The following is a 121,896-nucleotide window of genomic DNA, read 5'->3' as shown; positions in this document are numbered from 1 at the left end:
CCTACATTCCTCAGGCACTTGGTTACTGCTCAATATTACTACAAACAATACACATGCCTATGACAGGAGCTATTTGCTAATTTTAGGGTGCTTTCCCCATCGGTTTTCAGGAAGCTAATTAAAACGTAACATATCCGATGTATTAATCTGGTTTCATATTGAGGCCTATTTCACACTCTGCATATTACCTCATATGACACCATCATGTATCTTCCTAAAATAAAACCAGAGTGATGTATGTAAACATTTTGTTCATGGAATTACAGCTAGAAAATAAGAGTTTATGAATATTATTCACTTTAACGTCAGGTGAACAAGGCAATCGTGGAAAGGATTTATTTACATTCACAATCAATACTTTATACAAGCAATGAAAACCAAAATATGGGCAGGGTAAGATGGTGACAATAATTACTCATTTTGAATTATACAGCTGATATATTGAATATTGTTTTCTTAACCTTTTTTGTGACCATGATTTCTTGAGGCAGATAAACCTCAGTTAATCATAGCCAGCAGGGTATTTTGGGGACATATATTGTAGATATAGCTAAACAATAACTCAAAAGTACATAAATCACACAAACAGTCAATATAAGAAAGTAACCAAAACTCAGAATTTCCCAGAAAATACATAGAAAAAAATTCATTATCCATTCACACAAGACCACATACTGTACAAAGAAGAAACTGCAATTGAATTAGAAAAAGGAGGGAAAAAAAGAAATAATTTCTTCCGGTTGTGAGAAAACCTGTTCTTTCATGCTACAAATAGGTGGGGGCTAAATACCCCCAGCACATGCTACAAATACTTTGGACTATAGTCAACTTCAACTACACACAGTATTATGAGTGTGTGTAACACTGCGTTATAGCAGCTCCAAACACTTCTGGGAGCAGCCAGCTTTACATCTGCACTGTTATCAGTTACCTGTGAGCTTCACTGATATTTTCTGTAAATACATATAGAGAGCAGGGAATATTAAAGTTCGCTTCTTTAAAGAAAAAAAAAAGAATAGACAGAGGTCCTGATTCTGAGTCGCACTCAAGTCCGAATTCAGACGCAACTACTGTGTTTTGTTTTTCTTCTTATCAAACTGCACATGCGTTTGTGGCTATATACGTACACCTTATAGTACTTAGCAGCGATTCTGGCTGGTGCACATCTCAGCCTTTTCTCTGGGGGTTACTGGGTGACAGCTGGGCGGCAATGAGTCGTTCGTACGTAACAGAAACGTCCCGTGTGCGTGTCATTGCGGTGTAGCTACAGTTGTATCCCATTCTGAGTCTGTGCATATGCTCGGTGCACGCCAATCTCAGTTCACTTAGGGCCTGATTCAGAGTTGTACACTATGCCGATGTCCGCGCAGTTGAGCGATGTATTTGCTACTGCGCAAGTGCGAAACGCAGAGGTTAGACTTACAGCGCACACGCGAGCTGCAGTTTTACACGGCATCCGCAAGGTCTCTGCAATCTCAAGGTCCTGAGCAAACCACTGTGATCCATGGGCGTTCCTGAATGGAGTTCAAAAGGAGGCTGTTCCGTGCTATGGGAGTTCCATGGGTGTGTCTGTGCCCGCGGCTGCATTCACAATTGCAGGACCACAGTCTGAGGCCATTTTTAGAGAGAGTTGACCTGGAGTAGCACAGGATGTAGTTGAGGCGTTGATGTGCATCTGGTGTAGCAGATAGGGGAAGTGGGTCCGTCGCCCACTATTTCAGGTGGGGAGACTGTTAGCAGGCATTAGCATATTTTCACACATAAATTGCAAGCTGTCAATGCAATAGCGTACAACTCTGAGTCAGGCCCCTAGTGTGGGGTAAGTGCCAGTGGTAGCGATGACGGCTGTTCTTGCGGCCGGAGGACTGGGGGCGGTGCGATCAGGAATATGCGTACAAATCATGGAGTACAGTCACATAAGGACTTGCGATCGCACTACAGGCAACTCAGAATCAGGCCCAGAGATCTTTGCAAGTCCACATAAATGAGAACCCATAGGATTGTGTGCTCACTGGTCCATGGGCCAGCAACATTCCACTCCATGGTTGTGAGAGCTCCACGTTTCTGGATACCTACCAGCTGTAGATCCACAACAAAGATCCATGGGTCACTGGTCTAGACGCTGCTTATTTACATAAACCTAGTCTTAGAAATCAAAGCACATCCCTAACTGTGCAGGCAAGGAGGGGTTAAACATTACACAAAGTGCTATCCAGAAGAGCTGGAATGATTCTCACCCACTTGTGATGGGATTAACTCTCCCACCTCACAATCTGGATTTAGTGAGATGTACCTGTAGAACAGCAGACTTCACACTCAGGCCCGTATTCAAGTTGGGGCGAAAAGCCGGAATCGGCGAAAAAGTTTCACCGATGATGTTATTTCGCCGTATTCAATTTGAAAGACTTTCCGCCTAGGCGGAAAGTCAATGCAATGTAATAGGCGAAAAAGTTTTGACTATGAATAGCAGGCGGAAAAAAGTGCAGAATTGGGGTTTTGGGGTGCAACATTGCGGGAACCCCCGTGCAGCTTTCAGACAGTCCCCCAAAGGTAAACAGTATCAAAAATAAAAAATAAAAAAACACTTTAAGAACACCCCAAAAAAATCACTTTCATTTGGGGGTGAAAAAAAATAAAAATTGGGGGACAAAGTTAAAAACTAGCGAACTACACTCCGGGGGGGTCCCCAAGTATGCCCCAGGTTTCATTGCAGGTGCTTACGGCAGGTGGATTTTTCACAAATTTTTAAACTTAACTTTAGCAACTTTAAAATATGCTGTCCCCCATTATCAAGTACCCCAAATTTGCTGGGATAAGTTATTTTCTGCAAAAACTCCTGAATACTATTCTTCACCACTTATGCAAAAACGCTATTTAGCAGCTATTGAGCCCGTTTAAAAACACCAAATACCTTCAGCAAGCCAAATCAGGGGTAACCATAGCTAACCCCCATGTCAGAGCATCTTTTGGGGAGGTGTCAGGCTGATTTCCCCAAATCTGACAGTACTTTCCGCTTGTTTCAGTTTCGCTGGGTCCTATTTTCGCCTACTTTCAAAATGAATACGGGGATACGCAGGCACGCGCACATACTTTTCTGCCTGCAAAACAGGCGAAGTAGGCGGAAAGTCCGGGAGGCGAAATTGTATCGCGGGTGCGAATCAAATTGAATACGGCTCTTAGGCGGTGACACAAAAGACATATGAACACGTCACAATGAAATGCTTTCCTCCAGTTGCTATTTCTTAGAAATGTAATATAAGTTTAACCTGCTTTCCAGCTGAGGACCTACTACAAATGCTGTGTGACATAATGGTCCCATTTGTAGACCTTACCCACATTTAAGAGAGAGATCTGCTCCAACAAATTAGTCAAAGTTATGAATGGGACAGGTCACCAATGCGGTAGAGAATCTATGTTGAAGGCACAGTCACACATCTATATGAGGAGATCAGAGAGAGGACCTAATACTTGAGACATTCTGTTTGATATCTGTAGTTAAAAAAACAAACTGTACCCTGTATCACAAAACCTGTGCTTTATCGTCGACTTAATTATCATCTGTAACTGCAAGTCAAGTCTGTATGAAAGTTTAGCAGTGTTGCCTTTTTAATGTCCTTAATGTCATCGGGTTCCCTGCATCAAGAGCAGAGAACAGCAGCAGCAGCAGCTTTTGCTCCAATAATGCTGGGCACCGAGGCAGGTAATGCACCAAGTACATGGGTTATGGGTTCCAGATCAATGAGAAGTCAATACATAGTTCCACACAGTAGATCTGTGGTAAAGCATCACACTCTCTCATGTGATTGGCAGTAACCACTTGCCATGGGATGTTTCTCTGTGTGGCCGTTTTCCAAGTCTATGAGGTTCCGTGACAGGGCCACATTGCTCTATGAGACACTAGAGCAATGAATATTTGGAGAACCCATCTGAGTAAGAACTTTATCCAGCCACTGCAGGGGGCCATTCAGATGTAGCTCAATCCAGCAGGGTGTGCTGGTCACAGTCTGGCGCCTGTGGACACAGAGACACAAGAGTGGTTACACTATCTGAAACTATTTTGCAAGGAGCCTGTTTGTCAGATATTTCCTGGTGTGTTGTCATGTAGGCTTATAGGTCAGCTTTTACCAATAGTAATACCTATTGAAATGATTACTAGAGAGCTTTTCATATTAGTAACTTCTTCCAAGTGACATCCATTCTACAATAGCTTAAAAAACAGATTTTAAAATGGTGACTGCATTTCCATGTTTTAACAAAGAGATCATAAAAAAACATCTCTGATAAAATGGGATTATTTCACGTAAATATAATTACATGGGAGTGCAGAGACAAAAGTTGCCAGTTTTGCCTGCTTAGAACAGCAAACTATACAGACTTTTGAAGCTTTGGGCTTGAGTGGGTTAAGAAAGGAAGAAGTTAGTGAAATGTGAGCGAGAAATCTCAGGCTCAGTAATGAGGCTGCCAAACAGAGGCACATCTGGGTTCCATTAACTCCCCTGGCTCGGGGCCAGGGCTGAAACTGGCTGTCAAGTGTGGAAGATGAGATTTAACCCATTCGGCACCAAGCACACCCAAAATCATAGGCTTCATTTTGCCACGGCACGCTACAATCCGCCACTGGCGCAAAAGAGTTAACAACATAAATGGTCACTGAACATCTGGAACCCAGCAGACAAAGCTGGGATCTGCTCCGGGTGTCTGCTGCTCCCACAATAGCAGAATGTTGCTCCCTGGCAGCCAGTGTGTGTTACACCCTCCACGTAATGACATCTGCCCCAGCAGCCTCGTCACCTCCCTGGACACTGCGGTTGGACTCTGGGTAGCCGCAACCAAATTCATATGGGAGATCCCAGAAATAAATGTCACTCCCTATAATCAATGAACATAATAGACTAAAGGGTGGAAAGTGAAGGAGCGCAGTCACGGGGCCTTCAAACCTGCCTCACTCATCACCTTCTCATATATACCTGGAAATCTGGAGGCATGCCACTGTTCCTACTAATAATATATTGTTCAATGTAACCCTGCATGATGGATTTTTTACCAGAGTCCTTTTGGAAAACTCTTCCACAGTAAGATTGCTAGGTTTGTATGGAACAGCAGAACCACCTGATATCCTATCTCACCAACCTGTATTCAGCTCCCCAACCCTTGACAAAGCTCATCCGTATAGTACACATCCTGGTCAGTTGGTAAACAGCCTCGAATCCCTGGTTCACTGACTGGGCCAGGAGAGCAGCAAACTCCTGGTTGTTAAAGATCTTCAGATTACACCCTGGGAGAGAAAGACGAAACAAGATCTGCAGATAATTCATAATCAAGTCACTCATTTTAAATTCTGCAAATACAGCAACTAAATCTATACCAACTGCTTTTCGTGTGACGCCATTACACCGCCTAGAGAAAAGAATCGCCACAAGCTGCACAGATTGATTGTTACTACGTTCATTTAGGTAGAAGCCGACATATATTGTACGACTAACAATTGCAGCAGTGATTGTTCTTTGCTAATAAAAAGTAGTCAGGTGGCATAATGAGGACTAGTGTGCATTACAGCAAAAAGTGACACTTTAAGCCAAGATCCTAAATGTAACCGATCAAGGAAACTTTTAGCAAAACTGGTGTAAAGAAAGAGATTTGCGCTGGCCATAGCAGACAGCCACCTTCTAAATAACATTTTCCTAATAGTGTTAAGAAAATAATGCACATTTTTTCCTGTGTGCTATTATCCCTTTACCTGGAGGTATCTTGCAGACTGTAGCGGGGTGCCAGCCATAGCGCTGGTTGCAATTCGGGGACTGTACAAATATCGCGCTGTCGCTGAGGCATTCGGCAAACACCTCTCCCCCAATGTAGTATAGGCGAACTCCTCTGCCTGAAAACCAAATACAATTTTGTTGCCAACTAGGACAAATCCAAAACTCATTAAATATAACTGGGACGCAGAAAATTCTGCAATCTTAGATGACCACTATAAACCAGACTTCAGGTATCCTTACGTTAAAGAATTGAAATAACATTTACAAATATATGTGAAATGATATAGAAACTTATTAATACAAGGCAATTATTGACACTTCACTTTCCTATGCACTTAGGAAAGTTTGGGGGCAATTCAATTCAACTCAATGGGCACGATGTGCCATTCCGGAATTGCCCATGGCACCCGCCAGCATCCTTCGCACCCCATGGAGGTGCTAAATAAAACTTGTAATGTTGGCACTACCGGATATGGCCAACATGCGCATCCGGGCAACGTGGCAATGCCTGGCGGCCCATAGCGGTGAATTGGATCAGCCCCTTTGTGTGTTTAAGTCTAATGTAGGGCACACAATGAGATTCTCTCAGTATACCGTGAATGACTGGTAACGGAGAACAGCTTGCACTCAAATACACAGCAAATGGAATTGAATTATTTGACTTGTTTATGCAAGACAACTTACACTTTTATAAAGCACAAGTCATATAAAGCAGCTCTGCATTACAGGAATGTCAGCACAATAGTAGTGATGCATGACTAAATGCTCCTTGGTCTATTGCATAACATGTAACTTGGGTCTGTCCTGTGGGAGTGTGGGGAAAAGGGGGAGCACTGTGTGTTGAGGTTACACACTGGGATCTTGCAGTGCCTGTTGGACAGGATTCATATTATGGGAGGTCCTCTGTTTTCACATACAAAGGTCCAGAATGGAAAAATTTTTGTAACCACTGAATTAACGAAAGGACTGAATTGTTCCAGTTATTTAGTCTAAAGCTGATTTTCATTTTCTGTAAAAAAAAAGCAAAGTTCAGAACAGTATTTCTAGCAGGACTGAGCTGAAATAGATGGTCGAGAAGGCAGATTCCTGGTTACTGTAAATAGCAACAGAATATGATGGTGCTTGGTAAATAAAGTAGTAATAAGTGCTGAGGTGTCATCAACCATTTCAGGAGGAGATTTTTCCCAGAGGATTTTTCCCAGTGTTACTCTAATCAGACACAACAGAGAAGCACTGCTAGCCATGCACCAAATTCCCTTTCACCTACTACAGTATGTGAGAGCAATCTACACAGGGTAGAGAAGATATGCAACCTGCAGACAATGCAAAGGATTACTGCAATTACATTTGCTTTGCTACAGGTACTGAATATAGCCACCTAAATACTGGAAATATACAGATCACCAGTGTGTCACTAGGGGGGTGCGGGAGACCGCACCATGTGTCACCATTTGAGGGGGTGACATAAAAATGAGACACAAAAACTGTGACGTTATTATGTAGCACCTTCTCCTGGTCACTGAGGAGGAGCCGGCAGTGTGGGGAGAGTCTCCAAAGGCAGCCCAGCATCTCTAGCCAGGAACAGGGCGGTCTATTTGGCGTACTGGGTGTCACCAACCCCAGTTACGCAAGTGTAGATCACTATGGATATATCTATGAAGATTACCTTATACTTTCTGGACATAGGGGTCTATGTACTAAGCAGTGATAAGAAACAGAGTGAAAAGTGATAAGTCTGTGATAAGGTGCCAGCCAATCAGCTCCCAACTGTCATCTCACAGGCTGTGTTTGAAAAATGACAGTTGGGAGGTGATTGGTTGGCACCTTATCACTTTCTTATCACTTTTCACTGTCTCCTAACACTGCTTAGTACATAGACCCCATAGAAACTTGCTATTGATAGTGTAATCAAATCGTACTATTTTTTTTTTTCAATTCTTACAGAACAACTTACACCAATATTCAATGAAAAAATTAACTAGGAACTTGTAATGACATCACTGAGGTGTGAGGACCTATGTGTTTAGTGACTTGCATCTGTGTGAATTGCATCCACGTGAATATTGGTTCATCCCACAAAATGGCTGCCGCCATGGTCCGTGAGTTACAAGACAACTTTAGCAAGACAGTGATTACAGTAATGCTATTGCTGTTTGCCCCTTGCTCAACGCACAACTACACAGTGTAGAGAACCAGATTTACCTATGTGTCGCCTGGTCAGTTCCACAGCAGCATTGCGGTTAACATTGGAGAGCAGGCCAAGGCAGAAACGTTCAGAGTTTGATGGGTCTGTGAATCCGTCAACCGTCATGGAGGGCTGGGAAGCGTGAAAGGTCTCACCCACTCGCTGGTTCAGCTCGTAGTAGGAGATAGAGCACCAGAAGGCAGGCTCGCAATAAGTGACAGGCTGGAGATCTGTACATGTGGGACAGGAAATAACACATGGTTATTATAGGTTGCCAATTGGTGAATGGTATATACATGAAATTTAATCAAGTGACAGTAACCAGCCGTAGCCTCAGTCCCGGCCTGTGCAAGTGTCATTATTTCCTTTCACGGACATGCAAATACTTTTCACTTTTACTTATTTCTTAACTGTTATTGATGAACCTTTTATGTCGATTGCTCATCATTTACACTGTACAGCCAATGTTATTCCATTAGCAGACTGGCCCTAAATAACAGTAATTGGACAAGCCCGCGAGTAGCCATGTTCTTTGTGGCAGGTTATCACAATGATGAAAAAAATCTGTATGTGCAGCGAAAACTAAAACCGTTTACTCTTTGTGTTAAGGCAATGAGATAATACAACGGCTTGAAGTTAAAACATCAAAGAGCTTTTTCTCTTCAGAAACTACAGCTTTCCTCACAAGGGGGAAGAGCTATGTGAGCTAAGTGGAGCTGATCTCACTCCCACAAAGCTGCAACCTCTCTGATAAGGATAGGCCTCTCGTATACTCAGCGTTGGCCTGCCGCCAAGCCAAAGTGCCTGACCTAAACTCTGCATCCGGGAGCGGGAGGAGAGCACTCAGGGGCATGTTTATATTCATATTAATATACAGTGCTATCGTAATATATTATTCTTACAGAATCGCTGACAATCCACTTTACTATAAAAATATACATAGATACGCAATACTCATAGGGAACAGATGTGGTTGGGTGACTAATACATAATCGCTTTGCCTCCCTGTGCCACAGAGGTATCTCTCAGGCCATCAGATTACACTAGGTCATTAGTTTGTACGTTCTCAGGAGAAACACTTCACACTGTTATTACACAGTAATTGTTCCTTCTAAATCACTAGCACAGTACTAAGCTTTGCACATCACAAAGGGACTATTACAGCAAAGTTACCAAACAATGATACTAACCATCGGCCACCCTTTTTACTTTATGTGATAGACATGATTGGGGTCAGGAAGCTGCCCCCACCCTCCCCCCTTTATCCTGGAAGGCTACATGTCAGACTATGAGCTTGTGTTATGTCATCCCCAACGCAATTAAAATTCTTGAAGGGCGGAACTCGATGGAACTCTGGGCCTTATTCAGACCCGCTCGCGAGCGCTCGCAATCAGGTCGATGTTGGTCCAGTGCACATACGCACAACGGACCCGGCTCCGTCGTGCGCATGCGCGAGACCCGGATAGCGACGGCCAAGCCGTCGCTATGGGTCTCATACCAAAGGGGGCGTGCTGTCGATGGTGAGTGACAGCACAAGGGTCTCGTCGCAAGCCCGATGGTCGCGATGGTCTTGACCATCGCGACCATCTTTCTGGCCGCTCGCTATAGCTGTGGGTGGCCACCCACAGCTATGCGAGCGGCCAGGAGGCCGCTCTAAAAAAATAGAAGGACGGCCCTTATTCAGAGCGAGCGCTCTGTCAGAGCGTCCGGCACTGAATCAGGGCCTCTGTCTTTCTCCTCTGTGCTATGTAATAACATACAGGTATGCAGTAACCGGTAACGTGACACAGAAAGATGGGTCCTCAAGGTAAACGCAAAATTTGTATATTGGGCCTTATTCATAGATGTACACAAAGCCGATATTTACGCAGTTGACCGATTATTGGTCGCACTGCGCGTTCGTCAAGGTATGTTTCCGGCGTCGCATGCCACGACTTTTACCTGCAGTGTGATTGACAGTCAGGGATCATGTTTGGGAGGTAACGGGATAGTGGCGGCAAAAACGCAGGCGTGTCGCGATCGTTTTTCGGGGCGTGTCAGCCTGCGCCTGCAATTCCATATGCGGTAAAAATGGCTCCAGCGTCTCAGTACATGAGACCATTCTGCAAGACCATAGGTTTACTCAGAAGGTAATTATCGAAGTATCTGCCTTGTGGGGGTCTCAGTACACATCCCGGGCTGCGATATTTGCGTATTTCACAGATGCAGCGGCAGCGGCTTTAGCGTGCATCTCTGCATCAGGACCATTATTGAGGAACAGGCAATATCACAGGAGGGCTGACTGCGAGATGTTAGTAACTCGGTGACATGTCTACGTAAACGTTACTACACCATTGTGCAGCTATACGCTTTTGACCCTATATGTAACTTCATAATTTAGATGCTATTTGTTGTCCGTTGCAATGATTAATTTGACAGGTATTCAATAAAATAGCCTTTCTTCCGTGTCGAAAAATCGAGACTCACGCGCGGAAACACACCGATTCTGCGTAGACTGCGGAATCAATGGGTTTTTTCCTCGTGTGCGAGCACGATTTGGCGTTTTTTACTCTGCGATGGGTCTGCGTAGTCCTGATTGCAGTGGCCGGTTCGCGCACGTGCACTGCGATGCATGCGCAGATGGCAACAATTGGCAGATTGTGTGCGTAATCTCAGTCGCGAACGGTAGTGAATCAGGCCCATAGCTAAATGAAATTTGAAACAAACAAAAAAAAAAAGTACAAACACAGTTTGCTCCACAGTGACCTGGCCACGCAATGAGATAAAAATCATACAGTCTGGGAGCTAATCTATGGCTCTCCAGCCGCTGCAGAGCTTTAAGTGTCACCATCTTGCAGGGCATTCTTTCTCTTGTAGTTCCACAACAGCAAAAATGTGTCCAATTTATGCTATTTATTTTTACCTCAATATTTTCTTAAATCTTTTCTTTTTGGTTTCCGTTGTTTTGTGGTGTTACAGCAATATGTTCAGTAGCACATTCATACACATACATATACTATAAAACAGGAAATGCTACAGTCCATATGCAGCAAAAAAGCATCTTTGTATATTATGCAACGTTACACATCTCCTGCTACATTCATACAATGTAATAGACAGGTCAGGCTTGGTGTGGCTCACACCATGGCGGTGGACCACAAGATGGCGGTCTCCCTTTTATAATGTAACCATACCAACCTGTCTAGCAATGGGCTGTTTTATTACTCTAGCAGAGCGACCCCACTCTAAGGGGTAAATTTACTAAAGTGAGAGTTTTTAGAAGTGATGTTGCCCATAGCAACCAATCAGATTCTACTTAACATTTAACTAGCACCTTCTGGAAGATAATAGCTAGAATCTGATTGGTTTCTATGGGCAACATCACTTCTAAAAACTCTCACTTTAGTAAATTTACCCCTAATTGTCACCTTATCAGTATGCTGTCTAGTGCTGGGACCCTGCAATAACCAGCACACTGGTTAATTTAAGATCGACTATAAATAATAATTTCTAGAAACAAGTAAAAGTATAATTTTTTTTCCCACGTATACATTGTAGGCTCCACAATGATACTATTATATCTGGAAAATCATTCGCCCTGAGCAATGGTTTAGCTGCAATGACATTACAGTTAGAGGTCATGTATTACGATAATTGTACAGCCCCATTTTTTTGTGGGTGTGGTTACTATTCAGTCTGTTATACTTCTTTTCCACCAAACCTGGGTTTTTGGACATAGTTCCAACTCTGGTCAGACCCAGGTCGGACCCATTTACACTGCACCTTCGATCTGGGTTACTCCCAGGTCAGCCCTGTTCACACTGAACTCAGGTCTGCCCTGCTAAACCTGTGAGATCATAAAAAGTGGGAGGTGAATGCCCCACAACCACCAATCAGCTCATTTTAGGCATGACCCAGGTCAGATAACCCGGGTTGCACCGTTTACACTGCATCATTACCCGGGTCAATCCTGTGTCCAACCCTGGTAGCTACCTGGGTTGGATTGCTGGGTCACTTGACCTGGGTTATTTTTCAGGGACCCTTTTATACTGAGCTGCGACCTGGGTAGACCCAGCAAAAACCCAGGTTTTTGCTCTGGTGTAAAAGGGGTACAAGTCACAGTGTCACTAGCATTCACCTGCGTAGGCTCCATATAGTATTTCGCCCCAGCCTGTACGAAAAGCCCCATACTATGCCTTGATACAGTAAGACATTTAAGAAGCTGCAAGGATGCCCTGCCTTTTTTTTTAAATTGTGATTTCATTTATCCAAAGGAAACCCTGCATTCAATTTAAGTTTAGCCACAGAGAGCAGCAGATGGAAAGGATTGAGTCACAGCTGGAAAGATGAGGTTCTGTGGCCAATGCAGATAAGGAAACTCTACCGTGGTTGCATCCCACATCCTCTGCTACATGCATGCTAGACTTGCTTTCTTTTGCCCATTCACATGTCTCTCTTTACTAGCTATTTAGTAGCATGTGTGCTACTCTGAGTAGTCAGGAGATCCCAGGGCACTATCTGGGATTATGCTGCCAGCTCAGAGACATGGCGTGTGTGAAGGTGTAAGGCCAGCTATGCGGCTGGGGACAGCATTCACGGTTACTGGGGAGGACTCAAAAAGCTGCCTGAGCATAGGTGCGAAACAACATTTTGCAGAGCAGAACTAAATAATGACCCGTTAAACAGTTAAAACAATGCTCACAGCAAAAAGAAGAACACAATACCATCATCCACACACACAAGCACAAGGTTACTAAACCTGCAGAGTGATAGTTACCCAGGGGACCCATCCATTGCCTAAGTCAGTATAACCTCATGCCACAGCTTTAAATTGTGTGTGACATCTAAAAATACTTCTGCTGCACTGACTTTCCCACCAATGACATCGCTGCAGAGCACTGGTACTGTCTTGCAATCTGTAAGAAGCTTTTCATACATTTTGTTACATTTCCTCAGATTTTTTACTTACATTTGAAATTGATTATTTCTTTGCATTTTTCAACATGAAACATACACTGAAGTGCCAAAAGTCATGTGATAGCAGTATGTAAAGGTAATGGTAGATGACGTCACCATTCTATCACGTCATGGAAATGCCCAGACCTGCATCAGTTGTAATTTAGCATCTTGTGAGTCAGTTTGAACACCGGCTAGGCTGATCATGGCAAGGCAACATGAATTATGAAGGATGGGACATTCCATTTCCGGAGTTGTACAGACATTCAACATTCCTCAATCTACAGTGTCACATGTGTACCAGGAATACCTCATAGAAGGCCTTACCACCCACTGTGGACAGTGCTGACTACAGACGCTTAATGATCGTGACCAGCGGCATCTGGCCAGAACTGTCCGTGATAACAGACAAGCGACATTGGCTTAAATCACAGCCACATTTAATGCAGGAGGTAGCAGACGCATATCCAGCAGGTCAGTGCAGCGTTCTTTAGCTTCCATGGGATATGGGAGCAGAAGACCCACCAGAGTGCCCCTGTTAACACTGCCTCATTCTGGAGAGTTCCGACGAATGGTGTGACCACCATGTTCTCCTGTCATGAACCCAATCGAGCATTTATGGGACGTGTTGGAGACGTCCATTCGTACCCAAGATCCTGAACCTACAAATATCAGGGAGCTGTGGGAAGCTATCCAGACGGCATGGGTCAACATCTCCAGAGGTCTTCCATTGTGGAATCGATGTCACGTCAAGCTGCTGCACTTCGCTGGGATAGAGGGGGTCCTACACGATACTAGGCACCTATCCCATGGCTTTTGGCACTTCAGTGTATAAAGATGCTTTGACACAAAAAAAGAGGAGTACTGGTTAAAAACACTAGGAGGTAACTAGGAGTTGTGTTTCCATCATTCTTTGCTTCTTATCACTTTATATAAGACATCAACATCCACTGGTAATCTGTACACTGTGACAAAATTCAGTGGAAGAGTATTAAATATTGTATAGTGTTTATAATGCACAGGTATTGTACTCTGTAAAACTGGTGAAAAGTAAATAGAATACAAATAAGTCTTAAGCTGGCCATCCACTATACAATTTTCTGTCAGATATATGTCTGGCTGGTTGGAATGAAAACCTGGTAATGTAAGGGAGCAAATGACAGTCGCTCATATGGTTTTAAACACTGAAAAAAAGGACAAAAAAAAATTGTTGAAATTGGTCACTATTGTGTGTTTTAACCAATTTGTCTGAGCAACCATTTTTGGCTATTTTCCAGTGTTTGTGAGCAAATGGACGATTGTCATTTGCTCCGATACATTAGCATGTTTTCATTCCAACCAGCCAGATTGGACAGATAATTGTATAGTGGATGGCCAGCTTAACTCCAAACTAGACGGCAAATAGAGCTTTGCTCATGAGAGCTTGCAATCTAAATTCGCATATTATGTATTTCTATTTTAAGAGACTGTTGGAAAGATTGGTACTGAAGCATTAAATCGTTTTAGCTGCTCGAAGGATACGTACACACACTATGGACCTCATTCAGAGCCGCTCGCTATTTGCGGTCGTTCGTTAAAAAAAAAAGGGGTGGCTATTCAAATGAACCGTTCGCTCTGTTCACGTCTCTATGTCTGAACGAGCGAGCAAAACTTGCGGTCGAAATTTTGAAAAATACGCCCCCTTGCCGCTCGCACCATACGTCATGTCCGCTATTTATTTGATTAATCGAGTACATCGAACAGCGTATGAACTGCTCGCTATTCTTGTGGTTGGTTTTTCCTACCAGTATATTGCGAGCAGTTCTGACTTTAAAACAACCAGGTGACGTGGTCGATGACGCTGCTGTATTAATTATGCACACCCTTAAAACGCCCGTTTTGACCTTTAAGCACGCCTGCGTTCTGAATTCCACTCCCCGTTTTCAAGCACCTTCCCCTGTTACCACCCACATACGCCTTATCCTGTCACTCAAAATAGCAGGCCTTCGCTATTTAGCGAACTAACGATTTTCGGCCGCACTGACTGGTTCGCGCATGTGTATTACAAACCGTACGCATGCGCAGATGTGCGAACATCGCTCGGAACGAACGAGCGGCCGCTTACGAGCGGCTCTGAATCAGGCCTTATGTCCTAAAATGCCACATTGCAACCAAAATGGCCCAGTACTGTAGTCTGTGCCCCCCAAATTACCCTTTATATCTGACCACTCCAATCAGATTAGATTTAATATGGCTTAAGATTCTGTTATCCAGCTGCTACAATATTTGTGTATACGTGATGAAGTCATCAGATATGATGACCGCCCTGCCCGATTTTAAAATGGCAAAATGTTCCTTGCCCTAATGGCAGCTCCCCGCTAAACAGCCTGCCCTCAGTCGCCCACAAATGCGGGCGCAGTGTCCTGTGGGTGGGAAAAGTTGCGGTTTAGCAATCACGGCCGGTGATCTATTCACAGTGAGGGGAGAGCTTGGGGATAGCCCATCATCTCCGTAAGGGCTGGGTATGCCCCCTAGAGTGACAAACATGCCATGAAGCCACACCCCTCACATAGTGGAATTGCCCTCTTTTCGGGAGCGCATCCCGGACTGTACCAGTCGCTGCTCACAATAGAATTAGCACTAGATGATCAGTAGCAAACGCAGGATTTCTAGAGGGGGGTTTCCAAATGCCTGATTTTAGAGTGAGTTTGGCCAGTCCATGAAGAGGGCAGAATTAGCACTTAACCAGGTTTAATAAGCGTCAATCAATGTGTATTGTGTGTCATAATTCCAGCATATAGAGGACCAGCGATCACAGTATGCCATTAGATGCGGCAGTAGGTCCATCCTTTCTGAGCAGAATGTTTTTTTTCAGATGTGGGCACCATTCCAGGGCATTGGAGCAGGTCCGGGAGCCTGGAGGAGCAGCAGAAGAACCTAGCACTGCCCAGCACATCCCTAACAGTGAATGTTTTCCAGATATCCTATTTGGTGCACAGGTTATTTATTACTGGCTTATACATGTTAGAAGATTCACAGGTGGTGCTAATTATTTCAATTGTGATACTGAAAAGAACATGCAGCTCTAGTAAAATTTTATTCTATTACTATTTCTATTGTGGTCATGGTGTGGGCTGGGGATGGGGGTCTCCAGGCAGACGGAAACCCCCCCTGCGTTTGCCTATGATGATCCTTTCAATTAAGTTATTAGGCAGATTGCAAATTAGTAGTCTGATTCAGAGATTTACTGTAATCAGACTGCGATCTTCCAATAGCAGAAATCTGCTAATGACTTCCAAAGCTTCCCCAAGCATAGGGACGCTGCCTGCTGCCTTCTAATATTGGCCCAACGACATGCAACAGTGCAAGCATCGGCAACATCGATGCAGATCAGGCAGTCCCACAGCTTCTGAGTGAAGTCTGACCTGCCTCAAACACTGCGGCTCCCCTGACACGCCGAGAGCTCTCAGGCTGCAAAGGACATGGGAATGGCTAATTTATGTACACCCATGAAACAGAGTTTAAACGGTCTCGACATGCCTGCGTTTGCCTAGTCACCCCCCCCATTACCTCCCCCAAATGCTGACTACCTGTCACCTGTGTGAGCGTAATCGCAAACCAAACGCTGCACGTGCGCAGTATGGCTGTCACGCAAATGCAATGGCTAACAATTGCTCGATCTGCGTAATTATTAGTATTGTGGAAATCTGAATCAGGCCCTGTGAGTGGAAAAAGATAAATGCTATATTATTGCTCCATGTGTGGCCTCTATGGGCAAAATCTAATAGGCAGCAATTTGCAGACATTGGCGCATTTTTCAGCGAAAGAGTCTCTAGATTTAGCAGCTAGATTTAAAGCGGCAATTTGTTTGAAGGCAAAGCCAGGTTGGGCCTGTGAGTAGACTGGTTGCAGATCTGATTGAGGTTTCGGTCACTAGAAGAACCAGATACAGATCTATAAATCCTAAATGTACAGTTTAGTGTCCAGCCAGGAGCTTTACGTGTTAATAATTTATGATGTACCAGAAAGGCATGGTGCATCCCACTCACAATCTTCATGTTCTCGCAGAGACCATTATGTAAGGAATGAAGCACAAGCAAACAGCCACATCCCAAACACATACTCATAGTTTTGTTCACCTTATTTTAACCATTAACACTGGATAGCACTGTACACATGCCATTGTAATAATACATACAGAATGCTTTTATACTAGATCCAAACCAGTATATGTACTCAGTTCTGTGTGTATCTCTGTTTATTCACGTTCTAAATCAATCCAAAAGATCAAACTTTCTGCTAAGATAGAGCCCCTGGGCGGCTGGTGTGGTTTATCAGCACAAAGGGCACCTTGAGGTGAGTGCTGCGTGAAAATGCTGAAGTCAGCACGTTCACATCAAACTGTTTATCAGCAAGATGCAGATTAGCTGTACAAGACAGTGCAGCCTGTAATGCAGAACTTTACTCACGGTCCCGGGGTGCATCTGAGAGGACAGATAGGTATGGTTAGCGCTCTTACCCAGGGACAATTAAATTGAGCATAGCCTATACCTAGGGGTATTGTTAAAAATAAATAGTAAGTTATTGAAATAAAATTTAAGTTTCTGGAAATTATTTACATTGTTTGAAGTTCTCCTACTAAACAAGCCTATATTTCATAAGGATAACAGATGAGGATGTTCCTAAATTGCTATGTGTTGAAATTAAGTGGATGATCGTAGTTGATATTTACTTTTTGCTGTATTTTAGAAATTCAGTATAATTTGGGTATGGGGCAGTCTGGAGCCACAGATGGATGCAGGGGAACTCTGGAGTAAAATTTACATTTCGCTATTATATGAAAAAAGTAAAAACAAAAATATTTCTTTTTTTTTGAATGTCAAATGTGTAAATTCAGCCATACAATGTAGGATCTAGCTGCTAGTACAGTGTGATAGGATCAGTGTTCGTTTTGACAAGACACATGGATAACAAAACTGGACAACATACAGTAATTTAGTCCATGTACTAATCATCCAGATCTCTTTTGATATCACTGGGACCATAGCACAGCTGCAAGATGACAGCAGACATAGGCAGATATTGGTCACCTTCCGAGCGGATTTACCAGCATTCCTGACAAAGATCTGATTGGCTTATTGGGTTGGTTTTCAGTCATATATATGTAACATTTGCTATATGTTCTGCATGTAGCATTGGTTAGGTGTACTGTATTTACTTATAGTATAGTAATAACTTGTGGACCTGGCTTATGCGCATCAACCTGTGCTTTGTGCTTGTCACTGCAGTGTGCAGCCAGTTTAACATGGGTTCAGACAACAACACGCCACAAACATAATGGGAGACATTTACAGAAATTGTCCACAGCAACCATAATCGATATAATAGTGCAGTTTAAAGATTCGATATAAAGATATAATACAATGCTATGGACATAGGCGTTGTAACGAGGGGCAACACAGGAGGCTCCCCCCACCACACAAACATCTGAAAGGCTGCAGCCGCGGTCGGTCAGGGGCTGTGCTTTATAGCAATGGGCTGCACGGCCCCTGCATTTCATGGAGGAGGAACTGTAATGTGCGGCCCCTGACCTCTCTGCGGCTGCCGCTCCAGTCCGGGAGAGGAGAGGAGGGGGGGGGCTAGGCATCGGAACGATTTTATTGCCCTCCTCCCCCGGCCAACATAATATCGTTCTGACGCCCTTGGCTATGGATGACAATTTCCAGCTTACATGAAAGTCCCCCATCAGTAAATATAGCGTTATAGACACATGATTTCTATATGCCATGGAAACCAGCAACATGCCTGCAATACAGTTTAATGGTATGGTACCCACTGCTTGCCCCTTCAACTGGGTGGTCCCATAGTAGTGTCTTTGCTGCTTTGCATAGCTATCGCCACACACATGCACTGTACTGTATATATAGTATTGAGCAGAAAAGTCATTCACTTACCCATGTTACTGTGTGCTGGGGACATGGAGTTTGGAGACAGGCTTGGTGATCCTAAAACAAATAATTATTAGAATAGATATTACAAACTACATTAATAGTAAAATTTCATCCTTTGTGTGTTTCTCATCTTACCCGAGTCTATGCTATGGTTCATCTGGTCACTGGTTTCCCCATCTTCACTAAGATAACCAGGGGGTGGTGTTTCTACAGAGACAGAAGATACACTTATAAGACTTATGCCCATTGCAATACAGTCTTACCCTATATGCTATGTGCTAAAAATCTAAACTGAATACATTTTGTTTTCTCTCTTAGAGTTACAGCGACTACTTCAAGTAACTTTGCACCTGGACACACCACGCTGCAATGCAAGGGGGCAAATATTTTTTTTTTGCATGCAGGGTAAATACTGGCTGATGTTGCATGTAGCCTACAAATGCTAGACAGCTTATACACTGCACATTAGATCTGAGTTTGGACACGCCCCTCTCATATCTACATCTCCCTGCACTGTTTACACCGGCCCCATCTGCAGCACAGCGTGGTTTTGCCAAGGTGCAAACTTACAGTACTTGCTCTTTTTGCTTTGGTTCCAACTCTGAATCAGTTGCACAGGGTCCAACTCTATACATAGACTATAAGATTACATGCTGCATCTGCCACCTCTCTGTATAAAATGCCATTAATGTTAGGCAGGAAAGGGACAGACTTTTCAGAGTAAATGGCAAACAGGACATAATCATAACAGGATACATAGGCAGTGTAAGAGAGATGACTGCAGGGATGTGTCAGACATAAGAGAGACATCTCTCCCACAGAAGTAATGGATGGGATGACAGAAAGAGGACCACGGTGTATGTCTATAGATGGTAAGCTTGTCAGCAGGGTCTTATTAACTCACTGTCTATCCATTATTCCCCAGTCTCATGTTATTACTGTGCTGTTCTGAATTGTAAAGCACAATAGAATATGCTGGCGCTATAGAAATAAATGTTAATAAATAATGACAACCCACTGATGAATACACATGCTGGACTATTATTATTATTATTATTATTAATTATATACTGGATCTTGTAGATCCCTTATGTATGCTATACCAGCATCCTATGGATGAAGCCAGTAGCATAAGTACTGACAGTCAGGTACTCAGAGTTATTTAATGATCACTATTCACAGATTATTATTATAATTACATTTTATTTATAAGGCGCCACAAGTGGTCCACAGCGCCGTACATACGTCAACAGTAGGACAGTACAGGGTACACAGAACATTACATTACAATACAGTAAGTAACAATTAGCACCACAATTCTCCATACACAGTACAGCAGGGAAGGTGAAGGCTGTCATTGAAGTGCTACAGAAGAGGGCTGTGAGACAGTAGGGAGGAGGACCCTGCTCCTAGGAGCTTACAATCAATAAGTACATGCAGTTAAAAAAAGCTGCATGTACTCTGAGTTGAATGCACAATGGACTTCTATAAAATATTCCTTGAGAATGTACAATTGTAGCTTCATATTCTAGAATTCATGGCACACTTGCCTTAGAGAAATAAATAAAAGGTAAATACAAGTTTTTGCATTGAGGAAGCAGCCCCATTGCACAGAAGGGCAGACCTGGTTGTTTGGAGAGCAGATCCTATGAGGACCAGTTAGAGCAGATGTACAGTGATGATCACAGACATTAGCAGATCAAAGATTTCAGATGACCGGGTTTTTCAACAGTTCCGATCGACATGAAATGTTTATCGGGTTTGGCAATGATTCTCAGCACGCACGTAGCAACTTGGGGCCAATCTTTTAAAACACAATCACATTGACTTTCCAATCTCTGCTTAGCTACAGCCAAATTAACCTTTACAACTATAGAGAAACATGGTGTGATTTACAGCCTGTATTTAACACAATGGTGTGAGTGGGGTTAGTGAGGAGCAATCCAGCACATTCTCTTCACTTTAGCGGTAACAGATAGTGCTCCAAGTCTTTGTTACATGTGCTCCATTTGTACCCTTGAATCACAAAATGTTATAACCTTGTGAATTACAAACTTACTAAACAGGGAAACACGCGCACATTATATAATGTTTAATGACGTTTTAGAAATGTACATTAAAAAGCTTTTAGTTAGCAATACATCAATATATAGTTCAATATATGCCCAATGGTCCTTCTTAATTAGGGAGTTTGAAGTATGAGAAATAGTAGGCCACAGTTTGTACTATACAGTCATAGGGGTCAATCCATTTAGGTGCGAGTTGCGAGCTACTGTTTTCTCTGTGAATTCGCATAGCGAATTAATTTTGCAATTCAGTTTGCAACTCGCACTGAACCAGTCAGGGTAAACTCGCATTTTTCCATTCGCACCTCCCTGACGGTGAGAGATGGAAAGGAAAACCTGTATTTTAAGGTTAAAATGTCGGGACACCGTGCTGAACCCTTTAGACACCCCCCTAATGACTAATTAGGCATTTGGAAGTTTTCAATTAGTTTAATTAGTCCAATAATTACATGTAATTTTTTGGGGGGCCTCAAATTACCCAAAATCAACTTTTCTGTTACTTTTAAGAACCCCAAATTTAATTATAGTGTTTTTTAGTTGAAAAATATATATATTTTTTTATCATTTATTTATTTTTTTAAAGTACCCTCAAAGTACTGCAACAATCTAATTTTTTCCTACTTTTTTTTTTGCATTTTTCGAGATTAAATGTAAAAAGTTTGCTTTTTATCTTTTTTTTCGCATTTAAAAAAAAAGAAGCACAAATCAGCCATTTGACACAATTTAAAACCCATTACTTTCCTTATGCCCACAAACAGCCTTCTAAATGGTCCTGCTAACGAAATTTTCAATTTTGGGGGGTCCAGGTTGGTCTCCCCACTTTTTCATGTACTTCTCTCACATCGCATTTGGCAGTCAATTCGCAAACCCCTGCTGTGAGTACCGCGAACAGGCATTTCTAATTGGATTGGAGAATTCTTGGGCGCGCGCAAAGTCATGAAACAAATTCGCAACTCACACCTAATTGGATTGACCCCATAAAGCGGGGTCAGGTCTGTATTCTATAGGTGTGAAACTGACATTGGCACTTTGCAATGGAAATTTATAACTTTAATTAGTTCCTTGCACAAAAGAACACAACAGAAACAAATAAAAGTGTACAGCGCCAGGTGTGGTTTGGAGAACTGTGCTGCACTGAGAAAACATATGACACAGTTATATCTAGTATCTAGTATCTAGGCCTCAGCATGTATCCAGACCTGGAATGTAGTTGATTTGTGGCTCAATCCCCGCTGGGAAATTGGTGTTCTCTGGGATGGAATGGCTGTAGTCATCGAGTGGGGGAAACTCTGCAGGAATCTCTGTGTTTCTCGGGACGAGTACAGGAGGCAGCACTGACAGAAAAAATAAAAATATATTTTTTGGACATTTATTTTATCTCCTTTAGTTCTTAAAATGAATCAATAACTATAAGCATCAATAGGATTTATTTCCTATTTTTGACATTTGATAGAGAATACACAACTGCTTAAGCCATACCATATTTTACAGTAGGGATGGCCATCGGTATAGTATCCATCAATGGTTACCATTCAAGGCGGCGGTGACACAAACCATCGATGGCCGGTAACTATTCAGTCTGGTGCCATTGATGGCTTTACCATCGTTGCTTTTGCGGCTGGCTCTGCTTCTTACTGAGAGCCGGGGGCGGGGCTAAGCTGTGAATGACAGCTCAGCCTGTAAAAGAGGCGGGACATCCAACAACCATCGGGCATACAGCTACCATCGATGTCGGGAAACCATCTGGTTCTCTGCCGTCGATGGTAAAAGTATAATAAATCTTTCCTCTGAGGAACCTTAAGCATAAATCTAAGTTTTTTTCTATTAACATTTTTACTTTAAAAACAATAGTAGCATTCAAAACAAAACATATTTTTAAACATACTAATCTAGGTGAATAAAATATGAAGTAGAGAAGCAGACAACAGTTTTTACACTGGAAAGGGGCGTTAGTAAAATGCACGCATGTGACAGAAGGTAAGAGATATGCCTGTGTATAACAGTGTATACAATATCACTTGATCTGAATAATGATAATACAATGCCAGGAAATCAACCACAAGTCAGTATAACACTGATATTGATATGTTTGCATGTATGAGAGTAAGTGCTGAAGTCTCATATAACCTCCCTCCAGATCTCTGCCACTTACTGCATGCAAATAATATCCAAGTTATTCCTTGGCAGGATCACAGAAAAGCCAGCGTAGCCCATGGCCTGTCTTAAGAGAACAATGGTCTACATAAAATCTAAGTATATGTTATCTTATTACTTCCTTTATCCTATGAACATCGACCTTGCTATATTACATAAAACACTCCAGCTGTACTGAATATCCTGGTACCTGGAGTCTCCACTCTTTGGTAATGATACGGATTCACACAGACTTCATCCTTCTTCATATTGAAAGCGTATTCACACATTTCCATGGCACGGAGCTCGTGGTGACTGTGCAGGTCCGGCCACCTCCAGAGTCGGCAGTATATGACGTGGGGCAAACCTTTACGATGGGACACTTGTAGCCTACCATCCAGAGATCTGCAGAGAAAAAGGGCAGGGTGTTATGGAAACTTTTATAGTGCAATATACCTTCAAATGCTGACTGTTATAATCAGTGGTTAAAGGGAGCAGGTATTCAGTATAATATTCCAGCTCTGTTCTCCTTCTCTCTTTCAACTCACCACTCCTTTGTCACAATCAAACTTGTCTCCAATACTGAAGACATAGGGGCTGAGTTATTTACATAGATCTCAGTGCATTTTGGTCTCCAGAAAAATGGTCACCGCTTGTCAGTCAGTAACAGAGACACATTGTAAAGAGCAAGTTAATTAATCAGAAACTAATGTTCTGCCAAAACCTTATACTCCTCAGCTAAATGAACAAATCTGGATTTCTAATAAGCCACAATCATACCTCCCAAATGTCCCGCTTTCGTCAGAACAGTGCCGCTTTTTAGGGACTGTCCCGCCATCCCACCAACAAGGGGGGGGGAGGAGCACTGTTACCGCTGCTCCGTCCGTGTCTATGTGTGTCTGTGACATGGGAGAGGTTGGTGACATAGAACCACAATATTATATGCTTTTAAAAAATACTTGTAAAATACAAAGACACATTAAGTGCAATTACTTTGCACTGCAGTAGTATTTATATTACAGTGTTGAAAAGCATCTACAATTCAGAGTAAAATGTATTTAAACCTATCAAAATCCCTAAAACTCCAGGGGCTTGGTGACACCCATCCATTCAGCGGTATCATACCACCACATTTAAAATCCCCATTTCGCCCAAAAGTTATAAGGCAATATACAATACAGATGCTAACTCTAGAGTTAATAGGTGAGTAGAGTTTATTTTTCTGTATACCTTGCTCTACAGCAGGCCTGGCCAACCTGTGGCTCTCCAGATGTTGTGAAACTGCAAGTCCCAGCATGCCTTGCCACAGTTTTAGCATTCCTAATAGCAAAACTGTGGCAGGCTATTCTGGGACTTGTGGTTTCTCAGCAGCTGGAGAGCCATAGGTTGGCCAGGCCTGCTCTACAGTAAGGGTCACGCTCCAGAAAGGCACAATGACCATTACACAGCCACTCAGCAATTTGAGACCAATTTAATCTACAACATCCAAATCGTTGTGTATATGGGTATCTCAATACTAATGCTAGTTTATATAAAAAAAAAAGGGCAATACTTTTCTCTTACACTTATTAAACAGGAATAATGGTGAATGTCACACACTTCCACAGTACTCTGCACCAAAACACAACTCCTTTGTAAAGGGAAGAGTCTTTGTTTTGTTGGTCAGAAATTGGTTTTTAAATCTGCTTCACAAACCACACGAAAGGTTCAACCGTGCGGATTCTATATATAAGCAGGATTTAGCACACATACAGGATATGTGGCAGGTCACAGAGCTGAGAAAGGAGGTCTGGCCGGATAAGATAAACTGTAGATAAGGGGGAAGGGGTACAAGAAAGTCCTGGCAATGCAATTTGATTATATTTTAACCCCCCTTGTGCCAGGAAATCAGTGTTGGCTTTATGATCTAACCTTCTGTGACAAAGTTGTGTAAAAATGTGATTAAGCAGGACACATAAATGTCCTCTCTTGATAGGAGCACGTGAATAGGATTGCTGTTTGAAGCTGTGCCACCACTTTTCCCTCTGCATGATTCAGGGCTCAAAATCATCTTACATATGGCTGTGAAAGGTCACTCAGTTCCAGGAATGGAGGGAACGTTCCACAAGTAACATTTGCAAAAAATAACTATTAAATGTGAAAGGTGTGAAAAGGTTTGAAAAAGTTTCAGCCCACTCAGGAAAACTTGTTACAGCCTTTTTTGTTGCAAGATTGGAAATACTGATACATTGGCAAATTTTGTTACGGTATAGACTTATCTCTAAAATTAAACACTAATGCTAGTTACATACACTGCAACCACAGGAGGTTAATTCTTCACCGGATATTACAAATTACAAAGGATTGTTTCTCTGGTGCTTTTGGTTCTTGATACATTAGTATTTTAGATTGATACCTTTTGACATCTTTAAGGTGCGTACACACGGACAGATATATCGTTACGATATGAACGATAACGATATCGTGCATCGATATATCGTTCATATCTATTCCACTGAACGACCAACGATGCGCGTTCCCGCATGAGCGATAACGATATCTATGATCGTCCGTACATGCAGGCCAATCTGGACGATATCGTCAACTTTGCATGTTCAGAGATGTGGCAGGATGACTCACTGAAAGATATCTTTCATGTCGTTAGTGGTACAGATTGTCCCGTGTGTATAGTGTATGCCCAGCATTAAAGCGGCAATTAGTTTTAGGGCAAAACTAGGTTGGTTTTGCTTTAAAAGTAGTTGCCACTTTAAAGCTAGCGGCTGTATTGCCGAAATAGTGCGGTGACCAGAAAATTGGAGCCTTTTAGATTTGAGCCTATACGTATTAAAGACCTTATTAAATCTATACTTTGCACATTCAGTCTGGTACTATGCAACACAAGATGTAGGCTGTATGTCTAGCATTATGACACCTACAATCACTTTTGAGAATCTGTGGAACTGGAGCTCCAGATCACAGATCACAATACTGATATTTGAGAAAGTAATTTTTAAGGGGGTAGAGCTCTAGCTTGGACTTGCCTTCTGCTAGAAAACACTTTTTATGTCTGCAAGCAACTGCCAGCCCTGGCCTTAATCCAGTGGAACCAAGCTTTTTTGTTCTACTGCTGCCAAGTTAGCCACTTAAAAACCGTACAACCGTCTGTATTTCAATTAATTCATATGCATGCTGTATGTCTTCGTAGCTAACAGATGAAGGTGTAAGCGCATTCATTACTATTATCATCTTTTGTTTGTAAAGCACTGACATATTACATAATGCTGTACATTGATCATAATATATTACGTACAATGACATGAAACACGAGGACTAAATGGCCTTGCTCAAATGACCTTACACTCTAAGAGGTTTGGGGAACAAATGATATATATACTGCTGAGGAATAACAATTGCAGCTGCCGGGGGTGGGGGGTGATGGAGGGGGGATGTGTGGGGCTACCGTTAGACAGAAGTGTTATCAGCTGTTTTATACAGGATGTGAGGAAACTCAGTTCTGTCTACCTCTTCACGAGTGTATAGAGTGCAAAGACCATAGATATCGTTATCATTCACGCGGGAATGCGCATCGTTGGTCATTGTCAGGTTGGGGACTGCAAAAAAGTGAACGATAACGATATGAACGATATAAACGATATAGTTGAAATCGCTCATAAAAGTTGTACCGTGTGTACGCACCAATAGTGTCCTAATTATATCTGATCACAGTGACCATGCTCACTGGCACAGCCCGTACATAACCTTGCCAATCAACACATTTCTTTTTTTCAGACCAGATCTACAGAATATCTACAGTATATTTTTTAGATACAAGAAACTGTATGTTGACATTCTGGTGTCGACGTGTTAAATGATCTAGACCTTACATAGATACAGTAGCTCACAAATAATGATTTGTTCAGGAAGGTTATGCAACTTATGTCAAACCTGATACACCTAAATTACATTTAGATGGGACAGTGAAGATATTAGAAAACAGATAACTTAACCATCTACAATGCAGCTCATTGTCTTTCCTACCACTTTCTGAAACCTTCTGTCAGGATGGAAAAGATGTACATTTTATGAAGCTTCCTGTATGTGGGCTCATGTACTACTCAGTCAACAACTGGTACACTAAAGCTATCACTACAGTGTCCGCAAGGAATACAGACTATCTGCCCACGTGTCTGACATACAGCTAAACAGAGCTGTCATTTCAGACTATAGAGTCATACAAGGCAACAACAACAGGCTGTATGAGCTCTGTGTGTTCACATATATAGTGAAGCACTGGATCAGACAATTTCACCCCAAATTCATGTAACGTGAACATTTTCAAGGCTGTGGGAGCACTCTAGGTGGTCCTACACTAGACAGCAAAAGTCAAACACTGTGCAACGCAAATCAAAAAACGCCATTCCTATTTATTTATGGAATATTTTAAATAGTAAACATTCTTTCTTCCTAGCGGCCAGCGATTATCTTCCACTTTATAAGTCGGAACTTAGCTACACAACAGACAATATCTCACCAGTTGCCACATTTAACTATTTCCAGACCCTGAGTTATCTTACACAGATTTTGTTTTTACATATTTTACTAGTTTCTTTTCCTCAGTATCAATGGATTATAAAAGTTTGTGAGGCAAGCAATAAGTAATTTTCATGCGTAAATGCTGCATCGACGTAAACTCCACACCTAGAGAAAACACACCAATAGTCAAAATCTAATAGAAACTCTGCTCCCTACCGCACACCCCTAATTGCTGCATACCCCTAAACACTGTAAATGCATAAATGGAGCTGTGAGCATGAAGAGGTGGGAGTAGGAAAGCAGGACTCTTCTGGAAGTCACACGCCCCGCCAGCCAATGAGCGGCCGCTCTACATGTAACGGGCGCTGACTGGCTGGCGGGGCATGTGAATTCCAGAAAAGAGGCGTCTTCTAGCATTCCGCATAGTATAGGTATATGTGATAACACATATACCTATACTTGTCTGACATGGCACGGGTACACTGTTTTTTTTATTTTGACAAAACTCGGGGATGCTACGGAGACCAGTGCAAGGACTTAGGTGAGTACAGGATTTTTTTTAGTTTCACAAGTGCCAAAGGGCAGGCACGCTGGCACCTGTATTTCCACTGTAAAAAACAATAGTTTATATCTATTTTCACTACTATTACCCCTGTACCTACAGCCCAGGGGTGTGGGGAAGAGCCCCGGGCTTCAGCCTAAGCCTGGGGTGCTCAGGAGAGGGGGGACCTCTTTATTGGAGGGTCCCCACCTCCCCTGAGATCCCTGGCTTGGGCTGAACGGCTTGGAGTGATAATGCTTTGGCTGGGGAGACCCGGTGAAAGGGTCCCCTGGCTGTGGCATTACACCCCGGCTGGATTTGAGTCTGGTGCTGGTTTTAAAAATAGGGGGACCCCCTACACCATTTTTCCCACCCTATTTTTAAAACCAGGACAGGCTCTGGAGCCCAGTGCTGGTTCCTAAAATTCGGGGTAACCCTACTTGTTTTTCTCCCTGTATTTTTAGGAACCAGAACTGGCTGTGCAGCCCGGGGCTGGTTATGCTTTTTTGGAGGGGACCCTACGTATTTTTTTTTCTACGTTTAACCCTTTTTTGACAGGTATAACACACAGCAGCCTTCACATATCTCACTGATATGTGCAGGCTGCTTGTTCGGAAGAGTTTGGCTGAGAGAAGACACTTGCAACTCGGGTGAGAAATCTCAGTCTGCTTCACCATCAGCAAACTCGATCTCAGCTAAACACACTTCTTTGACAGTTTCAGAAGCATCAAATCACTTGCGTTTCAGCGATGCAAATCGAGTTTAAAAGAAAACAAACTGAATCAAAATCGATTCTTAGTAAATTTACCCCTAACACTTTTTAAACACGAAAATAGTGTTGTCTAACACTTATACAGCCTGAGTTATGCTGGGTACACACTAGTAGGTACATTCTGCAGATCCTCTAAACCCTCTGACCCGTCAGATTGATGTGCAGACGTACACACTGTGCAATTTCTAATTCAGTGCGTACTTCCTTCAGATCTCTTCAATGGGTTTGTGAGGTCAGGAAGAAGATAGCGTAAGCAGCACATCAGAGCCCGACCTCCCGATCTCACCGTTGCAGAAGCGTTTCATCGCCTCAATTATTGTATAGTATTGTATGAACTATGGGACTGATTCAAAGGTGGAAGTAGTTTACATTTTTTTGCAAATGGGCAAAGTTTTCGATACTGCGCATTCATCTGAGCAGCACTGCGCATGTGCCGCAATGGTCTTGTGACGACGGTCGTACTGTGGATTAAGATGCAGAGTAATTGACAAACAGAGACCATTTAGGGGAGGTAACACGGATGTGGCGACTCAAACGCAGGCATGTCATAACCGTTTTGAGAGCATGTTGCAGCCAGTGACTGAGTATTCTTGTGCATTGGTTCTGGCCCCAGCATCTTGCTTGCGACGACCATTCTGAGCAACCAAAAGGTCACTCAGAGGTCCAATTTGTGTGACTGATGTTCGTCCGATACTGCGTCTTTGTACACAAGCAGCGGATCTAAGAAGATGGCAGTGTACATCTCTGTACAAAAGACACGTAACTCTGATCTGCTGCGTACGAAGATGCAGCAGTGATGGACTATGCATTCAAGTCATTTAATATGTGTAAAGCGACCGTGAAATCAATCTGGGAGGATGCATCTAAACGCCAATGTCCATAGATGGTGTCATCTGCAGAGTAAAAGAAGTATGTCCTGGCCAATGAAAAAAGATGGTAAGAGTAATGGTGTTCCCGCTAAGTATGGTAAAGGCTTGGCCGGTAGATTGCGGTTGATGTCCAGCAACAGCCAATAAGAATCATGCTGATTCTTATTGGCTACCTCCTCCGAAGCCACTGCTGGTTAAAGCCGTGGCTAGCTGAAGCCGCAGCTGTTATGTTTCTTTCTGCTGTCACATGTGACAGCAATAGCCAATAAGAATCAGGCTGATTCTTATTGGCTGAGGCTGTCACATGTAACAGACTCCATTGTGCTGGCATCAGAGTTGGATTAGGGGGGGGGGGGCACGAGGCCTCCCTCTCCCAGGGGTCCGCCCGGCCAGTCCCAGGAACTGCCACTGAGTAGTGATTCAGGTAAGTGTAAATAATATGATTGTGAGGCACCCTGATGGACAGGAGGGGCATGTACAGAAAGTGACAGGTTGTTGGCTAGGGATGACATGTGAGTGACATGTTGGTGGGCAGGGGGTGGCATGTGAATGAGGAGCCGGAGTGGAGTATCTGAGGGTGTTTAGTACATTATCCAGCTACATAAGACACTTTAATTATGTTAAAATGTATATGTTTTGTTAGTTTACATTTCATTGGCTCAGAGCCCTAGTAAGCATACCTCCCAACTGTCTTGATTTTGTCTGGACAGTTCCTATACCTCTTGCTGTGAGGCTACGCTACATCTTGGACACAACACTCCCCCTTCCAAAAGATTTTTGTAATTTAAAGTAGATCAAGGACTCCAAAAGTCTGGCCACCCTTGATTTATAGGGATGTTCCTTGCTATGTGGATCAGCACACAGCCATTTGTACTCCACAAAAACACTTTAATTGTGCACCAGCTCCCACCTGGCAGAGATTAAATCTTCTAATGGGCATGCAATTTTGCACCTTGCTTTGTGGTACCCAAAATAAAGAAATTAATTATTTAAAATCATATTCATAAAAAAAAGCCCCACTTGTAATAAAGACTGTTCAATTGGGCCTGATTCAGAGATGGTTGTTAATAAAGCTGCGCTTGCAGCCGCTCTCGCTATAGTGGTTGCAGGAATATGCAAATGCTAATCTCAGCCTTCCCTATGTGCGGGACGGTGCAATGGAGTATACGAGTGGTGAGACGCCCACTTTCAGGCTGCGTGGTCTGTGCATTTGCGATGGAGATTATAAACACTCCAACACTGGTGCAACAATGGTCTTACATCGTCATTTGTGATAGCCTAGAGTCTACTCTATCTACTCTAACCTCTAATCCATCTATACATGGCCTCTGAAGCAATGAATTTGCGATTGAGAACACAGAAGCGTTCCCAGACACGCCCGTGACGCGCCCATGTACTGACCCCTCTTTTGTGATCACTTTAGGTCACCTCCCATCTCCACCCAGACACGCCTAGGGATCATAATCCCCATCGCAAGTGTCAGCAATGCCGTACGCAATTGCAAACGCCATCGGACACTTGGATTCGCGTGTGCGCAGTAAGAGATTCTTGAACTTTTCACACATTTCCAGTAGCAAATCATTGCTCACCTGTGTAAACAACGGCACTGCCTCCATCTCTAAATCAGGCCCAATGTCTTCTCCGAGCGGTAGGAGGTCATTCTGCCTAGTGCAGGACTTTCAGATTTCTGAGTATTTCCAGGGTTTTCCTTGATGCTCTGCCCATATATACTGGGCAGAGCATCAAGACAATTTGCTGTGCACAGTGTGGGCGTAATTCTGAGTCACACGCAATCCACACGTAATACCAATACCAATGCACATCCATTTCTGCCAACCCCTACAGCATATGCACCAATGTGCTGTTGTGATTGCTTCAGACGGTAACAGAACAGAAATGTGGCGGTAAAGTGATGGGTGTTCCTGGGCGGTGGCTACTAATACAGGCAAACATGGCCCATTCATTGGGTGTATTATGGGAGTGGCGCGGGCATATGAACGTATGTGGCTGCATTCCAAGACTCACAGCTACAGCCATAGGAGACCATAGTCAGAGAAAAAACCTGCTCCTGCTATTGTGCTGGTGCAAGTTTCGCTGGTGGCATCTGAGGACGCACCAATCGGTATTACTGCATGCACGGACGCTAAACGTGGCCATCTCTGTCCTTGCACATTCAGCTGCACGGATGTACACAAGGGAAGGTGGTTCTAACGCCATTTGCATAAAAAAAAGAAAATCATCAGCTCAATATTTTAAGTGTTAAGAGAACAGAGCTCACCTTTCACCTTTAAAAGTACCACTTAGGGGTTAACTTTCTACAGGAATTCTAACCTAAATACTGGGCAAACATCATACATGTCCAATCGCCATACCAAACAACCAGAGCCTATTGGCTCTACGCATGACTAATGAAGCTATGGTGATATCAGGTTGGTTGTTGTTGCCTACCTATAATGTGTGTAAAACCAAAATTCATAACGCGGCAAGAACCGATGACACGAGCCTTCTGCCTCATGGGTCTCGTGGCTAAATTTTGGATCGATCCACAAAACATGGCAGAGTCCACTGTGGTGCAAAGTTATGGGAAATAATAATAACTATGCCTCCCAAAGAGTACACACAAAGCAATAGTTCAAATATACAAAGTTGGGTAGAACTGGCAAGATCAGATAGCTCTGAGCTCTGTCTGCTGAAACTGTACAAGGTGTAAGTTGGTGAGGATTGTTTTCTCATGATCATTAAAAGTCTTGCTCGTCTTTGCTGTGTGCAGGTGTAACACAAAGGATATTCTTCAGTAGGTTACGTGAAAAAGTACAAAAGACCTAAATGGCCAAAAGAAAAGACACTAATAACAAAAACAATGTACAATAGTAATTAACTCTGCCCAATGTGCAGTCCACAGGAGGACATATCTACCTCTATAAACCACTGCTTAGTGCAATAAAGCCCTCCTTCTCCAGCCCCAGTTCCTCTCACTTCCTCTTCATACCCATGCTGTACAGCAAGGAATGGCTGGATGATTCATTTCCTCCAGAGAGAAGCTTATCGCTTGAGCTTCATAACAAACCTTGTTTTTAAAAATAGCAAAATAAAAAAGCACATACATTTCAGCAAATCTTTAGAAATAAATATTTTTTGTTTATAGTTAACAAAGAGTATCTATGTATCAGAAATATGTTTATCACTGCTTTATTTACAGCTCTAACTTTGTTACTTGCTGTATTTGTCGTTGAATGTTCAACGTTGGAGTTACATGAGTTAGATGTAACATTGTCCTAGTTACTGTATATATAACTGTGGTCGTATAGGGATTTACTGTAGAACTGTAGGAGGAGCACATCAGTTAAGCATCATCTATAAAACAGAAAAACTATGTAACACCTAGACCAACATTTTTTACGCAACATATCTAGTTATCTGCTGTGTACATAAACATGGGCACACTCCATACTAACTTTCTCAGATTTTCCAGGAGACACAAACATTTGAGGACATCCCATCCACTTCTCCAGTGAAGTCGTGATTAGCTATGAATTACATTATGGCCCTAACCCATGTGATTCAGATATCATGTCGCAGCGGGTGGGGATGTGATGATGTTATTCATGTGGACACAACCACCCAATGTTTTAAATCTGCACATACCTCTTAGATGCACTAAACCTGGTTGCTGTCGGGGGATGCAGATCGGAATTGCATGGTGATCTATGCAATTTTGATATGTGTTCCTGAGCGGTGTCTGGGGGGTAGCTTTCATTGGTGTGCGTGTCGGTGTCAGGGACTGCGTTGGAAGATGCAGGTCCACTGGCACTAGCTGCCCTGTACCGTCTGACATTCTGAGCAACCATAGGGTTGCTCTAATGTCCGATGGTGTGACCAATGTCCACTCGATGCTATAACTATTTGCGCACCGCAGCAGATTAAAGCAACAGCCAGTGGGCATCTCAGTATACAGCCCATGTGGCATTAGCACTCATTTTTGAAGTAGCAGCTGTGACAAAAGTCAAAGCCACTGCTGCATTAGTGTTCACCTCTGAATCAGGCCCTCAGTACACCTGAGGAACCCTACTGCTTCCAGCTACTCTCAGACTGTACCTTCCCACTTACCTCCATCTCCTTCTCACGTCACGACATAGTGCTTATCACATGCAAGGAATGGGTGTTCAGACGCAACTCAGAGGAACCTTAATAAATGCTTACAGTCTGAGCCTGTCCTTTTATTACATACTTGCCGAATTTACATTTCTCCACTCCTGGAGAAGCCCAATGAGAAGATGCAGATGACCACCCCGGGGGTGGGTCTGGACTCATCAGGACTTGCGCTTCCTGGTATTACCTCCCCATTCCGCCCACTGCACAAGGAAGTGTGGAGAATGTGGGAGATGCACTCACTCTTCTGGGGATGCAGGAGACTACCCGGAAAATCTTATGTTATATATTATTATTATTCATTATTTATATGGTGCCACAAGGGTTACACAGCGCCCTAAAAAGTATGTAAGCATAAACAGTGCAAATAATACAAGAAGAAAATAATCTAAAAGACTAAGGCCCTCATTCAGAGCCGTACGCTCTGAGCAGAGCGCACGCTCTGAATGAGGGCTGGCCTCCATGAGAATGGAGCGTCCTCCTGGACGCTCGTATAGCTGTGGGTCACCACCCACAGGCTATACGAGCGTGCAGTTTGATGGCCGCGATGGTCGTGACCATCGCGACCATCGAAACTGCGAGCCGGAGCCTGCGGTTGAGGTTTTCAACCGCAAGCTCCAGAGTGATTTTGGCTCTATCAGAGCCAAAATCACTCCCACTGACATCACTAGTGATGTCAGTGGGCCGGCTTCTGACGGGAGGCGTTCCCGTGGGAACGCCCCCGTCAGGGAGGCACTCCCCCGGCACGCCTACCAAAGGGGGCGTGCTGTCAATCAACATCGACAGCACGCCCCCTTTGATCAGACACAACGAGCAAAGGACTTTCCTTCGCTCGTCGCGTCTGGGGCATGCGCACGACGGAGCTCCCTCCGTCGTGCGCATGCTCAGTCCAGAACATCGACCCACTTGCGAGCGGACAGCCGCTCGCGAGTGGGTCTGAATCAGGCCCTAAATCCTGGTACACACTATACGATTTTTCTGACAATATGCATGATTCCGATGGATCGGAACGACATATCATCCAAATCATGTAGTGTGTATCCACTATGTCGGCTGTTGCGCGCTCCCGTGGAGTTGTTAGCCGCATTGTCAGGTCGTCCCTACATGCAGCTCAACCTGATGATGCGACTGACATGAAGCGGATACGGCAGGGGGCGACATATCGGGCGGTCGGGCACCGGATCATCTAGTGTGTACCGGCCGTCCATAATGTCGGCCCGTCGGTGGGGGAGTCGGCAGTCGCATCGCTTGGTACACATATAGTACAATGTGTACCCAGCTTTACAGTACAAAATATTGCAGAACATGGGATACAAGAAATAGAAACATTGTTGCATATGCAGACACAGGCCCTGATTCACTACAGTACACAACTGCGATTGCGCATGCAATCGGACGATTGTTTCATTCTGCGCATGCGTATGCATCGCAGTCCGCGTGCACGAACTGGCCGTTGTGATCGGGACTACGCAGACCCATTGCAGAGTGATTGACAGGAAGTGCCGTTTGTGGGAGGTGACGTGGGTGGTCTGCAATGGCGTGCCACTGCGATGGCCTACGCACCCTGAGGACTCGATTGTACCGATGTTTTAGCATTCTTGCTAAACAGTACTTATGTGTGCTAAGTAAAGTGGGCGTCCTTGTTTAGTGCAGCAACAGGATAGGGATCGCAATGAATTAGCATACTATCGTAGTTGTACTACGTGCGTAATTGTAATTGCATACGCAGTTGGGATCCGTAGTGAATCAGGCTCGCAGTACCAACAAATGTAGTGCTGCCTGCTGAACCAAGGTTTGGTGCTAATGTGGGCAGGGGAAGAGCACATGAGGGAAGATATATAGTGATTTAGTACATCACGGAAGCTGGGTTTCCAAAAAATTACTATATATCCATACATGGCCGCTGGGCCACTAGCTGAATAGACCAAATACAGATTTAAAAATGTATATCTACTGTATTCAAACTCTGAAACTATCCAATCTCATAGGTTAAATGAGTTTGGTCTTGCCTGACAGACTGAAACCTTTCTATTAGAGAAATTACAGAATTACTTGACTTCTTTTGCTTCCTCCTAAAAAGTACAATACCTAGTCTTAATACCACTAAATCCACAATGCAATGTCTTATGCCAAAAAGCTACAGAAAACCTTTCATAAGCATATTATGAATATTCATGAACTAAAGCTAATAACAATAAAGCTGCAATGATGGGGGGGGGGATTTTCGACCAATCGAAGAGCACAACATGGGGCTTCGGAGCCCTTACTTATGTAGCCACAAAACTTACAGTCACGTTCGGAAACAATTTCAAATATTAGGATATTTCCAATAATTTTGGGGAGGGCTGGGTTACAATTCTCTCCTCAACTCACTCTAGTACAGTGGTTCCCAAACAGGATGTCTTACGGGGCACTTGAAGTGGTTCCACGGGTTGGTGGTCCAGTACGGAGTCGAATTATTTACGGTCAGCAGCTGCCAGTCATACAATATGTAGAGAAACAGAAGCGCAGCCGTGCCCACCACCACAAAACTGACCCTAATGATTACAGGTTAGCACAATTTTTTGCTGACTGCATAGTTAGGCTAATTTCACAGAAAATGGGATTCGTAAGAGATGACTACAAGCTGCAGCGCTAATCCGCCACTAAGAATACTAAGACGCACCATCAGAGATTGTACCAGCCCTATGAAGGCGCAGAAACTGTGTCTGAACATGGCTGCTAGTGTCAGTGCTGACCGCGACACGACTGCGTCCAGCTAGCCACCCCCCTTTTACGACTCAGAAAAGCCCCACCTCTCTCTGCATCCAAATTCATTCTGCAGCTCCCGGCGGGACGCATGTGCAGTGTGACTCAAACGCATGCGCACACTGAAATCATTGGTCACTTGCATGCGGCATCAACACTACCTCTGAATCAGGTCTTAATGTGACCGTGGATATTTGCTGGACTGTTGCTTTAAAGCTGCACTACCACCTACATGTTACGTTCTACTAACACCCTTCCCTCCCGAGCAGCTGTTTTTTCCGGGGCTCCTCCAATTCTTCTAACAGCCCCAGGGCCTGATTCATAGTCAAACGCAATTGTTTATGCTTACGCAATTGAGCAATTATCGGTCATCTGTGCATGCGTCCCAGCGGCAATGTGCACGTGCGGTAATTGAGCTATGATAATGGTTACAGTGAGGATTCAATTGCAAGTGATTGACAGGAAGCAAACGTTTTGTGAGAAGTAACGGGGAGTGACGGCTAAAAGGGTGATGTGTTCTAGCTGTTTTGGGGGGCGCGTTCCCAGCGGTGTCTGAGATCTTGTTCAGGGAGAACATGACTCCAGCGTCTCAGGTACAGCGCTGCGCGACCATACACTCACTCAAGGATTGGATGTTTGCCTGACCTGCGTCTAAAACTGAATATGTGTAGGCAGTTGCAGACAGCTAAGAATTGTTGCATTAGCATATTTTCACACATCCACAGCTGCAAAAGTCGTACGGCAGCAATAGCTTCAACTCTAAATCAGGCCCCAGAAAAATTGTTGAAGAGGGTGAGAAGGAGGACCCATCTGAAGTCATAATCAAAAGAATGGGCCTTTAGATTGATCCTCCATCCATTTTCAATGTACATTGACAAACAGACTTTATTTGGCAACTATGTATTACCAGGGGAGATGGGTACAAAGTACAGGGGCCAGGCCTGATCAATAGGCTCAGCCACAACTCCAACATGATGTGGCTACGGCTACTTGAGTGACGCAGCATCTGTGTATGTGTATGGAGTCCCAAGGACCTGTGGTCACTCCCACCAGGGCCGTAGCTAGGGTAGTGTGGCCGGTGCCATCGCACAGGGCACCACAGGTCAGGGGGCGCTGTTTGGGCCTGTCAAATTTCTGTTTATTATCATTCTTGCTTGTAGCTTCCTCTTATTTTATCCCCAGCATCTCCTGGCCTCTCTTATCTCCTCCCTGGCCCCCTTCCCCATGAAGCCATGTCCTTTTTTGGGTGCATTATGTCCCTTTGAAAAATGAGAGGGGCGCCAATGCTCTTTCTGGCACAGGGCACCAAAAAGTCTAGTTACGGCTCTGACTCCCACACACTGTTACCACGTCCCTCTTTGTACAGGGGCCCAACATTTCTAATGGTGGCTCTTTGTATTACTGAACATGGGAAGGGTGTAGATTGTAAAATATAATGTGTACAGTAGGTATAAAGGGAGACAGCCAACTCTGGAATAGCCAAGTGCTGCAGATAGCATACAGTTAAGATCCTTCTGTTGTACAGTGTATTTCAGACGTCCCCATCACAAAATGTATAACGTACTGTTGCATAAACAAATAGTGGATGGATCCTCTAGTGCAGACCTGACCAACCTGTGGCTATCCAGCTGTTGTGAAACTACAAGTCCCAGCATATCCTCCCACCGATCAGCTGGTAAAGCATTCTGGGACAACTGCTGGAGAGTCACAGTTTGGCCAGGCCTGCACTAGTGCAAAAGTCCTTCTGTCATGGTATATTATGCTACACACACATATGCACCCACACACTTAAAGGGCTCTTTAAAACGGACAGACCAAAAACAATGTAAACTAATGCAAAAAAAAGAACTTTGGTCAATGCGACCTTTTAAATGTAACAGAACATAATACTAATAATAAAAGCAGAAAGCTAGTTACATACTATTTCATTCACACACATTCCTTATGAAACACTATATCAGACCAATGATGTCATACGAGTGGGTGGATTCTGTCCGTGAAGTATACATGCTTTTCAGCAAAACATGACTAAAATGAGTGAGAGGTACCCTGGATTAGCCGTAGTTTGAATCACAAGTCAAACCTTAGTGAAAGTCTATGTGGATTACACACAGCCATGCATGGTCAGTCATTTACAGGATTTCACAAGCCAGTGAGTAAGTAGAATCTCTCTAACAAAAGCTTGCACGGCCCATGTGTGAATGAAAAACTCTGGATGTTCATCCTGTGTTGGTGACGAGGTTATGGAGAGTTCCCCTGAGTAAGCCTTTGGTTCTCTACACCCACACAAGCCTCAAGAAACAGCCACAGAAAACAGCATCATTCTATAAACACAGGAAATGAGCAATCACACCTCTCACCAGAAGAGATAGAGCTTGTACATGAGGCCCCAAGCTGCAGTCTGCTCCCACAGACACTGCTTATGGTTAGACAAACACAAACGTGGTGTCCAGTTATGTTACTGCTCTGAAGAACATCTGCATTATATATTATTATTGCTTATTTGTGTAGTGCCACCTTATTACACAGAGCTGTACAGAGAATAGTATAGTTTTAGTAGATCAGAAACATTAAAAGAACCATTCACATAAGACGGTACTACAACTGCCGTACATAATGGCAAGGGAAATGTAGTACCCACACATTTCAAAAACCATGCCTCCCCAATGGGGAGCCGAAGGTGTGTGGTACCACTTCCACATGGTCACACCCTGACAGTATTAGCAACTGCCTGAGAGCTCTCAGCTGCCTTGCGAGTAGCCTAGGAGAGTGTTCTCACAGCCTACGGCTCATGATCAGCTAGGGCTGTGGATGGTCAGATGCTACTCCATAATCTCCACTGCCAAGGCCTCATGGGAAGCTAAATCACCTTGGGTCCTGATCCAGAGTTGCAGTACATATAAATATCCGCCTACATTCAAAGTCAATCACATCTAGGTGACTGACCCATCCCCATCCACTTGTGAAAGTAGCCATCATCACCATCCGTATGTGTTTGTACCAGCTCTGTTCTTGGTGCAAGAGATCGATTTGAGATCGGATGGATCTTTGCATAAGCACAACTCTGTATAGCCCGCAATTCCATCTACATGCCCACAGAACACACATGTGCCCGGTTTACTAAAAGTCATGAGATCCATTCATCTGTAAAAGAGCCTTGCGAGCAAACAAGATTCAGGCCTTCTATATCTGCTCACCCCAGCTACCCTCATACTGTAGTTGACTACACTCCTGGAAGGTCCAGGAAACTCACAATGTTTCAGGTAGTCCCCGGGACCACCAAAAGAGTGAGAGGATCTCCTGCATCCCGCCCACTTCCTAGCAATTTGCAGCATTTTGCCACAACAGGTGCCTAATGACGTAAAGAGCCTGGCCCCACCACCGCAGTGGTCACTTGCATCTCCTCTCCAGGCTTAGTTTCGGAGTTGAGGAAGGAAAGGTTGGCAAGTATGGCTCCCCTGCATACAGCTTGAAGAGGAGTTGGCACCATAGGCGCAACTACCGTAGGTGCACAGGGTACGGCTGCTATGGGGCCCGGACCGACCTGGGGCCCAGCCCTCGGTCCGCGGCCCCGCACTCTCCCCCACTCCCCTCTCCTTGACTTACCTGTAGACTGCTCTGTGGTCGCGCCAGCATGATAGTATGAAGAGGTGTAATGGTTACTAGCAGAGTAACAGGGACTCTAGGTTGTTTGTAAAACTACAACTTTCTTCTCTCCTATCGTATGTAGCATGCAATTCCCAGTACCTGTGTGTGCATGATGTAATTGTCACTATGAGTTCTTATTCTGTATGTATAAAGTACAACTTCTCTAATTATTACAAGTATTCTTTAACTATGGCTAACGGCACAATACCAATTCTCTTGTAATATGTGTAATAGTCAATCTCTGGAACAAATTCAATTATGTATTACCTTATATATGTATTATGTGTAGATTATATTATTATGCTTTGTAAAACAGATTCGCTTGGGCATTGTATCACTTTGTACTTTGATATTTCTTGTAGTTCTGGACTCCAAGGCATCTTGTGGTTTTGTACAGTAATTTCAATTACATTAGAGAGCACAGGATTACTGAAAGGATGCATTATCAGCAGAGTTTTCCTTTCTCTTTTAAAGCTTGGAAAAAGCTTCAAAGAAAGCTGCCAGTCAGACAGGGGAATCTCTCCACAAACATTTTTTTCAGTTTACAACTGTACAATCTGCAGATTGAATAATGTTTTATAGCTGCAGCCACACACTGTCCAAGCAACCACAATTCTGTTTAAAGAGCAGCGGACAAGAAATAGGGACTGATGTTATTAGGTGGCACACTGATTAGTATTACTGACTCACAGCCCCAGAGTCATGGGTTCAATTCCGGCCTGGGCGCCTTTATTTGTGGAGCATACATTTTCTCCCTATGTTTGCTTAGGTTTCCTCCCACAATCCAAAAATCATACTGGCGGACTAATTGGCTTCTGACAAAAAAGTGCGTGTCTATGTGGTAGGGAATATAGATTGTAAGCTCCACTGGAGCAAGGACCGATGTGAATGATTAAAATACTCTCTGTAAAGTGATGTGTAATATGTTTGCACTATAGAAAAAACGTTTAATAAATAGATAAATATTACGTTTCAGAACTACATAACTTACCACATAGTAGGTAGTTTTACATATTCAAAGCCAGGAAACGACAGGGGCCCTTAAAAAAAAAATCTGTTTTTACTCTGTGTAAAGTTGTGTTTGAAATACCTGGCATCTAGCTAATTTACTCAGCACACACCCTTTCTAAGCTACAGCACTTCTATATATGTTGTTTTATCATTGTTACGTATCAGCTATAGAAAACGGTACCATCACCTTTATTCCCAAATGAAACAATACAACCGAACGCTTTTCATTTCCTCTGCTAAATAGCAGTGTGCCGAGTTGTAAAGTTATGGAATGTATGACTTGAAGATTTTCCATCTCACTAAAGTTTCAATTGAAAGAGGTTACTCAGTCCTGCTAATGAGTCTTTCCAGTAATTACAGCTTTTCTACAAAACCCATAACATTCGCTTCTACCGCCAAAATAAAAATTTCCTGTAACGTGGTTGCGAAAAATAGACGCTCAATAAATGGTGTCTGCCGAGTCCAATTCACCTGCAAACCATCAGAAAAATAACTTTTCTTAAAAAAAATAAACAAAAATCCTAGTGAAGAGAAATAAAAGGTATTGTACAATGTGAGGACGATGTTTTTGATCAAAGGTTATTGATTTGGAATGTCATGTATATATACGTTTTACCAGTTAACCCAACACTTTGGCCACTTGGGCACTGTTTGCTGGAATGTTGAGCAAGCAGTGTTCTAGCTGACATAAATTATTAACAAACATACATGTTAGTAAATGCAAATTTGAATATTTCGGACCACCAGATACAAGAGGGAAGTTGTTTGTTTTTGAAGTAGCTGCTCAATCATTCTTTACTGTCTCCCTAAGCCAAATACCTTATAGTTAAATTTTTTGATGAATGGGACACAAAGCTAAGCTGGTCATAGACTACGCGATAGTGCAGCAGAAGGGTCGAGGAGAGGCGCTACAGCTCGATAATAGCAACACCTCCATATGCTGCGCGATGGTGAACTATTATCATTCAGGTCCATACAGTGAACAATAATTCTTCAAATGAACGTTTGCTCGGAGCTAGGATGTCTTTCTCAAGTCTCTGAAGTCAATATTTATGGTCAAAGTTCTTCAATTTATTAAGTTAACTAATTATAGGTACTGAGTGTTGCAAAGTGTATAAGCACGTTACAACTATAAATGGGGCTCACACTAGGGGGTTGATGTATCAACTAGTGAAAAAAGAAGTTGCCCATAGAAACCAACCAGCTACTATCTATCATTTTATAGAATGTGCACGAAAAATGCTACTTCGAAGCTGAATGGTTGCTATGGGCAACTTCTCCACTGGTCCACTTCATACATCAACACCTATGTGCCAAATAGATCTACTCACAGTGAACATTTCTTCATGAAATCTAATCAGGAGGATCCTGGTCTGTCTGGTCTGTGCACAGATATTTGTCTCAAGTCCTGACCAGACCTGAGAACCACGTGTAGCCATTTATATACAGCCAGCGTTTGTAACTGACGTCAAGGTGTACACACCACGTATTTCCCATAGAGATCAATAATCTGTATTATTAAATCCGGCCAAGGTGTGTTCACCATGTGGTGAGCAGAGCTGACGGCTGATACACAACATGTGAGGAGAGCTGCAATCAGTTTTACAGTGTGTACTTATCCTTAATGTGGAGTGGACAAATCCTATCACTGTTCACAGATTGACTGGGGAAACTGTATGAAGCTGAATAGTCTCTGGAGAGGCTGGGAAAAGGCTAATCACCAGTGGAGTGTGGAGGAGAAAGCTGTGCAATGAAGTGTGCTAGTGGTTAGACAAATCACCATGAGACAAGAGAATCCCTTTCATCCAATGTGTAAATGTGGGCCTACACTGGTTTATTACCCTGGCAGGTGAATAGCGAGGGGAAAGGATAGAATGGATTAATTAGGGATGTAGAGGCACAGACATGCTGCTGCCCACGTCCTTTCAAGTTTCTATGCCTGGAAGAAATTACGATTAAATGAATATATTTGTCTTCCCGTTATATACAGTTTCTGGCAGAGGAAATCTACAGAGTGAATAATGGAAGGAACAGTAAAAGCCAGTCTGATGGCAGTCTGAGTAAACACAGCAGATTTAAAGTGCACCCATTGTCTACAAAGAGTGAGCTGAAACAATATTCATGAGAATGCAGCCAGTTAATTCACTAGAAACTAGTTGGACGCATTTGTTTGCTGATGTCATTGGGGACGTTGTCATTTAAGAAGAGAAAAACAACAGAGAGCGAGCAAAGAAAAGAAGGTCTCCACCCTGTCAGCATGTCACGGAATGTGCAGGGAGATGTCACTGCGGCTAATATTGTTAGAATGAAGCAGTTTAGCGCAGAGGATCCCAAACTCGGTCCTCAAGGCACCCTAACAGTCCAGATTTTAAGGATAACCATGCTTGGGCACAGGTGACTTTATTAGTACCTCAATCTTTTGTTTTAACCATCAGTGCTCAACCAAAGATATCCTTAAAACCTGGACCGTTAGGGTGCCTTGAGGACCGTGTTCGGGGACCCTGGTTTGGCCTATTATTAATTTCTGTACAGACCACAACATAATAACGAGCAGGAGCAACAGTGCAAACTGTTGAATATAATCAAATTTAGATTTTGCTAATAAAATGCAAAGTTAGCTATATTTAAGTTTGCAAACTTCCTGTTGTATCCGAATGACAGCTGTTATTTAGATCTCAGAGCATAACTAAGTCACTTTGCTCCTAAATGCACACTCTGCTGATTTTCATTGTATAACATCTTCCTGAGAGTGAAGTGAAGGTCATACTTTCAACTGGCCACGCTGTCCCATCGTCTCGCTGCTTTGTGGGTCTCCAGCAGTGTATCACAAGTCTCCATTGCTTGCCAACTGAGGACAAGTGTCAGACACATTCTGCACAATGGGAGACTTCCAGGGCTTCTGTCTGAAAGATGGTTTATAAACTGATAACAAACCGAGCTGGGTACTCTAAACTGTACTGGAACACTCGCACAAGGCCACCAGAGCACGAGACTTACACACTATTACATCAGCTGCTTGAATGGTTTTTTAAAAGGCCAAATACAAGTTCATGCAGTGAAAGCTCTGTGTTGTCAGACAACATAGAAGCAAGCTGTGTATTGTCATAGACACCAGTTATTTCATAACCTTTTAGATTGCATGCTATGGAAAATTAAAGGGTACTGCATTTTAGATGGAGTTTTAACTATTTTGCTCTGTAAAACCAGCAAAGTATTTTGGTTTAACATTTAACGATCATATGGGTATAAGTTGGCAGTGTTCTTTTTCACGTTTATGGAGAATAATAAAAAACATGCACAGACCACATTATTTGCACAGAAAAACCAATATGCTTTACTGAATATTACAGACAAGATTAATTTAGTACGAATCGCAAACAGGTCGTTCCCGGTGATACAATATTTGAGTTCTGCTTTTGCTCCAACATTCCACAGAAAGCCATTCTGCACTCTGGGCCTGACCCAAAGCTAAAGGCACATGCTCCAGAGCGTACGATAGTACGGATGATGAAGAGTCGTACGCAACTCAGCTGCATATTAATTTATCCGCAACTATGCCTGTTCTGAGACTGAACTTCTGGGCTGGTGCAAGTGCATACCAATAATGATGATTTCTATGAAGCCATTAGCACAAATAGGGGTGGTCTGACCGCTGAGAGGTGTACATCTCTGCATATGAGCAAATATCTGCATTTACTTCTGCGCACCCAATACAAGAGCAACTACGACCGAGATGTGTTCAGCTCTACATTGTGTGAGTAAATCAGCATTCTGCAGAATTCATAGTCTATGAATAAAACTGGGGCAACCACAGTTAGTTCACTGATGTGGTTGTGGTAGAAATAGGGACCCTTATAGGACAATTCTGCTGGTGAAAAGTGAGAAAGTTTCACGGTCTAAAGCAAAACCAGTAGAATATTTTCTGGAACAGTTTTGAAAAAAAAAAATGTTCTCATCTCTACTGAACATGTATAAAGTACCGTACAAGTAAACATGGTACATACTCTTCTTAATGAATGTTGTACTGTTAGTTTGGCTTCTCAGGAACACCTTTCACAAACCAAGCAGTGACACAAATATAGCCCAACTCATCCGAGTTATAATGTCTAACTGCATGGATCTGTCCTGTGCTGTGATTATCCAGTATTCCCTCCCATTCCCTGACTAAAGATGTCCTCTATAGAACTGAAGACAACAAAAGCCTTTTAATACCAGAGTTATGGAAGCACATTTTTAACAAACAAAATCATAAAAGTATTAAGACTTTCGCAGCCCTAATACACTCTAGAAAGAAACCTGCACATCATTTTAAGAAACAAATATAATTTTTAAACAGTTTTTTATTTCCAATATTAAAAATACAACTGGTTTAGTCGTCTGCATTAGGAAAATTGGCTTTGCGAAAAATCAATACCTTTCATTCTTCCGCTCCCCTGATTTTGACACCTGAGACAGCTTCCCCAATTTTCCTCATTATAAGCAGCACCATCCTCAATATCTTGCTGAGGCCAGTAGTAACCTCACTCCCAGCCCTGATGGAAACATGTTTCCAATAGAATATTAAGGCCAGCAGTAACCTTACTCTGCACTGATTGAAGAGGTCTCAATTTACTACTGGTTTTCTTTTCGGTGGCCTGTCAGCTCCCTACCTGCACTGATTGACCAAAAGGAGACCTGCAGCAGCCTCTTCCAAACTACTTTCTTATTGGCTGCCACAATGGCTTATATGTCTATAAAGAAAGTGGAATTCCAGAAACCCTGAGGGAAATTACATCATCTGTCTCATTAAGATTAGTCTATGCTCCTTTGTGTAACATGAATGTGAGTAGGTCCTGCCTCAGGGTGTCATTAGCAACAGGTGATATTAGTCATAAAATTGACAATAGAAGTCGGAGGTATTGTCGTAAGCGTGAGGTTGTTTTTGGCTGCAATCCTGCAGCAGTCTGAGTGTTGTGCTCCACGTGTGGCGTGCAATCCCACCCTGCCACCTATCAAATTGCCACATTACCAACTAATCTTCCCAAGTCTCTGCTTTCACAAAGAAAATGTCTAACTCCTGACAACGATCTAAGTGTTGAGTAGACACACACACACACACACGGAGATTACTCACTGACACACACGCAGGGTTCTAGAGGTGAAAAATTATTGGGTCAGTTCAATACAGTCTTCATCAGTGGGACTGTGGTACGCACACGGGCTGTGTGTAATCATTAAGGGGTCATATTTGCAGCCTTAGAGGAGTGCAAGTAGTTTCCGGCTCAGCTGACTAAAATTTATCAGAAAGGTATGAAAGCTGCTGTTGTTCAAAGAAATGCAAATTCTGAGGGCACTGCCACCTCCGAGAATCGACCACAAACCAAACATCCACCTACACCGAAAGCAGGCATACCCCGGCATTCCAGTGACTGGGAACACAAAGTATGCATTCAGACAGCAAATACTCCTCCTTTCACAACACTGCTCCTTACAGAGAGATGCTGATAGGTAGATTTCATGTCATTAACTACAGCCTGTACATCTTGTTATTATCAGGACTGGTTCACAGATATAGGCTGAGGAAATAAACAAAAAATGTGTGAAAACTGACGAACGTTCTAGATGCATTATAGTGATGCGTTGGTAATGCTAGCTTATGATTACGCATGAGAAAAAGGTTGTGCCGCATTCTATGTATTGAAAAGTGATATTAACATTTTAGAACACAATGGTGCTCACGGTAACACTGGCTCTTGTTTGAACTAATTTAATCTGCAAGTAACATTCTTGAAATAGTTTGGAATATGTTGTGTATGAATTAGCAAGTAGAACACAGTGTGCAGGCAGAGGTGCTTCTTCATCTTTTATAACTGTGGAACAGGGAGGGACAGAAGGACAGAGTATAGGAACATAAAGACTTCATGCACATCACTGATTGGCCTTGAAGTCTCCTAAGCACTAGGGCCTTACTCAGAGTCGGTCTGAAACAGTTCTGATTTCTCACAATGCACATGTGCAACTTTTTGCAATCTGTACAGAAGGAGTCTGAGTTGCGTGTACTCTGTCCGACCATTAACTGTAATGTTTATCCATTGTGAGCTGCGATTTTTACTATATACTGTACTGACAGTGAAACCACAGCTGATTTCAGCTCTAAAACCAGTTAGCAGCTACTTTATCAAGAGTCCACCACACTTTTTTTTTTTATAAACAATATATTATAAAAAGATCTGCTAACATTTCATTATAATATTAATTATATTAGCCTGTATATCTGAACACTGAGTAGTATCCTACATCAAGCAAAAATACTTAGTCTTTGTTCTTCAACATACTTCCTACCTATACAGAACACACCTCACCTGTATCAAGTGAGTATGAAAATATTCTACTCTGTTCCGTATATATACCCGTGAGCATACCTTGCATGTAGCCAGTAAAGCTATGTGACATTTGATACATAAAACACTAAAGGGGCAGATTTACTAAAACGTCTACAAATGAAACACAGCAACCAATCAAATTTTAGCTAGTATTTATCTATTAGATTCTAGAAAAAGGACAAATGATGGCTGCTATGTGCAAAATTTCCACTTTTCCTTTTTAAAAGTTTTGGTAAATCTAGCTGTTAGTCTAGCTAGTGACGTTCCCATCCCCTGAGTTGAGCAGTCAAGGGATTTCCCCAAATTTTCTGTTAAGATGCAGATAACTTGGTAGCTAAGCACTGCAAACAAGTTACCCCTTTATTCTGTACTGCTGTCAGATCCAGTATAAGTGCTTACCTCCCAACATCGGGAATCCATGAGTTAGACTGTGTCATGCTGGAAGCTTGCCTGCACCAGGGACACGCTTAGCGCTGCTGAGCAGCTAGGCTGCCTCCCCCCCACCTATAAAATCAAAAGTGCAGCAGGGTAATACCTCCCAATCTCCCACAAATTGGGACGCATGTATGCGAGATGGTCCCCACAAATTAGGATTTTGCCACCAAAATCGAGACAGTTGGGAGGTATGTATCTGATTCAATCTATGGCCTTGTCCCCTTTCCTGACAGCACAATAGCAACAGTCCACATACCGACTATGGATGGGCGAGGGCAATACTGCCAATGTGCAGATCACACCAAAAATTTTGTATTTACATTTAATGGAGGGTAAAATGCATTTCACACAAAAGATCATGGAGGGTTCGTCCACCCTTACAGTGCCTTGCAAAAGTATTCACCCCCTTTGCATTTTTCATGTTTTGTTACCTCACAGCCTGGAATTAAAATGGATTGTTTGAAGGTGTGCATCATTTCATTCACAGAACATGCCTACAACTGTGAAGTCGTATTTTTTTTTATATTGTGAATAAAACAACATTTAGGACAACATAACAGAAAACTTCAGCGTGCATAACTATTCACCCCCCTAAAGTCAGTACTTTGTCGAGCCACCTTTTGCGGCAATTACAACTGCAAGTCGCTTTGGTTAAGTCTCTATGAGCCTGTCACATCTTGCCCCTGGGATTTTTGCCCATTCCCCAAGGCAAAACTGCTCCAGCTCCTTCATGTTGGATGGTTCCGCTTGTGAACAGCAATCTTCAAGTCTGACCACAGATTCTCAATTGGATTGAGATCTGGGCTTTGACTAGGCCATTGCAGCACATTTAAATGTTTCCCCTTAAACCACTCGAGTGTTGCTTTAGCAGTATGCTTCAGGTCATTGTCCTGCTGGAAGGTGAACCTCCGTCCCAGTCTCAAATCACAGGCAGACTGAAACAGATTTTGCTCAAGAATATCCCTGTATTTAGCACCATCCATCTTTCCTTCGACTCAAATCAGTTTCCCAGTCCCTGCTGCTGAAAAACATCCCCGCAACATGATGCTGCCACCACCATGTTTCACTGTGGGGATGGTGTTCTTGGGGTGTTGGGATGTGTTGGGTTTGCGCCAGACATAACATTTTCCTTGGTGGCCAAAAAGTAAAATTTTAGTCTTATCTGACCAGAGCACCTTCCTCCATACATTTGGGGAGTCGCCCACATGCCGTTTGGCAAACTCAAAGCGTGTCTTATTTTTATCACTAAGTAATGTTTTTTTTCTTCTCACTCTTCCATAAAGCCCAGCTCTATGGAGTGCACGGCCTAAGGTGCGTACACACTGGGCGATAAAGTGGACGACTGAACGATAACGATATCGTTATCGTTCAGTCGTCCACTTTATCGTCCATTTTTAACCCCAAAAAGATGAACGATAACGACGACGTGTGTTCCCGCGGGTCGTTCGTCATTATCGTTCATCGGGCTGACATGCAGGCCAACCTGACGATGTCGTCAGGTTGCTGCATGTCAGGGAATGGGGGAGAGAGCCCGGCGCTGAACGATATCGTTAATGATATCGTTCAGCAGCTGTGCTCAATGTCATGAACGACATTGAGAACAGCCTGCCGGGGACAACACTACACGATATCGCTCAGGGAGCATATCGTGTAGTGTGTACCCACCATTATTGTGGTCACATGCACAGATACACCAGTCTCTGCTGTGGAACTCTGCAGCTCCTTCAGGGTTACCTTTGGTCTCTGTGCTGCCTCCCTTATTAATGCCCTCCTTGCCCGGTCTCTGAGTTTTGGTGGGCGGCCCTCTCTTGGCAGGTTTGATGTGGTACCATGTTCTTTCCATTTGATGATGATGGATTTGATGGTGCTCAGGGGGATCATCAAAGATTTGGATATTTTTTTATAACCCAACCCAGAATTGTACTTCTCAACAACTTTGTCCCTGACTTGTTTGGAGAGCTCCTTGGTCTTCATGGTGTGATGCCTCTTGTTTAGTGGTGTTGCAGCTTCTGGGGCCTTTCAGAAAAGGTGTGTTTATATTGACAGATCATGTGACACTTAGATTTCAAACAGCTGGACTTCATTTCACTAATTATGTGACTTCTGAAGGTAATTGGTTGCACCAGAACTTTTGAGGGGCTTCATAGCAACGGGAGTGATTACATATGCACATGCCAATTTTCTGAATTTTATTTATAAAGATTATTTTTCCTATATATTTTTCTCATTTCACTTCACCAAATTAGACTATTTTGTGCAGATCCATCAAATAAAGTTCAGTTTAAAAATAAAATAAAAATTACAGGCTGTAATGTAACAAAAAAGGTAAAAAGCCAAGGGGGGGTGAATACTTTTGCAAGGTACTGTATATCCTTGGAAAATGGTAAGAACACTGAAAACTAAAACTTAGGTGCGCTTTAATCGACATTTTTGAAGCATTCCATGCGTTTTTTTATGCATGAGTAATACAGATGTGTCCTTATGCATCTTTGCTGCAGTCGCACTAAAAAGCCCCTCTATGCGAGCCTGGTCACGTGAGATTCTGCTAGCGCTGAGTGTCTTTTTTTTGCAGAAAATGCGTCTAAGTAACAATGCGATGTGACTAGGACGCAGCTGATTAATTTGATATGTGACACTTGTAAATCTGTGTGAGTCTCTGGATCTGTATACAAAGTGCTACAATGTAGCGGGCGCATTTTTTTTCCTCCCAAGTTCCATTGTGGTTCATATACACACTTAGGTGCACACAAATGTACAAGTATTGCATATCAAATTAATCAGCACAGTCTTCCGGGCGTCCTAGTTGCATCGCATTGCGACTTAAGACGCATTTTTGGCAAATAAAGACGCTTGATGCCAGCAGAGCAGCACAAGACCTGGTGGCTCACTCACGCCAGGCAAGTCACGCTACGTGGCGTATTGAGGCTAGCTGCAGGAGGACACATCTGTTGGTTCTGCTTTGCAATTTAAATTTGAATGAGGAATGAAATTAAATTACAACAAGCTCATAAGGAAACATAACTCTTTTTCTATGAATCGGTATTTAATGCCGGCGGCTGGATCAAATACTGACAGCGGAACCTCGTCTGACCTAATTCCCGACTGGGGCTGGTAAGTAACCTAACGCTCCCCACTCCCCCCCAACTCCCCCTTAGTGGTGCCTAACTCTAACCCCCCGTAGTGGTCCCTAACCCTAACCCCCCTTTTCCCTACCCTAACCCTCCTGGGGGGTGCCTACCCCTAAGTCCCCCGGGAGTCCCTAAACCTAACCCTCCCCCCTCCACGGCTAGACACTAAGACTTTCGTTCGGTATGCCAGGTGTCAGTATTTTGTAGTGGGGCTAATGATAGGCGTCAGGATTTCGACACCTATCTTTAGTCCCCTGGCGGGCTGTAAGTGTCGGGATACTGGCGGGCGGGATAGCGCCCGCCGCTATCCTGACTGCATCCCCTTTTTCTAATGTGGTTTTGAGGTATTAGCTGTTTAAAAGTGCATTTACAACAGAGAGGTGGAAAACCTGGTCGCCATGAGCAGAACAGTTGGATGAGGTTGATGAACCTCGCCGATCTATGGTTATTTGTGCAGATTTGCACTTGGACAATACAGTGTTACATTATTACATAATATGCAGGGAATACATGAGTGAATCCTACCTGCTGAGATCCAGCTACAGCCATTCCCACTGCTGTAGTAAACAGATAGAAAGACCCAATTGAAGTGCTCATAGAACTTACCATGTTAGAGAAGAGGAAAACAACATATTTACTTTTGTTCCCTTATAGAAAGTCCATGAATTCAGTGGTCAAGAGGAAAAATGTGACTATTTACGTATGCAAAAACTATTCCAGAAAAAGCAGACACTTCATCACTGCTACGCGGCAGCCAGAGGCGTATCACTACAGCTACTTCTCTGTGCAAATACCATCAGTCAGCTGTCTGGAATGAGGAAGTTCAGTGAAATTGTACATGTGAAGAGGAGGCTTTTCCTCACCCACTACAGCAGGTCACTCTACTTGAGTGGTATAAAACACCTGTAGAAAGTCAATCCTTAATCACTAGCTTAAGGCCCCCATACATCAGCAATCTGAAAACCACAACTGAACAATTTGAAGATTTATTGCCCGATCTAAGGATTTACCAATCGAGCAATCTGCGCCCATACACTACAGATCTTTTTCAGTGATTTGCAGATCAATTGCAGCAAACACAGATCTGGCAATCTTGAAAGGCCCATCATTTTGCTAGAAACGGTCTGCAAATCTGCTGATCATGTGCCTGATTCAGAGACGGACGCAATTAGCGCTCGCTCGTCCAGAAAATAGGGGTGGCTATTCAAATCAACCGTTCGCTCTTTGCGGTCTGTTCACGCCTCTAGGTCTGACCGAGCGAACCAAACTTGCGGTCGTTTTTTGAAAAAATACGCCCCCTGGGCGCTCGCATCCTACGTCATGTCCGCTATTTATTAGATTAATCGAGTACATCGACCAGGGTATGAACTGCTCGCTATTCTTGGGGTTGGTTTTTCCTACCACAATTTTGCGAGCAGTTCAGACTATAAAATAACTCAGTGACGCTGCTGTTTTAATTATGCACACCCATAAAACGCCCGTTTTGACCTTTAAGCACGCCTGCGTTCGGATCTCCACTCCCCGTTTTCAAGCACCTTCCCCCGTTACCACCCACATACGCCTCTTTCTATCACTCAAATTATCAGGCATTCACTATTTTGCGAGCACATGAATTTCGACCGCACTGACTGGTTCGCGCATACGTATAACGATCCGTACGCATGCGCAGTTGGGCAAACATCGCTCGGAGCGAACGAGCGGCCGCTTACGAGTGGATCTGAATCAGGCCCCATGTCCATACACTAGCAATCTACAGCCCCAATCGATCTGTGAAATCCAACATGTTGGACAATCTGATTAAACAATTCCAATCACTTTTTGGTTGCAATCTGCGATCTGTGAAGCCCATACATTGCAGATTTTTATACACAATCGATTGCAAATTGCACGATTGCTGCAATCCATTTCTGATGTATGGGGGCCTTTACAGAGGAAAATGAAAATTACTGACCAGATAGAAATTGAAATATAAAAAAAAGAAAGAAAAATAGAAATCAATGAACTGCATTTAAACGTCAGATAGGAAGTTTAAAAAAACAGCCACTATGACCAGGGCATTACTGGCAGTATAAGCGACTCTAACTGTACTATAGGCACCTTTGGTGGGATCACCAGTAATTACTCCGGTTTATAAGCATAGCATTATAAGTGCTAAATTCCAATCATTTTTTTTCCCAGCTATGGAAAAGCATTGCTATGGCTCTGAGGATGAGGATGGAAGGGTGACATTATATTACTGAAGGATGGATGGAGGTATGAAGTGCTATGACTGGAGGAACATGGGGAGGGATGAGTGATGATTGGACGATGATGAGAATGAAGGGATAAAATACTATGGCTGGGAGAGAAGGAGGAGGAATGGAGGGATTAAAAGGGATGATTGGAAGAGGATAAGGATGGAGGGACGAATAACTATGGCTGGAGTATGGGGAGGGATAGAGCGATGAAAAGTGATGATTGAGGATGAAAAGGATGGAGGGATGGACTATGGCTGGTGGAGGGTGAGGATGGATGAAAAGTGATGACTGCATGATCAAAACGGTGAGATAAAATACTATGGCTAGAGAACGATGGGAGGAATGTTATCTCATTCTGGGTTTAATGTTGGCTTCACAAGAGCCAAGTAATGGGGTCACTGTCTAATTTGGCAACATATGTAGGTGGCCAAGTTAGATGAGATCTGGGGGTTCAGCACTCTGGCATAGGGGGGGCAATGGTGGGTGGGGCATTTGAAAGATAACTGCTCAGTCCGTGCCACAAATCAATATCTCATAGTATAATTGCAGAAATACCAGTCTATAGTCAAATAACAGGAAGCACAAAAGGAAACACAATCATGATAAATGCAATAGTCAGTCTAGAAGCTGGATTAGCCTTGCTAATTTATCGTGCACGGAAAAGGACGATAGCCACTGGCTTTTATGCCCTTTTCCTCATGCTGTAAATCTGTCGCTAACGCTGGTTAACCCGTAAATCCCAGGATATATCCGGAGGTACGTTTTAACGCGTTTTCAGCAGATGCGATAAGGGCAGTAAACCCTATTTAGCCCTGTTTGAGCCTCAGGAGGAGGTGAACAGAAATCCGCGTTGAGTGGCTGCCGCAGGCTGTGATTGATTAGACCCGGGCTCTGCATCGCGGGGAATTAGCCCTTCGAGACTAATTGGATTCGGCACTAGGAATCAAGAATCATTATTAGCCCTAATTATAAAACCGTAACAATGTAGCATAAAAAGAGCAGAGTTGTCTCCTTATGAAAGAAGCTGACAATCTAATGCGGACCACATACCTAGACTTTTCTTCAGTCAAGTTGGTCAGTTGTTACCAAATTACCCAACCAATACAGTTTGTGGTTTTGACCAAAACAATGAAAATCAAACAAAATGGAAGCCCAGGGCCGCCAGCAAGCTCTATCGGTCTATATGTCAAGTTACTGACTGACCTAGAAGTGGAAGACAGTCAGCGTGGTTAGGCTGAATACAGATCTCATCAGGCAGATAGTAGTTATTTTTCAACCGTATTCTCCAACAATGGATTACATTGATCAGACCCCGGGCTCACCTCACTGCATGGCCACTTACACTGCTCTATCGTGCCAACTGCCCAAAAATGTTACTAATATTAAAATGTGTGACCAGCATTAGTCGAATTAGTTAAAACAAATAGCTTTACATTTAGCCTTAGGTAAAAGCATAAACGTAATTACATGCTGGTGCCTTTAAGATACTATGTAATGTAATGCGTTGGAGTATACGGTTTTAAAAACAAAAAAAAGAAAGAACCTTTGAAACTACTATTTCCACTCTTCTCTCAGATGCTACAGTGCAGGATCCATCTTTATTGATTTAGATGTACTATAATATCTGGCATGTAGCTCTTATTGGGTGGTGGCAAACCCGGCAAAATACACTAAAAAAAATAAGTATTCCAGAATCAACAGTGTTTTCTGTGTATATACTGGTTTTCATATTTTATAACCAGAAAATGCTCACTCTGGCAGATTCTTGCGTGTAATACTGTACGTGATTTGCTGAGAACAGAAAAAATATACTACCCACTATGCAGCTGCGTGGTGATTAACATCTGTAGTTCACCTCTCTAGGGCAGAAGCGCAAATAATTCACAGGTTATGAAATGAGAATACTGTAATCTGTACGTCTTACTTCCCATAGATAATAAGCCCCGCCCACTTTTACATTTCTCTACGATCAGTTATCATCCACTAATATTTGCATCGCCAAATAATGTCCTCTTGGGCTGCAAGAAGAGTACAAAGAAAAGAAAGTCTGCCTGGTGCAAGCTATACTCTGCAGAGGAAAAGGGTGACTTTAATCCAATTAGTAAGGGGTTTAACTTTTTTTTTTTTTAATGTGGCAGGATATAATGCTACATCCGTATAGTAGCTTTCAACACTTTTAAAAGCTTGAGCGGAAACAAAAAAACACGATTAAATCCGCCAATGTGTTACCTTACAGATGTAGTTATCATTAGGGGTTACATTAAACAGGAAATTTCCTGCACAACTCCAAAGTCAGGTTTAGAATTTAGAATAGTGACGCTTGAACCCTGTCCACACAGTTTTTATTCAACAGAGCTCTCTAAAAAAAATACATTACACAGCAGAAGTTTTTCTAACTGTTAATCAGGATAATTTCCAAAACCAACAAAAAAATGTGGCGTACCATACTCATTATGTGTATCATGCCCATCTTTATTGCAATAAATAGGTTTGTGCCCCAAAGAGCCAGACCCACGATCACCATCTGCAAATGGGTCAGATTGGTTACAGACCTAAATGTGGGACAGTGCACAACCTCAATGTGCTAATTTGCAGCCGAATACACTAAAGGCGCATACACACTAGACGATTTTTTAAACAATATACACATCGTTACGACAATTTAGTTTAATCGTCTAGTGTGTACGCACTATATTGTTAACGATGCACGCTTCCGCAGGTCGTTAACGATATCCCCAGTCGCCTGTAATTGCAGTACTATCTGGGGATATCGTTAGCGGTGCCATGCTGCCGAATGCCCCACTCTCGATCCTTGTTGCGGGCATTGGCAAGTGTGTATGCACTTACTGATGCTGGCATCCCCGCCGCGTCCCGCCGCTGCCGATATCACTGGGTACACATATCGTCTAGTGTGTACGCACCTTAACTTTCCCCAGTAATTTATAAGACAGTCACTAATTAGCAGTATACTAAGTATGGATCACTTTTCTTGTGTGTTACCTACTGTCAGGTATTTACAATCAGAAAGAGGTTTGTGTATTTTGAATGCATTAACTTTGACAAACATGGGTACCCCTCATTCTTTTACTATATAAGATGGGATACATGCATATAGCTACTAGTACCCCTTTCAGACGGAATCGGTATGAAATACCGACGGAGGAGATGCCGGCTGTCAGTACACTGAAAGCAGCGTCCCGATGGTTCCAATCCCGACAGGGGATCAGTGAGTACTGTTTCCCTGTCCTATTTACCCCCTAACCCTCCTTTTTTGTACTCTCATACTAACTCTCCCTACCCCGCACCCTAAACCTAACCTTATCCCATTAGTGCCTAACATTAACCTCTCTCCTGGTGGTGCCTGAACTGAACCCCCCCCCCCCCCCGTCTGGAGCATAACCCTATCCTCCCCCCTTTCGCAGCCTAACTCTAAGTCCCCCTGGGGTGGCTAAACCTAACCCTCCCCCCCGCGGTTAATACTTACCATACCCCGGTAACCGTACAATCGGGATGCCGGCTGCCAGGATTCCGACGTCAGCATCCCCAGTCATGTCGGTATTCTGACGCCAGTGTTCTCTCGTAATTGGGATTCCGGTGCTGGGATTCCGTCCGTCGGCTTCCCGATCGTAGGGATATTAACCGCATCCCCTTTCAGACATAAGACCCGGGAAATACATGGGTACTTCCCGGGTCTATCAACCTTGGAATTCCCAGGTCTTAGGGCTCGATTTAATTCAATGTGACTTGAATAGTGCCAGGAATGAGTTCCCGGAGCTATTCAATTCACGCGTTGTTAAGCCCGACTAAGGATTTCTTTTCGTACCTCTCCTGGGGTGCGAGCAGAAATCCTACAAAACTCTAGGCGCGATGCTGTTTTCTGCCCTTAGCGCAGCGGAAACAGCATCGCGCCAGGCAGTTAAATCAGAGAATGCCCGTTATCGCAACTAAACACCATGTTTAAGGCATGAGAACAAGCAATCTCCTATATAGCGCGCTGAATTTAATAGCTACAGGAGCTCCTTCGCGTTGAATTGAATCGTGCCCTTTGTCTAAGACCCCCATTCACACTACACCAAATTCCAGGGTCGGATACGTTCACACTGAAGCTGGGTCTGCCCTGGAATTTGGTGTGGTTTTAATGGGGATACTTTTTTTTTGTTCACAGTAATGACATAATATAAAAATTTGCATTTTAAGAGCAAAGACCACAAAGTTTGTTTGTTTCCAATGTTTTATTATTTTTCCACGAAGCTTATTATAGTCCCTAATTACAGTTATCCCGTCCAGTGACAATTTCTCCCTCTTACTGAATAATAACACCTCCTCACTTTTCTGGCCTATGTAGCTACTTTAGAGAGATCCTCTGGTGGATATCCACTGCAAGAAAAATAAACACAAATAAACAATGATGCTCAATATAAACGTATGCCCTTTGGCAAATTGTGTCACAGTACTACTCCTGTGGAATATTACAGCAATCCATCAATAGTAATACAATTTGTTTTACTGACAAAGTGATATAAAAGAGCATGCCCAATAATTAGCACCTGTAATGTTTTATACTTCTTTATAAAGATCAACCTCCATCGCTGGTCTCTAAATACAGATTACATGCCTGAGCAAGATCTTTCTACTAGTAATCATATACTCCTACAATCCGGACACTAAGAATAGTCATTTCTGACATTCCTGCGAGCTATGAGATGCAGCCTGTCCTCCTGCACACTCATTTATATCTATTCACATTTAAAGAATGTACAATTGGTCAGGAAAGACTGGGACATTTTACAGAGAGTTTAATGAAATCTCTTTTGGATTTTTTTTGCTAATTCAAAGTAAATATTTAAGCAAAGTAAAGTTTATACATTTTTATGAGTTGATTTCAAGGCGATTTGCCGCCACAAGGTGCAAAGATGTAAGAGGACACATCTGTACTCACGTTTATTTGGATTATTTGATGTAACCATTACTGTTGGTAGGTAATGTATTTCTCCCATAAATGAAGGAAGAGTTCAGCACTGCTTTTCTAGATAGCGGGTTTGTTATAGCTGAATTATATATATATATATATATCAGTGACCTGCACAAAAAAGGGATGGACTTTGGGTGAGGTATCACCCAATATAATAAGATCCAGTCATGGGTGTAGTTCGTCCTGTCTTTACCATCAAGAGTACTAAAGTGTTAAGTCAAAATATAATAAAATATAAAAGTGCATGTGAAAGTGCTATATCTATCTATAAATAAATAGTTCAAATTAAAACAATGTTTTCCGACGCCCGTATATGAGTAAATGTAACTACATTCAGGATGTCACTGACTAGAATGAGAAAGTTAGGTCCTTAACCTGAGCTGGTGTTTTAAGTCTGCGCAAGCGTCTGAGTCGCACTATTCATAGGTACAAATTGTTACTGCTCAGAGATGGAGAATAGAATCGGACGCACGGTTTGTGGAACTCAGTGGGCGTTCAGGGAGGTAACATGGGAGTGGCTAAGCAGATGCTGACGTGTCACTGTATGCGGCTGCATCCGAAGACTCAACCGCTCACACAAGAGACCATGGTCAGATGGAAAACCTGCACCTGCAAGTAGGGCTGGTGCAAGTTTTGATGGTGCGTCTTTACGGAACTGCACCACTGCAAGACGCTGTAAATGGGCCTCTCAGTATTAATGAAATTGACCGTCTGCGTGCCACTCAGAATCAGTCCCTTAATGGAGGACTGTTTTGCAAACATGACGCCAGTTAGGAAAAATGATTGTGATGCATTAAATATAAAATACCAGTTCTGTAAAATACACCAAAGAATTTGTAGTGTTACAGGTCCTTAGAATTTAGCACTGGGGCGATGGGAGACAGTCACAATCAAAGTTAACGTCAAGCATTTAGCCACCGACTACAGTTCTTGCTCTATAACCGATAAGAAAGAGCACTACCAGGAGAAATAAACAGTCATTAGAGAGATCAGTCCGGGAGATTTATGAATGAAGAAAACTGTCCTACTTACAGATAATAACTTAAAGCATCAACCTCTTGGGGGGATGTTGCTGCATTTAAAGTGTAAATGATGTCGGATGCTAATCGTATGAATGCTATTTCCTGGCTCTGCCAGCAAACCCTCAGGGAGACAGACGTTAACTAGAAATATTAAGCTAAGTAAATTTCAAAAGCTAAACATGCAGATCATGTCTGTAACCATATCCACCAGCTCTCAGCAGATATCACACTTATTCTACCTGACTGATTCACAAACCAGCTGGCTTTAGTTTTCTCATCCAAAACAGACAGGCTTTTTTTGGCTGGTCTTTTTCATTTTGGATGTTGATGATTGTGTAAATGGAGGGTTTAATTAAGTCTACACTAGTAATTCACAAAGAATAGCAAAGTAACACAAACCATCTAATACAATGTATATTTTTGTCTTGCCAAGATTGGCCTATCCTTTTTTTTTTCAATAATGCCTTTGTTTCATTTTCTTCAGCATCTCATCCATGGAAAGGGGAGGGCTGGAACTAGCATTTGCATATTATCCATCCTGTGAGTCCTCCAACAAATGCAGTTGCCGATTTTTTGGACGCAATTTATATCTTTGTTTGATGCACATGCACATATTTTCGCAATGCATCTTTTTTCAGCATTACGCGTTTTGTTATCCAGGAAACAACATTCTTAAAGTTGTATCCTGGATGATGAAACGCGATAGGTGATGTCACACTACTTGCCCACGCCGGGTACATAGCTCTCAGTGAGTGATTAGCTTTCATTTTACCAGCACCTAAACAACTATTTAGGTCTAATCTAACCAGCATAAACAGACTCACACCCAGACGCTCTCACACAGAAGGAGTACTGAGACTGAAAGTGCACGATATTCTGCTATTAACAGGACTTCTCATTTTGAAGTGTGATAATTATATCAGCTTATATCAAACATGGATGCTTCTGTTTATACGTGGACTTATTGAAACTTTGCATACATTATTGTTAAACCAATTTTCCCAATGGATTTGGAGAATCTCTAAATATAAAAATCATATGCTGAATTTACTTTGAAAAATGGAAATACAAGCACGCTGCAAGTTATTATAACATCTAAAAGGCAAAATCTTTTTGCCTGTATCTGATTGTATGCTATCTAATGAAGCTTTTTTTAATTTTCAACAAAAGTTCACATGGTGTACATTTTTTATAAATAATATGAGATATGGTAAGAACTTACCCTTGTTATCTCTATTTCTACGAAGTCCATAGGGTTCCACAGGATACCTTGGGGGTATAGGTGTGACGTCAGTCGCAGGGCACCAAAGAGTTAAGCTTTCAGCCTCCCAGGATGCACTAGGTCCCCCTCCTATACCCCGCCCCCGGGCCAAGGCACCTCAGTTAGTTACCAAGCCATAGGCCGGAGGAGGAGAAGGAAGAGAGAGAACAAAGATCTGGACACATACAAGAATCACATTCTCACCAGAGGGAGACGGAAAACCGGTGACCAGAGCAAAGCCCATCTGCAGCACAGGTGCGACAGGGCGGGAGTCCTGTGGAACCCTATGGACTTCGTAGAAATAGAGATAACAAGGGTAAGTTCTTACCATATCTCATATTTTCTACTTCAGGGTCCATAGGGTATCCACAGGATACCTTGGGGATGTCCCAAAGCAGTATCCTTTAAGGGTGGGGACGCTCCTGTGCAGAAAGGAGAATCCGCTGCCCGAAGGAAGCATCCTGAGAGGCGAAGGTGTCAAACCTGTAATACCTCACGAAGGTATGGACAGAAGACCACGTAGCAGCCTTGCAGATCTGAACTGCCGAGGCACCACGTCGAGCTGCCCACGAAGGACCCACAGACCTAGTGGAATGAGCCTTCAGAGAAGGAGGGACCGGTAGGCCTTCATGAAGATAAGCTTCAGAAATAGCCATACGGATCCAGGCTGCCAAAGTTTGCTTTGAAGCAGGCCAACCCTTTTTACGGAAGCCATAGAGGACAAACAAAGCGTCCGACTTCCTAAACGAAGAAGTGCGGTCAACATAAGTCCTTAAGGCCCGCACAACATCCAAAGAGGCCTCACCCACGGAAAGACCCGGTGAGTTAAAGGCCGGAACAACTATTTCCTCATTAACATGAAACTGGGAAACAACTTTGGGAAGAAACTCGGGCCGAGTGCGGAGCACTGCCCTGTTCCCATAAAAAACCAAGAAAGGGGGTCTACAAGAAAGAGCCCCTAACTCAGAAACACGTCTGGCCGAAGCAATGGCCAGAAGGAAAACAGTCTTAGCTGTTAGCCATTTAAGATCCACTGAGCCCAGTGGTTCAAACGGCGGTCCTTGGAGAGCCCTCAGGACCACAGCCAAATCCCAAGGCGCCACAGGTGGAACAAAGGGCGGCTGAATGCGGAGAACACCCTGCATAAAGGTGCGCACATCCGGGCTTGTAGCAATCCTACGGTGAAACCAGACAGATAGGGCCGAAACCTGTACCTTCAAAGAAGCAAGGCGAAGCCCATGATCTAGTCCCGCTTGCAGGAAGGCGAGAATCCGAGACAGACGAAACTCCCGCGGTGCATAACCTCTCGGTCGACACCACTGGAAGAACGTATGCCACACGCGATGGTATATCCTCGCGGAAGACGGTTTCCGAGCTCGTAACATGGTACGCACCACAGAGCTGGAAAACCCCCGGGACCTCAGCATGGCCGTCTCAACAGCCACGCCGTCAAAGACAGCCGAGTCAGGTCCGGGTGAAGGCAAGGACCCTGAGACAGAAGGTCCGGTCGTAGCGGCAACCGCAGAGGACTGTCCACGGACAGACCCTGAAGGTCTGAGAACCAGTGCCGTCTGGGCCACGCGGGAGCTATCAACAGGAGCGTCCCTCCTTCCTGTTTGAATTTCCGGATTACCCGTGGAAGAAGGGAGACCGGAGGGAACAGGTATGCGAACCGGAACGTCCACCGGACGGACAGAGCATCCACCAGAGACGCCCCTTCGTCTCTTGTGCGAGACCCGTACACCGGCAACTTGTTGTTGTGCCAGGACGCCATGAGGTCGATTTCTGGAAGACCCCCACCTGTCCACCAGTAGTTGAAAAACGTCCAGGTGCAGGGACCATTCCCCCGGATGAACGTCCTGGCGACTTAGAAAGTCCGCCTCCCAATTTAGCACTCCCGGGATGAAGACCGCTGATATGGCCGGAAGATTGCGCTCTGCCCAAACCAGGATCCGAGAGACCTCTACGAGAGCCGCCCGACTGCGAGTTCCTCCTTGCCTGTTTATGTAGGCCACGGTGGTAGCGTTGTCCGACTGGACCTGCACCGGGCGACCCTGGAGAAACCGCTGTGCCTGCTGGAGAGCATTGAAGACCGCACGGAGTTCCAAGATATTTATTGGAAGCTCCGCTTCTGTCGGCGTCCACCTGCCCTGGAACAAGTGTGGACCCGAAACTGCTCCCCAGCCCCGAAGACTGGCGTCCGTTGTCAACAGGACCCAATTTGGAACCCAGAACGGACGTCCCTTGTTGAGGTGGGTCGTCTGTAACCACCACGCAAGGGACAGGCGAACCTCCTGGGTGAGCACAATCGTCTGGGACTTCAGAGACTGAGTCAGCCCGTTCCACTTGGACAGGATCAGGTGCTGCAGAGGTCTGGAGTGAAACTGGGCGTATTCCACCATGTCGAACACCGACACCATGGAGCCCAGTAACCTCATCGCCGAGTGTAAGGACACCCGGCGGCTGTGCAGGCAACTGCGCACCCTTGACTGTAAAGCAGAGATCTTGTCCTCCGTCACGAAGATCCTTTGCTGTCCCGAGTCCAATAAGGCTCCAAGATGCAGAATCCTCCGAGACGGGATTAGAGTGGACTTCTGCCAGTTGATTAGCCAGCCGTGCCGTTGCAGCAGTGCAATGGTCAGGTCCAAGTGGCGTAACAGGAGCTCTGGAGATCCTGCCACCAATAACAGGTCGTCCAAATACGGCAACATGCGGACTCCCTGCAGCCGCAGAGAAGCCGCCATGACCGCCATCACCTTGGTGAAAACACGTGGTGCTGTTGCCAGGCCAAAAGGTAACGCCCGAAACTGGAAGTGGTCGCTGCGGATTGCAAACCTGAGGAACTGTTGATGGCGCAAAAGAATAGGGACATGCAGGTAAGCGTCCTGTATGTCCAATGACACCAAGTAGTCCCCAGGTTCCAGCGCCAGAATGATGGACCGTAGGGTCTCCATCCGAAACTTCGGGACCCGCAAAGACTTGTTGAGTGCTTTGAGGTTGAGAATCGGACGATATGACCCATTGGGTTTCTGTACCAAAAATAGATTTGAATAGAAACCCTGGCCCCTCTGGGAGAATGGAACAGCCACTATAACTCCAGCCTGGAGCATAGTGTGCAATACCTTCCGCAGCTCCGTAGCCTTGTTCCGGTCTGATGGGAGACCCGTGGTGAAGAAGCGAGCCGGGGGTCTGTGCCGGAAGGAGAGGGCGTATCCGTGGGAAACCACCTCCAGAACCCAAGTGTCTGTCGTAGTGGTCGACCAACACTGGGCGAACTGTAGCAGGCGGCCTCCCACCCTGGGATCCCCCAAAGGGAGGCCCGGACCGTCAGGCCGCAGGCTTGTCATCTGGCTTGGGGGCCGGACGTCTGGTACTCCATGCCTGCTTCCGGGGCTTGACCGATTTCTTAGGGCCAGCCTGTCGAGGAAACGACTGTGGTTTGGGCCTGCCCTGGGCCCTAGATAACCGAAAGGACGATGGTCCCGAACCAGAAGGAGCAGCGGCCGACGGGAGACAAGCAGATTTGGCTGCCGCCAGCGTGGCCACAATCTTATCCAGATCCGGACCGAAGAGAACTTCTCCGGTAAACGGCAACGCTTCCAGACCTTTCTTGGAATCTGCGTCCGCCTTCCAGGATCGCAGCCACAAGGTGCGACGAGCAGCCACCGCTGCTGAAGAAATTCTAGACACCAGAGTACTAATGTCTAGAGCCGCCTCGTTGATGTAAGTGGCCGAATCACGGAGATTGCCAATCAACTCCGCCTGTTCGGCCGGACAGTCGGATTCAAAAGAAGCCTCTAATGAATCCGCCCAGCGCTCCATCGCTCTGGCAACCCAGCAAATGGCCATAGCCGGCCGTGCTGCCCCCCCTGCAAGGGAATAAGCGGACTTCAGGCAGATTTCTACCTTGCGGTCCGTAGCATCCTTAAGGGAGGACATGGATGGCATCGGCAATGTGGCACTACGGACAAGACGGGTCACGTGAGAATCCACCTGTGGAGGGGATTCCCACTTAGCAAAATAATTATCCGCGAACGGATAAGCCACCGCCAGGCGTCTCTGCGGCTGGTATCTTTTGCCAGGTTGTTTCCACGCCTCCTCTAAATGGTCCACCAACTGACCCGAAAGAGGAAAGACTGTGGCATCGCCCTTCACATCTTTGAAAAAGGCATACTTAGATTTAGCCGCTGGGGGAACTTCGTCCTCAATCACCAAGGCTGTGCGGACCGCCCGAATAAGTCCAGGAATATATACTTTGGACTTAGCATCAGCGTCCTTAGTATGGAGAGGTTCCTGATCGTAAGGATCCAGAATCTCCCCATCATCAGACGTCCCTTCGTCATCCTCATAAGGAGCGGACAGAGACGCCACCGGCCTTTTATGAGGCCGCATCACAGACTCCCCTTGCAACACATCCGACAAGTGCTGTACAGAACTCGTCAGGGAGTTAACCCACGCTGGCTCCTGAGAACCCGGGAGCGGGGAAATAGGGAGACTGTGGGGTACCACCAATTGTCGTGGGAACCCCTGCATGGGTGACGACACCACAGACTGCTGGGACAAACCCATCGGAGTAAACGCGGGCTGCGGAGCTAACTGGCCCACTAAAGCTGTTAACGCCTGAGCGAAACAAGCCCAGGGCGGCTCCTGTACCGGTGCTGTAACCGTAATAGGCCGCGCCATGGACAAACACTGCCGGCAAAGGCCCTCCGCGCTACCCTCCCCCTCCGCTAACGGTACTTTGCACGTGGTACACTGTAGCCGGAGGGGAAAATCACTTTCAGACATGATGGCACCACGTATGTGACCTCTCTCACCAATTAAGTATTAAATAGGCGAGAGACCACCCTGTAGCACCGCACCGCAAGGGCTTTAGCAGAAGAACAGGGACAGTAATAAAGCTGACAGTTTAGAGAAGAAAAGTTACAGGCAGCGCTAGCACAGTCACATACAATGCAGAGAAATAACAATTCCTGCACTAACAGCGCTGATTACTCAACTACACAGACACAGGGCCTGGTAGGACACAGCGCTGCATACACAGACCTGAGCCACAGCGGAGGAGAGGTATGCGGGGGGACCCAGACCACGATGCTTCCGTCCAGCGCTTCCAGCAGCGTTCACCATGCGTTCTGGAGAAGATGGCCGCCGAGGAGCAGAGAGGAGGCTGGCCTGGGGGAGGAGCGCTGCCACAGGACCAGTCGGCAGCATGCAGAGAGGGCTGTGTGCAGCGGGGGAGGCGCCGGCTGTGAGACAGGGAAGGCGCGCTCCCCTGGCATGCATTTAACCCCTGGGACGCCGCAGCGCTACCGCTCTGCTGCGGTCCGCTGTCCCAGGGGGTAGTGGAAGCGCAGGTTGGTCGCCTGGCTCCACGCTGCAGCCAGTCCCCAGGGAGCCCCCTGCCTGGGGACTTAGGACCATGTGATCAGCGGGGACCCACCGCGGGACCCCGCTGCTTACCTCTGTCCCCCTTGAATCCGGCCATGGTCCGGAGCATCTGGGGTCACCGCTAGCTGTGACCCCAGACGCCCACCAGCATCCCCGGATCAGTACCGGCGTTCTGGTACCGGCGGGGTGTAGGGAAGACAGCATGGACGTCAGGACTGACAGTCCATGCTGTTCATCCAGATGTGCAGCCACAGCTGCATGAAGAAAAAGCTTCAGGGGCTCTTCTAGCCCCCACTCCAACAGGTGCACCCGACTCCGGCCGGGCACCAAACTAAACTGAGGTGCCTTGGCCCGGGGGCGGGGTATAGGAGGGGGACCTAGTGCATCCTGGGAGGCTGAAAGCTTAACTCTTTGGTGCCCTGCGACTGACGTCACACCTATACTCCCAAGGTATCCTGTGGATACCCTATGGACCCTGAAGTAGAAATTTATTTTATTTTGTTAGTTTGCTTTGATCACAGTGGGATAAATTTAACTAAAGACGCATATCCACTACGCAATGTTACTTAGCGATTGCACGATTATGACATCATAAACGTGCACAAATCGTGCACTATGTCGGAAACGACCAGCGATGCACGCTTCTGCTGGTTGTATCCGACATCAATTATCTACTGATCATGCTGGTCAATCTGCCGATAACGACAGATTGCCCATGTTCAGAGATGATTGATGTGCCTACACTGAACGATCAATTGTTCAGTGTAGGCACTGCAGGGGGAAGGGGAACGATGGTACAATTACGATGTCGTAATGGTACTGTCGTGCCGGTATCTGCTAGTGGATTTGCGGCTTAAGTTGCGTCTGCGAGTAAGTGCGTCTATATGCCGCACCTATGTTACCGCCAGACTTGCAGATACAGTATATATATATATATAAAAGTTATATAAATGCCACTGATCTTTCAAGTGCTGAAGATCATGCGGAATAAGCAGTTTCCATATGGTTTTAAGAAGACAACAGGCTTTACACTCTGTGTAAAGCAAGCTGAGAAGTTGAAGTTAAGTGCATATGACCTGTCACATAGGTTAGAAGATCACCAGCAAGTTTTCTTATCTGAGAATAGGGTTGGTATTGCATATAAATAGATACTTTACTTTTTTTTGCAAATAGGTAGTTGCAGGAAGTGAGAATAACAATATAATTTGTGAGACTACACTTATAATGGGCCTTATTCCAAGTCACATGCAAACGGAGTGTCAAAATGCGTCCAAAAAACAGAAGGCATGTGCACAGACAGTGTAATGGTTAGCATTACTGCCTCACTGCAATGAGGTTGTGGGTTGGATTCCCACTACGGCCCTAACTGTGTGGAGTTTGTATATTCTCCCTGTGCTTGCGTGGGTTTCCACCGAGTGCTCCGGTTTCCTCCCACATGCCACAAATATACTGGTAGGTTAATTGGCTCCCAGGAATATGGCTCCAGCGTCTGAGCTCTGTGGGACCATAGGCTCTCTCGGGACTGCAACAATCGAATGACCTGTGACCGGTGCTGCATCTTTGCACACAGATGCTAGGATTTGCAAAGCTGCAGGTGGACGCCTCACTACATCTCCCGGAAGGATGCGACATTTGCAGCTGTGTACACATTTAAAGCTGTGACGGCAAAAGCGTACATCTCTGAATTAGGCACTATACTCGGTGACAACGGTAAAACCGTGCAAAAAAAATTTAATTTTATATAAATCAAAAATATTCCAAAAATGTTTTTCTTCCATTTCCCTCTGAGGCAAGCTCTGCTATCACCATCATGGAGAGCATATAAGATCCATTAAAACAGTAACGCTTATTTTGGCAAAGGCACTCTTCCCCATTTTAAGCTATACGTTATCAGTTTAAGTAAACTTCCTGCTCTAAATTATAACATAAGAAAACAAGAGGAAAATAACCCCCTCCCCACTCCCTATTCAAAATGGAAAGCCTCAGCAGTATTACTAGAGAAATCCAATCTTTCCTTCATAAACAATTTCATTCTATTGGTCCCACATGGATCTTCTCGGCGGCTGGACCTGTTGACATGCCTCAGCTGTAATACGAGAGCATGGCTCGGTGAGCAGATATTTATTTCAAACTAAAATTGCAGTATTTAAGATTAGAAACAATAGCGCTCTTGTTACACCTTTATGTGTACGCTGGGTTCCAAGCATAAAATTACTCTAGAGATGTAGCTGATTAAGTTATCTAAAATAATGCGGCACTTCCATAACGGAGCTGGGCCGTAACAAACATCCACAATCACAGCAGCTACGTGAGCAGAACAATGAAGGAAATTACTTTGTGGAAGCAATCTAGACGACCGACCTCCTCTGTGATGAGTGCGCCATACAGTACAAATTACAACAAGACAGTCTGCGCTTCACATAGAGTGTAAGCCTTTCAGCAAAGGCACATTTCGTTGACATATTGCTTCAGCTCTAGATAGTGGGAGAAAAGTAGTAGTGTCTCTGCAAGACACTGTAAAATGATTTTCTATATGAATTATACATCAATAATAGGTGAATATCTACCTTCATTACCTTACTTATTAGTAAACCTTCTTGGAGAGCATACTGTACTATTCACTAGGCTGCCATTATTTTCATTTCCGTCCCATAATCCCCTCATCTCGTCCTCCTGAAGCCCCCTGCCAAATTTTAGTGTTATAATCCTCTCTCACCTTTAAAAGCCCCTCCTCATGTTCCAGGGATGCAAAAGGTTTTAATATATGGTTTTAATAATATAGCTTGTTGGGTCCTACAGCTGTGTGGTAGGACAGGAGGTAATATATGTGCTTTTGTACAAATTCTGACATTATAATTTATCTTTCTCCTTGTACTTCTGTATTGTTATATCAGTGTGCACCTGCTTTATTTTTAGAGAATACTTCTTATTTTAAACTACGGAATGTAACCATATGTTCCGAACATCTTTGTAATATTAAAATGACCACATTAGTTTCCTGCAGTCTAGGCTACATTTAACAAAGTTTCCAATTGTAACAAAGATCATCCCGTGGGGTGGGCCATACCATATGTGCCTGGGGGAATGCCAATAACATCTATATATCTTCATAAAAATACCATAAATATACAAGTACTACATCCTTTCTAATGAAATCCAGAACAACATGTAAGACATATAGGGAATGAGTCCCAGTGGGACGCCAGCTGACTGGAAATGTGGTCACACTGCTGGGAAAGAAATGCAGAGCTTCACCTGTAGTCCGAGGTGGCCGCACCTAAGCGACCCCCCCCCCCTGCCCCTATACACCCGCCTCTGAGAGTGTCAGTCATCACTATCAACCCTGTAAATAGAAGCTGGAGTACACAGCTCATCCCAGAGCATCTATTGGTGCCTCCCCAAAGATGTATAAAAGTCTTCCATTTATAACCAGCAAATAACCACATTTATTTCCACACAGCCAATGCAGCTGCACATTGTGGCCGACTAATCAGCCCCTAAAAGTGAAACTCACTTGTGGTTACCCCAGCCCTTAAAATAATACAGGAGGTCTGAAGTAACTGTCAGGTGGTTACCCTGCCACCTATGACTCCCTACACCCATCCTATAATATACTGTATATCTCTTTAGCTAAACAGCATCCATATTACGTATATGCCAATGCTTAGTTACACTGTACACAGCATACACAAATCTATATTTCTCCTCGCCACCTGCTGCAGAGTATTGCTCCGTCGGTGTGAAGGGTTAATGCACCTCACACAATGTGTGCAGCTGAGAGAGGATATTTACAACACAGCTCAGAGTGTTTAATACAACCTGATATTACTGAACAAACCAAGGGGAATAAGATCTGATTTCAATTTAAATCAAGCGCTCCATGATGCTGTTTATATCAGTGAGCAGTTCAAGCAGAATAATAACATTTCTCTCCTGTTACATAGAAATAACTGCCGCTAATAAATTAATAAATTAAAATTAATGGTCGCTCAGTCCATTAAATCTTGTTAATTTTGTTTCTCCTATAACCCACAAGTTTACATTATAAAAACAATATATTTTTTTTAAATGATAATTTTAATTGGATCCCTGATGTGACAATCCCGCGTGTTATGGATTTCTTAATTTCTTTTCTTGATTTTTTTTTTATACAAACATTAGTCATTAGTGTTATTAAGTATAATGTCCCAGGCTTAAATTGCTAACAATCAAAAAATGACACAGTTAATGCTAACGTTTGTTAAGCTCTGAGTTAAATGGGAGAATTGGCGCAGTCAAGAAACATCTTAGGTGTAGAACTATAGGTTTGATTGCAAACTCACTTCTGATTGCCTGAGCTGTGAAAGCCAGTAACCTAGTGAAGTGCTGCGGGTGGTTACATCCTCCTCTTCCCAGATGTAAGCAGCCAATAAAAACAAAATAAACAAAAATATGGCCCAATATTTTCAAACGTACCCAGCTAACTGCTGCAGGTAACAATAAGGCTATGGTTAGAAAGATGATTTCCTGTTGCATCATTAATGCAGGGCTCGACAAATTTTTGTAAAATCTAGGAGACATCTTAAAAGTTTTGGAGCCAGACCATCGTCCATTACCAAAATATATGAAAGCTTTTATAGACCACCACACATGCCCTTTCAGTGCCCCTCAACCTAGTAGTAAGCCCCTTGTAATAGTGCCCCCAGTAGTAAGCCCCCTGTAATAGTGCCCCCAGTAGTAAGCCCCATGTAATAGTGCCCCCAGCAGTAAGCCCCCTGTAATAGTGCCCCCAGTAGTTAGCCCCTGTAATAGTGCCCCCAGTAGTTAGCCCCTGTAATAGTGCCCCCAGTAGTTAGCCCCTGTAATAGTGCCCCCAGTAGTTAGCCCCTGTAATAGTGCCGTGCGCACACACAAAAAAAAAAAAAACATAATACTTACCTAAGCCCCGATCCTGCGTCTGCTGCTGTCTGCCGCTCTTTGGAATTATGGGAGAGACGTCATGAGTACTACCCTGTGCTATCTTCAGAGCAACAGTGCATCAGTTCCATCTCAGCCTATGTGCCACACAATATTACCATCTCCGCCAGCGAGGCAACTCCGTACTATCTTCAGTGCAACAGTGAGTTACAACATCTCAGCCTGTGTGCAAACTCTGCGCTACCATAGCGCAACAGTGCATCATAACACCGCAGCCTGTGTACAAATCCAGTGCTACCTGTATACAACTTAGCGACTCCTTCCAGAGCAACCGGGCGTCTTACCACCTCAGACTGTGTACAGTTTAGCGTCTCCTTCTGGAACTACAGTGCGTCATACCACCTCTGCCTGTGTTCAATACCAAGGAGTTCTTCTTCAGCGCAATAGTGCGTCTACACACCTCTATACCTGTGGGTACCACAAGTACCAATTCCTAGTGCAGCTGTGCCTCCTGAGAGGCATATTCCTCGGGCCACCGTCTGTGTGTTTGTCTATTCCCACGGGGTTTGGATATCAGATCAAAGGACCGCAACCTGCCTCCTGGGTGCAGCTAAAACCCATATCCCGATTGGTAGGGGTCACTGGTGAACACCTCCCAGTAGGTTAGACTCCGCACCATTGATAGGGTCTCGTTAACGCACAAACTCTGTGGATGAGGAGATCATACATTCAGGCCCCTCGCCTCCGATTTCTTCCCCAACTTGGGACCTCTGCTTTCAACCCCTCACCTGGGTCAGCCTTAAGTATCCTGTCTTATGCTGTAAGTTGGCAGCAAAAAAACATCTTGGATGGGACGCATATGTCATAAGAGACCCCAAATTGCAGCAAGCTAGATCATGTGATAACAACCCACTAACCATGCTTTCCACAGCAGAACGTAGACTCCAAGTAATACAGCTCAAAAGTCACCCAAAACCGGCAGCTTATGTGCACACTCACAATAAAGGGAACACAATAATAAAAATTAGTATAGGCCAATCAATCTAATCATCAAATAGAATTGCAATGAGACTTGATCCACCATGGAACGTACATGAGCCGTACATACCCAGAATGCAATGACTGAACAGGCATATAATAATAACCAGCCATACAAATTACAGCTACTACACCAGGAAGTGCAAGTTCCACAATGGAGGGCACGAATCCCCGGAGAAAAACACGGTTAGAAGTCCACCATAGGAAGGAGCATCAGAAATCACTAATTAGCTCATAAAGGCAGAATACAAGAGATATTCTATAGTAACAGCACAGCCTAACAATAAAGGATGGCTAGATAGGTAAACCAAAGCATCACAGAGTATAGTATATATGAAAATACTAAACAAAACTAAACTCAATAAAGAAAATAAGACGTATGTAAAATACATTTTCATCTACTAAAACCTATTTCATGAATTGTGTGCCCCTTCTTTTTCTACAGTGTTACATTTTTAGACACAGTCCATTGGGAAAGGACGTTGGAGGGGAGCAGTACCGGATGTATACCATTGCTTTGCATGTTCTGCAATCCTCAGACCACAAACTTCTAGCACATAAGTTCAACCGATGCTGCTCCTCTCTATAGTTCTCTCCCAACAAACTGTGTCTAACAATGTAGCAATGTAGAAAAAGGAGGGCACAATCGTAAAAAAAATTTACTATCCATTATAGACACATACATCAAAAATAAATTACTACAGCATTTCAAACAAGTCTGTTATTGATGGTTCTGTATCCCAGGTCTCGTTCACACATTAAGATCATCACTGCAGGTGAGTGTGTCTTAAGGTGCGTAGACACTAGACGACTCGCAAAAGATGCAATGACGTCAACAATTTCCCTTGAACTCCCCCGGCAACTCCCCTGCACTCCCAAACAATATGTTACATTAACTGTCCAATCTGACAAACGATCTGACCAACAACCTGAATCTTGTTAACGAGATTGGCAGCTGTTGTCTGCTGTAGGCAAGATCTGAAGATGCGATGTACGACCCGTGGAGACGTGCATCGGCATCGTGATCGTGAGTGGACACGATTTGTCGCTCCGATGCGCTGAAATCAGGCAAATCATGCAAAATATCGTCTAGACACCTTAAGCCACGCCCAATATATATATACATACATATACACTCCAGGGGGTATATTTACTAAAGTGTGGATTTTTAGAAGTGGAGTTATTTCCCATAGCAACCAATCACATTCTACTTTTAGAAGAATAGCTAGAATCTGATTGGCTGCTATGAGCAACAACTTCACTTCTAAAAACCCACATTTTTGTAAATATACCCCCAGGTTATATATGTCAAACAACCCCATTTACAGAGAGAATGGCACTGTCAGAAAACAGCTTAGGGACTCTGATTGGCTGGTCGGTAAACTAGAGACTTATTAGCTGCTCATCATTTCACATAGGAAAAATATGCCAAGAAGTGACACAACTAGAGATCCACCTGCACAACTGTCCTCTGTGCCCCTTTGACTTCTCTCGGTACATTATTAGCTATAAGTTCTTTCCTATGTTTTTTTATCTTTCTTACACCCTTGAACTATTCCTGTTGCACATAAAACACTTTTGCTTGTAAGTATTCTCCCGATCCTTCTAACAATGTATAGACCCTGCCACTCACCAATGCATCACTCCTTGTGAATGTGTCAGATGTAATAACTGCTGATTCACACAAAGCCATCCTACATATGATACAATCAGGATATCAACCCTCTTTTTTGTTGGTTATGTTAAATTTTGATGGGGAAATTAAATTCTCAAGCAATCTTGCTGTCACCAACAGCGATAATTCTCCCTCCATGAAATAAATGAGGCTATCATGAACATCACGGCTGCACATTGCCATATATTGAACACAACCCTCCTTCTTTAAAGCATATTTACATGTATCATCCTATATAGTTTACCTGTAAAGAAAGGGAATACTTATTTTTCATTGATAAATCTAAGTCCAATGAGCAGGTACACATTGCCCGCAGACATTTCCACTGTCGCTTATACTGAAAACACAAAAGCTAACATTTCTTAGAAGATTATACAACACCTGGAAAACTGCCAGAAATATCTACCACATCTCCAATGAGAGAAGCCCCTTTTTTGTGTTTGCTGTAGACGTCTTGCAGGGCAGCTAAGGGTTAAAGAGGGAACAGTGAGATCCCGCTGTTCTTGAGTGGAGATTGAATAAACTGTCTGCAGCAATGTGATACCTGCGAGTGCCGCCTATTACTGTAACCAGCCTCCCTTTCAGACTAATTGCATTAATGCCTGGAGCTCTCACCTCTGTGCTGTCTGCACTTTCTGCCGCGCCTAATCCTACTGAACCCAATAGGATTGGGACTAGTTTAGTGAAAAACTATAGTGAGGGTTTTGTGACTAGCTTTGCGAAAGTGGCTATTTAAAACCAAACACATATGCCATACGTCATAAGCTGTAAGTTCCTGGACAGTTACAGCTGGAGGTATACAGCGTGCATCTACACTAATTCAACTCCATTCCTGCATCAGCCACACTTCATTGGTATCTGGTTTAATAGGACTATCCCAGCCAGCAGACACTATGGGGCTGTAGTGAGTAAGGATAAAGCCAATTAGAGTAACATATCTTGTGCTATTTCCCTCTGCGCGTGGTCACTGTAAAGCTGATGTCCAAGTGGTTGCTTAGGGTTATGTCACCTCATGGTGCTTGCTGTTCACTTACCAAACATTAGTTGGCAAACACCGTACTAATACAATAAGAGCCATTATAACTGAGGCACCACTGCAGCCCAATCCCCTACCTGTACCTATTTCCCTGTAATGCATAGGTTGCCTGCCCTGTACCGCTTTAGGACTGTGCACATATATGCCCCATAATATACTGTCATACCTTACTGCACAATACCCCTTACTCTCTCTTGGTACATACTAGGTAAGTTATGCAGAAAAACTACAACAAAAAAAATAGAAACTATTTCTAATACCATCCTCGCTGTCCTGCACAAAAAACAAAAAGAGCATCCTTATTATTATGCAAATAGAACTTGAAATATTGCTCATTGTACTGCTAACAAACCAGATCCAGCTTTCAGCAATAGTTGCCTACAAATAGCTGTGTGAGGAATGAAATGTATGGCTGGTGATGAGTATATGACTTGTATCCCAGCACCCCAAATCTGTAGGGCATGAGTGGCTATAAATACATCTCCTCTTGATTCAGACTGTCTCCAATGAGTCTTTAGATGGGAGAGGAATGGGCTCAGTGTACATAGAAGTAGCTGTGTGTGCACCACTCCCTGTGCACAGATTCCAAGGTCACATGGTTTGTGGTTACAGAGGAAAACTATTTATTGCCCGAGCAATGGAAATAAGCTTCTGTTGGGGAAACTCAAACCAGCCACAAGCCTGCTGAGCTATTTGGGGTGCATTCACTAGTGTCACACAGGAGCAAGTATATAAATCTCTGTGTACCCCATGATAGAAGTAACATCTTGCTTTTTCAAATGTTTACACCAATTCTTTGAAGTCCTTTGCAGCATGCAGAAATGTACTTGGGAAATAGGGATCACTACTCTGTTCACCATACATACCAGATGGCCAACAGAAGGCAAGGCGGTAGCAGAAGTTTTGTTTTCCTGTATAGTGTTGCATTCTATTTCCTTTTTATTTTTGTCCCGTATTCAATTTGAGGCGAAAAGTCCGGATCCGCGATACTTTTTCGCCGATGACGTCATTTTCGTCTGTTTTGCTTTTACCCCGTATTTAATTTGAAAGACTTTTCGCCTAGACGGAAAGTCAATGCAATGTACTTGGCTAAAAAGTTTCGCCTATGAATAGCATGCGGAAAAAAGTGCAGAATTTGGGGTGCAACATTGCGGGAACCCGTGTGCAGCCTTCAGACTGTCCCCCAAAGGTAAATTTTTAAAAAACACTTAAGGACACCCAAAAAAATGACTTTGAAAAAGGGGGCAAAAAAAAAAAAGTCCGGGTACAAAGTTAAAAACTAGCGAACTTGACTCTGGGGGGGGGGTCCCCAAGTATGCCCCAAGTGTTTTTTTGATTGCAGGTGCTTGCGGAAGGTGGATTTTTCACGATTTCTTCAATTTCACTTTAGCAACTTTAAAATATGCTGTCCCCCATTTTCAAGTACCCCAAATTTGCTGGGATAAGTTATTTTCTGAAAAAAATACTCCTGAATACTATTATGCACCACGTATAGAAAAACGCTATTTAGCAGCTATTGAGCCCGTTTAAAAACACCAAATACCTTCAGCAATCCAAATCGGGGGGTACCATAGCGAACCCCCATGTCAGAGCATCTTTTGGGGGGTGTCAGGCTGATTTCCCCATTTCTGACAGTACTTTCCGCCTGTTTAAGTTTTGCCGGGTCCCGTTTTCGCGTACTTTCAAATTGAATGCGGGGATAAGCGGGCACGCGCGCGATACATTTCCATCCTGCAAAATAGGCGAAGTAGGCGAAAAGATCGGGCCGCGAAAAATTATCGCTGCTCGGCTCAAATTGAATACGCATAGAAGAAACCAATGCAATTAAGAGAGGCATATACTCCCCTCCACACAGGTAGTACCCTGAGAATACTCCTGACTCTGGCACTACAAGCTGACTGGGCAACCACAACATTCCCTTGTTGATAAGTACTGTAGCTCTTCCATATCTGTGCTGTCATACCTAGATAGGTGGTGTTGTTATACTGCAAGATATAGACATAGGGGCTTAGCAAACAATAATAATGGTCACCACTAATAACAAAGTACCAGCAGCAAGACAGCCATGTCCCCCAAATATGTTATGTGTGCATCTATCGTTTTGGGGTGATTTTCATAATTTTCAAAGAGTGCACCTATTTCTAGGCCTTAAAATTACATTAAGTTGCATTTAGTCACTTTCCCACCGAGCTTACAATCTAACTTTGATGCGATAAACTAACTTGCCGAAGGTCAGGAGCCCTGGGCCTGGAAGCGAACCAAATTTCCAACCTTCAAACTACAGCAGAGACGGGAATGACTGCCTTTCCGCTGAAATAAAACTCAAAAGTACAGCTTCTATTTGTAGTTCTGGGACTAAACCGATGTAATCTGCACATTTACATACACACATTATACACTCAACCCTTTTACACGAGGGCCGATAATCATTCAATAAAACACAATGTTTTCATTTGCAAAAATCAGCAACGTTTTTCCCTTACTATTCCACATTTAGAGTTGAACGTTCTCATTGAGAGTACAAGTGCAGCTGCAGGAGGCAATAAAAGGGAAACACTTCACCAACACTGCTCCTCGCCCCCTCTGCACTGCCAGGGTTCCATAGTGAGAATAACATCTGCATATACAGAAATCCACATGTACAGATGGTTATCATTAATTGAAACGGGGCTCTTATATTGCAACCTGATACAACAGGATGGGGGGTTTAACAAGACGGCAATTATACTGAATTTAAACATTCAGAAGTACAGCCCTCTTACTTGTTATGCTAAATCCTCGTGAGGCATAGAAATCTATTCTGACGATATGTACTTGCTGGAGAAAAGGCATGCGACCAGACGCAGCTATTGTGTCATATGTGGGCGAAATTAGGCATGAGCTTACTACAAAGACCAGTGGAGAAACTTTCTCCACTTAGAAGCAAAGGACGCCCACTAATGCAGGTTGACCACAAACGTACTGTTGTCATTATGTTATCTAACATACAACAGTATGTACAATAAGAAACTTCTATTCAGATACTTAAGTCCCGAAAACAGGCGCACAAACACACCACGGACAACTTCATCAAAAGCAAGAGGTACAGGTATGTATTTGGACCATTCCTGGATTAAAGCCAACAAACTCAGGAAGACTACAGTCATAATAATAATGAATCACAAATAAAGGTTAATAAACCAACTTTACGGTAAGCATTTTTCATTGCATCACTGCTTATTGTTAGATGCCAAATGATGCAATATTTAAAGGGAAAACTATGAACATTTTTAATACTGTGTTGTCTCACCGCTTAGGTATTGAGAGACAGGGTTTTCTTACAATTCTGACAACGAAAAAGGGACATATGCAAGTGCACACTCTAACTATGCTGAACCTAATAATAATACTGCTAAATTGCATCCAAGAGGTTCTTAGCATAATAATGGCCATAATTATGGGCCTGCCCACCGCGTCCAGGTGACCTCTATCAGGCAGGTCCCTAACACTCCTATGGAACAAATACAGGGCACGGGACTCCCCAGGCCAACTCAGCAGAACCGCCCCATGGCATCACACTAGTGTGAGATTTAAAGTGAGGGTTAAAGAATAATAAAGAAGAAAGCCTATGTGTTAAGTCCTACATAAGTAGGAGGTTATAATAAAAAGTGTATAAAGTGCTACATATACAAAAAACAAACTAAAGAAGTGAAAAGTGTACATTATGATGCCATGAAGCATTCCAGCCACACCAGCCCAGAGAGCCCCGCACCTCAATACCAGTACCAAAACTGACACAGCATATATATAATAGGTCTTACCCACAGTGTGCCTCATAAGATGTGCAGTCTTGGAGTGCAAGGACTCCTTGCTAATTAAAAACACCCAGGAACAGGTGAGAGGAGTGCTAATCAAGGTGGGAGGAGTCTCGTCCCTTCCAGTGTACAATACATACATACACACAGTACAGAATACATAGGGGGAGGGGCCCTAGATTGCACACCCTAATTCTGACAATGAGCCAGAAAGATGGCGTGTGGTACAGTGCCAACTAACGTGCCCACTTTGAATATCCTTGGATAGATAACAACATATTAAAGGAAAGGATAGTCAGAATAAAATACTAAGCAGTTATAATGATTCAAAATAGCAATGTTTAAGCATAGGCCTATTTAATTTAACAACACTTCAAAAAAGTTTGTTGTAGTTAACATTTCTTTAAAGTAATAGTGACCAAGGAGAGGTTCTCATGGCTTATGAATGGCGCATCTGATCATTTGTCCAGATCACCAATGAAACTAGATTCATGGCCAATTTGGCCACAGATATCATTGAGTTGGTCATTGAAAGGTTGGGCTGAACAATCAGAGTGCAATGTGAAGCTAGTCTCCTACTTTATAAATGACCTATGGCCAAACAAATAGGTATGGGATATATGGAAAATGATTATCCCTATGAACTCCAACTGGACTAGGGGCGGAATTCAATTCTTTCCAGCCCCTATCGCTCCCGACAGAGCTATTCAATTCTTGCTCCTGTCGGGCACGATGAGCTGCCAGCGCTACATTTCAGCTCGCAGCCCCTGGGGGATGAGAGCTGAAATGTGCGAAAAGTGACATGTTTGGGCCCAGCACTTTGGTCGGGTTTAGCTGCTTTACGCGGCTAAACCTGACCTCTATGGGCGCGTTCAGCACGAAAATCTTGGACAATTGCATAGCGGCCCGCGATCTCCTGTCACTTTAGACGGGAGATGCAGGCCGCGAAAACAATTTAATTCCGCCCTATGAGTACAAAGCTGCTTGCCAAACAGCCTTTCCAGCTTTTAGCACATTAAGGTCATTCATGAGAACATGGTAATAAGTTTTTACTAGTGACCACCAGTGACCAGTCATACATTTAATAACCTGGTGCTGATGTGATTTTGTGGGGTTGAAAGTATAATGTTGTAGGAGTTATCTACTGTAGGAAAGCAGTTGTCTCAGGAATCTCTCAAACAGAATAAGATATCTTTATTATATATGTACAATTGAAAGCTCTGGTTGTCCTGACAAAACCTGCATACATGGAGCCTAGAGCTCTTCAAAGCACTTGTCCTTGTTCAATTCTCTGAATGTTTCATTTTGGTACAATACATCGCCGAATGATCTATTTCAATCAAATATAAAAGTGTTTCTTTATGAATTTTTAATACAAAGTGACATTTCTATGAGCATGAAAGGCTCATACACAGCAGCTCCTTACTACACACCGCAAACAACACATGCCTGGTGTATGTAAACACACATAGCAATGTGCTCTGAATGAGATAATGACAGACAGTATGATAGATTATATCCGATTTGCTTGTGAATGAGCTGAGAGCAAACAGATAATTGCATAGCCAATGCCTACTGTCCAGTATGACAGGGTACAACTAGACTGCCAATTCACAGCTGGACACAGAGCTGGGATAGCAGCCGGATTCCTCAATACCAGAAGGTATGTGACATTTCTATGAGCATGCATATGAGCAAGGATTATACCTGTGTCTATTAACACAGCCGCTCCTTACTACACCACCCAAACAACACATGTCTGGTGAATGTAAACAAACATAAGAATGTGCTCTGAATGAGATAATGACAGACAGTATGACAGATTATATCCGATTTGCTTGTGAATGAGCTGAGAGCAAACAGATAATTGCATAGCCAATGCCTACTGTCCAGTATGACAGGGTACAACTAGACTTCCAATTCACAGCTGAGCAAAGAGCCAACATAGCAGCCTGATCCCTCAATACGTGAAGAGATATATATAATATATATATATATATATATTTGATACTGGATGTAAAGAACAGAGACAACTAGGGCAAATTATAATAAATAGATTATTTATTATTTTTAAAGTACAGAATTGCCTTAAATGTTGAGCAATGAAAATGTATCCTCCAATATTGGGGCCACACCATAATAGATTGTTTTTTTTTTTTAAAGACACTACAAATAATGAATCTAAATTCACATACTTTCTGCACTACATTGGACCTCTATTAAAAAAATATATATACAGGAAGCGAAACCTGTAAAAGAAAATTTTCTATTCTCATTTTGTATTTAGCAATAGAAATGCCCCGGTTGGAGAACCAGGACAACCATATACAACCTGAATAATACCTCTTTTCCACCAAAAGCCCAGGTCCGACCTGGGTTTTTGGACATGGTTCCAACCCAGGTCAAACCCCATTTACACTGCACCTTCGATCTGGGTTACTCCCAGATCAGCCCTGTTCACACTGAACCCAGGTCTGCCCTGCTAAACCTGTGAGGTCATAAAAAGTGGGAGGTGACTGCTCCACAACCACCAATCAGCTCAGTTTAGGCATGACCCAGGTCGGATAACCTGGGTCGCACCGTTTACACTGCACCATTACCCGGGTCCATCCTGGGTCCAACCCTGGTAGCTACCTGGGTTGGATTGCTGGGTCACTTGACCAGGGTTATTTTTCAATGACCCTTTTACACTGAGTTGCGACCTGGGTAGACCCAGCAAAAACCCAGGTTTTTGCTCTAGTGTAAAAGGGGTATAATGGTTTATCGACGTGATGAAGTACAGATGGGCCATACATAAGGATGCCCCATGTGCAGGTAATACAGGAAGAATGCAGACGAGAACATAGCAGAAATAGTACCAGGCAACATCTACATGAGTTACACATATTGCAGTTATATAATATAATGAATATGGGATTTAGAATGGTGGTCATTAAATGCATCAAAGTGCCTGACTAATAATAGTTATCTTCCTCATCTCAAAACCCACCTAAATCATGTTATTGCTATTATTAGCTTCAACACATCTATTTCACCAACACTTCTGGACACTTACACACTATCCCATTAATCAGAGGAGAAATCCACCTTCAAGTTACATTTCAAAATATTCTGCTTTACCTCACCCCACTAACTGGACAATAAAGGATCTATGCCCAGGACTCTTTTACAAACTGCAAAAACTGCTTCCTTAGCCATGCACATTTCTGCCAGCCACGCTCATTTTAAGGTGCACACCAATTTTTTTAGTCCTCTAAAGTAGCTATTATCACCCAGGGCACCCAGCTCACCAAAGAAACCCTGAGAACTTGAACCTGTCTGTGGCTAAAGACTTTGCAATACTAACTCTGTTATGCCCCTTTCACATCTCAAACCCGGGTCTTGAACCCCGGTCCAACCCTGGTCAAACCCTTTAACACTGCACTTTCGACCCGGGTTATTCCTGGGTTGGTCTATTTTCACTGCACTTTCGAGCCGGGTTATTCTCGGGTTGGCCCTCTTCCAAAACTCCATGGATGTAATTTTAAATGGACTTTTAGGCTCAGAAATATGAGGTGTCAGAATAGAACAAAAGGAGAGGGGTGGGGACAGCATTGCAGCAATCATGGCTGACAGAGCACAAGATGGTCTTGAATTTTTAGGTAGTTTTTCTTAAATTATTTTTATTTATTTACTACCTGTTGCTGAATCCTGTGGAAGCTTGAGGACTGCAGCAATTGTGCTATATTTTTTATATATAACAGAATCCTTTACAGTTCCTGTCAGCTGTCTGGCAATCTCTGCCTCACCCCTAATTCTCAGGAACTCCTTCACCTCATCAGGACTCCAATTTGCCATGGTGCTGAAAATCTGAGAGCTCACTCTTTCTCTGTTAGTGTGCTGGCAGGGCTCAGGCTGCTGACATCATCAAGGCATACAAAGAGCAGCCAATCAGCACTTTTCCCTGAGTCCCAGGTTGAATAACCGAGGTCAGACACTTTTAAGTTCACATAGACCCGAGTCTGACCCGTGTTTAACACTGCTTGTTATAACCCAGTTTGAAATGCCGGGTTGCTCGACCCAGGTTATTCCAAAGTGGTGCTTTTAGACTGCTCCTCGACCCGGGTTGAGCCGCCTCAACATGGCAATAACCCGGGTTATTTTGGAGATGTGAAAGGGGCATTAATGGTCGGCCATGTTGTCCTGGAAGTGCCGATCAGCTCCGGGCCTATTCTTCCCAGAATTAGCTATGTGGCTTAATGTAGGGTTAAAGGGTACGAGCAGAGTACAGTATGTTTTATTACCTAGCAAATGCCACAAAAAAGAAGAAAATTCTGAGAGCCATTCATTGCAGAGTGCATGCTGCAAAACCAGGAACTGATGGAAGCTCCAATATGCAAGTACTCAATCAAGCAGGGACATTGCATCTAACATCATCCCAATGAAGCCACAACCATCCCAATGAAGCCTCAACCATCCCAATGAAGCCACAACACTGTGAAAACCAGTTTAAAAGGAAGATATGAGTCGTCAGCTAGTTGTCCTGTTTCAGGACAGTACTGGGAAGGGGTTATAGTTCCTGTTGGACAGGTCAGAATCGTGGCGGTGATCAAATCGTCAAGTCTCTGCTGAGCTTGTTAGCTTGTGCAAGTGCCAAAAGAAGGACACCAGACTCGGGCTTTAGCACACTGGCAGGAGTAAGGGGTGTGGCTCGGTGTTTAGGACAGCATCCCAGGAGTCGGTGACCACAGCCCATTTAGAATAGGTTTGTTTAGTAAGCTCTTTGTGTAGTGAGCCCCCAAACTATTGTTATTTTGTGCTATGAGTATCCTTTGTGTGTTCATAACTATATATTCAAAAAATTAAGGCCCTCATTCAGAGCCGTTCGCTATTTGCGGTCGTTCGTTCAAAAACAAGGGGTGGCTATTCAAATGATCCGTTCGCAAATTGCAGTCTGTTCACGCCTCTAAGTCTGAACGAGCGAGCAAAACATACGCTCGTTTATTTGTTAAAAACGCCCCCTGGCCGCTCGCACCATACGTCATGTCCGCTATTTATTAGATTAATCGAGTACATCGACCAGCGTATGAACTGCTCGCTATTCTTGTGGTTGGTGTTTGCTACCACAAATTTGCGAGCAGTTCTGGCTATAAAATAACCCAGTGACGTGGTCAATGACGCTGCTGTATTAATTATGCACACCCATAATACGCCCGTTTTGACCTTTAAGCACGCCTGCGTTCGGATCTCCACTCCCCATTTTCAAGCACCTTCCCCTGTTACCACCCACATACGCCTCATTCTGTCACTCAAAATAGCAGGCACTCGCTATATAGCGTACAAACGATTTTTGGCCGCACTGACTGGTTCGCGCATGCGTACTAAAAACCGTACGCATGCGCAGATGTGCAAACATCGCTCGGAACGAGCGTACTGCCGCTAACGAGCGGCTCTGAATGAGGGCCTAAGTACACTTGTACTTTTCTAGTTGTTTGCCTAAGTGATCAGAAATCCATAGAGGTACCAAGTACCCTCAGCAAGCACACAAGGCTGCCTTCAGGCTGAATGTCAAATCAGCTAACACAAGATCTGTATGCTCACACGGGGCCTGATTCAGAAGTGGACCCAACGTCGATGTTTGCGCAGATAAGCGATTATCTGTTACTGCGCAGGTGCACCACTTAGTGTATGCTGATACCGCTGTTGTGAACGGAGTTGATTGTCATAGAGTTGGTGGCGGACAGCCATGGGGGTTCCTGGGAGGAGGCTTGAAGTGAATACAAAAAAAGTCTGTCTCATGGGCGTGTTGTGTCACGGGTGTGTCAGTGAGCGTGGCTGCATTCTCAAACACAGAGACACAGCTACAGAGACAATGGGCCTGATTCAGACCCACTCGCGAGCGGCTGTCCGCTCGCAAGTGGGTCGATGGTGTGCACTGCGCATGCGCACGACGGAGGGAGCTCCGTCGTGCGCATGCGCGAGACGCGACGAGCGAAGGACTTTCCTTCGCTTGTTGTGTCTGATCAAAGGGGGCGTGCTGTCGATGTTGATTGACAGCACGCCCCCTTTGGTGGGCGTGCCGGGGGCGTGCCTGCCAGATGGAGGCGTTCCCAACGGAACGCCTACCGTCAGAAGCCGGCCCCACTGACATCACTAGTGATGTCAGTGGGAGTGATTTTGGCTCTGATAGAGCCAAAATCACTCCTGGCCTTGCGGTTGAGAAACTCAACCGCAGGCTTCTGCTCGCACTGGCGATGGTCGCGATGGTCAAGACCATCGCGACCATCATCCTGCACGCTCGTATAGGCTGTGGGTGGTGACCCACAGCTATACGAGCGTCCAGGAGGACGCTCCATATTTATGGAGGTGGGCGAGCGTCCGGCTCTGAATCAGGTCCCATGTTCAGAGAAAGTTCAGCATGAGACTCTGCACCAGCAATAGGGCGTAGTAAGTGTGCACAGTGATAGCAATGATGCGCTGATGGTGGAGTGTTTGAGCCCACAGGCGAATTTGCACTGTCCACGGACATTAAAGTGTCTTGCAATGGACGCCGCTTACAGCGAATCCAAAAGAAATTGCAGCCGTGCATGAATTACCGTCCACCTCTGAATCATGCCCACTGGGCCCGACAACTGACCTGTGACTGTCCCACCTTTAGTATAGTACATTTTTATTGTTTTCTCCAATCGTACTGCTCAGCATAGCTTCATAAGACCTGTATATATCATATGTGGTAGTTATGTGTGGTTGAACACTTTCTTGTTACCTTGGTCAAAACTGGTAATGGGCTTTTCCTTTAAAGTGCACACAGAAGATGTCCTCTCCTCAACCAAAATGTTATTCTATTGTGGGAAAAAGGCTATGGGTCTTGCTGCAATGCACTTACCAGTAGCGACACGTGCAGCGGGCACAAAAGTAGGTGCTTAACATCACAAGACAACATTTGCACTAGTCTTTTGCATGTTCATAAAGCAGCCTTATTAAATAATTGTTGATTGAGTTGACTGGGCAACCACATCAAATTAGAAATGAATGTTAGAGTAGCCAGAAGGGGTAAGAATACTATGCAGGTACCGAGCAAACTCCTTGTAATTCTCTGATAATGGAACTGACCACATGCATGATATCAAGGGGGAGATGTATCAAACATTCTAAAGAGTGGAGAAGTGGACAAGTTGAGAAGCTGACCATAGCAAAAAATCAGCTTCTAGCTAGCATTTGTCAAGTACATTCTATGAAATGACAGTTAGCTGATTGGTTGTTATGGGCAACTTCTCCACTCTTTAGAAGGCCAATACATTTCCCTCTAAGAGGGTGATTCACAGGTGGAGGCAGTTGCAGTAGCGGCTGTGACTTTTGTTGCAGCCACTACTGCGTCTTTATGCTAATGCATAATGCACGACCGATGGGCGTCTTATCGAGACCATCTGCAGCAGCGCAAATCCGCCGATGTGCGTACAAATACGCACTATCGGAGGACCATCAGCCGCAACATTGGACAGTGATCCTGCCTATTTCAGGTGCAGAATGTTGAAGGGACCATGGCCGCCAGTGTCAGTGGAACTGCATGCGTCCCCTGGCAGCAACCGCAGAGGTAAAACACCAAGATTCTGCATTATTCCTGCCGATTATGTGTTTACATTACAGTAAAATCATAAACAGGCTATGATTTTCCAGGGCTATAAATCCTAAGGACACTTTGTTCCTCATAGACACCAAGGGCCTGATTCAGACCCGCTCGCGCATAGCACTCGTAACTGGGTCGATGGTGGGCCAGTGCGCACGCGTGGCGTGCGCGACCCCCGGAGCAAGTGAGACCTTCACTCGCTCTGGAGCTCGCAGCAAAACGGGGCGGCTGTCAATGTTGATCGACAGCTCGCCCCGTTTTGTAAGCGGGTAGGGGGGGTGGATGAACAAACGGAGGTGTTCCCGAAGAAACGCCTGCCGTTAGTGGGCGGCCCTACTAACATCGCTCGTGATGTCAGTAGTGGACTTCTGGCTCTATTAGAGCTGGAAGTCCACTTGGCATTGCGAGTGCTGAGACCCTACCACAAGGGTCTCCTCGCAATGCCGATGGTCGCGATAATTGCGACCATCGCCAGGCCGCTCGCACAAGCTGTGGGTGGTCACCTACAGCTGTGTGAGCGGCCTGGAGGCCGGAATTAATAAAAATAGGGATGCCCTGATTCAGAGCGAGCGCACGCAAATAGCGTGCGTCTCTGAATCAGGCCCCAAGTGTTTTCATGTCAGTAGCTTTGGGTGTACATGATCTGTCTTAGATAAATGAAAGCATCTGATTTAGATAACCTGGAAATTCCTTCAACTGGATTATACCTAAGGTAAAGTAAATTCCAGCTTTACAACTGTACTATTTTCAGCACTGAGCCCGATCAGCCCCCCTGCACATCCCTATACATGTACTCACATGCCCCGCTTTCCCAGGCCACTTTTATAACATGCAGATTATGTATCATCCTTCGCTGCTCATATGCTCTGTCTTTTTTCACTCATGTAATACATTTAGCGAAATGCTAATTAAAAAATAATAATAATGAAAACAAATCAACAAACAACTTCTAAGTAAATTTCAGAAACAAATTCCACTTTCTAAGGAAGAAGTGTGACTGTCACTGAACTGATACACTGCAGTCACACTTTCCTGCTATACTACATTAAATGTAACTGTAGAAGCTGGGACACCTTATATCCATGCCATTTGTTTGAGCTGGGGGGGGGGGGGGGGGGGGGGTGTTACAAAAAACGAGAGTACTTATTTTAATTACATTTTATATTAATAAACATTGCATATGTAGGTTACTTACAAGTTATCTGGAGCAATTTAGGAAAAGTTTTGTGGAACACTACAGATGTATTGTGTGGAGCGGCAGATTATGTGAACTAAAATAACTAGAAGAAAGTGTATATAGAGAGGATGCAATACACAATAGAAGTGGGCTATATGTGGAACAATAACAGGAACTATTGGTAGCATTTATGTAGCGAAACTGGGAGCAGTGTGTGTGACGCATATCATCACAGGAACTGAAGTTGGGAGGCCTCAATTTGTGGTTATATGTGAGCATTTAGCCTATTATGTGGACCAAAAACAAATCTTGCAACTGATATGGAGCAATAGAAAAGTTAGAGGGCTTTAAATGAGTGACAATAGAATGCAAAACTACAAAAGGAGCTAAATAAGTATTATTTTCACTATTATTATTATTATAATTTGTATTATTATTAATAATATTATTTATTTATATATGACATACATTATTGCATTTTATTTACATGCGGATAATAAGAGTATTAAAAAGTTGTGCTACGTAAGAGAAGGTTTTATAGGAGTCAATTACAGAGACACAAATGTATATGTAGATTTCTATGTTTACACCACCTCTTCTCAACTCACTGTATACACCTACGTGCACATTTGTAAATCTGTTCTCCTTTAATGCTGAAAATTAGGTTTGAATGTTCACTTTACCTTGGCCCAGCCACCATGTTTACACCCACTCATTTCATGATGATACTTTAGGAAACATTACAGGATTGTATTTTATATTGTAAATGATTACAAAATACAGTCACCCTCCCCACATTACCATGCCCCATATAGAGTGTGCTCTGGGCAGCACGTTGTAGAGTGCCCCCACCACTGTGACAGGGGAGGCTGATGTGGCAGAGGGGTGTCCCCCAGCCCTCACCTGGGGATGGTGATGCATTTGGTGCTGATGCTCTGGGTGGCCAGGGCTTTCTCCAGCTCGTCCAGCTGTCCGGTCTTCTTCAGCTTCTTCACCAGGCTTTTCACCGCCTTCTCGCACCACTTCTCCTCCTGGCCATTCTGCTCCCCTTTCTTCCAGCCCAGCAGCCTCTTGACAATTGGGGGGGTGAAGGGTAGAATGGAGGTCATGACAGCCCCCCAGAGGAAAGAGGTGCAGTGTAGAGTGAGTAGAGGGCAACAGGAGGGAGTCACTGTCACCACACAGACACACTCACACCGGGCTGTCACTAGTTCCCTTGCTGCTCTGTCACACTGATCCCTACTCCTCACCCACTCTCTGCCTAATTCTCTCTCTCCCTCTTCTTCACGTCTAACTTTTCATCCCCCCGCTCCCCATAACGCGTCACCCCCTCCCTCCCTCTGCTGGTATCCCTCCACCCATGGCAGCAGCGGTCACTCCCACCTTGTCCCGCAGACACCCCTGTGGCCCCGCCTACCTCGGGGTGACGCCCCTATTCTAAACGGATCACAGGCCAGGGGCTACTGAAAGTAACGGGGCGTGGCAGACGCTGATTGACAAGACACAATAGATCAATCCGCACTGTGACGGGGCTCCTCCTTGGTCACTCTCCCTTCTCAAGTGCGTGGGAGAAGTGTGTAATGTTGTCACTGACTGATGGTTGCTAGCAGTGAACACTACTGCACGGCAGTGTTTCGTGACAGGAGAGGGGTGATGAGAAGTAATATGATAATAATGGGATTTTTAAATATATTTTTTTAGCAAATTGGAAAGTCCCTGATAGGAACCTTTTAAGTTCGTGTCAATTATCACACCTGTCAAGTGCCTCCTTTGTCCCCCAAAAGTAATGCTGGTGCTAGTTACACACTAGAACAATTTTACCCACGATCCGACCAGCTTTATGATTTTCTCAGTGATGACGCGAACTTGAGAGCTTCTGATTTCTAATGTACACTATTATAATTTATCACTACGATCAGAACGATTATGGAGAGAGACACATTGGAGAAAGGTAAAGTACCAACTAATCAGCTCCTGCCATGTTACAGGCTATGTTTGAAAAATGACAGGAGCTGATTGGTTGGTACTTTATCGCTTTCCACTTTTTTCCTCTAATACAGCTCTCCCCCTACCTGCCCTAAAGCTTGTCACAAAGGTGACGTTTAAAATGAACTATGAGTAGAAATGTCGGACAGATGATTGGAAATACATACGCATGCCTCCCAACTGTCCCTCATTCAGCGGTAGATGCAATGCAGAGGTTGTGAGGTTGGGCGATGAATTTTGCACTATGCATGCGAATGAGTCGCACTGTCACAATGGTTTACCGATGTCAGCCCTAGTGAGTATTTGGACACAGAGTGATTAACATTCATTGTGTGTTTATGGGAGGTAACGGGGAAGGGCTAGTAAAACGCCGGTGTGTTGCAAACTTTTTGTGGGAGTGCCGCAGCCAGCAACAGCATCTGGACAGTCCGAGCAACTGTAGGGTTGCTCAGAAGATCGATGGTGCTTCTTTGTATGCAAGCAGTAGATGAGACACGCTGCCGGTTGGCATCTCTATGTACAAATTACAGTGGTTATGGCATTTGCATGAATTCTCAATACCATTGCAAACATGGACGCAGCCGCGACGGGATTAGCATCCACCTCTGAATTAGGCCCTCTGAGATTCTCGGACCGACTAGACGAAAAATCAGCCCAATTATTGCATAGTGTGCTGTGACACAGTCAGGGTAGGGGGTCCCTCTCCTGGGTAGAAGGACTCCTTTCTTACACACACCCACAGCAGCAGGGAAGCAGCACACCAGTCTGGATGCAAGTACAAGCTGGTCGGCGCCAGTCTTTATTGTACAATGTCAGAAATAACATAAAGAAAACAAACATAAATCCTAGCCCTGTCGGGGCACTAACTTCACAGGTAGTTCCCTCACTACCAGAACCTGGCAGGGCCTAATGCCCTCACCAGCAACCAAGGCACAGCACAACACTCACAGTTAGGTTTTTCCAGTGTCTCTGAGCAAACTCCCTGTCTGCTCTCCCAGGTGAGACAATCAGCCCTCAACACATTAGGCTTATATTGGCCACTCTCAGGTGGAAGCCCTAATAAGCTTGTTACCAGGCTAAGAGAACCAAAACCTGGAGTGGCCGTGGGTGGAGCCCTCCCTCTCCTCTCACCCACAACCCCCAGGTCCCAAACCGGCTTTTCAAAAAGCCGAGACTCAAGCCAGCTACACTGCAGACTTTCTCCTGGGGATTTAAAACACATGAGACAGGAATCTGGGATAAATGTCCCTGTCACAGACCACTTTACCAGTGATCCTATCACATATCCCCCCCCTTTGTTTCGACCTATGGGGCGGAACAACTGAAGCCCCCAAACAATGAACGCGTGACAACGCGTCTGCTTTAGATAACAGGCCCCCTGGCCTGTGTTCCACTGAAAATTTAAAAGTTTGTAACGCCAAGAACCATCTCGTAATTCACGCATTACTGTCCTTATTTTCGGACATCCACTTCAAAGGGGCATGGTCAGTGATCAATTTGAACTTTCTACCAACCAAGTAGTACCTGAGAGCCTCTAACGCCCACTTTATGGCCAATGCCTCCTTCTCCACTGTGGCACCGAGTAGGCATCGAATTTTGAACCACTGTTCAACTTTCGGAAGTCATTGCAGAAACGCACACTCCCGTCGGGCTTTGGAATCAACACAATGGGACTTGACCATTCACTATGTGATACTTCAATAACCCCTAACTCTAGCATATTTTTAATTTCTTTCGACACCGATTCTCTTGGTGCTTCTGGTAACCTATAGGGCTTTAGATTAACTTTAACCCCTGGGTCAGTGATGATGTCATGTTTAACGACCGAGGTTTTCCCAGGTATGTCAGAGAACAGCACCCTATTTCTGACCAGAAACTCCTTGACCTCACGTTGTTGAATTGCCGACAGGGTTTTTGCCACTGTCACTTCGGGAACTAAGGGCCCTGGACTTACTGGAGGGGCTCGGACGGCCGACAGTACCGTTCTATCTTTCCAGGGCTTTAACAGATTTATATGGTATATCGGTTCCGACTTTCTTTTCCCCGGCTGGTAAACTTTGTAATTGACCTGTCCCACTCTTTCTAAGATTTGAAAGGGGCCTTGCCATTTAGCCAAAAGTTTATTTTCCACAGTGGGAATCCACACTAACACTCTGTCCCCAGGAGCAAAGCTGCGTAACCGAGCATTGTGGTTGTATACCCTCTGCTGTGCCTGTTGAGCCTGTTCCCCAACATCTTCCCCCTTCTTAGTCACCTGATATAACAAATCCTGACACATTGCCATGTGGGGATAGGATAAAGGACTATCAGGGCCTACGGGTTTACCATCAACTACTTTTACATTCTCCCTGGCTTTTACCAAAGCAGGGTCATTCAAATGCTCCACGGCAAAGACCTCTCTTCTGACCTCTAAATCAGGCAGACGATCAACTGACCCAACAACACGTCCCACCTCAATGGGAGGCACATCAGTTGGCGGGCCACCGTCACGCTCCGCATTCTCTAGTTCGCCAATCATAGTAGAAAAAGGGAATAACTCAGACTCAGAAGAAACTCCCTCCTCCACTACATCGACAACCTTCTCAAATGGATCGGGGTTGTTCACTTCTGAAACAAAACGGCTTTCCCACAACTTCCAGAAGTGAGCAAAGTCTCTCCCCAATATTGCATCGCACATCAGACCAGGCACCAAACCCACAGAAACTATAGCAAAGCCACATGGTGTCTCGATGTTCACCTCAGCAGTAACATAATATCGAGTATCCCCATGTATGCAGGTCACACCAACAGTTTTCCCCTTACGCCTCAAGGGGTTCACCAGCTCAGCTTTTATAAGTGTCACCAAGCTACCAGAGTCTAACAGTGCCTCTACTCGGTTGCCATCTACAGTGAGTACACACATATGCTTATCAGTCTCAGCCTGACAGTCAGCCGTACAGGCTGTCTGTGCAAAGAAAGACCCCCTGCGGTAGACATGAGCAGTATCACATTGCATAGGTTCAGTTGTAAGTGAACAATTAGCGGAAATATGGCCGAAGTCACCACACCGGAAACACTGAATCATATTAATGTCTAATCGTTTACGGGGCAAGAACCTTCCTGGCCTGGCAGGCCTGTCTCCAGGTTCTACACCCTCAGTCTTAGGTACATTCCACCGCCCAGCACCCTTCTCCCCTGGAACAGTCTTACCAGTGTCTGTGGGAGTTCGCCGGTGCGCCATCGGGGCTCGGTGGGGCATATTCATCAGCTCCTCAGCCGCCACGTACCTCTCCACCAGCTCGACCAACTGGTCCGCGGACTTAGGGTCTGCATGGCTCACCCACTTGCGCAGAGTCACAGGTAATGATCGCAGGTACCGGTCTATCACGACCCTTTCCACGATCTGTGGTCCTGTCAGCGTCTCGGGCTGTAGCCATTTTGAGGACAGATGGACGAGGTCATGCATCTGTGAACGTGGAGGCTTGTCCATATGGAACTCCCAGCGGTGGACCCGTTGGGCACGAACAAAGGTGGTGACTCCCAAGCGAGTTAGGATCTCCTGTTTTAGTTTTCTTATAGTCCTTGGCATCAGCCAGGCATAAGTCGAAATAGGCCTTTTGTGGCTCCCCAGACAAAAAAGGTGCCACCAGACTTGCCCACTGCTCCTTGGGCCAACTCTCCCTTTCGGCCATTCTTTCAAATGCGGCGAGATAGGCCTCCACATTATCGCCCGAAGTCATCTTTTGGAGGAAGTGACTGGCTCGTACGGAGTGAGTGGTGGTGGGAGGACCAGTAGTAACATCTCTGGGCAGGGCGACCAGGTGCTGTACCACCTCTCTTATGGCCTGGCTGTTTTCCACTAAGGCCTGGCGGGTTTCCTCGATGGCGACCTGTTGTTGCCTCTGGGCTGTCTCCAAGGCCAACAGTTGCACCCTGGTGGATTCCTGCTGAGCTCTGGTAGATTCCTGCTGAAGTTTGTTTGTCTCCTGCTGAGCTGCTGTAGCTTGCAGCAAGGCCTTAATAATGTCCTCCATTTTGTCCTTGGGTGTAGGTTGGAAGCTGAACCTTGCCTCTCTGAGCATTGGCTGACGCCTCCTCTATGGGACTCCAAGGACACAGTGTTATTTCCACACTCACAAATTGGGTGTCTGTCCCTTTAATTTTTAAATGGAAAGTTTTCCTCTCGCTGCAACTTCAGTGTGTGTGGGTGCCCGCATTCTCCACCATATTGTGACACAGTCAGGGTAGGGGGTCCCTCTCCTGGGTAGAAGGACTCCTTTCTTACACACACCCACAGCAGCAGGGAAGCAGCACACCAGTCTGGATGCAAGTACAAGCTGGTCGGCGCCAGTCTTTATTGTACAATGTCAGAAATAACATAAAGAAAACATAAACATAAATCCTAGCCCTGTTGGGGCACTAACTTCACAGGTAGTTCCCTCACTACCAGAACCTGGCAGGGCCTAATGCCCTCACCAGCAACCAGGCACAGCACAACACTCACAGTTAGGTTTTTCCAGTGTCTCTGAGCAAACTCCCTGTCTGCTCTCCCAGGTGAGACAATCAGCCCTCAACACATTAGGCTTATATTGGCCACTCTCAGGTGGAAGCCCTAATAAGCCTGTTACCAGGCTAAGAGAACCAAAACCTGGAGTGGCCGTGGGTGGAGCCCTCCCTCTCCTCTCACCCACAACCCCCAGGTCCCAAACCGGCTTTTCAAAAAGCCGAGACTCAAGCCTTCTACACTGCAGACTTTCTCCTGGGGATTTAAAACACATGAGACAGGAATCTGGGATAAATGTCCCTGTCACAGACCACTTTACCAGTGATCCTATCACAGTGCACTTAGCTTAACTCTTGTTCCAAAATTAAAATTTTACACATTTGGGGCCTATTTATCATTAAATATTTGCAGCATATATTAAGTATTCCCGAGATGTACTATCAGTGTCGGACTGGGGCATGAAGGACCCACCAGGAGAATGCAGTTATAGGGGCCCACTAAGGAATTTGCCACTCTCAGAAAGGGGTGTGGCTAACTACCAGAGAGGAGTGGCCAGCCATTATAGTGTCATAGTATACTATATAAACAAAAAGTGGACTAATAATAGGCAGTAAGGGCCTGATTGTGAGTCGCACACAATGCCGATGTTCACATAGTTGAGCAATTAAATAATTCAGAGAGCCCCTACGGCGCATAACCCTGAGTGTACGCCCAAAGGTGCTACTGCAATCTGGACACATTTCAGAATTTAATAGTCAAAATGTTTGAATTTGCCATTTAGACTGCCATAGGGCACACTGAGGGCTCTATTCATCATCACTTCATTTATACAAAAACCAGATGAAAATTTTATTTTCGGCTACTTTTGTATAACTTGTCAGTACTATTCATTATAAGGTAACACAGGAGATGATATCATTGATATCTCCTGCTTACCTTTCAGTCCCAATCTGTCCCCATACACTAGTATGGGGACCTAAATTCATCAAGCTCCGAAAATACAAATACAGCATTTTCAGAGCTTGACTGCTGGAGCATTCGCCTTCTTCAGATGGTGTTTGTTCCCACACTGCAGCTGCTTCACTATGGGAAGGAGTCCCAGACATGAAGAGGGATCCATTCGCATCCCTCTGCCGCTGCTCAGCTCCTACCACCAGAAGTTGTGCATGCGTGAACCCAGATTCACACATGCACAGTACTGCCAAATCTGACTCAGCAGTGCTAAGTATCACCTCTACTAAAGGGGACAGCTGATTTTCAGACCAGTGGCGATATTTAACATAATGAATAGGCCCCTGAGCGAGGTACAAGGGATAGTGACAGATATACAGTCAGGTACATAAATATTGGGACATTGACAGAATTTTCATATTTTGGCCTCTATTCACCACCACAATGGCTTTGAAATGAAACAAACAAGAAGTGCTTTAACTGCAGACTTTCAGATTTAATTTGAGGGTAATTACATCCAAATCAGGTGAACGGTGTAGGAATTACAACGGTTTCTATATGTGCCTCCCACTTTCTAAGGGGCCAAAAGTAATGGGACAAACTAAACAATCCTAAATCTAACTTTCACTTTGTTGCAAATCCTTTGCAGGCAATTACAGCCTGAAGTCTGGAACGCATAGACATCACCAAACGCTGGGTTTCATCCCTGGTGATGCTCTGCCAGGCCTCTACTGCAAATGTCTTCAGTTCCTGCTTGCTCTTGGGGAATTTTCCCTTCAGTTTTGTCTTCATCAAGTGAAATGCATGCTTAATCGGATTCAGGTCATGGGATTGACTTGGCCATTGCATAACATTCCACTTTTTAGCCTTAAAAAACTCTTTGGTTGCTTTTGCAGTATGCTTCGGATCATTGTCCATCTGCACTGTGAAGCGCCGTCCAATGAGTTCTGAAGCATTTGACTGAATATGAGCATATAATATTGCCCGAAACACTTCAGAATTAATTCTGCTGCTTTTGTCAGCAGTCACATCATCAATAAATACAAAGGAACCAGTTCCATTGGCAGCCATACATGCCCACGCCATGACACTACCACCACCTCACTGATGAGGTGCTGTGTTTTCTAATCATGAGCAGTTCCTTTCCTTCTCCATACTCTTCCCATCACTCTGGTACAAGTTGATCTTTGTCTCATCTGTCCATAGGATGTTGTTCCAGAACTGTAATGGCTTTTTTAGATGTTGTTTGGCAAACTCTAATCTGGTCTTCCTGTTTTTGTGGCTCACCAATGGTTTACATCTTGTGGTGAACCCTCTATATTCACTCTTGTGAAGTCTTCTCTTGATTGTTGACTTTGACACATATACACCTACCTCCTGGAGAGTGTTCTTGATTTGGCCAACTGTTGTGAAGGGGTTTTCTTCACCAGGGAAATAATTCTTCTGTCATCCACCACAGTTGTTTTCCGTGGTCTTCCGGGTCTTTTGGTGTTGCTGAGCTCTCCGGTGCGTTCTTTCTTTTTAAGAATGTTCCAAACAGTTGATTTGGCCACACCTAATGTTTTTACTATCTCTCTGATGGGTTTGTTTTGATTTTTCAGCCTAATGATGGCTTGCTTCACTGATAGTGACAGCTCTTTGGATCTCATATTGAGAGTCGACAGCAATTGATTCCAAATGCAAATGTCACACCTAGAATCAACTCCAGACCTTTTACCTGCTTAATTGATAATGATATAACGAGGGAATAGCCCACACCTGTCCATGAAATAGCTTTTGAGTTGATAGTCCCATTACTTTTGGCCCCTTAAAAGGTGGGAGGCACATATAGAAACCGTTGTAATTCCTACAACGTTTACCTGATTTGGATGTAATTACCCTCAAATTAAATCTGAAAGTCTGCAGTTAAAGCACATCTTGTTTGTTTCATTTCAACGCCATTGTGGTGGTGAATAGAGGCCAAAATATGAAAATTCTGTCAATGTCCCAATATTTATGCACCTGACTGTAAGGGACACCGAAAGGTATAGAGGACAGTGATAGATATAGGGGGCACTGAAAGACGTATATGGGACAAGATAGAGGGGGTGATAGAGAATTTAAGAGACAAAACAAAAAACCTTGAAATTGAAAGAGTGATAGGGAACATAGAGGACACCGAGATGTATAGGGGACACTGAGATAGGTATAAGGGACACAGGCATAGGAACATTGAGATAGGTATAGGCCACAAACAGGTATAGAGGACACAGACAAATATAGGGGACTGAGCTATGTATAGGGGACACAGGTATTGAGGACACAGAGAGGCATAGGGGGACACTGAGATATGTATAGGGGACACAGGTATTGAGGACACATAGAGGCATAGGGGACACTGAGATATGTATAGGGGACACAGATTTATAAGGGACACAAAGAGGCAGAAGGTATACAGGTATAGAGAACAATTAGATAGGTAGAGGGGACACACAAATATAGAGGACACAGAGATACAGGGACACTAAAATATATATAAAATTGTTTTTCTATATCTCCACCCACAGTTTTTGAACCTATTTTTCCAGAAAAATAGCTGCTGTTCTGATGATGTTGTTGTCTGTGCTACAATAGATCGCACTTCTTGAGAAGTTGTTCTTTGACTTACCAATATCAATGCACCAAGGCTGGTGAGTGCCCTTTTGATATCATCGCTTGATGTATCTATCTGTATATATATATATATATATATATATATATATATATATATATATGTATATATATATATATCAAATATATAGGAAGGGGCGCTAATAATGATTTACAGTCTGTAAATGATGAATGATCTCAGTCTATTCTTTTTAGTGATTCAATCTTTTAGTAGAGGGAGATATGATGATGACCCAGAAGTCTTGTTGTCCTCTCTGAGACTGTATGATCCACGTTGTAACCTTTCTCTGGAAGGAATTTTTTCGTGGATGACCTTTTACTAGAAATAAACCCTCACACCAAGGGAAGAACACCCAATATATAATATATCAACAGTTCATGTGGACATGGATATATTTATTCCAGTATAAAATCTTTTTCGATAAAACAATCTTTACAAGATATTTTTCATAACAAAAACAATAAAACTCAGAATAATGAAGCGCAGCATTTGTATTACAAGTATTTTTTAAAAAAGGTTTCCCCACCTTTGCATTCTTTAATTCACAAATTGTGGGGACCCTTGGTGTGAGGGTTTATTTCTAGTAAAAGGTCATCCACGAAAAAATTCCTTCCAGAGAAAGGTTACAACGTGGATCATACAGTCTCAGAGAAGACAACAAGACTTCTGGGTCATCATCGTATCTCCCTCTACTAAAAGATTGAATCACTAAAAAGAATAGACTGAGATACTTCATCATTTACAGACTGTAAATCATTATTAGTGCCCCTTCAAATATATTTGGTGTGTTCTCTCTAATCCTTCTAACAGGGGATTTTGTGAAGGGAGCAGCTTGTGAACTTATTAAGTACTGGTATCTATCTCCTATATATTTTATATTTGAAGCCCAAGTTGAAGGCATTGTCTTTCTGTGATATATATATATATATATATTAGCAGCAACTTCAGGCTGGAATTTGTATTCCAGTAATGGAGAAGTGGATGCATAGGTAGAATAAATTAGAGTGGGTCTGGAAACCTAAGTAATGGCCAACAAGCTGTCTACTTTGCGAGCTATAAAAAATGCTTTGCTGCTCCCCTTACTTTCCTTGACAGGTTTTATCAGCAAAACAGTCCAACACTATGGGCCCCATTTAACAATGAGACATAACCAGTGGCGGATTTTACTTAGGGGCTGCGAGCCTGCAGCCCCCCCCACCAGTAAAATCCTCCACTTCAGTGAGCCAGCGCAGTCCGTGTCTCCTCCCCCTGGGACTGCCAGTCCGGGCTGCCATAAGCAGAGAGCGGGTTCCAGTGGAAGCTGCTACTCTGCCTTTCGGGCAGCCCTACATGGCTTCTCGGGGCTGCTACCAGTGCAGCCCCGAGATGCTGGTGTTATGTATATGTGTGGCGCTACTGCAAGTCCTGGTGCCTGACATTCATTGTGCAGGTGTCGGCACCAGAAGCAGCCCCCCTCAGGTAAGAGGGCAGGAGCTGCTGCTGGACATAACCCCTTTAGCACTCGCTAAAGGTGTTATGTCCTCCTTTCACTATTTAACAGCGGTAAGCTTAGCTGTTCTTCTTACGTCATCTATAGATGGTGATAGCAATACAATCCCCATTGCCGGCAATAGGGACCCAGCAACGGCCTTTACTGATTCAGAAAAGCCTTCCAGGCATTGCCTAGTCCCCGTTGGTTAAAAGTGTAATGCACATGTACAGACTGACTGTCGCGCATGCACATGATACAACAGATTGTCGCTGTGGATGATACCGCTGTGGAGGGGACATCGCTGGACCTTGCCGGAGGCATGTGTAATGTTAAATTCCAATGGAATAATCGTTAGTATCACTGACCAATGGCATGTTCATTAGTATAACTGACCAATGGCATAATCGTTAGTTTCACTGACCAACGGCATATTCATTAGTATAACTGACCAATGGCATATATTAGTTAGTAACACTGACCAATAGCATATATGTTAGTATCACTGACCAATGGTATATTCATTAGTATAACTGACCAATGGCATAATCGTTATTATCACTGACCAATGGCATATTCATTAGTATAACTGACCAATGGCATATTCGTTAGTAACACTGACCAATAGCATATTTGTTAGTATCACTGACCAATGGCATATTCATTAGTATAACTGACCAATGGCATAATCATTAGTATAACTGCAATACTAAACTAAATATGCCACTGGCAATAAGGATTGTTATTAAACAAACTCTGCACCAGTGCCAGATTAATGTCCAACATTTATGAAGGGCCTACTGAGTGCTGCTGCAAGGGTGTGACAAGCGCTGTTAGGTTTACCAAGCTCCAGAAAGTAAAGCTTATAGCAGCCTATGGGTTACTGTATCACAGATTATTTCAGAGAGTGATCCTCCATCTGCCTCTGATGACACATGACAGGGCAACAGCCATGCATACGCTGTATGTGCACAGACGGAGCCCGTGTCCTGACCAGAGATTCTTCCTAAATTCACATGAAATTTTCACGTTGCAAATTTGGGCAAAATAAGATAACTTATCTGCATTTAAATTGCGGCATATGATAAATCGGCATCTTACCAACAATAGTAAAACAGTCATGGTATTTTACTGGCAATGACAGATACATGTAACAGTTCTATAACACCCTACGCTATGCCTAGATCTCCTACATCCTGGCATATATTTTCAAACATACATACATACATACATACACATAGGATACAGTCAATATATCGGCTAGGGTTAGGTGCTGTCTTTTAATTATGCACACCTCTAAAACGCCGTTGAGATGCTCAGGCACGCTTGCGTTTGCACCTCCACTCCCCCTGTTTTTAATGGCCAACCCCTGTTACCACATACAAACAGCTTCCCCTGTCACTCACTCTGCGGACTGTCTATGCGCAGCGAGTGTACGCATTGTGAACTTTCGCTAAGGTATGCGCAGTGCGCTGCATACGCATGCGCACAATGCATACCATCGGCAGTAGCGAGCTTTTGCATCTTAACAAGCGGGTCTGAATGAGCTCCTCAGATCACAATCTTATCACCTGCACACTCTCCTTTATTATGTCAACCGAAATGTCATTTAAGTCAACCGCTGAAATATTGAAGCTATTAATTTTTGACAACTCTCTAAAACAAATAATCACACCAATTTCTACATTCACTTCTCTTTAGACAGCTGTATCACACATGAACTAGACTCTTGAAATAGCCCTTGATGAAGTGGCTCCAGCTACCCCTCACACTTAGACGTCAGCCGTGGCTTTCGAAATTTACAAGCCACCTACAAAAACTCTCACGTAAAGTAGAATGTCAGTGGCGTATATCTCATACTCCAAGTGACTTCCTCACATATAAGACTACCACTCTTATCGTAATGCTCTGGACACTGCCAAACAAATATTTCTTACCCCTCCCTCACCCAACCCACCTGCTACTATTAGTGCACAACATCATGCTTCCTATTTCAAGGACAACATTTATAATCAGAAATGAAATGGTATGCTCTTCCTGCTCAATTCCCTACCTGAACCCTCTGGCACATTCTCTTAATTTTACCCCACAAAAGAAGATGACCTATCTACACTCTTCTCATCCTCCTACTCTACTACTTCTCCTCTTGATCCTATACCCTCCCAAATCAGTAAAGCTCTGTATCCAGTGCTCATCGCAACCTTAACTTAAATCTGTAATTGCTCTTTCTTTACTGGTTTCTTTCCATCACTGTTCAAGCATGCAGTGATTACTGCCATGCTGAAAAAACAAAATTTTGACCCTAACTCTCTCTCAAATTACCATCCCATCTCCTAGCTACCATGCCCATCCAAGCTACTTGAGAGGCTTGCCTACACTTGCTGTCACGTTCGGGCTATGGTGGTCCTCTGTAGAAGTATTGGAAGATGTGGACCCAGGTAAGAAAAGAATCGGAGGCGAGGGGCCTGGATATATGCCTACCCAATCCAGATGTTGGCTAGACCTGACCAAAGGCACGGAGTCTAATTTACTGGGAGGTGTTCACCAGTGACCCCCTCCAAGCAGGATTTGGGTTTAAGCTGCACCCAGCAAGCAGGTCGCGGCCCTTTGGTCAGGTATCTGGCACAAGTGGGAAATGGAAGAACACTACCACAGGGAAAGCACAGGAGAATGATACTTGAACTTTTGCACTTGAGTGATGTACTGGGTACACACCCTGTTGATCCAGACGCAGGGCTGGCACAAGAGAATGGCACTAAGAGATTGTACTTGGATGATGTACTAAGTACACACACTGTAGCTTCAGACGCAGAACTGGCACAGGAGTAATGGTACTTGGAGATTGTACTTAGATGACGTACTAAGTGCACACACTGTGACTTCAGACACAGAACTGGCACAGGAGGATGACACTAGGAGATTATACTCAGATGACTTACTGAGTACATACCCTGTGGTTCCAGATGCAGACCTGACACAGGAGGATGACACTAGGAGATTTTACTCGGAAGATGTACTGAGTACATACACTGTGGTTCCAGACACAGAACTGGCATGTGAGGATGACACTTCGGAGATAGTACTCGGATAACCTACTGAGTACACACCCACATTGTGGGTAAACACTAGGAGAGTATCACTGGAAGACAGGAGCTTGGAACCTGGAACGCTGCAACAGTTAGTATACACTGGAAGTAACGACGTTGTACAGGCAACTTCCTGTTAGCAGTCCATTGGAGGATAGTGTCAGCTGACAGCAACCAATGCTACCGTTGGGTAAAGAGTGATGCAGACTGTCATGGCTGCATCCATGATGGTAACCGCAGGAACCAAATAACGGAGCGAGCACATGAATATCCTAGCAGACCCCAGGTATAATCCTCAGCGCATCACTTGCTGCCGCACCTAGCATCTGACTGCTCGAGAGGTCAGGGGAAGCCGGCGCTGAGGTGAGTAACGTCCGATCCTAGTCCGCAATGTGACAGTACCTCCCCCCTTTCAGGGTGGACTCCAGACACCCACAAGGCTTATCAGGAAATTTTTCATGACAAGCTCGAACAAGCTGTGGAGCATGGATATCAGATGCCTTGATCCATGCTCGTTCTTCAGGTCCGTACCCCTTCCAATCAGTGGGATACTGAAGCTGATTCAACTAGTGTCAAGAATCAAGGATTTTCTCAATCTCAAATTCGACTCCCAATTGAGTATGAACTTCAGGTGTCTTGGGTGGAGAATGCTGGAATTGATTAAGAATTAATGGTCGTAGAAGAGAAACATGAAATGTGTTGGAAATCTTCAACAGAGGAGGTAGCTCCAGTTTATACACCACCGGATTGATGACTTTAAGAATACGATACGGTACAATGAAGCATGGAGCAAATTACATGCTTGGAACCGTCAGTTGAATGTTTTTAGTTGACAGCCACACCCTATCTCCAATCTTCAGAAGAAGAACGGCAAGACGTTTATGATCCGCAAACTTCCTGTAATTACTAGAAGCTTTTTTCAAAGAGGAGTGAATGTTTTTCCATATATCAGAAAATTATTCCACAAGATTTGTGATGGCAGGTACTACCATGGGAGGTTGGAAATCTGGAACACGTGGATGTCTTCCATATACTGCACAGAATGGAGTAGATTTTGAAGAGTAGTGGTACCTAAAATTGTGGGCAAAATCTGCCCAAGGCAATAAATCGACCCAGTCATCTTGAGAAGAAGATATGAAGAGTCTAAGAAATTTTTCCAATTCCTGATTCACCCTCTCAGTTTGGCCATTTGTTTGCGAGTGATAGGCAGAAAATAACCTCAATTTAATTCCACAAGAGGCACATAAAGGCCTCCAAAATTTGGCCACAAATTGTACACCTTGATTCGACATTACCTCCTTGGGTAGTCCATGAAGACAGAAGATGTCAAGAATGAACATTATGGCCAACTGTGGAGCTAAAGGAAGTCCAACCAAGAGAATAAGATGGGCCATTTTTGAAAATTAATCTACTACCACCCAGATAGTATTGTGTCCATTAGAGGGTGGTAAATAAAATCCATCGACAGATGAGTCCAAGGAGCATCAGGAATAGGCAGAGGACGCAAAGGGCTAATAACTTTGTTGCGAGTGGATTTATGCTGAGCACACTTGGCACAGGAAACAATAAAATTACGGACATCTTCCTTCCAGCCACCAGTAGGAGCAGGGGCGTATCTACCCACCGACCAAAGGGGGGGCGAAGCCCGGCAGTGCCACCAGTAGCCAAGGGGTGGACAAGTCCCCCGGCCCCACAAGTGTAGGGCAGACCGCAGTGATAGCAGTCTGCCCTGCACAGTTTACAAACACACATCCGCCAGCGGCGGCTGTGTGTTTGTAATAGCAGCCAGCTAATGAGAGTCAGACAGACTCTCATTAGCTGCTGCGTCGTCTGCGGAGGGAGCCGGCTAGAGCTCACTAATGAGCTCCATGTGCCGGCTCCCCCCGCAGCATGTGATAGGAGAGAGGCCATACATCATGACGTCTCTCCCATTCAGGAGAAGAGCAGCCGGGACTCAGAGCGGACAGCGGTGGTCGCATCAGGAGCGAGGATCAGGTAAGTTGAATTTTTTTGCTCTTTGTGTGTTTGTGTGTGTTGCCTGGCACTACAAGGGGGGGGGGGCACTGATATAGGGGGTGGCTGCTACTGGAGGCACTTTATGGGGGGATGTCCGCTACTGGGGGGAACTGTATAGGAGTGGCCACTACTGGGGGCAATTTATGGGAGTGGCCACTACTGGGAGCACTGTATAGGGGAGACTACTACTGGGGGCACTGTATAGGGGGGGACTACTACTGCTGGGATCTACTACTGGGGGCACTGTGTGGGGGGGACTACTACTGGGGGCAATGTATAGGGGGGCTACTACTGGGGGCAATGCAGCATAGGGGGGATTACTACTTGGGGATTACTATTGGGGGCACTGCATAGGGGGGGAGGTGGGCGGCACCAGTCCATTACATTGCCAGGGGCGCTTGGATCACTAGATACACCCCTGAGTAGGAGTGCTGTAAAAACGTTAAAGATTTGAGGATGCACAAGTGGCCAGGAAACAAGGAGGTATGAGCCCAAGTTAATAAATTCTTATGCAATTGAGGCACCACAAAGATCTTGCCAGGAGGAGGAGTCATCAACTGAGTTTGTGCAAAAACAGGATCTAGAATAGGACGAACTTGAAGTTGTTCTTCTTCTTCCTGTGGAGGCAGAAAGGACCAGCGGAGTACATCAGCCTTTTTATTTTGTATGCCAGGATGAAATTGGACTTTAAAATCGAACCTGGAAAAAAAAAAAAAGAGACCAGCGAGCTTGTCTAGCATTCACACGATGAAGCTGTACACAGCAAGCAGGTCGTGGTCCTTTGGTCAGGTATCCGGCACATGTGACGATGCGGTGAATGATGCCATGCTGCTAAATGCAACATGGAATGATATATTGCGCATTTATAACCATATCATGTAGTGTGCACGGCCAGCGTGATATATTGTTCCATCATGTCGTGCCGTCACTGGGTACACATGTCGTATAGTGTGTACCCAGCAGGGCTGGACTGGCCATCTGACACTTCTGGCAAATTCCAGAAGGGCCGATGGCCTGATGGGCTAGTCCAGTCTGAAAGCCTGCTTCCCAGCGCACTGCTCGGCCGGGATAGTGAGAGATGATGGCGTGCTGCCAGGCTAAGTCCCCGTGACTCGCAGAACGCCCCTGTGAGATCAAGAATCACAGGAAGATCAACCAGCAACAGGCAAGTGGAGTTGCAGGCAGGAAGGGTTTTAATTAAGGGAAGATAATATTGTGAAAGGTTAGTTGTGATTGGGTTTTATTATGAGAAAGAGGTTTTTGTTTTTATTGAGTTTTTATTTTGATAACTCTGGGGGAGGTAATTAGGGGCTTGATGAACATGAATATAATTAATTGATGATGTGGAGGTAAATTAATAATGGAGATGAGTGAGTTAATAAATGTAAATGGGTTAATAATGTTGAATGAGGTTGTTTTGATGATGTTGAAGACCTTAATGATTTATGAGTGGGGACTAATTAATGATTAGGAATGGTGGCACAGGGATGCCCTCTGTATTGTATGACTGTCATTGGCATGCTCTCTGTATTGAATATGGGGCATCATTCAACTTGAATCGCAAGTCTGCAATCACACGTACCCGCACATTGCGAAATTATGCATATGAATGAGATCGCAGCACTATACCAAGACGCCCACCAGCTTATAAAGCTGCCCACTTCCCATTACATACATTCGCTAGTCAGCGAAAACATCGGTCACATCGAGTAACATCGGACCGATACGCACAGTTGTGGATGAGCTTGACCTGACTTACACACTGCAAAACTTCCTGTCGTCATATAGACCTCTTGCTGCGTATGCCGTCGCAGGGGCTTAATTATGCACGCCCCTGTAACGGTGTTCAAACGCACAGGCACACCTGCGTTCCTTCGATCACCCCCCCTCTCCACCCCCAAACGTAATTTCCTGTCAATCATTTCTCCGTGTATGTGCGTATCCGCTGCTTTCAATTTTGCGCATGTGCGCTGTGTTGCCTACGCATGCGCAGGATGCAAATATCAACCGTTTGCGTGCGTCTGCAGCCTTGCGATCCAAGTTGAATGAGGCCCATGATTCACTAGGTTAGTCTCTGTATTACTGAGTGTTATTGTTTCCGTTCTATTGTAATATATATGTTTCTTCTTTGTTTTAAAATCTAACATTTGGGACCCCTCTTCTTGAAGTCCTGCATTTGCCATTGGAATAGAGCCTGGACAGCATACTGCATCAGGACTGCAGACATGACAGCCCGCTAAGAGGAGGTAATAATTATATTTTTATTTTAAATATGTGAAGAGTAGGGGGCTGGAAATTGAGTATTGGGGGAGAAGGGTGCATTAGGCCAAAGCTTTGCCTAGGGCACAAAAAGCGGGCTGTATTAAGCATTGCATCTGCAATGCTGTACACAGTGGCAAACGCAGGATTTTGAAAGGGGGGTTTCCAAACCAATGACAAAACAAATCGAAACACATACAGGTACCACTCCTTGGGTACTCAATAATCCAAGATTGCTAATACTTTACTGTGCAAAATTTCAGATGCATTTATTACATATTTCGTCAATGCCTTAATGAAGGAAAATGCATCTGAAATGTTTCACAGTAATGGATTAACGAGCTTGGATTATTGAGTACCCGAGGAGTGTTGCCTGTATCCGACTGATATATATATATATACTGTTGCATAGTCCCATAGTCCAGCACTCAGGATTAATTGAGTAAAGTTTGGTTTGGTTCAATTATTGAGAAAATCCCATGTGGAGCTTTTCAGCCCCTCCAAGAAATAAAAAGGCGACACCGAGTCCTCCATTGGAAAAATAGATACGCTCACTGGCACAGACACACACACCGACAAAGACTACACAGACACACTGACACACACAGACAGACAGACTACACAAACACACACACTGACACAAACATTGACACACACACACTGACAGACTACACAGACACACACACTGACACAAACATTGACACACACAGTCTGCAGACACACACACTGACGCAAAGATTGACACAGACATACACACTGACACAAACATTGACATACACACACAGACAGACTACACAGACACACACTGACAGACTACACAGACACACACATTGACACAAACATTGACACACACACACAAAACCTCTCACTTCAAAACACAAATAAATACAGCTCTGGCATAATTTATTAAAGAACACCTCCCACCCTGCCGATACACAGACCTGCGGTGCGGCTCCAGAAGAGAACGCCAGCAGCAACTCTCAGCCTCTCACAACGCTGAGAGGCATCCTGAAAAGAAGCCCATAGGCTTCTTTTGGGTAATGCCACCTGAAAATGGAGTTACCCACTGGACATATTCCAGTGCTTAGTACATATGGGGCATAGTTGCTGACATCCTGGCTGCCACTCCGGGAGAGAGCAGCCAGGTTGGCTTCGCAGAGGGGCGGGACCGGCATAGAGGGGGCCAGCAGACGGGCACATTGCACGTCCCTTAGGGGCGTAGCTGGGGCGTGGCATTGTGGCCCTGCCTCCGCTACACAATGCCGAGAGTTCCGTCATTGTGAAGCAGGGGACGGGGTCATGATGACGCGATTCAACGCAAATCACGTCATCTGCAGGTGTTTGTGGCTGCATTGCAGGGGGGATTGGAGGGGCCAGGAGGCATGCCTACTTTTCCGGGGGGCCGGGAGAGTAGGCATGTATGATATGGGGTATTATTATTATTATCATTTATTTATATGGCGCCACAAGTGTTCCGCAGCGCCTTACAAAGTACAAAAACAAATTGTATACAAGTGACTTACAGAACAATACAATACAGGACATGGATAATATATATTGCTACTTTAGCGACCATATCACCCAGATAAGCAACAGAGCATAAGCAACCAAGTGTTAGGTGCCCTAGTGGTGAGTAAGAAGTAAATGACACTATAGTAAGGAGAAGCACAAGAGGGTAGATGGCCCTGCTCGTGAGAGCTTACATTCTAAAAAGGTGGGGGAAGACAAACTGGGTTGACACAGATGGGGACGAAGGAGCATGTAGCAAGGACGACAGGACTGTGAAAGGTTCTGGATATGTGGTTTGAAGGAGAGGGATGAGTCCAGGATAACTCCAAGACAGCGCACCTTGGGACTAGATGAGACAGTTATTCCATCAATTGATAAAGAAATAGTGGGAAGTGAGGTGATGTGGGAGGGTGGGAAGATGATCAGCTCTGTCTTAGACATATTAAGTTTAAGAAATCGCTGGGACATCCAGGAAGAGACAGCAGAGAGACAGTTGGAGATACGAGTCAGAGAGAGGTATGCAGTAATACCCCCGAAAACTGTATTTTCGGGGGTTTTACCGCATGTTCCCCTGTAGTACATCCCGCCCAAAAGCTTTGTACTAGCTCTGGGCATCCATGCATTTGAGTTGTCACATCCTCTGTCTGATTACTATATACTTGTTTGAATCATTCCTCTGCCAGTTTGTTATACCTAGTGATTTCATTTTCTCTTCCTAGTCATTTAATTATTTTGATCTGTTTGAATTGCTGTTAATTTCTATTTTGCAGTTAATAATTTGCATGTTTATGTCAAATTTCTGGGTTATCCATTGGTTCATGCACTTTTTAATGCTATTTATGTAATTTTAGCATTTTAGCTTAATACAGCCAGTCAGAAACACCAAAGACTACTAAAGTCTCAGTAATATACAATTTACATTTAGAAACTAGACAGACATTGTATAAAGGGGTTGGGCATCCCGACAGGATCACAATCCTGACAGAAGGAGGCAAGTATGCCTTCCTTCCCCTACCCCTTACCCCAGTGTTGGACTGGGGCATAAAGGGCCCACCAGGGAATGCAGTGGTAGGGGCCCAAGCTTGGGTGTGGCTAGCTACAACAGAGAGACCTGGCAATTATTAGAGATGGCATGCCAAGAATAGGGCCCCTTTATTAATGAGGGGATAGGGGTGTGTCAGGATCACCCACATGTCAGGAGGGCTAATCTTGGGTGCTTGATTTGATTCTATGGAAACTACACCAAGTTCATCCATGATCCTGCTCCACTAATACAGGAGGAGGTTTGGCCCTCATGCAGTGGGGCCCACCGGGGATTTCCCCTGTACCTCTGTGGGCCAGTCCGACCCTGCCTAACCCTCCCCCCAGCCTAAACCTAACCCCCCCAGTGCCTAAACCGAAGCTCCCTCCCCTAGTGCCCAACCCCTAACCCTCCCCCTAGTGCCTAACCCTAACCCCTAATCCTAACCATCCCCCTAGTGCCTAACCCATAACCCTCCCCCTAGTGCCTAACCCCTAACCCTCCCCCTAGTGCCTAACCCTAACCCCTAATCCTAACCATCCCCCTAGTGCCTAACCCTAACCCATAACCCTCCCCCTAGTGCCTAACCCCTAACCCTCCCCCTAGTGCCTAACCCTAACCCCCAATCCTAACCATCCCCCTAGTGCCTAACCCTAACCCCTAACCCTCCCCCTAGCGGCTAACCCCTAACCCTCCCCCTACTGCCTAACCCTATTCCCTAATCCTAACCCTCCCCCTAGTGCCCAACCCCTAACCATCCCCCTTGTGCCTAACCCCTAATCCTAACCCTCTCCCTAGTGCCTAACCCTAACCCCTAAACCTCCCCCTAGTGCCTAACCCTCCCTCTAGTGCCTAACCCCTAACCCTCCCCTAGTGCCTAAGCCCTAACCCTAACACTCTCCCTAACCTCACTACTTACTGTCGGCATTCTGCGCACCAGCATCCTTATAGCCGGGATAATAACTACATCCCGTATAAGTCACCCATGACACATATCCAGTAAAAATATATGTATTAGACTCCAAATCGAAAGTAATATTTATGTAATCTATTAGGTCTTGGATTCTACATGAAATGCAATTGCTACTGAGAATACAGAAACCTTACACAGAATGGAATTATATATCTCTGTTGTTGAAAGCAATATAAAGCTGCACTGTATTGTGTTGCTACTGTACCAGAGCTTGTTTTCCTCATAACTGTTTCAGCAACTCATATGTAACTGTTACAAACACTCTACTGTTATCCTTCAGTAGTTATTAATGTTAAACCAGCTTAATAAATGATGTCCTTGCAGGTTCTGCCTGGGAGCCTATGAGTCAGAACTAGAATAGATGAGTCACACAGAATGCTTCATAACTTGTTTGCTGTGTCAACATTCGTCTCCATGTTTTGGACAGTCAGCCTCTACAGTACAGTGGTACTCCTTGAGGAAAACGCCTACTCAGGGGAAAACATATTAAAATAAACAACTTGAAGCCCATGGCAAGAGCAGTGACAGCCTATGCACTGTGTGCGCCTGCGTTTCGGACTTGACATTACTAGAGCACACCCACACTTGTAATGCTGGGTACACACTGACAGTTATATTGGCCGATCAATTGATCGGCCAATATATCGTGCCCACGTCGGGCAGTGTGTACCAGCCAGGGCCGGATTAAGGGGGGGGGGGGCGACAGGGGCAGTCGTCCCTGGGCCCCCACACACAGAGGGCCCCTCACGACGTCGTTCACAGACATATCGCGTTGGCTGTGCTGCACAGCCGATGGCAGATATATCTGCAGACATATCTGTCCATCGTGCTGTGTGTAGGGGTGATCAGTGGACCGCCCATACACGTGCAGCAGAGGCTGCGAGGAGGGGCTTGTGACAAGACCCCTGGCCAGCGGGACCCACAGCCAAATGACAGACGATGGTAGTTCATTGTGTATAAACAACCATCATCTGCAGATATATCTGTTAGGTGTGTACCCAGCTTAAGACTCGTATATTTACTAAAGTGAGAATTTTTAGAAGTGGAGATGTTGCCCTTAGCAACCCATCAGATTCTAGAGTGGCTAGTTAAATGTTAAGTAGAATCTGATGGGTTGCTATGGGCAACTGCCTTATATAGAATAAATCCCGCTACCTCAACTTGCAAAAAAACTGGATTACCATTACTAGGGCCCTTACTGGTCATTAGAAACCTAACCTCGCTTACTACAAACTGAACCATACTTGCCTACCATTCAGGAAAGTCCGGTAGACTCACTAATTTCAAAATGAAGCATACTTGGCGACATTCAGCTCCCTCCTTCCGGAAGGGAGTTGAATATCTGCTTACAGCGGGGGGCGTGGCCAGACAATAATGGCGTATTCGGGGCCAGGGCGTGACCACGTGATCACGTCATTGTGGCCTCGCCCCCTCATCACAATAAACGGCGATGTGAAGCAGGGAGCAGGCCGCCCCCGTTGTGGGAGTCTCTATATTTACTCTGAGGGGGGCCAGAGGGTCGGCGTCCGCCGGGAGGCTTGCCCTCCTTTCCGGGGGGCCGGGAGCGGCACCCGATATTCGGGAGGTTCCCGGCCAAATCCTGCAGTGAAGAGATTCTTGCCATAACACTTTATCGTAGCCCAGTCCACTGTACTCAATGCGACATTGTGCAGTAGGAGGAGGAGGGGGGGGGGGTGGAGAGGGCAGGGATATGATGACGCAATTTGTGTCGCCTTACCTACTGGCACTGGCTGCCTGGATCTCTCTTCAGGGACTCCCAAAGGGGAGAGAAATACAGTTAGCTAGTATTAACTGGACTTTGAATGCAAGTTCAGATGCCAGTTGTTACATTAACAACTACCACCTGTAGTAATCCAAGAATGGACAGCACAGCTACATTTCATCTAAAGGAGAGTTGTTGTTTCCAAACACTGGGAGGTGGGTGCGCATCTAGAACAAAAAACAAAAGCAATGCATTGTTTTTGTACTACGTATAAATTAACTTTACTGGCTTTCAAAGCACCAAAAGCACTTCTACTGCATTACAGTTTTGAATATGTGGCGGTAACATATTTACAGATGTACAGACATTCAGCTATGCTCAAATCGCACCACATAGCCCCATTTGGCACGCCACGGACTTTGGCACACCACGGAATTTAGCCACATCATATGAATTTTTCTTAAAATATGCATCTTAGGCCCTGATTCAGCAGTGATCGCAAATGCAACTACGTACGCAGATCGAGCGATTGTTAGCCATTGTGCATGCGTATAAGCCACACGGCACATGCGTCACTATCACACTGAGATTACTGAGGCCCTAAGTAGTTAGGATTTGTAATTAGAATTGGCATAAAGTAGCAGATTAAGGGCCGCTTACCTGTGTAAACATCGGTACCATCGACGCACATCGGCCAGTCACGCAGCATTTATACTAGGTCTGACCTGCCGCAGACACTGCAAGTCTCTTTGCACGCAGAGGGCTCTCACGCTGCGTATGCAATCGTAGTGTCTAATTAATGCACGCCCAAGCAACAGCGTACAAACGGACAGGCATGCATGCGGTTTTCCGACCACTCCCCCGTCACCAGCCCCAAACGCCCACAGCCTGTAACTCACTCACTCTACGATGGATTCCTTTGTGAATGCTTAATCGCAGTTCGATCACAATACACGCACACTACAGTTTATATGAATGCGTAATGTCTAATAATCGCTCAATCTGCATCTGTAGTTGCATTTGCGATCGCAGCTGAATCAGGCCCTTAGAACATTAGTAGTGAATTAAGATACAAACCTCAGGAAAAAGGGCCTGATTAAGCAGTGGGTGCAACTTCAATCGCCTATGGATCGCAGTTGCTAAAATATGCTAATGCTTGCTAATGCAAAGCCAACATAAAGACGCCAACACTGCTGCCTTCTCATATCCATACAATGTCCCTCTTCTGCTTAAACATCGGTACCATCGACACACATCGGGCAGTCACGCAGCATTTACAACAAGTCTGACCAGCTGTAAACACAGCAAGTCTCCTCGCACGCAGAGAGCTCTCATGCTGTGTGTGTAATCGCAGCGGCTAATTTATGCACGCCCATGAATCCGCGTTCAGATGGACAGACACGCCTGCATTTTTACAACCACCCCTCCGTCACCACCCCCAAACACTGACAGCCTGTCACACACTTGGCAATTGATTCCACCGTGCATTTGTAATCGTAATGCGATCGCTGTGCATGCAGTGTGGCTTATACACATGCGCAATGGAAAACAATCACTTGATCTGCGTCCGTAATCGCCATTGCGTCCACTGCTGAATCAGACCCAAAGTTCATAATTTGGGTAAAAAGGCAAAAGAAAGAGGTAAAGTATGGGTGACTCACGCCACGTATCGTTATACTCAATCTGCTACTTTATACCAATTCATTTGTAACAAAAATACAGATCATAAACACAGTACTTAGGGCCTGATTCAGAGCCGCTCGTAAGCGGCCGCTCGTTCGTTCCGAGCGATGTTCACACAACTGTATTACGACCCGTACGCATGCGCGAACCAGTCAGTGCGGTCGAAATTCATGTGCTCGCAAAATAGCGAATGCCTGCTAATTTGAGTGACAGGATGAGGCGTTTGTGGGTGGTAACAGGGGAAGGTGCTTGAAAACGGGGAGTGGAAATCCGAACGCAGGCGTGCCAAACGGTCAAAACGGGTGTTTAAATGGGAGTGTAATTAACAAAGCAGTGTCATCAACCACGTCACTTGGTTGTCTTTTAGCCTGAACTGCTCGCATGATTGCGGTAGGAAAATGCTACCACAAGAATAGCGAGCAGTTCATACGCCCTTCGATGTACTCGATTAATCTAATAAATAGCGGAGATGACGTATGATGCGAGCGGCCAGGGGGCGTTTTTCTCAAAATAGCGGCCGCAGGTTTTGTTCGCTTGTTCAGACTTAGAGGCGTCAACAGACCGCAAAGAGTGAGCACTTCATTTAAATAGCCAGCCCCTTTTTCAGAACGACCGTCCGCAAATAGCGTACGGCTCTGAATGACCCCCTTAGTACACTTTTAGCTACTTAGGGCCTGACTAAGAGATGCATGCTAACCCGATGGTTAGCGCACATCTCCGATGTTTGGAGGAATGTGCATGTGCAGCAGGTGTACTGCGCAAGTGCAGCCCTCTGACTGCGAGCCCGCTCACAGTGGTTGACAGGCTGCGGTGTTTGGGAGGCGCAGCGTGTTCCCTGGCAGCGTTCCTGGAAATGGGGGCATGTTGCCCATGTTTTCTAGGAGGGACGAGGCCAGGGTCTGCATGGATGCACGCAGACTTCCTGGCCTTGCAAGCTGCCAGTACCCGGCCAGGCTGCGGGAAGCTTTAGCTCCCGCAGCCTGCTCAATGGAACATCGACAACAATCGTGACCGATGGTCGCAATTGTTTCAGTGGTGACCAATGGTGACCCCAGGCTGTGACCTGGCCCGCAGCGCTGGGATCACACTCCTTCTGCATTTGCAATGGATGGAATTGCACAGCCGCTTGTGTGCGGCTGTGCAATTGTGTCCACCTCTGAATCAGGCCCTTAGTACACTATTGGTGAATTAAGATGCACAATTATATAAAAAGTAATCAAGTACATGGTGGCGCATCTAAATCGCAGCAGGCATATCGCCCCTTCTGGCACAAAAAGGAATGGTGTATAAGCACAACTATCCCAATTATGCAACATGTACTTTGCGTTTTGCACAAAATCCACAGTAATAATTGACCAGAGTTAACATAAACAATTTAAGTAAATCCAATTAATACCAGACATAGCAACTGAATGCATTGTCACACAGTGCACATATGCTATAGCATGGTAAAGAAGGGCAAATGCAGGAATTGATGGTTAAAAGGGTAAATTTACTAAGATTCGTGTCCTGTCCGTGTACCCTCCCCCAAAGCATAACCAGCCCGGGCTCCTAAGCCAGTCCTGGTTCTAAAAATACGGGGGGGAAAACGTGTAGGGTTCCCCTGTATTTTAGGAACCAGCACCGGGCTCTGAGAGCCAGTCCTGGTTTTAAAGATAGAGGGAAAAAATGGCATGGGATTCCCCCTATTATTAAAACCAGCACCGGACTCAAACCTAGCCGGGGTGTAATGCATCAGCCAGTGGACCCATTCACCGGTTTACCCAGGCCAAAGCATTAACACCCCAAGCTACTCAGCCCAAGCTGGGGATCTCAGGGGAGGTGGGGACCCCCCCTCAATAAAGGGGTACCCCCTCTTCTGAGCACCCCAAGCTTAGTTTGAAGCCCGGGGTTCTTCCCTGCACCCATGGCCGGGGAATGGGGGAGAGAGCCGGGCGCTGAATGATATCGTTAATTATATCATTCAGCGGGTGTGCTCAATATCATTAACAACATCAAGCAAGCCTGCCGGGGACACACTACACGATATCGCTCAGGGAGCATATCGTCTAGTGTGTATGCTCCTATAATCTGACAGAAATTCATTCATAAAAATCGTTCATAAGATCGTTGGTAACAAAATTGTTGTGTGTGTATGCAGCTTCAGTGTTTAACATTGTGAAAACACATTAATTAGACATTGTTAGTTAAACTATAGCACAATAACATCCACTTGATTATTTGTTTTCTACCATTTAGGATTCCTCTCTATTGCTTGCTATCAATAAACATCAAAGATGTGATATCCTTGAGGTCTTTCGTTTTATTATAAAATGTTTAGGAAAAGAAGATAAGCAAAGATTGTAAGTATTACATAGCTACATAGAACTTGGTGGGAAAAAGTGCCATAAAGTATGCTACAAAAATGACAGCTCCTAATAACATTTGGCAGTCATCCTATAATGTCACATAATAAGGAAGCTTTCTCAGGCAACCAATTTTGGGAGGCAGTAAAATGTAGTGAATTCATACATATGCATTGTTTCCCCCCTGAAATATTCTAAATTAAAGGCACCAGTATAGGCATGTATTAGTTATTGGGGTAGATGTATTATAGTGGCACATAACGTGCCGCTATATCACTTCCTGCTTCGCCTCTTTACCGAGGTAAAGCAGGAAGCACTACCGATGAGATGTATAAACATTGATAGCGACAGCTACAGCAGGTCAAACGGTCAGGCGATCTGACCATTCATACATGGCCCAGGCTAACGGCGCTGCTATCTTGTAGATAGCAACGCAGATAATGACAGGGGTGCATAGCACCTCTGTCATTTACCGCCCAAACTCCTGATCATACATCGTTGAGAAACGGTATCATCGCACATAACGTGCGCTGATACCAATTCAGGGCTTCTTACATCTCCCCCTCCTTTTTTGACAGAGAAAAAAATGTCTCTTTCACCCAAAACTCGTATCATATGTGCTTCTATGATAGTTTTCAGACATGGGGCCTGATTCAGAGCCGGTCACTATTTGCGGTCGTTCGTTCTAAAAAAAGGGGTGGCTATTCAAATGAACCGTTCGCTCATTGCGGTCTGTTCACGCCTCTAGGTCTGAACGAGCGAACAAAACTTGCGGTCGTTTTTTGGGAAACTACGCCCCCTGGCCGCTCGCATCCTACGTCATGTCCGCTATTTATTAGATTAATCGAGTACATCGACCAGGGTATGAGCTGCTCGCTATTCTTGTGGTTGGTTTTTGCTACCACAATTTTGCGAGCAGTTCTGGCTATAAAATAACCCAGTGACGTGCACAATGACGCTGCTGTATTAATTATGCACACCCATAAAACGCCCGTTTTGACCTTTAAGCACGCCTGCGATCGGATCTCCACTCCCCGTTTTCAAGCACCTTCCCCTGTTACCACCCACATACGCCTCTTTCTGTCACTCAAATTATCAGGCATTCGCTATTTTGCGAGCACATGAATTTCGGCCGCACTGACTGGTTCGCGCATGCGTATAACGATCCGTACGCATGCGCAGTTGGGCAAACATCGCTCGGAGCGAACGAGCGGCCGCTTACGTGCGGCTCTGAATCAGGCCCATGCTTCCAACTCAGGTCAGACACCGTTTGCACAGCACCATCGATCTGGGTTATTTTCAGATCAGCCCCGTTCACACTGAACCTGGGTCTGCCCTGCTAAACGTGTGAGGTCATAATAAGTGCAAGGTGACAGCTCCACAACCACCAATCAGCTCATTTTAGGCATGACCCAGGTCGGATAACCCGGGTTGCGCTGTTTACACTGGACTATTACCCAGGTCCATCCTGGGTGCGACCCTGTTAGCTACTACCCCTTTTCCACCAAAATTCCGGGTCTGACCCGGAGTTGGAACAGAGGACCTCATTCAGAGTCAGTAGTTGCGGCCGCTCGGTCGTACGCAAACCGATGTTGGCTAAACTGCGCATGCGTAAAATTCGCAATGCGCGTGCGCAAACTAGCTGCTACGATCAGAAATTGCTCTCTCCTTGAACACAGCCAGGTCGTTAGTTTGAGTGACAGAATGAGCCGTTTGTGGGTGGTAACAGGGGAAGGTGCTTGTGAACGGGGGTATGGAGATCCGAACGCAGGCGTGCCTGACTATGCAAGGGGAGTTTAATGGGAGTGCATAATTAACAAAGTAGTGTCATGGCACATGTGACATGGGTGGTTATTACACTGATTAGATCGTAGTGCTTAAGAGATGGTATGGTCAGCCTTTAGCTCTGCGATCAGCTCCGATGGGTCCCAATGGTCTCGATTAATTCTTATATCCCCGGAGATGACGTGTGTTGTGATCGAGAAGGGGGCGTGTATTTAGTCTTACGACCACTCCTTACCCTCGGTCATTCAGCTAATGAACCCATCTTAGCGACGCAACTTACGATCGCTTCATTTGCATATCCGACCCCTTTCCCCTACGACCGAGCGGCCGCAACGACTGACTCTGAATGAGGTCCAGAGTTCCTATGCGGATCAGACCCGGAACTTAGCTGGCGCCGACTCGGGATATTCCCGAGTTGGCGCTGCTCACACCGGAGTCGGGTCTGCATAGACCCGGCTTTCCCGGCGTGAAAGTGGACGCTTGGAGATGACATCATCAAGCGCCACTGAAGCCGGACCAATCGGCCGGCTTGCAGCGCACTACAGGTCATCGTGACCCGGAGTGCGCTGTTTTCATAGCAGGGTTTCACGGGCTAAGCGCCTGTTAAACCCTGCTATTTACCTGGGTTGGATTGCCGGGTCACTCGACCGGGCGATCCAACCCTCTCCCCTTTTACACCAGGGAACTGCCCTGGTTAACCCTTTAATTACCCGGGTTTTAGCTCCGGTGTAAAAGGGGTATACCTGGGTTGGATTGCAGGGTCACTTGATCCGGGTTATTTTTCAGGGACCCCTTTTACACTGAGCTGCGACTCGGGTAGACCCAGCAATAACCCAGGATTTAGCTCTGGTGTAAAAGGGGAATTACACTACTCCTGAGTGATTTTATTTTTTATAATTCAAAAGTGACTATAATATTATATGTCATTAATATATCATTGTTCTATATAGCTATTTATCTAGTGTGATGTTAATACTGGCATAATGAATCAATTGTAGTTTATATTAATATACTACATTAAATTAAAGGTTGTTAATGGTTCTTATAATAAATTGGTAACAATTATACGTTCAAAATGCTCTCCTCCTGGACTTCACACTTAATTTATGATTGCAGTCACATGTGATGAACTAGTTATTTGCTAAGAATTGTGTTTAAACACAGGTGACTGCAATCATAAATTAGGTGGGAAGTCCAGGAGCAGAGCATTTTGTACCTGGTGGAAGGGGTCATGCTGGAGGGTATGCCACTGCAACATACTTGCCTACCCTCCCGACTTGATCGGGAGCCTCCCAAAAATTGGGTGCCGCTCCCGACCTCCCAGGAAGGCAGGCAAGTCTCCTGGCAGCTGCGGACCCCCCCCGGAATTACAAGAAAATCACCGGCAGCGAGGGGCCTGTGACGCGATTCACACCGAATCGTGTCGTTTTGGCCCCGCCCCCTACTTCACAATGCCGGGATTATCAGCATTGTGTTGCGGGGGCGGGGCCAAAATGATTGTGTGGCCATGCCCCCAGATTCCGCCCACAAGCGCTGGTCGCGCCCTCGGTTTTGCCGATCTGGCTGCCCCCTCTCGGAAGAGGCAGCCGGAATGTCGGCATGTCTGCACTGCAAGCAAAAAGAAAAATAATATGTAGAAAGATCAAACTGTTGGAGTCAACCAAAAAAGACAAACACTACCAGATGAAGATTGAGGTAACAGTATTAAATGATGGTGCTAGGATTTAAAAGGCATAATAAGTCAGTTAGGCTTAAATCGGTCCACAGGATGCACTTACTGGGTCTGGGGTTCTGGTTTCCTTCTAGTAATGCCAGATCTCCCCTTTGTAAGCTCTAGTCAGCTGTTCAGTTCAGCCAACTCTAAGAGGCTGGCTATTTAAACTAGCTCAGTTGCCAGTTTAGTGGCAGATGGACAGTTCTGGAGTCCATCAGTTTACTAGTTTTCGACAGGGGAGGCCTGCAGGGAGGGTTGTGCTTGGCTGCAGATACCTCACAGTTTGTGGCTGCACAGGAATGCACAAGACGTGACTTTAAAAGAGATTGGCCCTCATTCAGAGCTGCTCGCTAGCGGCCGTACGCTCGTTCCGAGCGATGTTCGCACATCTGCGCATGCATACGGTTTTTAGTACGCATGCGCGAACCAGTCAGTGCGGCCGAAAATCGTTTGTACGCTATATAGCGAGTGCCTGCTATTTTGAGTGACAGAATGAGGCGTATGTGGGTGGTAACAGGGGAAGGTGCTTGTAAACGGGGGAGTGGAATTCGAACACAGGCGTGCTTAAAGGTCAAAACGGGCGTTTTAAGGGAGTTCATAATTAATACAGCAGCGTCATTGACCACGTCGCTTGGTTTTTTTAACTCAGTACTGCTCGCAAGATAGCGGTTGAAAAAACCAACCACAAGAATAGCGAGCAGTTCATACACTGTTCGATGTACTCGATTAATCTAATAAATAGCGGACATGACGTATGGTGCGAGCGGCCAGGGGGCGTTTTTAACAAATAAACGAGCGTATGTTTTGCACGCTCGTTCAGACTTAGAGGTGTGAACAGACTGCAATTTGCGAACGGATCATTTGAATAGTCACCCCTTGTTTTTGAACGAACGACCACAAATAGCGAACGGCTCTGAATCAGGCCCATTGTAAGCAAGGTACCAGAGAAGTATGAAGTACAAGCAGGGCTGGGGCAATGTGGTAAATGGGGTTAGCATTGCAGGAGGGTGCCGTGCTGGAGACGCACTGTACTGGTCTGAAACCGGCTGGCACCCCCAACATTATTTTAATAAGCACCTAGCAAGAGGGTGTGGCACCAGTTTTAATTTGTCAAGGATCGCGGGCCAATCGTTGCCTGCGGACCTGCTGCTATTAGGCAGCAGGGACTATTTGAACTTGGCGCCGGGCATGAGCCAATAACAGCTCGCAGACCAGCAGCCAATTAGAAGCAGCTGCTTCATAGCGCCGCCCACTCACGGCGTCTGATGTCAGACGCTGCCGAACGGATCCTCCAGTATGCTGTTGGTCAATAGATGAGGATGTCACTTGAAGAATTTCAATGGCAACGGATGCCACCACTGGCCAGGACGGGCCAGCAGCAGAAGAAAGAAAATTAGGACAGGAGAGTGCTGCAGGTGGTGGGAAGCAAAAGCTAAACAAAGCTCCCCACTGTAGTCTCTCCCAACTTACTGGTAGGTGGACTTGGCCACCGGTAATTTACCACTCTCCCTCCTTACATCACCAGGTGTTGGGCATTAGGCCTGTGAGTGCAATCAGGCCACAGGCCTGTGGGATATGTTAGGCGGGCAGATTGCCCATGCCACAAGTAAACATGACTCTGTGCATTAGGCTCAGGTCACTTTATGTGCCTTAGGCCGCATAAATAGCCTGAGCCCCTGATGAGTGGCTGGGCATTAGGCTGAGTCCATCTTTAGTAATAGATAGCTAAGTGGGGCCCCTACTGTGTGGCATAATGTGTATAAGGGGTACTACTGTGTGACATAAGGGCCTCTATGTGGCATAATGTGAATAAGGGGCTCTACTGTGTGGCATAATGTGTATAAGGGGCACTACTGTGTGGCATAATGTGTAGAAGGGGCACTACTCTGTGGCATAATGTGCATAAAGAGTACTACTGTGTGGCATAATGTGCATAAGGAGCACTACTATGTGGCATAATGTGTACAAGGGGCACTACGCTGTGGCATAATGTGTACAAGGGGCACTACTGTGTGGCATAATGTGTACAAGGGGCACTACTGTGTGGCATAATCTAGGGGGCACAAGGGGCACTACTGTAATAAATCTCCCCTGTATTTGCATAAGTCCCCAAGATTCACTCTAGGGAGGGCTTCTGCCTATAACAACCGCCTGTTGGGAGCACTATATAATGGGCACTACTGAGGGGACTGTATAAGGGGCACTGCATAATGTGAGCTTCAACAGGGGGCAATGCATAAGGGGCACTAGTACTGGGGGCACTGCATAAGGGGCTTTTCTACAGGGGGCATTGCATAAAGGGCACTACTACTTGGGGCACTGCATAATGTGCACTAGTACTGGGGGCACTGCATAAGGGGCTTTTCTACAGGGGGCATTGCATAAAGGGCACTGCTACTGGGGACATTGCATAAGGTGCACTACTGCAGTGGGTATTGCAAGAGGGGCACTGCTACTAGAGGCATTGCATAAGGGGCACTACTACTGGGGTCAATAAGGTGCATATGGAATGGAAAGGAATGTTCCCAGAGTAACGAAAACGGTGGTGTGTCACGTCCACACACTCCCCTATTTTTACAGTGACCACGCCTCTGGTGGCATGTGGCCATGGCCACTTTTACAGTGTGCGCACATACCTGGGGGGGCTCAGTTTTTTTTACTTGCCCTGGGCTCCAAATATCCTAGTTATGTTGCTGATAAGGGGCACTACTGTGTAAAAGGGGAACGCTAGTAATCAATAATTAATGGTCAAATAGTAAATAAAATGACAAAATAGTGACATAAAACACATGGGGCTCTATTTATTAACATTATTTTTACTAAAATAAAGTGAAAAAGGGTGTGTTTTCACACCCTTTTCACATTATTTTAGTTTCACCTGTAGTTATTACAGGGCAATTGGAGTAGAATTAGTAAAATTCTACTCCAACCCCTAAGTATCACTTATTTTTAGTAAAGC

The 121,896-nt window shown here is 44.6% G+C and overlaps 1 protein-coding gene across 1 annotated transcript; it reads right to left on the bottom strand.

Annotated features, from left to right (window-relative positions):
- Positions 1-320: 320 nt before the first annotated feature.
- SMAD3 (SMAD family member 3) lies at positions 321-88,579 on the bottom strand. Its single transcript, XM_088452771.1, has 9 exons — positions 88,189-88,579; positions 23,220-23,413; positions 22,075-22,209; positions 18,945-19,016; positions 18,813-18,863; positions 7,962-8,174; positions 5,738-5,875; positions 5,131-5,275; positions 321-4,011 (listed from the first exon to the last, which is right to left on the bottom strand). Exons 1-9 carry the CDS (start codon positions 88,392-88,394, stop codon positions 3,888-3,890), a joined length of 1,278 nt encoding a protein of 425 aa, XP_088308897.1. The 5' UTR covers positions 88,395-88,579; the 3' UTR covers positions 321-3,887.
- Between the last annotated feature and the right edge of the window lie 33,317 nt (positions 88,580-121,896).

This window comes from Taudactylus pleione, unplaced genomic scaffold, assembly GCF_031769625.1.
Source record: "Taudactylus pleione unplaced genomic scaffold, aTauple2 ptg000556l, whole genome shotgun sequence".
Classification (NCBI taxonomy): domain Eukaryota; kingdom Metazoa; phylum Chordata; class Amphibia; order Anura; family Myobatrachidae; genus Taudactylus; species Taudactylus pleione.
This window is presented reverse-complemented; position numbering and strand designations above follow the sequence as displayed.

Coding starts and splice junctions, on each gene's coding strand:
- SMAD3 (XM_088452771.1), bottom strand. CDS start 88,394: ATGACCTCCATTCTACCCTTCACCCCCCCAATTGTCAAGAGGCTGCTG. Junction 8,175..18,812: donor CCCAGCACACAGTAACATGG/GTAAGTGAATGA, acceptor CCACATGTACAG/ATCTCCAGCCTGTCACTTAT. Junction 5,276..5,737: donor AGTCTGCAAGATACCTCCAG/GTAAAGGGATAA, acceptor TTTCTCTCCCAG/GGTGTAATCTGAAGATCTTT.